The 144,179-nt window shown below is 39.6% G+C and overlaps 1 protein-coding gene and 2 long non-coding RNA genes across 6 annotated transcripts; 1 reads left to right on the top strand and 2 right to left on the bottom strand.

The window, feature by feature from the left end:
• The first annotated feature begins 29,907 nt into the window (after window positions 1-29,907).
• BBOX1 (gamma-butyrobetaine hydroxylase 1) lies at window positions 29,908-95,534 on the top strand. The gene is made up of 7 exons (XM_055547703.1): window positions 29,908-30,126; window positions 31,562-31,676; window positions 56,515-56,713; window positions 77,115-77,220; window positions 83,308-83,504; window positions 93,150-93,316; window positions 95,052-95,534. Exons 1-7 carry the CDS (start codon window positions 29,908-29,910, stop codon window positions 95,210-95,212), a joined length of 1,164 nt encoding a protein of 387 aa, XP_055403678.1. The 3' UTR covers window positions 95,213-95,534.
• A 26,484-nt stretch (window positions 95,535-122,018) lies between these two features.
• On the bottom strand, window positions 122,019-128,334 carry LOC129628291 (uncharacterized). Of its 3 annotated transcripts, none has more exons than XR_008702758.1 (2): window positions 128,202-128,334; window positions 122,019-122,136 (listed from the first exon to the last, which is right to left on the bottom strand). It is a non-coding gene; the product is annotated as an uncharacterized LOC129628291 (long non-coding RNA). The 3 variants fall into 3 exon arrangements; XR_008702756.1 differs by lacking the exon at window positions 128,202-128,334 and adding an exon at window positions 122,758-122,921; XR_008702757.1 differs by lacking the exon at window positions 128,202-128,334 and adding an exon at window positions 122,548-122,747.
• A 5,416-nt stretch (window positions 128,335-133,750) lies between these two features.
• LOC129628290 (uncharacterized) lies at window positions 133,751-137,240 on the bottom strand. Of its 2 annotated transcripts, XR_008702755.1 has the most exons (4): window positions 137,219-137,240; window positions 136,725-136,826; window positions 134,762-134,832; window positions 133,751-134,368 (listed from the first exon to the last, which is right to left on the bottom strand). It is a non-coding gene; the product is annotated as an uncharacterized LOC129628290 (long non-coding RNA). The 2 variants fall into 2 exon arrangements; XR_008702754.1 differs by lacking the exon at window positions 137,219-137,240 and having other exon boundaries at window positions 136,725-136,838.
• Between the last annotated feature and the right edge of the window lie 6,939 nt (window positions 137,241-144,179).

Genomic DNA, 144,179 nt, shown 5'->3' on the forward strand with positions numbered 1-144,179 from the left:
TGACTGCAACCCTTTCTGGTTCCCAGGCAGCATCTAATAGGGTCTTAATTTCTTCCTTATTTTTAGTATCTTTTTCACTACCTGTCAAAGGCCTTTCTCCTTATACAGAGCCCTGTAGTGTGGCAAAAGCATACCTGGAGTCCGTGTAAATGTTTGTCTTCTTACCTTTTGACAGCTGGAGGGCCTGGGTTAGAGTATATAGTTCGGCCTGTTGAGCGGACCAGTGTGATGGCAGAGAGCTAGACTCAGTGATGGTTTCTTCCGTGACTACTGCATATCCCGACAGTCATTGTCCTTGTTTCGCCAGGCTGGTGCCATTGGTGTACAGGACTGAATCTGGGTCCAGGATTGGCCGGTCTCTCAAGTCAGGTCTGCTGGCATATTTCCTTGCAATCATGTGAGGGCCCACCTTCTCCCACAAGAAACAGAGTGGCCAGATTCAGGGCCTGACAAGGCTCAGTAGTAACATGGGGGTCTCACATAACATTCCCTGGTATTGAGTAATCCAGGATGTTGACAGCCATTCATGGGGGTCCCCTCGCTGGAGAGTGTTGACCTCATGCAGGGCTTTTACGAACAAATCTTGGCCAAAAGTCAGCTTGGTTGCCTCCCGGATCAGTAAGGCAACTGCAGCAACTGCCCGTCAGCATCCCAGCCACCCAGGGGCTACATTGTCCAGCTGATTAGAGATAAGTCACTGGTCTGCCCCATGTCCCCATAGTCTGGGACAACACTCCCATAGCCACCTTGTCCTTTTCACTCACATAAAGGGTAAATGGCTAAGCAAGGTCTGGCAGGCCCAAGGTGGGTGCTGATGTAATTGTACCGGGTTTGAGTTCTATTACCAGTGGGACTTGTTTTCCCAGCCTGGGGGTGGGTGGGGGTTGTCTTTGGCCCAGACCTCAGGGAATTGAGTTAACTCTCTCTCTTGACTGTTGAGTCCATCTGGTTTCCTTGCCAGGAGATTGTGCAACCTCCATTCATCTTGAGGGGTTACTAAGAGGAAGAGTAAATAGGTGGTCGAGCCCACTTGAACAGTGGGTCTTCCGTGGTGGGGAAAGGTCACTTGTGCTCCCATTTTAGACAGAAAGTCCTAAAAAAGGTACTGGGCATTCAGGGATGTATAAAAATTCATAAATACATCTGGATAAGAAAGGAATGTGGGATTTTAGGATTCAGTTTCAAGGGAACAAAAGACACTTAATATGCTTCTCAAGTGCAAATTTGTCCACAATTGCACACATTGGACCAGGTTCTTTAAGACAGTTCAGTGTAGTATATATTTTCTTCCAGTCACACTCTAAATTCATCTTCCACAGTATATTTTCAAATTCTAAATCTGTTTTCCCACACATATGTTTAAGTCTTTTGTTAAGGTATCCAAACAGTCTGGAGAGTACTTCATTTGTTAAACAACAAATCAGAAAACAGAACTATCTGTTACTTTGTCGAAGTACGCTAGCTTGCAGGAAAAGGTTTATGCAGGCATGCACTCGCGAGACAACAGCAAGGCAAGTTCCCTTGGATCCCCCTGGGTCTCCTAGAATTTAGCCAAAAGATAAGAAACATGTTCCATCTTTGAGATCATTTGCCTGGAGACTTCAAGAAACCCCCTAATTTCAAGGTAGATATGTAGGATTCAGATCCACATTACAGAGTTAATCTGGGAACCACTGGAAAATCTTAGAGAGGTATCAGTTTATGTCCTCAGATCCACAGGTACCATTTACTTAGTCCCATTTTCAGCTGTGTGTTCACCTGAACCACCATCAGTGTGTTACACACCTTTCTAAATGCAAAAAATTTAATTACAAACAGCCATTTGTAATATGCCTGTTTGACCTAATTGCACCCAAGGTTATAGATAGTCTTGTGTCTTGTGTTCAACAGGTGCTTGAAGGAATGCAATGGTTTGCATAGCTAAAACCAAATCTGTAATACATGTCACTGAATCTTGGGGGCGGGATACAAATTAAGAATCCCAGGAAGTAGGGATGTCCTTGGAAAGAAATATTTCTGTAAAACTCTGTCTCCCAAGACTCCTCAGTTTTTCCCTCTTGTTTCTTTTACTCTCATCCAAGAGCAGATGCTGCTCCTTGCTGCTCATCTTCTGCCCTAAATGATTCCTGCCCATCTGCTTAACCTTGCTCCTTGCATTCTCCACCTGATCAAGTACATCTGCAGCGGCCTGTCTTTTCCTCAAGGGCACCACACTGACCACTCTCTCAAACTATTTTGCTTTGCCCTTCTCCCTGCCTGAAATATTTTTTATACTCTCTCCCATTCTTCTGTTCTCTCTGCCTGTAATGTTTTTCATCCTCCCCCAAAGGCTGGCTATCTCATCATTCTTGTCTCAGCTTGAGCATTTTCTGCATAATTTTTTTTTAATAAAAGCTTTCCCTGACCAGCACAACTAATGTGTTTTCACACAAATTTCTCTCCACCCTATTTCCCTTTAGTAAATTTTTTACAGCACTTACCACTAACTGAAATCATCTCACTAATTTATTTCCTTCTTGTCTGTGTTCCTCAATAATAGCTCCCTGAGGAGCATCTCAAAGTGTTTATAGCAGGCTCTTAAACATGCTTGTTGAATAAGGGAGTAAATGATTATTGCAGTTGCTTTTAGTCTCTTCATTGCTACAAAGTGAGGGAAGGGAGCTCTGATTTTGAAATCAGAACTGCATTTCAATTCCAGCCTTGCTAATTACCTGCTGAATAAACTTGGGCAAGTTACAAACCTTTCTCTGAGCTCCAATTTCCTCACCTATAAAGTAAGAATAATAGTATCTACCTCATTGGGTTTTGTGAAGATGGAACAAAATGGAACAGGAAACAATGATTAAAGTGTCTGCTCCATAAGAAATGCTCAGTAAACATTAGTGACAAAGTAGTGCTTCTCTCAAAGGACATTTGCATTTGAAAAGGTCTCAGGAAGAGGCTAAATCTTAATGAAGAGATGCTTGCCTTGCAATCAATGGAATGCCTGTTACTGGCATAGTTTCTTTTGGCCAAAAAGAGATCATATTAAGAAAGAAAGTTAACTAGCTCCCTGCACATCATAGTTTGAAGACAACATTTCCAATGGAGAAGGCAAGACCTCTTTTAAGGGATGAGCAAGAAAGGAGCTTAGATATTGGTGAGGAGAAAGACTTACTCAGCAGCATCTCCTGGGTGGATTTATCTTAAGGATTGGCCCTGGAGACACAGAAAATGTCAGTCTCTCAGAGTTGATAACACCAAGAGATACTGCCTTGCAAGGTCCACACTGATGCATGTAAACTAGAAGCCAATTTGTTGAATTAGAACAAGAACTCTTAACTTTGAAATGGCAACTATTCATATTAGCCTAAGCTGTCCATTTTCTCTTTCTATGAAAAAAAAATTGTGGAAGACAAATTTCAATATAAAAATGGCTTGATGGGCAAGGAGAACTATTCTTGGGTCTCATATATTTTTGGATATATTCTATCCGACACTAAGGCATCCTCTTTATTGCCAAATCTTTATGTGGTTGGTGCTAGAAGGGTGTTGGCAGCTTTCTTCTTCTAATTCCTATGTTTCAATATTTCCTCACCTTCCAACTGACCCTTTCCTTAGATATCTTGATATCATTTATCCTGCAACTAGGTGCTTCCCTGGTAGCTCGGATGGTAAAGAATCTGCCTACAATGCAGGAGACCCAGGTTCGATCCCTGGGTCAGAAATAACCCCTGGAGAAGGGAATGGCAACCCACTCCAATATTCTTGCCTGGAGAATTCCATGGACAGAGGAGCCTGGCGGGTTACAGTCTATGGTGGCCACAAAGAGTCAGACACAACTGAGTGACTAACACACACACACACACACACACACACACACACACACTACAACTGCTTGGGTCTTACTAATTCAGACAGGTAAGAGTTGGAAGAACTGTTTCAGCCACTCAGTTCCATGCCAGTTTCCTAGAATGAATTTCCTATAATTACATTCTCAAAACATTTTATTGTTAAGGACTTATTATGCCTTAGTATATTTTATGTTTACTATCTGTGTCATTGAGTTCACACATTTGAAAATTGTCAGTGACTGTAGGAGTAATAAGGATTTCCAGACATTCAGACAGTTCAAAGATACCTCCAGTTTCATCCTCCCAATAACATGATTGGATTGCAGTTATCTGCCTCCTTGAAAGGATGTGTGATGATTGACTTGCTTAACTAATGAAATGAATGGGGGTGATTTGTGACACTGACAGATGGGAGTCTTTAACTTCCAGGCATAATTAGCAATGCTTACTCTGTCACAGCATCTGGTGATGTGCCAGGCAGTAGAGACTTCATCAGTCTAAATCCCCAAGTTCAGTTTTGATTCTCAAGCTCATTGAGCAGATCCCACTGCCCACAAAAAATGGACATGTCATATGTGTAAGAAATGCCCCTCAGTTGCTTTAAGCCATTTAGCTTTTGCAGTTATTTATTTATGCACCATAATTCAACCAGTCCTCACTAATACTGGAATGAAAATCTCTAGAGTGGACACGTAGATGATATCACCTTAATGATACCTGGTTTTTCTTTCCTTTGAAAATATTTCAGATTCACCATCTATAAAATAAGATTTTAAATCAGAAGATGTCTAAGGTTCTTCCCAATTGCAATTATACTTGTACCTTTACTGATGATTTTCCTGAGCCCTGTCTTTAGGTTCATGGGCATATGGATCAATCTGCATTTCCGTTCAGCCATCTGTTCAGAAGAGTTTTCAATACTTTGTGATCTGATCCTAGGTTATCCCTTTTTGGAGATCTTTTGGAGAAAGAACTCTGGGTTTTTGATAGTATAAAGGAAGGTTCTCAGACAAAAATTTTGCTATTTACAAGTGATTTCTTTCTCAGAGTTTTGAATGTATAGAAACAGAGCTCTCTCAACTTTTTCATAGAAATTGGGAGGTAAAACAATGTTTTTTGTGGCATTGTGAAAAGAAAACATGGCTAAAAAAAAGAAAATAAAGAAAAATTATACCTAAAAAAAAGAAATAAAAACATAGCTAATGGTGAAAAAAATATTGAAGGGAGAACAAATGGCTCATTGAGCACACGGGAGCAAAACTGAAATACTTTGGGAGGAAGAAAACACCCTCATGAAAAGTAAAATATATGCTAATTGGAATGATTGAGAAAAAGCAATGCTTTAACTAAGTATATCAATAACCAGTCAATGGACTATGCTCACAGGTAACAACTCTCTCAGCAGAAATGATTACTAATCATTAAGCTTTATTCAATTAGCCAAGCAAATGAGAGGGAGAATGCCACTGCTGAATCTTTTATACTTTCTTATTTTTTGTGTTCATCTTTAATTCCTCACTGAGCATAACATATACAATGACTAAATCTTAGTTATTAATTCAAAGTCCTTTTTCTTTTCACTACCCCAGTTTACAAAATACAGCTGAGAGCAAAGTAAAAGCATAAAACACAGCCTTTCCTCCCTGAGGCTCAGATAACAGACTTGTAGCCAAATGGAATTTTACCAAACTTTCTAAAATAAGTAGCATTGTGTGAGCACTGTTCCCTTGGGAACTGTATGAAAATGAGATGTCTTATCACAAAGGATTCTCCAAGAAATATCCTCAAAGAAATGGGCAATTGTCTTGATCTAGAGACAACTGTAGAAAATTACAAACACCTAAGAACAGCTTAAACTAAAAAACTTGAATTTTTCCAAATATGAAAATAAAAAGATATGAAAATTTATTGAAAGTCTATTACTCATTCTTTCAACGCCATTTATTGATTGTATCTAAGGTGCCAAGAACCATGTTAGATATTTTTACATGAATTGTGTCATTTGGTCAAGAATTCTATAAAGTACAGATGAATTTATAGATAAATGGCTTATCTAAAGTCATGTAACTATAAACCCTCTTTTCCAGATGTTTATTAAGGTTTTCTGCATGCCAGCACTATTTTATGCACTAGGGTGCATCATAAATGTTTGAGGGGGAGGGTCCAAGAATGGGAGTACAAATTGAGGATCCTATACCATATGGCTAAATATTTAAAATATAAATGTGACCTAACACAAGTTTGTATGCCCGATGCACAATGAGGCCAAAAAAGCCCAAAGTTGGAGTCTGGAGCAGAGACGGTTTTATTGTAGGACCATTAAAGAAGACCAGGTGGTTCGTGCCTTAAAAAATCCTGAACTCCTCAAAGGGTTTCAGCAAAGTGCTTTTATTTTATTTTTTTTAATTTTATTTTATTTTTAAGCTTTACATAATTGTATTAGTTTTGCCAAATATCAAAATGAATCCGCCAAGGCAAGGTGAGAACAGAGGCACAGTTTGTGGTTTCAAACTTCTTGGTGTCACAATCCTTTGTTCATGCAGCTGTTCATGTAGGCCAGGTCTGATGTTCCTGTAAAACTCCAACAAAACAAATGCTGTTTTCTGTTCTGCAACTTTTTTCTCTATATGAGTGGACACTTAATTATCATAAACCCAAGAGTAGGCTATTTGGTATATTTCAGGTTATATGCAACATTCTTTTACAAAAGGTGCAAAACCAGCATGACTAAGCACAGGCCACAAAGCACAAGGGTTAAAGTCAAAGGAACACATCTAATACGAAATCAGATTTCTTCTTCCCTATTATGTAAATAATATTGTGCTAGATCCAGCTGTTAACAGCTCAGGGGAGCCAAATGCATGCATCTCTTCCCAAATTCATATTTAGTAATATTGCATTGGCAGTTTAAACTTGGCCATGATGGGATCATCTCAGTTCAGTTCAGTTCAGTCGTTCACTCATCTCCGACTCTTTGCAACCTCATGAACCAAGGCACACCAGGCCTCCCTGACATCACCAACTCCCGGAGTACACCCAAACCCATGTCCATTGAGTCAGTGATGCCATACAACCATCTCATACTCTGTCGTCCCCTTCTCCTCCTGCCCTCAATCTTTCCCAGCATCAGGGTCATTTCAAATGAGTCAGCTCTTCGCATCAGGTGCCCAAAGTATTGGAATTTCAGCTTCAGCATCAGTCCTTCCAATGAATGTTCAGGACTGATTTTCTTTTGGATGGATAGTTTGGATCTTCTTGCTGTCCAAGGGATTCTCAAGAGTCTTCCCCAACACAAGAGTTCAAAAGCATCAATACTTCGGCACTCAGCTTTCTTTATAGTCCAACTCTCACATTCATACATGACCACTGGAAAAACCATAGCCTTGACTAGACGGACCTTTGCTGACAACGTGATGTCTCTGCTTTTCAATATTCTATTTAGGTTGGTCATAACTTTTCCTCCAAGGAGTAAGTGTCTTTTAATTTCATGGCTGCAATCACCATCTGCGGCGATTTTGGAGCCCAAAAAAATAAAGTCTGACACTGTTTCCCCATCTATTTGTCATGAAGTGATGTGACCGGATGACATAATCTTAGTTTTCTAAATGTTGAGCTTTAAGCCAACTTTTTCACTCTCCTCTTTCACTTTCATCAAGAGGCTTTTTAGTTACTCTTCACTTTCTGCCATAAGGGCGGTGTCATCTGCATATCTGAGGTTATTGATATTTCTCCTGGCAATCTTGATTCCAGCTTGTGCTTCCTCCAGCCCAGCGTTTCTCATGATGTACTCTGCATATAAGTTAAATAAGCAGGGTGACAATATACAGCCTTGACGTACTCCTTTTCCTATTTGGAACCAGTCTGTTGTTCCATGTCCAATTCTAACTGCTGTTTCTTGACCTGAATACAGATTTCTCAAGAGGCAGGTTAGGTGGTCTGGTATTCCCATCTCTTTCAGAATTTTCCATAGTTTGTTGTGATCCACACAGTCAAAGGCTTTAGCATAGTCAATGAGACAGAAGTAGATGTTTTTCTGGAACTCTCTTGCTTTTTCCATGATTCAGCAGATGTTGGCAATTTGAACTCTGGTTCCTCTGCCTTTTCTGAATCCAGCTTGAACATCTGGAAGTTCTTGGTTTACATACTGTTGAAGCCTAGCTTAGAGGATTTGGGGCATTACCTTGCTAACATGGGAAAGGGCACAGTATAGAAGCCTTTACTGTTTGTCCTAAGATTGATATTAAATACAGAATTCCCAAAGCCCTGGTGGAACTCATGTTTCACAAGAGAATACATAATAGTTTAAATATCAAATATTTAAAACAAATTATTTTCAAGATCAAATTGGTTATATTATCACCGCTCTCTAAGATTAATAGTGATATTAATCATCATAAGATTAAGAATGACTGTTTATGGATAACTTATTTATTTGGAAATTAGTTAGTTCTTGGAGAATAAGTGACTAAAAATTCAGAGCTGAGTTACTGATTTCAGCTTGCAAAATGATTACCAATATTTATTTTTCATCACAGTATTTGTTACGATGGCTGAGGACAGACTCAGAACAGCTTCCTACTCAATAAGAGTGCTCCTTCTACTTACCCGGCTGAGTCCTTTTGTAGATTCTGGCTGGGCCTGCTCCTTGTTCACAGGTCTCTTGATCTTAGATAATGATAGCACTTTTGTTATTTACCTGAGAATTAGAAACTTGTGGACACACAGAGCTGGTTGTTCAATGTTTACCAGCATACCACTGGGTTATACATATGGGTAGTAAATCAGTGTGGACTAAAAATAAAATATTATTAACAGCAATTACTTTTGGGAAAAGGAATTCAAAAGAAGGAGAAGGAAGGCTTTTTATTATATTTCCATATTTTTCTAAGTAATATGAGGGCAATGGGATTATGAGCCATTTTGGTTTTCTTCTTTATAGAGAAGTATGTATATAGCCTTTTTAATATCATTATATTTTGTTTTTTTTAAACCTTTATGAAATGACTAAAATTTAAATAAAAAGAATCAACTGTGTAGGAAGTATTCTGTACAGATCCTGCTTTTTTTTTCCTTTAACAAAATTGGAAATGATATAAGCAGCAGAATCTTCCCACAGGTACTAGATTTCACTGAAGCTAAATGGTCCTGCCACTTACAATATTTTATTAAGCCCAAGCCATCCCCCACCTCCAGCATCACCAGATGCTAAAAATGAGACAAGCATGTTGCCACTATAGTCTCCAGGCTCCAAAGGCTTCCTCCTTTGGAAACACCACCCATCTTCATATCTTTGAGTTAGATCTTGCTCAATCTCATCAAATCCGACAACATCATAGAAGTCTTTCATGTAACCCAGATCATCCTCCATTCATGCATGCTCACTGAAAGGAAAGCATCATTCATTATATTTCTGTTTAGAATAAAAACTGAGTTTCAATGTGTTTTAATGTCTAACTCATTGACTTAAGTTCAATTATCTATACTTAACAGGGAATTAACTTTTAAAATAAACTTTTCTTCAGTCTAAAGCTTAAAAACACATGGGCAAAATGAAAACATTTCTGGCTCCGATACTGACGTCACCTCTTGCAAGTTTTGTGACCTTCTGTAGTTCATGAACGTCTTCAGCCTGATTTTTTTCCATCTGAAACCCTTAATATTAGTCCTGTTTGCTGCTTCCTGGATAGTACACTGAGAGACCAAATACAAAAGCCAATTAAGGCTGTGAAGGGTTAATTCTGACAGGAGAGAGCCCTCAGGGAACCACTGGTATTTATTTCACTCTTAAAGAGGCTTCTCACAGTCAAGAGTAGAATTTGTTACTATGTTATTTGTTTTCAATGTGGGAATTAATTCTTTATGTGCAGGTTTTTAAACGTTAAGCATTAACATGTTTGTTTATTATTGTTTTGTTTCCTTTTACTCTTCTATTAGAACCCATGTTCATGCAGCATATTTTTTTAAACTACGTTCTGAGAGCTAAAACGGAATTCACATAATTTATTCCAGCAACTGTTAACTAAAGCACAAAGTGTGAAATTAAAGTTAGTGGAGTGTATTTCTATTATGTCCTCTAAATGTTTGTTTTTTATATAAATTTATTTATTTTAATTGGAGGCTAATTACCTTACAATATTGTATTCGTTTTGCCATACATCGACATGAATCTGCCACGGGTGTACACGTGTTCCCCATCCTAACCCCCCTCCCACCTCCCTCCCCATATCATCCCTCTGGGTCATCCCACTGCACCAGCCCCAAGCATCCTGTATCATGCATCGAACCTGGACTGGCAATTCATTTCACATATGATAATATACATGTTTCAATGCCATTCTCCCAAATTATCCCACCCTCACCCTCTCCCACAGAGTCCAAAAGACTGTTCTATACATCTGTGTCTCTTTTGCTGTCTCACATACAGGGTTATTGTTACCATCTTTCTAAATTCCATATATATGCATTAGTATACTGTATTGGTGTTTTTCTTTCTGGCTTACTGCACTCTGTATAATAGGCTCCAGTTTCATCCACCTCGTTAGAACTGATTCAAATGTATTCTTTTTAATGGCTGAGTAATACTCCACTGTGTATATGTACCACTGCTTTCTTATCCATTCATCTGCGGATGGACATCTAGGTTGCTTCCATGTCCTGGCTATTATAAACAGTGCTGCGATGAACATTGGGGTACATGTGTCTCTTTCCCTTCTGGTTTCCTCAGTGTGTATGCCCAGCAGTGGGATTGCTGGATCATAAGGCAGTTCTATTTCCAGTTTTTTAAGGAATCTCCCCACTGTTCTCCACAGTGGCTGTACTGGTTTGCATTCCCACCAACAGTGTAAGAGGGTTCCCTTTTCTCCACACCCTCTCCAGCATTTATTGCTTGTAGACTTTTGGATTGCAGCCATTCTGACTGGCATGAAATGGTACCTCATAGTGGTTTTGATTTGCATTTCTCTGATAATGAGCATCTTTTCATGTGTTTGTTAGCCATCTGTATGTCTTCTTTGGAGAAATGTCTATTTAGTTCTTTGGCCCATTTTTTGTTTGGGTCATTTATTTTTCTGGAATTGAGCTTCAGGAGTTGCTTGTATATTTTTGATATTAGTTGTTTGTCAGTTGCTTCATTTGCTATTATTTTCTCCCATTCTGAAGGCTGTCTTTTCACCTTGCTTATAGTTTCCTTTGTTGTGAAGAAGCTTTTAATTTTAATTAGGTCCCATTTGTTTATTTTTGCTTTTATTTCCAATATTCTGGGAGGTGAGTCATAGAGGATCCTGCTGTGATTTATGTTGGAGAGTGTTTTGCCTATGTTCTCCTAAGCAGATTTATATTTTCTGGTCTTACGTTTAGATCTTTAATCCATTTTGAGTTTATTTTTGTGTATGGTGTTAGAAAGTGTTCTAGTTTCATTCTTTTACAAGTGGTTGACCAGTTTTCCCCGCACCATTTGTTAAAGAGATTGTCTTTTCTCCATTGTATATTCTTGCCTCCTTTGTCAAAGATAAGGTGTCCATAGATCTGTGGATTTATCTCTGGGCTTTCTATTTTGTTCCATTGATCTATATTTCTGTCTTTGTGCCAGTACCATACTGTCTTGATGACTGTGGCTTTGTAGTAGAGCCTGAAGTCAGGTAGGTTGATTCCTACAGTTCCATTCTTCTTTCTCAAGATTGCTTTGGCTATTTGAGGGTTTTTTGTATTTCCATACAAATTGTGGAATTATTTGTTCTAGCTCTCTGAAAAAATACCGTTGATAGCTTGATAGGGAATGCACTGAATCTATAGATTGCTTTAGGTAGTATACTCATTTTCACTATATTGATTCTTCCGATCCATGAACATGGTATATTTCTCCATCTATTAGTGCCCTCTTTGATTTCTTTCACCAGTGTTTTATAGTTTTCTATATATAGGTCTTTAGTTTCTTTAGGTAGATATATTCCTAAGTATTTTATTCTTTCTGTTGCAATGGTGAATGGAATTGTTTCCTTAATTTCTCTTTCTGTTTTCTCATTATTAGTGTATAGGAATGCAAGGGATTTCTGTGTGTTGATTTTATACCTGCAACTTTACTATATTCATTGATTAGCTCTAGTAATTTTCTGGTGGAGTCTTTAGGGTTTTCTATGTAGAGGATCATGTCATCTGCAAACAGTGAGAGTTTTACTTCTTCTTTTCCAATTTGGATTCCTTTTATTTCTTTTTCTGCTCTGATTGCTGTGGCCAAAACTTCCAAAACTATGTTGAATAGTAGTGGTGAAAGTGGGCACCCTTGTCTTGTTCCTGACTTTAGGGGAAGTGCTTTCAATTTTTCACCATTGAGGATAATGTTTGCTGTGGGTTTGTCATATATAGCTTTTATTATGTTCAGGTATGTTCCTTCTATTCCTGCTTTCTGGAGAGTTTTTATCACAAATGGATGTTGAATTTTGTCAAAGGCTGTCTCTGTGTCTATTGAGATAATCATATGGCTTTTATTTTTCAATTTGTTAATGTGGTGTATTACATTGATTAATTTGCTGATATTGAAGAATCCTTGCATCCCTGGGATAAAGCCCACTTGGTCATGGTGTATGATCTTTTTAATGTGTTGTTGGATTCTGATTGCTAGAATTTTGTTAAGGATTTTTGCATCTATGTTCATCAGTGATATTGGCCTGTAGTTTTCTTTTTTTGTGGGATCTTTGTCAGGTTTTGGTATTAGGGTGATGGTGGCCTCATAGAATGAGTTTGGAAGTTTACCTTCCTCTGCAATTTTCTGGAAGCGTTTGAATAGGATAGGTGTTAGCTCTTCTCTAAATTTTTGGTAGAATTCAGCTATGAAGCCATCTGGACCTGGGCTTTTGTTTGCTGGAAGATTTCTGATTACAGTTTCAATTTCCGTGCTTGTGATGGGTCTGTTAAGATTTTCTATTCTTCCTGGTTCAGTTTTGGAAGGTTGTACTTTTCTAAGAATTTGTCCATTTCTTCCACGTTGTCCATTTTATTGGCATATAATTGCTTATAGTAGTCTATTATGATCCTTTGTATTTCTGTGTTGTCTGTTGTGATCTCTCCATTTTCATTGCTAATTTTATTGATTTGATTTTTCTCCCTTTGTTTCTTGATGAGTCTGGCTAATGGTTTGTCAATTTTATTTACCCTTTCAAAGAACCAGCTTTTGGCTTTGTTGATTTTTGCTATGGTCTCTTTTGTTTCTTTTGCATTTATTTCTGCCCTAATTTTTAAGATTTCTTTCCTTCTACTAACCCTGGGGTTCTTCATTTCTTCCTTTTCTAGTTGCTTTAGGTGTAGAGTTAGGTTATTTATTTGACTTTTTTCTTGTTTCTTGAGGTATGCCTGTATTGCTATGAACTTTCCCCTTAGCATTGCTTTTACAGTATCCCACAGGTTTGGGGTTGTTGTGTTTTCATTTTCATTTATTTATATGCATATTTTTATTTCTTTTTTTTATTTCTTCTGTGATTTGTTGGTTATTCGGCAGCGTGTTGTTCAGCCTCCCTATGTTGGAATTTTTAATAGTTTTTCTCCTATAATTGAGATCTAATCTTACTGCATTGTGGTCAGAAAAGATGCTTGGGATGATTTCAATTTTTTTGAATTTACCAAGGCTAGATTTATGGCCCAGGATGTGATCTATCCTGGAGAAGTTTCCATGTGTGCTTGAGAAAAAGGTGAAATTCATTGTTTTGGGGTGAAATGTCCTATAGATATCAATTAGGTCTAGCTGGCCTATTGTATCATTTAGAGTTTGTGTTTCCTTGCTAATTTTCTGTTTAGTTGATCTATCCAAAGGTGTGAGTGGGGTATTAAAGTCTCCTGCTATTATTGTGTTATTGTTCATTTCTCCTTTCATACTTGTTAGCATTGTCTTACATATTGCGGTGCTCCTATGTTTGGTGCATATATATTTATAATTGTTATCTCTTCTTCTTGGATTGATCCTTTGATCATTATGTAGTGTCCTTCTTTGTCTCTTTTCACAGCCTTTTAAAGTCTATTTTATCTAATATGAGTATTGCTACTCCTGCTTTCTTTTGGTCTCTATTTGTGTGGAATATCTTTTTCCAACCCTTCACTTTCAGTCTGTATGTGTCCCCTGTTTTGAGGTGGGTCTCTTGTAGCCAACATATATAGGGGTCTTGTTTTTGTATCCATTCAGCCAGTCTTTGTCTTTTGGTTGGGGCATTCAACCCATTTACCTTTAAGGTAATTATTGATAAGTATGATCCCGTTGCCATTTACTTTATTGTTTTGGGTTCAAGTTTATAGACCTTTTTTTGTATTTCCTGTCTAGAGAAGATCCTTTAGCATTTGTTGGAGAGCTGGTTTGATGGTGCTGAATTCTCTGAGCTTTTTCTTGTCTGTAAAGCTTTTGATTTCTCTTTCATATTTGAATGAGATCCTTGTACAGTACAGTGATCTGGGCTGTAGGTTATTTTCTTTCATCACTTTAAGTATGTCTTGCCATTCCCTCCTGGCCTGAAGAGTTTCTATTGAAAGATCAGCTGTTATCCTTATGCGATTCCCCTTGTGTGTTATTTGTTGTTTTTCCCTTGCTGCTTTTAATATTTGTTCTTTGTATTTGATCTTTGTTAATTTGATCAAAATGTGTCTTGGGGTGTTTCACCTTGGGTTTATCCTGTTTGGGACTCTCTGGGTTTCTTGGACTTGGGTGATTATTTCCTTTCCCATTTTAGGTAAGTTTTCAACTATTATCTCCTCAAGTATTTTCTCATGGTCTTTCTTTTTGTCTTCTTCTTCTGGGACTCCTATGATTCGAATGTTGGGGCATTTAACATTGTCCCAGAGGTCTCTGAGATTGTCCTCATTTCTTTTCATTTGTTTTTCTTTTTTCCTCTCTGTTTCATTTATTTTTACCATTCTATCTTCTACTTCAGTTATCCTATCTTCTGCCTCCATTATTCTACTATTGGTTCCCTCCAGAGTGTTTTTGATCTCATTTATTGCATTATTCATTATATATTGACTCTTTTTTATTTCTTCTAGGTCCTTGTTAAACCTTTCTTGCATCTTCTCGATCCTTGTCTCCAGGCTATTTATCTGTGATTACATTTGATTTCAAGATTTTGGATCTATTTCACTATCATTATTTGGAATTCTTTATCAGGTAGATTCCCTATCTCTTCCTCTTTTGTTTGGTTTGGTGGGCATTTATCCTCTTCCTTTACCTGCTGCATATTCCTCTGTCTCTTCATCTTGCTTATATTGCTGTGTTTGGGGTGGCCTTTCTGTACTCTGGCAGTTCGTGGAGTTCTCTTTATTGTGGAGTTTCCTCACTGTGGGTGGGTTTGGACGGGTGGCTTGTCAAGGTTTCCTGGTTAGGGAAGCTTGTGTCAGTGTTCTGGTGGATGGAGCTGGATTTCTTGTCTCTGGAGTTCAATAAAGTGTCCAGTAATGAGTTATGAGATGTCAATGGGTTTGGAGTGACTTTGGGCAGCCTGTATACTGAAGCTCAGGGCTATGTTCCTGTGTTGCTGGAGAATTTGCGTGATATGTCTTGCTCTGGAATTTGTTGGCCCTTAAGTGATGCTTGGTTTCAGTGTAGGTATAGAGGTGTTTGATGAGCTGTTGATTAATGTTCCCTGGAGTCAGGAGTTCTCTGGTGTTTTCAGGATTTGGACTTAAGCCTCCTGCCTTTGGTTTTCAGAATTATTCTTACAATAGCCTCAAGACTTCATCTGTCACTTTCAAGGCGGTTCCCTCTGTTTTAGCGTCTTCTGTTTGCTGGTCTCTTCAGTGTCTAATTTCCACCCTGACACAAGGGGGCGATGGTGGACACTTTTTTAGGCTCACTTGTTCAGTCCCGCTCCAGTACTCTTGCCTGAAAAATCCCATGGACAGAGGAGCCTGGGAGGCTGCAGTCCATGGGGTCACACAGAGTTGGACACGACTGAAGTGACTTAGCAGCAGCAGCAGTTCAGTCGTGCTGTGGGGAGGGAGGAACACTGCAAACAAATAACACTGGCATGTGCTCGCAGTGTCTTGGCCACACTGGATTTGCCCCCACTCACGGCGTGTGTGCTTTCCCTGTCTACGCTGCTTAGGCTCTATGTTGCTCTGCCAGGAACTGTCTGAGGCCGGCCCTGGGTTGTATGCACTTCCCAGGTCTAAGCCACTCAGGTTCAGGTATTCAGGTACTCCACAAAGGCACAGACTTGGTTGGGCTTGCGTTTTGTGCCCTTCCCAGGTCTGAGCAGCTCAGATGGCCAGGTGTTTGGTGAGTGCAGTTGCTGCAACTTATTGCCTCCCCTGTCCCTGCTGCTCAGTTTTCTGGTTGTACGACCAGGGCACCTTCTCAGGTGGATGTTGACTGTCCAGAATCCCAAGAAGTCTTGGTTAGCAACAAAGCCTGCTCGCAGTTTGGTAGATGATGCCTCTCTGGGGCTGTGATTGCCTCCTTCCGGCTCTGGTGGCCTTTGCCTGCCTGTCTCCAGCGGGGGATGGGTTGGTCCATAGCCAGCTAGCTCTAGTCAGTCCTTTCTTCTGTGAGCGGGCCTGGTGCTGTCTTAGGTTAGGGCTTTTGGCATAGCTCTAGTCAGTCCTTTGTTCTGTGAGAGGGCCTGGAGGTGTCTTTAGTTCAGTTCAGTCCAGTCGCTCAGTCGTGTCGGACTCCCTGTGACCCCATGAATCACAGCACACAAGGCCTCCCTGACCATCACCAACTCCCGGAGTTCACTCAAACTCATGTCCATTGAGTCGGTGATGCCATCCAGCCATCTCATCCTCTGTCGTCCCCTTCTCCTCCTGCCCCCAATTCCTCCCAGCAACAGGGTCTTTTCCAATGAATCAACTCTTCACATGAGGTGGCCAAAGTATTGGAGTTTCTGCTTCAGCATCAGTCCTTCCAAAGAACACCCAACACTGATCTCCTTTAGAATGGACTGGTTGGATCTCCTTGCAGTCCAAGGGACTCTCAAGCGTCTTCTCCAACACCACAGTTCAAAAGTATCAATTCTTTGACACTCAGCTTTCTTCAGAGTCCAACTCTCACATCCATACATGACCACAGGAAAAACCATAGCATTGACTAGATGGACCTTTGTTGGCAAAGTAATATCTCTGCTTTTCAATATGCTGTCTAGGTTGGTCATAACTTTCCTTCCAAGGAGTAAGCATCTTTGAAGTTCATGGCTGCAATCACCATCTGCAGTGATTTTGGAGCCCAAAAATATAAGTCAGCCACTGTTTCCACTGTTTCCCCATCTATTTGCCATGAATGATGGGACCAGATGCCATGACCTTAATTTTCTGAATGTTGAGCTTTAAGCCAACTTTCTCACTCTCCACTTTCACTTTCATCAAGAGGCTTTTGAGTTCCTCTTCACTTTCTGCCATAAGGGTGGTGTCATCTGCATATTTGAGGTTATTGATATTTCTCCCGGCAATCTTGATTTCAGCTTGTGCTTCTTCCAGCCCAGCATTTCTCATGATGTACTCTGCATAGAAGTTAAATAAGCAGGGTGACAATATACAGCCTTGATGTACTCCTTTTCCTATTTGGAACCAGTCTGTTATTCCATGTCCAACTGTTGCTTCCTGACCTGCATATAGGTTTCTCAAGAGGCAGGTCAGGTGCTCTGGTATTCCCATCTCTTACAGTATTTTCCACAGTTTATTGTGGTCCACACAGTCAAAGGCTTTGGCATAGTCAACAAAGCAGAAATAGATGTTTTTCTGGAACTCTCTTTCTTTCTCGTAGCTCTAGTCAGTCCTTTGTTCTGTGAGCGGGCCTGGCCGTGTGGTAGGCTAGGGCTTTTTGTGGGGTAGCTATCCCACAGTCTGGTTTGCTATCTCAAGTTACTTCCCTCAGATTACCCTCGAGGCATTCAGGCCTGGTCCTTACTCTAAGCAATGCTGCTCATGCCTCCCTGCCCAGCCCAGGCTTGCTAGTGGCAGATGCAGGCATCTGCGCTGCTTCTCTGCTGGGGAGTTACTGATGGGCACGTAATCTGTGGGTTTTAATTATTTATTTATTTTTCCTCCCAGTTATGTTGCCCTCTGAGGTTCCAAGGCTCACCACAGACTCACTGTTTCCTGGTGTTTGGAAACTTCTCTCGTTTTGAAGACTCCCTTCCCAGGATGGATCTCTGTCCCTACCTCTTTTGTCTCTCTTTTTATCTTTTATATTTTTTCCTACCTCCTTTTGAAGACAATGGGCTGCTTTTCTGGGTGCCTGATGTCCTCTGCCAGCATTCAGAAGTTGTTTTGTGGAATTTACTCAGCGTTCAAATGTTCTTTTGATGAATTTGTGTGGGAGAAAGTGGTCTCCCTGTCTTATTCCTCTGCTATCTTAGGACCGCCTCCTAAATGTTTAAAGTATAATTAACTAATTGCTTCTGGCATGCCTATCACCTCAGTCACTGAGGTTTAAAGTGCTGGCAACATTGATGAGTGCCCCCCACATCCACACACCCTCCTCCCATACATGGGAAACAAAACCTGCCTTATTTTCACTGGATGCTGGATGTCAGTCATTTGATCTGGAGACCTGGGAGAGCAAAGGAAGGGGCCACAAATGACATGGTTTAAACTTTACTGTGAAAGAGTCCACAGGGCATCATTAATGGAAGGGACACTGCAGTTTTGGAAGGAAGAGTTGCCCTGAGCAGGAAACCAAAGAGGAGACCAAAGGGAGTGGATCTGCATTCTCTCTCCCTCTCTGTGTCTCTAGTTAGCTCTTTATTTCCTGCCTCTCTGAGTATCTCAGGTGTGGATGTCCTTCGGACAAGAATCAACAAGTTGTGGGCTGAGGCTGTTTGGGTGCCTTCCTGGGAAGGGCGGTGTTTGCTGGGAGGAGGGCAGAGGGCATGTGTCTCTTTCCTGGACTTTACTTGCCACCTGCAGACTTGCTTTTAATAGACTCTGGGCCCCTGTTAAGAACTAGAACTTGAGACTTGCCCACTAGCCCTCCCTTTGCACTGTTCAGACCCATCTGAATGCCCGGCAGCCAGGCTCTGGGTCCCTGGCATGCTGTCTACCCTGGGCTTTCCCTTTTGTTGCCCTAAGGGCTGTGTGTTGAGAGTCAAGTCACTGGGCAACCAGGTGCCTTCAGAAAAGCCCCACACTCTCTGGCCACTGCAGTTCACTTCAGCCAAAGCTGCAGAGAAAGGAGGGCATCAAGCTCAGGGAGACCCATCCCAATCTTCCTACCAGCCCCTGAAAACTAGTCAGGCTCCCTCCAAAGAGACTCATAAGGAAGATTCTATGAACACAGAGATACCATCTCTCTGCTCAGGTGAGGAGCTGGTAGCCCTTCCCTATTAAACATACATCTCAATAATTTTTTCTCCAAGTGAGTGTTGCAACAATAAAGCTGTTGCATGAACAGGTGGGACAAGAGTAAAGGACCTCCTGCACTTGCTGCTGCCAGCTCGGGGGCAGGAGATAAAACGGGTGAGAACCTGAGAACTGCCCTCCATGTATCAGAAAGATTTTAACAAAGGCAATGTAAGTTGCACTGAGTCCTGGGGTTTTGTGGCTTCCGGAACTAGTAGGAGTTAAAGGATTTTCTCTTTCTAACTGCTTCTCCTCTAGGCCATAAAACCTCTTTACTTTTTTTTTTTTTTTTTCCACCTCCAAGCTCCCCTCAGGAGTTGTTACACCTTCAGATTGGGACATCCATCCTTCCTCATTTGCAAGCCTCAGCTGTGTCTGGGGGCAGGGCAGCAGTGGAGCTGCCAGGAGCAGAAAGAAAGGCTTACAAGTCAGAGCACTACAGGGACACTGGAGGCAGATCCAACTGGGTGGTGACAGGCACCGAAGGTTCCTTGTGCAAAGGACATTGAATAGTAAAGCCTACGTTTTCCTGCCTTGGTAAGTTTTGCATGGTTTGGGGCCTAATGCACATCTGAGAACAGGTATGGTTGAGTTCAACTTTTTCTTATTTGGAAGAGCTTGTGGATCCAGGTCTATGGATTAGGGGTCGGGGGAGGGGGCATCCAATTGGAAATCCAGTCACATGAGTCTCACAGCCATGTGGGCTGAGATGAGGATGGTCCATCAGGCATTTGCAATAGGCTTGATTTTGGAATGCAGGGGATTTGATTGCTTCTTGGCAGCTTCCTTTCCCAATTATGTTTGGCTTAGTCTAGTAGTCAAATTACTTTGTAGTCCCTAAGCAGATCCAGAAAGCATTCAGAGGGGACAGAGGGGATACTGTCTAAAAAGTAGACTGGGTGATGGGGGGAGGGAGGGTTCTGCCTGGAATCTGAAAATGTTCACTGACCAATCCACGGTCCAGGCCAAAGGAAATGACTGCATATTATATGATGGCCCTTTGTTAAGCTCCCAAACTGAATGTAACATGGTTTTCTAGAATACTGGTCAATTAAGGCTATTGTATCCCTCTTCAATTATTTTGCTTCCTGAATATAGCTCAAGGGGAAGTATGACAGAAATTTTGAAATGTTTTTCCTTGAAAACAAAGGATTTCTCATAATGAATACATATTTTGATTCAAAGATTTAGAGACCTTGTTAAAATCTAGACCCAGTACTGTATAGACCAGTACTCTGCTTTACCTTGATAAACAAATGGATTGATAATTGGTTTCAATCTGAATGTAATAATGTCACCAGATTGAAGCTAAATTTTTCCTTTTTATAGTTTAGGAAGGAAGTATTTGCATAAAATGTGATACTTTAAACAAGTGAGCAGGCAGAAGGGTAAACCTACTCAAGAGAATGGACTGGTTTTACTAAGGGTTTCATAGAATTCATTATTCCCCTGAGAGTACACTCATGAATTATTAAGTAACTCAGCCACTTATTAAATCAAGTTAGCAAAAAAAGCAACAACTTCTAAAAGTTCAAACGACTTAGATAGCAAAAGTAATGAGTAGAGTATGTATATACTCAAACCATATTAAGGTTCACGTACTACAAATGTGGTCTGGTCAACCTCTACCTCACCAAGTGGAAATGAATTGAGTTTTATGACTTAAAGGTTGATATATAAAAGAATAATAATATTTTAAGCCTTTATGGTGTAATGTCTGGAAAACTTCTTCCTGTCCTCTCCTTTCAATGATGAAATGTCGGATGGTGAGGTCAACCAACAACCAACAATCTTGAGAGTTAGCTGCTATTTTAAAAGTACATTTTTGCTAAATTGAAGTTATTGCCTGGAAAATTATTTGACCATAGATTCTCCATGAGGTAGTCAAGTGTAGTGGCCATGATTTCCGTTTCTTCTGCCTTCAAGTCAGTTTCTTTACCTCTTAAATCTCCAATCATCTGTAAAAGGGAATGATGGCAGGGATCTCACAATGTTTTCCAGAGGATTACGTAGGGTTTATTCAATTGAAAGCATCAGTAGAGCAGCTACCACATAAAAAGCGCTGAATATATGGTTTAGTACATACATCTCATACATTTACCCACGCAATTTGCCTGTTTCTTGCATTTTGATTTTTTTTTTTTTTTTTGATCCTAAAACCTAAAAACAGAAGGTCAAATACAGAAAATCCTGTTCTATCACAGCAGGCCTGATGACTTACCTGAGGAAGAGGAAAAAGACATTAACAGATTCTGACATTTGATAACAGGAGTCTTCTCTATCTAGTCTTCCATTATACAAAAACAGTTGAAAAATGACAGTTTTTATTTTGAAGGGTGAGTAATCTAGTAGATGAATCAGCCTTCTCTGGTGTGTATTATTAACCTCCATCAATTTTAATTTTATATATAGTAACTAGGCAGTGTATTTGTCAATTTCTTGAGAATCCTATCTAAAACCTATTATTCAAATTAGTTGCAATTAGCATTTGAGGAGTTTTTGCACTCCCTTGGATTAGAACTAGAAGGTGTTCACTTTTATATGTGTACAGTAGCTTGGCCAATCCAGGTCTGGGGCAACCTCTCCCACCAGTGTGTGCTTGGACAGATTACACCCAGCATTTCTGAGCTTCCATTTTCCTTGCTATCAGATGAAGCCACTCAACCCAATGATAGCATAGATTTTTCTTTCAGACTCCAGTTCTAAGTTTATTTTATTCCCAAGACCAACACATAAAATAACTTTTAGAGCTATTTTCTTGCCAAGCCAGCTGGGAAATTTTGAGTTTGTAAAACTTTAAAGAAGGCAAAAACCACACCCATGACTGAAGTAAGATAATCTCTAAAACAATTTATTGAGCAAAACAGGAGTCCCAAACAAAGGTCTATAACTCTGAAGGGGGAAAATATGGTGAGTTAGCAAGGAAAATGACAACACATACACACACATCAAGTAATGGGGTGAAATGAAAAGAAATCTATCCCATTAGATAGTAAGCCCCCTGACATCAATCCAAAGTCTGTTTCTCAGGACGTTAATATGACTTCCTCCCACCAAACTCAAGTGATATTTCATGAATTAAATTATAATTGTGAATAATAAGAAGGAAAATCGGTATAAAATAAATATTTTCATTTTATAAGACCATTTTAATTCAGCAAAAATATCTCACTGAGAAATATATATATATATATATATATATATATATATTTAGAAAGAGAAAGAGAGAGGAGAGCTTCTTCATGGCACTCAGCTCTAAGGTCCCCAGGAGGAGAGCATGAGTTCTTAGTCGTTCAGTCATGTCTGACTCTTTGCGACCTCAGGGACAGTAGCCTGCCTGTCTCCTCTGTCCAAGGAATTTTCCAGGCAAGAATACTAGAACGGGTTGCCATTTCCTTCTCTAGGTTATCCTCCTGACCCAGGGATCCAACCTGGGTCTCCCTCATTGTGGGCAGATTCTTTACCATCTGAGCCTCCAGAGAAGTATGTATGTGTGTGTATATATATATACACACAGAGTTATGAGCATCAAATGTTTTGGTTTTTCTTTTTTCTTCAGAGAAACACAACAACTTATCAAATAACTAAATGGTCATTATGCTTCAACACAGCTCGGGGTTTTTTTAAATATTTATTTATTTATTTATTGAAGGATAATTGCTTTACAGAATTGTGTTGGTTTCTGCCAAACATTAACAAGAACCAGCCATAAGAGCACAGCTCAGTTTTAACAAGTCAAATTGAAAAATAGACTTTAACAAGCCACACACACATGCAAGCCTATACATTACAGGAGAAAATTTGTTTTCAAGTACAATGTCCATTGATTTTTTTTTTTTCCGTTTTCCATTTCATCCCATTTATCCTAATAAAGCTTTAAATAAATCAAGAAAAGTTAAAGAGGGAAACTCTTTTCCCATCCTTTCCCTCCTTTGGTTTGGATTACCATTCACATTTGTCATAAAGTTCGGAAGGGGATTGTAAAGCATAGAAATAACCTGTCAAGTTCCTTCACAGATACCCAAACAATTTAACTTTAGCAACACCCAGGTCTTTCCAGTTCTGCCACTCTCTCGCAGCTGCCTCAGGCAGCCTCCATCAGCCACCCTCTTGATATGGCCTCCTCTCTCAAGATAACCTTCCCAGAACATCCATTTGACCAAGAGGAGTAGGGTAGGGAAGAGTCTGTGTAACGTGTGTGTTCAGTTGCTCAGTTGTGTCCAGCTCTTTGCAACATGCTGGACCGTAGGTCACCAGGCTCCTCTGTTGCTGGAATTTTACAGGCAAGAATACTGGAGTGGGTTGTCATTTCCTCCTCCAGGAGATCTTTCCAACCCAGGGATTGAATCTGAGTCTCTTGGCAGATTCTTTACCACTAGTGCCACCTGTCAAACCCTGTGCCCCTAATGCACTTACCCTCTCCAATTCAAACTTGCTAGGTAGAAAAAGGAAAAAAAAAAAAAAAAAAAAAGATAAAGAAAAAAAAAGGGAGAGAAAGAAAAAACGTTAGGTTAGAATGGAACAAGTGTTGGTTGGTATGGGCATATCTGTAGGTGTGATCACTTCAACAGTTAGTGGGACTTGGCACAGAGCCATGAGTGAGTACAGAACAGTGTTTATTATGGGAGAAGATGCACCCTTCAAACAATGTAACTATTAAGAATTAATGTGTGAAATTTCAAGTTTTATGAAAATCATTTCAAACAAAACATTTTCAAGCTCATTGGTGGTGGTGTAGTAGCTCAGTCGTGTCCAACTCTTTGCAATCCCATGGATTACAGCCTGCCAGGCTCCTCTGTCCATGAGATTCTCCAGGCAAAAATACTGGAGTGGGTTGCCATTTCCTCCCCCAGGGGATCTTCCCAACACAGGAATCAAACCCAGGTCTCCTGCATTGCAGGCAGATTCTTTACCAAATGAACTACAGGAAAGCCCTTCAAGCTTATTAATCAGCATTTTATTGACAATGAGTTAAGTTTCAAATATATACCAATACACATGAAAGTTTGATGATTAAAAATTAATAAGAAGGGTTTTCCCCCTTGATTGTCTTACTTCTTAGGAGATCTTAAGATGGCATCACCTGTATTCTGGTATTTCCCAGCCTCTTTCTCCAGCTGCTTACCTGGGTAATTGCTGTAGATATTTCACTGGACAGTGATGATTCCAGTTAATTTGGGATAATATAACCAGATCCTTAAATCATACTGGAAATGTAAGGAGAAAAAGAGTAAATGTAGTCAATTTTTCTCTAGCTCAGAGGTTGGCATATATATAAAGGGAATATATATATATATATATATATATATATAGAGAGAGAGAGAGAGAGAGAGAGAGAAGATAGTATATTTTCAGCTTTATATACTTTCCCTGTTGCATGTTCTTGTTTTATTTTTTCATACCTTTTGAGAATATAAAAACCATTCTTTCCTCATGGACTGTGTAAAAACATCTGACCCACAGGCAGCTGCCTGTCCTTGATCAAGTTATGTACGTTATGTTTTTACTACAGTAGGTACAATCTTACTTAAATACAGAAAAGAGTCTTCTTTTTCCTCCTCATGTGTCAAACTAAAATTTTCATTCCAATATTAAATGTCTTCTATGTGCCTGCTGCACTAGAGGATACAAAGATCACTTGGAAGTTCCAGACTTGAAAATAAAGGAGATCATTATGAAAGTAAAAAAAATAATAAGGAAGGCTGGGCATAAGTGACATTGATAGTTGTCTGAGAGGCCCCAGGATGGCCTGTTTAAAGAAGATATCTATATGAGCAAGTCTCAAAGGATGTGAGCAACGCTGCTGAATGCATGTTGATTCCATCTTATTTTCCATCTTCACTAATTAAACATTGATTTCCATAGAGCAAGCATGTGACTAGTAAACAGTTATATTTCCCATCTTCCCTTATAGCTAAAGTTAGATTGTGATGTAATTCTGGCCAACAAAATATATCTGGAAGTTGCTAGATGGGGAAGAGTTGAAAATTAGGTAGACTTAAGTGCCACGTGATGTTTTTCCTTTTTCCTCCCTGGAATGTAGATGTGGTATTGGTGATGGAGCAGTCATGTTGCAAACATGAGGCAACAAGCAGAAGGATAAAATCTCTGAGTAGCCTGGGCTCCCCATGATTCTGTGAAATCACATTACCAGTAATGGACAGTCATGTTGGGACTTCTTTTTATACAAGAAAAACAAACTCTTTACTTATTTAAGCCTCTATTTGCCAGATCACCAAGATACAGATAGCCTGGCTCACGAAAAGCAAAGTTTGTGAAAAGTCATCTGTTGAGGTCTTTTAATGTACCAGAACCTGGTGGTCCGGAGTCAAAGATAAGACAGTAAACGAGAGAGAGAAAGAGGCTGATATTCCTTGGTTTACACAGAAAACCAATAAAGCCCTTTGACACAGGGCTTGTGTCGCTCATGAAGGCACCTGGCGCCCTTTTGAGGGGGGTGAAGGCACAGTGCGCCTTCTTGAGAGGGTCTTAGAAGTCTGGGCAGGAGAATGAGCACAATGGGTCTCTGCGCTCCAAAGAATTAGCCTGAGAGAGAGAAAGAGAGCAAGACACGGGGACCAAAGCTCTGATGGAGCAAAGGTCTTTTAATCAACATGGTGTGGGCATATATACTGTCTTACAAGGTAGTTATTCTCAGCAAAGATAAAGATTAAAATTCCAGACTTACAAAACATAGGTGATTCATATTAAAGAGAGAGAGTTGTAAACAATCACTTTTACAGTATGGTTCATAAGAAGGAAGAGGGTACTTATCACCGTGTTGATAAACTAATGAAGGAAATGCCTGGATTCCTCAGCCCCGGGAGAGGCTTGTCTCTCAATTCCTGAATATTCAGGAATTAATAAGGAACAGAGGATTTCTGACAGATCCAAAACAGCACACAGGAAGCCTCCTGTTAAATGCTTCCTGACAATCCCCCCTATTTTATTATATTTGTAAAAAAGGTCCTGACCAACTGAGTTTGTTTAGTATTAACCAACCTTATAGAAAGGCAATGATAAACAACAAATATAATTACCAAGACAATCACCAGAGTTATAGTTCCAGACCTGATGCTGTGAGTCATATTTTGCCTATGGCTATAATGAAAGGAAGTGGGACACAGTCATAAAATATGACTGATTATAGTGAAAGAAATAGTTACTATGCAGCAAGTTTTCAAATGTCCCATTGTTCAGGCCCACTCTGTTTACCGAGGACGATTCTAGGATGAGGTGGGGCTAATCCACCATCAAGCCACCCAAGAAGTCCTTTGTCATGGTAATGTTGCACCGTGGTGTCCGTGACCTTCTAGGTCACTCGTGTAACTTAGTCACACACCGTGTAATTAACCCCTTTTGAGCAGTTAGATAACCACAAACCATGGGGTCCCCAGTCAACCATGTGTTGAGTTTTTAAGACAGATGGAGCCAAAAACAATATATCATCCATATAGTGAATAACAAGAAAGTTAGGAAATTGCTTTTTCACAGGCTCAAGGGTTTTGGCAACGTAGTACTGACACATGCTGGGAGAATTCATCATCCCTTGTGGCAGTACAGTCTATTGGTACCGTTTATGAGGTCCAATACAATTAGGATAAGGGAGAGAGAAAGCAAATCTCTCTCAGTCTAATTGGTGTAAAGGTATATTAAAAAAGCAATCTTGTAAATCAACAATAATAATAATATGCCAATTTTGAGGAATAGTGGTAGGTGATGGGATTTTTGGTTGTAATGCACCCATAGGTTTTATAGATGCATTAACTTTTCTAAGGTCTCTTAGGAGATGCCATTTGTTAGATTTCTTTTTTATAACAAAAATAGGAGAGTTTCAAGGAGAACAGGATTTCTCAATATGCTTTAATTCTAGTTGTGTATCTATAAGTTCCTTGGCCACCTGTAATTTCTCTTTTATTTGTCATAAACCTTTTTTATATCTTTGCATTCATCATTTTATTTGCCATAACTTATATCTTTTTATTAAAAGCATATATCTTACTTTTTTTTAGCAACTATGGAGTGTCTTGTATATTAGCATTTTATAGATTGGTGAATATATTTATTATATCATATTATAATATATATCTATATATATATTATACATTATATAATATATTTATTAATAGTTTAAAATCTCTTTAGTTTTTCTGTAAGAAAAACTTTTTGTAAGGGAAGTTAATGTTCAGTAATTAATGTTTTAAAATCTTATTTTATTTGGAAATGACCTAGTTATTTAATAAACTTTTATTATTTAGTTTAGTACAACTTTAGAAATTTAAGTTATCCAAATCTTAAGAGATTATTTTAGATTATAATAATAGATTATTCTATTAAAAATATAATTATTTTTAATAGAGTTTATCTAAAAGTTTTCATCTCATTTATATATTTATATATATATAAAGAGTTACCTTTTTGTTGACAAATTTAATTTACCTTAAACCTAGGCATAATAAAAGTATTATATAATGTTGATGACTTAAGACATGTCTTAATTAGATTAGCAAACAATTATATTTATATTATATTTATATTTAAATAAACATTATATTTAATATTGAATATTTTTCAGTTCACGTGAATTTGAATTTAAATAGAGCTCTTTAACTTCATATTCTCTAAAAACAAAGCTGGTATATCAACGGCAGCACTGCCAGATGTTGAGGGTTTCAGGGAAAAGATGGAATTTGTCCCTGGTTTTTGTTGAAGGGGATCTGGGGGGTCCCTGCTTGGAGTTTTATGGAATGGGTTTTCCTTCAGTGTCAAATTTAGACTTACAATCTTTGGCCCAATGCATATCTCTATGGCAGCAAGGGCAGATTTTTGGGGTGTTTTTTTTTTTTTTTAGCTTTTTTAGGTAAGTCCCTTTTTAAATGGTTCTTATTTCCACATGTAAAGCATCTTTCATTTCCCTTTCTTAAGGCAGCAACCATTGTTTCAGCTAGCAATTGCATCTTTTGAGTTTCTGATCTTAGATTGCGACAAGCCTTCAAATAATCAATAATAGTCTCAGTCTCACAAATTGGAGCTATAGCTTTTTGACATTCCTGATTTGCATTTTCATAAGCAAGTAATTTCTCTAGTTGCCTACTGGCTTCTTCTCCAATTACAGTATGGGAAATAGCAGTTTCTAATCTAGCTAAAAAATCAGCATACATTTCATTAGGTCCCTGAAATTTAAGTAAGTGATTAAGTAAAGTAGAAAAGTGATGGGGCTTTCCAGCCATTTTACCCATATCTTAGTACTTACCGGCCCCAGTAGGCCGTTGAGGTCACTCTGTCCGAATCTGTCACGTGTACCAGGCTCCTGTTTGGGCACCACTTGTTGAGGTGTTTTAATAGACCAGAACCTGGTGGTCAGGACTCAATGATAAGAAAGTAAAAGAGAGAGAGAAAGAGGCTGATATTCCTTGGTTTACACGGAAAACCAATAAAGCCCTTTGACACAGGGCTTGTGTCGCTCATGAAGGCACCTGGCGCCCTTTTGAGGGGGGGTGAAGGCACAGCGCGCCTTCTCAGGAGGGTCTTAGAAGCCTGGGCAGGAGAATGAGCACGACAGGTCTCTGCACTCCAAAGAATTAGCCTGAGAGAGAGAAAGAGAGCAAGACACGGGGACCAAAGCTCTGATGGAGCAAAGGTCTTTTAATCAACATGGTGTGGGCATATATACTGTCTTACAAGGTAGTTATTCTCAGCAAAGATAAAAATTAAAATTCCAGACTTACAAAACATAGGCGATCCATATTAAAGAGAGAGAGAGTTGTAAACAATCACTTTTACCGTATGGTTCATAAGAAGGAAGAGGGTACTTATCACCGTGTTGAAAAACTAACAAAGGATATGCCTGGATTCCTCAGCCCCGGGAGAGGCTTGCCTCTCCTCTTAATTCCTGAATATTCAGGAATTAATAAGGAACAGAGGATTCCTGACAGATCCAAAACAGCACAGAGGAAGCCTCCTGTTAAATGCTTCCTGACAGTCATCCCTAGCAATGGGGGCAGAATGAGTCTAGGAACTGAGATTTGAAAGTTCCTGATTTGGCTGGATCCAGCGAATTTGGGCCGGAGAAGGCAATGGCAGCCCACTCCAGTACTCTTGCCTGGAAAATCCCATGGACAGAGGAGCCTGGTAGGCTGCAGTCCATGGGGTCCCTGAAGGTCGGACACAACTGAGAGACTTCCCTTTCACTTTTCACTTTCATGCATTGGAGAAGGAAATGGCAACCCACTCCAGTGTTCTTGCCTGGAGAATCCCAGGGATGGGGGAGCCTGGCGGGCTGCCGTCTATGGGGTCGCACAGAGTCGGACACGACTGAAGCGACTTAGCAGCAGCAGCAGTGAATTTGGGCATCAGTTAAAATAGCACAGGTGTGACTGTTACACTTTCCATTTGTGGAGTATTTTTCTCTTAAAAAAATTCCAGAGCTTTTACTCAAGCTTAAAAGTGCCTGTGTCATTGGTTCTGAACTTATTTTTTTTTAAATGCTATGAGAAAACAAGGAATTCTTTCTGTCTGGATCATGACAGAGCATTTATCTTGTTTACTTTTAGTCCCTGTGTTTCTGTTTACAGCTCATGAAATACTCTCATCAGAACAAAGGTCCCAGCACAGATAGGTGAAACCACAAACCCAAGCAAATAGCAGAAGCCAGAGTCCATTTGAATTGTTAGAAGTCAAGTTCAGACCTGATCCTCCTGAGGGTCCTTTTAACACTGATTTGTCATAGCAGGTAGCTGACAAGGTTTACCCCCAAAGGACTAGAAACATGGGCTGCGTCATCCAAAAGGCAGAAGTGCTGGATGGAGCTCACTTGATGCGAATCATCTGGCAGGATGGTACAGACTCTATCTACCCGGCTGTGTGGCTCCGGGACAACTGTCAGTGTCCCGACTGCTACCTTGATTCGGCAAAAGCACGGAAACTTCTTATCGAAGCTCTTGATGTGTACGTTGGGATCAAAGACTTGATGTTTGACAGGAAAAAGGTAACTATCTCCAAATTCTCTCTCCCTGCTCTCTTAACTTAAATAAAAGGTCTAGACTCAAATAATTCAAATAATGAATTATATTGTATTTAATATATGTATATATTATATATCAGAGTCAGGAACGTGCTCAATTAGTCATGTCTTGGCAACCCCATGGACTATAGCCCTCCAGGGTTCTCTGTCCATGGAATTTTCTAGGCAAGAATACTGGAGTAGGTTGCCATTTCCTACTCCAGGGTATCTTCCTGACCCAGGGATCAAATCCACATCTCTTGTGTCTCCTGCATCGGGAGGCAGATTCTTTAACACTGAGCCATGTATAAAAAAACAAGACTGCATAGTGCCTGGTGCCAAGTCAGCATGCTCACTATGGGAAAGTGTCTGCTAATATTATTACTATTTTATTACTACTACTATTATCTTTAATTAAATATACAAAGTTGCTCATTATTCCGTCCGTGAGTGGCAGCCTTGAAGGTACAATCAAACTATTTCTCTAATACAAGGAATGCTCCCTACCTCAGTTTACTCATCTAGAAATGAAGGATACTAACAAGATTTGTTCCTAGAGATGATGTGAAGACTGAATGAGATAATGTGGGTAAAATGTTAGCATGTGGCTGGCATACAGTGAGCACTCAAAAACTTGTATTGATTAATATTTTTAGTCAAATTCGTGAGTAGACGTAAAAGACTTCGTATGGGATTCCTGACAGTTCAGCTCTCAAAACCACAAAGCAGACATGGCCCCAGCCTGTTTCTCTCTTCCAAATTTGCTAGGATGGTTATCAGAAGAGGAAGCGTGACCAGCAAGGTTATCTACCCCACCTCTGTCTTCATCTTGAATCAAGGACTTTACTGCCAGAGTTCACTGCTTGCTAGCTGTGGGATTATAACCATGTTATTTCCTCTTACTTGCCTCACCTGAAAATGTGAATATTAGTTATAGCTTCTCCCACAAGTTGTATGAGGACTAAGTGAGTTATGTTTATAGTGCTCCTTGTATAGTATGCACTCAAAATGGTGCTATTCCTCCTATTATTATCTACCTCATCATCATCATTACTATTTCTGATATTCTTGGCAGGAATCTTAATTGATCTCTGACCTCAAGTCATCACAGAAAGTTCAGGGACCACGGGTTTTAAGAATATAAAACAAGAACTTCAGATCTAGCCAGGTTTTGTTTCTTGTGTAATATTTAAGGGGCTTCAGACCTCAGCTGTATCTCCTTGGCGTTCAGTTTCTTCCTTTGCCAAAAGTTTATTCTATGCTTTTGAGTATATAAGTTAAAAAACAGAAGGAAAAAAATCAAGAGCTAATTTGATTCTCTGATAACCTTACATAACTTTCAGAAACAGCAATAGCAGAGAACCAAAGTACATAGAAGTATAGTATATGTTTATGTGATATTTGCTTTCTGTATTATAAGGTTCATATCATGTGGCCAAATGACCATTACAGTGAATATGGAGCTGATTGGCTGAAGAAAAGATGCTTTTCACAGCAGGCCAGAGAAAAACTCCAGAAAGAATTGTTTTTGCCAGGTAACCTTGCTACGGTTTTCAGATTTTAACCTTTAAACCTCATATGGTAAAAAAATTTGCTCAGAAGCAAATTAAAACCCTTGTACCCTGGTTAAAATATTATTGTAATTTATGTGGAATGTTTAATGATTTACCACACAGATCATGCAAGTAGAGATAGAAAGAAACATAGAGCAGGTCTAGACATTCTAGAACTTAGAATTTTCCACTGCAAAAGAAAAGAAATTTAGCAAATTTGTATCCTTGTCATCTAACACGAAAACTTTCACTCCACAGACAGTCCATAAGTGTCCCTGCAAAGAAGCAGGATGAATCAAAGGCACACTTGTTCCTTAACAGTTTTGTCTGAGGCCAGAAAAACACAAGATCAACAAGGCAGATATTTCTAAACTGGCATCCACAGATAAAATTATGTGATCCGTGAACCTCATGAAATAGTATACACAGCATTGAATGTGCATGTGAGTGTGTGTGTCAGGCTTGTGCACAGCAAGTTGCTTGGGGAGAGTTTATATGAGTCTCAAGGGAATCTGTGACCACAGAAATATTCAGAAAGTCTCCACTAGACAGATTCAGTCAAAAAGGAAGACTTCATTCTCTTAAAAAAAAAAAAAACCTTCCTTTCAGTCTTTTTTCTTGAAATATAGTTGATTTACAATATGTGTTAATTTCTGCTGTACAGCAAAGTGATTCAGTTATACATATGTTAGGTAGGTAGAATAGGGGAAAAGAGTCCAAAATGGCGGTGGCTAAAAGACAAGGAAGGTCAAAGGAAGGTCCGAGGACCAGAGTGAAAACTTCAGGCAGAACAAACAGCACTCCTAGCTAAGCCCAATTTGCATAGGGCAGGCCCAGGTGGAGGAAAAAACATATAAAAGGAGGAGCCAAAGCGCTTTCTCGCGACTCTCTCTCCCGCGTGCATGCGTGCGCTCTCTTTCTCTCTCTCTCTCTCTCCCCACCCCCCCCCATGCACTCCTCCACTCCCTTCTCTTCGAGTCTTGGATTCTCCTGCTATCTTCTAAATAAAATGGAGCTGTAACACTGATTTGCCTAAGAGCTGTAACACGGTTTGTCCAAGACACAAGAGCTGTGATGTGCCGAGGGCTTTAATGTCCATTGCTCCAAATCTTTGTTGTGATGAGACAAAGAACTGAGGAACATACACTCGCATGACACATATAAATACACTTTTATTATGTTCTTTTCCATTATTGTTTATCACAGGATGTTGATATAGTTCCCTGTGCTGTACAGTAGGCCCTTTTGCTTATCCATTCTACATATAATAGTTTGAATTTGTTAACCGCAAACTCCTACTCCATCTTTCCTCCAATCCCCTCTCCCTTTTAGCAACTATGAATCTGTTCTCTATGAAGAAGGTTTTAATCTTGATCTGAGATACAAAATAAGCACTTAACAAGATAGAAAGTTATTTTTTAAATACGACTTTTCAGAGATATACAATAATACAACTCAATCAGAAGTGCTGGGGAGAAGTGGGAAGTAGTAATACTTTGTGCATGCTCAGTCGTGCCCATCTCTTTGCAATGCCATGGGCTGTAGCCCACCAGGCTCCTCTGTCCCTGAGATTATCCCAGCAAGAATACTGGAGTGGGTTGCCATTTCTTGCTCCAGGGGATCTTCTTGAGCCAGGGATTGAATCCGCATCTCCTGAGGCTCCTGCACTGGCAGGTGGATTCTTTACCACTGAGTCACCTGGGAAGCCATTACAATTTTATTCTCTGCGTATTTTGAAGATTTGTATCATAAGATGATGTGGTCAAAGGCAATTTTGAGAACAAGCTGATTCCTATGTATTTACTAGAATCTTGACTTGCACAAATATACTAACAAGGTAAGTTTCCTTGAACATCCTTTTCCACTGTTAACCAGATATATTGGACCACTGTCCCTTTGGGCAACTGATCGGCCTTATTGGATTTTGTAACACATCTCTTCTGGGGATTCTGAGTCATATACCAAGACACAGATTTTTACCTTACTGCTTTCAAATCTGAAATTCTCAAACATGTATGGTGACTCTGCATGGTTTTCAGTGCTAGACTTACAACAGTGTCCTAGGTGTGGAGATATTAATAATTAGCCCACTTGAACCCTACAGCTTCACCTTGCCCTATGGTTATCAATAGGGTGTGATGTGGTCCCCTTCCTGTTCAAGGATAGGCCTCCATCCCTTAATCTTACCATTCTGACAACTGACGAAGTTTTGCTCCAGTGCTTTCTGTCTAAACCATCAGAAACCCATTTTCCTCTTTATCTAGTCAAGCTAGCTGGTGGAATCCAGATGGATATCCAAGGAAAGATGCTTTTCCTGCCTTCCCCCAGTGAGTTCACGGTTAGATTCTTCAAAGAGTCTCCAATTACATAACTGAATGGAAACTGTCTGGGTCAAATAGCAATATCACAAGTGTATTTTTTTTTATTATTTATTTTAGATTTCTTCTGGTACTCAAAATATTTTTCCTTAACTCTGCCTTAATTTTGTAATCCCGTTGGATTTTACTTTCATTTCCTTCAAGTTCTTTTGATGATCTCAGGGAATAAAAGCCAACTTTTTATTATTACAGCTTAAGCTTTTAAGCATTGTAAGAGTATATGGCCACCCCCTCCATTAATATTTCTTGACAAGCGCAGTTTTATAGCTTGCATTTCTCAGGACCATCAGGCAGTAGCAGGATGGAAATGATACTACTTTCAGTTCAACAGTGGAAAAAACAGGTCACACGGACAGGCTGCAATCAGAAATCGTATAAGGAGAACTGGCTGTTATTTAGACAATGGAAACTATTTTAATGGTTTAAAACAAGATCGGATTTTTTAAATATATTCTCAAGCTGCGTGGTTGGTAGGTAAAAGAAGAAATTAATGGACCATTTTTAAAATATTGCTTCTGTGGCTTTTTGCCTGTAGAATTTGGCACCTTATTTCCCTGCCATTGCATATTTTCAAACATTCATACTCAGAACAAGTAAACAGACTCAGTTACATTTGTGAAAGAGCTTTGTTTTTGGTCCTCAGTGGCAGAGTTTCCTCTGTTGCTCTTTCCTTAGAGTGAAGAAAGACTTTTAAAATCTGATGTCAAGATGCAGATTACTTTTCCTTGATTTTCCCTTGGCATTAGATGTTGCACTCAGAAATGGAAAGACCATCCACCAGAAAAAGCTCTTGTCTTGGGACAGTCACAGCTGGGAAACATGGATAACAATCATTCTCTCATACATTTCTATTCAATTGCACCTATCTTGTGCTGAAAACTGTAAGGAAATACCAAGTTTTAAAAAGACATATTGCAGGACAGCAATGGAGACTTTGGCCACCTGATGCAAAGAGCTGACTCATTAGAAAAGACCCTGATGCTGGGAAACACTGAAGGCAGGAAGACAAGGTAATGGCAGAGGAAGAGATGGTTGGATGGCATCACCAACTCAATGGACATGAGTTTGAGTAATCTCTGGGAGATGGTGAAGGACAGGGAAGCCTGGGGTGCTGCAGTCCATGGGGTCACAAAAGAGTCAAACACAACTGAGCAACTAAACAACAGTAGAGACGCAGACGTAGAGAATGGACTTGTGGACTCAGTGGGGAAGTAGAGAGTGGGATGAACTGCAAGAGTAGCATTGACATATATACACTACCATGTGTAAAATAGATAGCTAGTGGGAAGCTGCTGTATAGCACAGGGAGCTCAACTAGGGGCTCTGTGATGACCTAGAGGATTGGGAGGGAGGCCCAAGAGGGAGAGGAGATATATATATATATATATATATGTGTGTGTATATATATATATATATGTGTGTGTGTGTATATATATATATATATATATATATATACACTTATAGCTGATTCACATTGTTGTACAGGAGAAACCAGTACAATATTATAAAGCAATTATATTCCAGTTAAAATTTTTTTTAGAAAAACATGGATTCTTCCCTAGAAGATTTATCCCACCTAGGAGGGGACATCAGCCATGGAAACAAATAAGTATAGTACATTAATTTAAGTACATGAAGACGTGCATAGAAGATTTATTAGAATGCAGAAGGACTCTGAAGAGATAAGAAAATGCGACTCAAATAAGACCTAATACTTGAACTGGGTTTTGAAGAATCCATTTGTTAGACAAAGATAGAAAGTAAGGAAATTCTCAACAGAGAAAAGAACAAAGAAGTATAATAGAGCAGGGTAGGTTTAAGAAACTGCAATTAGTTTAATATGGATGAAGTTACAATTGTTAGGCAACAAAGAAGGAAGTGTCTTAAGTGCCCTACTAAGAGGCTCAACCCTAAACCCTAAGGCAAGGAAGTTTGCTTAGCACCAAGGTCAAGTATTTTTCCTTCTGTTAGTTTTTCAGGCTGATTCTCTTCTTATCAGGCCAGAGAAATGATTGTTTATAAATTTAAGAAGAAGATGGCTTTATCTATTTTTTTAGGATGCATTTTACATTTTCATTTTTAGGATGCATTTACATTTAGGATGATTTTTACCAAACACATATAATTTCTCAAGTGCCTATGAGATTGTGAATGTCTCCTTAGCTTCCTTTTGTTCTTAATGCATTCTACCCTTCCCTTTCCAGTGTACCCCTTTGGTTCTTAGTTTGTATTTATCTTATTAAAGAGGGTGAAGAGATCAGATCTGTGATGTAGAAAAATCTTGGTCATGGTCTTCTGGGCTGGATGGATTGGTGTGGGGAATGCTCAGGAGCAGGGTAACCATAGTATGATCTAGAAATCATCCTGTAAGAAACATTAAGAACTTAAACTAGGGAAGTAGCAGAGAGCACAGGGATAGTATTTGTACTCAAGAAAAATAGATGTTAACCTGGAGGACAGGAGGTTCTGGCCCTCTAATCTTTACCCATTTAAATCCAAGCCTAGCATGTGAATGTTTCCAAATAGATGGACATAATTGAAGATTTTAATAAAACATTGGAAATATGAAGAATTTTTCTGAAATTGCTTTTTAGCTTTCATGAGAAATTGGCATGATTATACACTCATTTTTGGTGACTAACTTTAAGATGCAAAATTCCCAAAATAAAACTGATAGGACTAAAATAGAAGAGAATCAATGCATAATGTAATCTTTTGTATATGAACCTAAATATCTGTTCTTTTTATTAACATGTGGTGGCAGAATGAATGCTTGTTTTCCTAGCTATCTCCTTGAATTGGTACTGGAATATTTGTGTATTACTCTCTGACAGCAGTAATATTTGTTATCGCAAATTGAGATTTAAAAGGTGTTAATTTGAAGAAAATCTTTATTCCAAAGAAGCAATCTGCTCAGTTTTGTCAGCAATCCAGAAACTAAGTATGTTACAGCACAGTCAGAAAAGAATATTTCCCTTCATTTCCATATGTCCCTCTTCTATCAGAGCAAGCCTTCACCTGTGTACTTTATCAGATTACAACCCTTCAGTCCATAGCTATGACTCCCTTCTTTGTTTCAAAAGGAATATGCCACAAGAGGAACTGAAAACTCTCAAGTAGCTATAAGGGTTCTCTAAGATCTCTGTGGTGATTTTGCATATGGTTAAAAAAAAAAAACAGAGCTCCCCCTTTCTAATAGAGGGCCATATGCATCCTTGAAGATGAAGATTTCTATTATAGTGCAAAGAATAGAGTTGGTTTGGTACACAGCCTATTTTTGTAGAAATCTGCCCCAAAAGCAAAAATTATTATCTTTTTAAAAAATGAACAAGTAATGTACACAATAAATATGCCCAATTTCCTCATAATAGTTCACCCATATCCATAAACGTTGCCCCATCCTTCATCCATTCTTAAACCCCCAGAGGTGGGAATTAGCAGGGCAAGTCAGGGATGGAATGAAGGTATCTGTTTCACTTATTACTTGGTAATTATGAAAAGGACTGGGAGGTTTTTTTTTCCAAGCTATCTTAGAACGTTCCAACTGTATGAACTACCAGTCAGAATGGCTTCAGAAGAGCTCTGTTAAAACAGATGCATCAGAGCAATCAAGCCACTGTGTCACATTGCCAAATATATTGCCTTCCCAGGAAAGACCTAGTATAAGTCACTCAGGCCCACACTCTGATGCACAGGTGGGAGAATGGCCCAAAGTCTTCGTATGTTTAAAAAGAAAGTCTCTATTTTGCCTGCCATATGTGAAATGAACCTACCAAACTTCAGAGAAATGTGTTTGGGGCTTTGATGAAATGAATACAGGTATCTTAAATGCTTGTAAGTTTACAAATGCATATTTTGCTGCCCTTTTTCTCTGTGCCATAGTGATGTCTTTCAATATGTCCTGTTCTTTTCTGAATCACATATCATTTGTTATCACACTCAGTTTCTGCATTGCACTTGAGAAACGAGGGCATAATATCTGAAGGATCTAACATCCCTGTGGACTGTAAGTCAGTGAGTCCGAGATGGGAGATTCACAGCCTGAGAAGCACCCTGCAGTATTGTATACCCAACAGAAGCCCCCAGGCTGGAGGTTGTTTCCACAGCCATCTGCCTAGTTTGGGGTTCTACTTGTAAACTCTAGGTCAGATCCTTTTTCTTTTATGTTTTTTTCATCTCCATCCATACTTCCAGCTAGAAAACACATAATCATATACTCAGAGATATGTATTAAAGTATTAAAGATAAAGTCTGTTTTGAAGCTGGACACATTACAAAAATACAGGGCGGGGGGAAGTCCTGTGAACTACATCTATTACTTTTTTAAAATTTTTAGGTAAGAAACATTAATTATATATTTTTAATCATTTTTATTATTTAACAACTTTATAAAATAAACTATCATATCATCATCCAATGTTAGTGCAAAATAGGACTTTGAAAAGTTCGTGTCTTTAAAAAGTTGGTATCTTTAAAAGCCTTGAAAAAGTTTAAGGATATTTTTGAGAATCTAAAGTAAATCTATTTTGAGGAAGAATTATTATAGCCTATTCCCTTTTCATAATTTTTCAGTATACCTACCACATCAAAAGTTAAGGAAAATATACTAATTTCTTTATTCTTGGAAAAGTAATTATCTAGAGTTACACTAAAGTAAATTTATTTCTTTTATTTCCCTTTTCTTTCAAACAGGGAAAAAGTAAAGTGGGCTTTCTCCAATGAGTGAAAAGCTTCCATTTCTCACAAATAAGACTTACTTTTTCTTGCAGCATGGGAATAAGTTTTGTAACATTGGCAATTGGATGGCAAATTTAGAATTTATAAATTAAGAAAATTCTAAAGTGTGGCAATTTCAAGAAGTAAAGTTGTATTGCTTTGTATGCAGGCTTCACTTTACCAAACCTACATATAGGCACATAAGTTATAAATTTAATGTCATTTCTGCTAGTGCCTACACATTAGGAGATTCACCAACTGGGAAAAAAAAAAAAGGACAACTGATTCTGATTAAAAAACTATTACTTCTCACTTCTGGTTCTACTTTGTTCTTCAAGATGGCAGAACATAGTGGAACAAACATAGTTTGGAGTAATAGATATCTTCATCATACTTAAATTTCTTTAAGATTCCAGTTCCGAACTTTCAATATGTCCATGGAAAAAAATTAGTTTTAATTTCTTCTTAAATTTTTCTATCCCCATAAGGAAAAAAAAAAGATTTTGGAAAGACTTTTGATGTTGCTGTTCACCCATTCTGTTGATTTGCCTACTTTCTAGCTGAGCAAATTAGTTAAATAATTTTTAGTCTCTATTCCATTCAACGATTTCTCTAACTTTAACCTTTTGCTCAAAATTCTGTATTTTTCCCAATCTGTAACTTTGCTGTGAATCAAAAGAACAGTATAGCACTGAATTAAAAGTACTCTAGAACCTAAGTCTTGCTAGATCTGTGACCTTGACCAATTTTCTTAACTTTTCTTGTTCCCAAATCTTTATCTGCACAATGGAGATGGGACCAGCTTACAGCCTTGAAAAGCACCACACTGAGTGAAAAACGATGTCTCACTTTACATATGACCTCACTTCATCTTCAGAAGGTTCCCTTGAAAGCAGCTGTAAATACTGATAACTATAGAGAACAGCCTTGAGAGGCTTCTTGACCTTCTTAAATAGTATATCAGTTTACAGAAAAAGAAGAAAAAAAAAAAAGCACAATCCTATTTTTTTTTTCCATCAGCTATCAAGCTTCCATGTTCATTGCCTGTTTGCCCAGAGAAGACTGACATTCAAAACGCTATAGGTGAAAAAGATTGTATAAGTTGTCCTTCTTGCTAACCACCTAGTCAAAGCCTTTTGTTATCTCATACTTGAGTTACTGAAATAACATGGCCTCTGTGTTCACCCCCAGCTTGCACAACCCTACAGGGTTATCCTCCGGATGCCCATCATTATCTTCCCTCCCCCAGCCCTGGTGATTCTCTGCAGCACAATACAGTCCAAAGTCTTCCCTGGGACCTTCTAATCATCCCACAATCTAGACCCCCATCCACAAGCATGTGGATTCTTCAGTTCAGTTCAGTCCAGTCACTCAGTTGTGTCTGACTCTTTGCAACCCCATGAATCGCAGCACGCCAGGCCTCTTTGTCCATCACCAATGCCCGGAGTTCACTCAGACTCATGTCCATCGAGTCAGTGATGCCATCCAGCCATCTCATCCTCTGTTGTCCCCTTCTCCTCCTGCCCCCAATCCCTCCCAGCATCAGAGTCTTTTCCAATGAGTCAACTCTTTGCATGAGGTGGCCAAAGTACTGGAGTTTCAGCTTTAGCATCATTCCTTCCAAAGAACACCCAACACTGATCTCCTTTAGAATGGACTGGTTGGATCTCCTTGCAGTCCAAAGGACTCTCAAGAGTCTTCTCCAACACCACAGTTTAAAAGCATCAATTCTTCGGCACTCAGCTTTCTTCACAGTCCAACTCTCACATCCATACATGACCACTGTAAAAACCATAGCCTTGACTAGATGGACCTTAGTTGGCAAAGTAATGTTTCTTCTTTTGAATATGTTATCTCAGTTGGTCATAAATTTTCTTCCAAGGAGTAAGTGTCTTTGAATTTCATGCAGTCACCATCTGCAGTGATTTTGGAGCCCAAAAAACTAAAGTCTGACACTGTTTCCACTGTTTCCCCATCTATTTCCCATGAAGTGATGGGACCAGATGCCATGATCTTCGTTTTCTGAATATTGAGCTTTAAGCCAACTTTTTCACTCTCCACTTTCACTTTCATCAAGAGATTGTGTGGATTCTTACCTTTGTCCAAATTCTGCTTGTTTCCCCAATCACTCACTCTATTCTTCTGCCTGGCCGAACTTCACCTCTCCATCCTACAAGATCAAACTCACATCCCAGTGGACCCCTTTACCAGTAGTTCCACCCTAGATTTATAATTATCCCTGAGACAAACCTGCTCAGTGATAAAGAACCCACCTGCCAATGCAGAAGATATGGGTTCATTCCTTGTGTCGGGAAGATCCCCTGAAGAAAGAAATGGCAACCTACTCCACTATTGTTGCCTGGAGAATCCCATAGACAGAGGAGCCTGGTGGGCTACCATCCATGGGGCCACAGAAGAGTCAGATATGACTCAGCCACTAAACAACAACAACAAAGTCAAACTACAAAATATGGACCAGAAAGCAAGCAAGTCCAGAAAACGGACATAATTTCACTGGTAACACTAAAATGCAAGGCTGTGGTATAACAATGGAAGCATATACATTTTTCCAAAAGAATTTTGTTAGAATTTGTTAGGAGAGGAAGTGAAAGAGGGTGGTGTGCCAAGAACATGCTTCCCCTGTAAAACAGCACAGTGTTACAAAAGGAGAACAGCTTTGGAATCGGCAGAGGGGCTTTGACTTTCTGCTCTGTGAGCCTGACTTGTGTCATAAATTATCTGACTCTCACTTTTTCCATATGTAAAAGAGGCAATACCTCTCAGCTGTGGGATGTGAAGAATAAGTGGAAAAAAGTAAGTACTGTGCTTAGCTCAGTGCCTGGCACACTGTGGCTACTCAAATCCTGTTAGGTCCTTTCCCTCCCCTTCTCCTCCTACATAAAGAGCCATGGACATAGTAAAGGCATAATAAAGAACATCTGAGCAAGGATAAAAGCAAAGAGAGTAACAGCATCATGATCATGCTTTATGCATGAGTTCCCCTTACTTGAAGAATAATATTATAATCCTGATTAAACCCTTGAGAGTGACTCAGAAGTGAATTATTGCCATGAAAAGGATTTTACTCATTCAGACATTGATTTTAAGTCTGGGCTAAATTTTTTCTACCTGACAGATAGTTTTCTTTAAATAAAACTAAGGAAGGCAGTGAAAAGACAGGTCAACTTTGACCCTAATTCCAATCAGGTCTGTAAAAATGTTTGCTGAAGCTAGGATGATCAGCAAACTTGGGGAAAAGTGATGTGTCATCTACTGGTTAGTTAAGTATCATTAGAGATGAAGACACCAACACTCAGCAGATATATTTCATGTACAAACCTCAATACTTGGATGAAAAAAAAAAAAAATTCCAGACCCAAATTAGATATAGTCTCATGACCATATGAAAACAGATAATATTAATAAAGAAGATAGGGGGAAGGTATCTGAAGAGAACCATGTGCTCATAAAGGAGGAAGCAGAGTGTCTAAGCTCTAACTTCAAAAGGGCATTATGGAAGTGTCTGGGCTTGCCCAGTGGCACCAGTGGTAAAGAACCCGCCTGCCAATGCAGAAGACATAAAAGATGTGGGTTCAATCCCTGGGTCAGGAAGATGCCCTGGAACAGAAAAGGGGAACCCACTCCAGAATTCATACCTGGAAAATTCCATGGACAGAGAAGCCTGGTGGGTTACAGTCCATGGGGTTGCAAAGAGTTGGACATGACTGAGCACACATGCACACAGGAACAGAAGTGTCTAGCCCAAAACAGATTGATCAATCATAACCATGATGGACAACCAAAAGGGGGATTTATAAAGTGATTCACTTGGAGAAATAAGAAAAAAGGAGGAAGATCAGAGGAAAGATGAATCCTCTGATGTGAGTAGATGGTCTTAGATAATCCTGCTTCACAGACAGTCTTTCCTGACAGATGGTAGCTCCATCTGTCAGGCAGTGGGGTCAACCACTACTATTTGACATAGTTTTATAAGTCCTAGCCACGGTGTCAGAGAAGAAAAAAAAATAAAAGAAATCCAGATTGGAAAAGAAGAAGTAAAATCTCACTGTTTGCAGATGACATGATCCTCTACCTAGAAAACCCTAAAGACACCACCAGAAATTTACTAGAGCTAATCAATGAATATAGTAAAGTTGTAGGATATAAAATTAATACACAGAAACCTCTTGCATTCCTATATGCTAACAGTGAGAAAACAGAAAGATAAATTAAGGGAAAATCCCATTCACCATTGCAATGAAAAGAATAAAATACTCAGGAATAAATTTACCTAAAGAAACAAAAGACCTATATATATAAAACTATAAAACACCGATGAAAGAAATCAAAGATGACACAAATAGATCGAGAAATATACCATGTTTGTGGATTGGAAGAATCAATATAGTGAAAATGAGTATACTACCCAAAGTAATCTATAATTCAATGCAATTCCTATCAAGCTACCAATGGTATTTTTCACAGAACTAGAACAAATAATTTCATAATTTATATGGAAACACAAAAAAAGAAACCTCGAATAGCCAAAGCAATCTTGAGAAAGAAGAATGGAACTGGAGGAATCAATCTGCCTGACTTCAGAATATACTACAAAGCTACCATCATCAAGACAGTATGGTACCGGCACAAGGACAGAAATAAAGATCAATGGAACAAAATAGAAAGCCCAGAGATAAATCCACACACCTATGGACATCTTATCTTTGACAAATGAGGCAAAAATATACAATGGTGCAAATGCAATTTCTTTAACAAGTGGTGCTGGGAAAACTGGTCAACCACCTGTAAAAGAATGAAACAAGAACACTTTATAAAACCATACACAAAAATAAACTCAAAATGGATGAAAGATCTAAATGTAAGACCAGAAACTATAAAACTCTTAGAGGAAAACATAGGCAGAACACTCTCTGACATAAATCACAGCAAGATCCTTTATTACCCACCTTTTATTTAATGGAAATAAAAACAAAAATAAATACATGGGACCTAATTAAACTTAAAAGCTTTTGCACAAGGAAGAAAACTCTAAGCCAGGTGAAAAGGCAGCTTTCAAAATGGGAGAAAATAATGGCAAACGAAACAACTGACAAAGAATTAATCTCCAAAATATACAAGCGGTTCATGTAGCTTAATACCAGAAAAATAAATGACCTAATGAAAAAGTGGGTCAAAGACCTAAACAGACATTTCTCCAAAGAAGAGATACAAATGGCTAACAAACACATGAAAAGATGCTCAACATCACTCATTATCAGAGAAATGCAATCAAAACCACAATGAGGTACCATCTTACACCAGTCAGGATGGCAGCCATCAAAAAGTCTACAAACAATAAATTCTGGAGAGGGTGTGGAGAAAAGGGAACCCTCTTATGCTGTTGGTAGGAATGTAAACTAGTACACTGTTCTATGGAGAACAGTATGGAGACTCCTTAAAAACTGTAAATAGAACTGCCATATGACCTAGCAATCCCACTGCTGGGCATACACACTGAAGAAACCAGAATTAAGAGTCACATGTACCCCAGTGTTCACTGCAGCACTGTTTACAAGAGCTAGGACATGGAAGCAACCTGGAACATGGAAGCTGATGAATGGATAAGAACATTGTGGTACATATACACAATGCAGTATTACCAGCTGTAAAAAAGAATGCATTTGAGTCAGTTCTAATGAGGTGGATAAAACTGGAGCCTATTATACAGAGTGAAGTAAGTCAGAAAGAGAAACACCAATACAGTATATTAATGCATATATGTGGAATTTGGAAAGATGGTAAAGACAACCTTATATGCAAGAGAGCAAAAGAGACACAGATGTTAAGAACAGACTTTTGGACTATGTGGGAGAAGGTGAGGGTGGGATGATTTGAGAGAATATCATTGAAATATGTATATTACCATATGTAAACCAGATGACCAGTGCAAGTTCAATGCACAAAGCAGGGCACTCAAAGTCAGTGCTCTGCTCTGGGGCAGCCCAGAGGGATGGGGTGGGGAGGGAGGTGGGACGGGTGTTCAGAATGGGGGGACACATGTACACCCATGGCTGATTCATGTTGATGTATGGCAAAAACCACCACAATATTGTAAAGTAATTAGCCTCCAATTAAAATAAATTAATAAAAACCTAGACTCTTCATTATCTCTTATACCACGCACCCAACGTGCCAAGAAAATCTCCTAACTCTATTGCCAAAACAATCTAGAATCCATCAACATCTCACTATCTCCTACACCAACCCTCTGTCTGAATTACCAACATGTATAACCTCTTTCTCCCTTCTTTCCCCCTACTCCTTTGCCAATCTTCCTTCTTCATATTTTTAAGCATTGCTAGGCACTAAGCTCAGTGCTTAATATGTATTGCTGCATTTAATCCTAGCAACAACTTTACAAAGGCAACATTATTATAACCTTTTCACATATGAGGAAAATGAGATTGATAAAACTAAGTAGTCCAAAACAAAAGAGTTAAAGAAGTGATGGAGCCAAGATTTGACTGAAGAGCATCTGTTGTATTAGATTCCTTTATCATCCTCCTCCTCTTCTAGGTGCTTGTAGCAATTTGTGCCAGCTTCTCTTTCCATGCTGGGCTTCCCTGGTGACTCAATGGTAAAGAATCCACCTACAATGCAGAGACGCGATTTCAATCCCGGAGTGAGAAAGATGCCCTGGAGGAGGGCGTGGCAACCCACTCCAGTATTCTTGACTGGAGAATCCCACGGACAGAGGAGCCTGATGGGCTACAGGCCATAAGATTGCAAAGAGTCAGACACGACTGAAGCAACTAAGCATGCACACATGCTCTTTCTGCTCCATTGCCATTATTGCACTCAAGGGTCAGTGTCTGTGTATTTGACTGTCTGCCCCACTAGAAAATTGGAATCAAGAGAAAAAACTAATATTAATAACAGGTACCATTTTTCGAATATCTTCCATGCATTATAAAATTGTACCAGGAATTGTTCTCTGTCCTGGGGATACAGTGATGAACAAAACAGAAAAATATTCTGTCCTTAAGGACTTTGCATTCTGGTAGAGAATGAGATCACAAAATTTACAAACTTATTTATACCACATTAAGAGACGATAAGGACACAGATACAGGCAGGGTGTTCGATGTGATGGGGGTGAATGGAAGTCTCTTCTGAGTCCTTCTAATTTTTACTGAAACAGGAAGCAAAGCTGTCAGCTAAGCATGAGTAGAAGGAGGATGTGTGGGAAGACTCAGGATAGAGAACATGATAAACAGTCAGCTAGAGTTAACTATAGATTAAGGAGTATGCAATAAAATCGTCATCATGATATGTTTTCGTCCAGCCACATTCAGCTGCTCTGGTTCAAGTGCAGTTAGGTGCGCTATGTCTAGTACTTTCAAGACCATCTCATTTAAATTTCCCCTCAATCCAGCAGATTATTTCCACCCTGTATTTTCAGGAAAGAAGTTGAACTGAGAGAATATATCACTTTCTGAAGGTCATGCAGACAGAAAGTGTGAGAATTCCGACTTGAACCCAGATCTGTCACCCTCAAACCTTTGACACAAAGTCCCTATCAAATTGGACCTGCATCTCATTTCTACATAAGTACTTAGTACATTCTCAGTGAACTAGCTTCGGAAATGAGGACTTGGCTGAGGGGCAATTCTTACATGTTTTGGCAGACTGAAAAGTTAAGCTGAGTCAACAGACTTGAGACTGCCAAAACAAGGTTAATTAGATTTAGGCTGCATGAATAAAAATGTAGTAGCGAGCCCACTGTGTAGGTATGGCCAGAGTACACCTGTAGTATTAGGTCTGATTTGAGACACCCAGGCTGTTATAGGGCATCAGCAAACTTGAAAGCATCAACCAGAGAAGAGCAGAGAGGATGGTATGGGGCTTGGGAGCCATAAAACGTGAAAAATATGGGTGAGATAGGGGCTATTTATTTAGCCTTGGAAAGAAAAATTCAGTTCAGTGACTGTCTTTATACCTTCTCCAAGACTGCCATATTCTGTGTGATTCTGGAGCACTGAATTAGCACCTCAAAGAAGGTGACAGAGGTAGATGTGACTCTGTGTAAGGAAGAAGATGGTGTCATTTGGAGCCAACTAGAACCAGAGTAGGTTGCTCCATAGGGAGACGTGTGCTGTGCAATGAAAAGCCATCAAGAGGGTGTTCTACAACCTTTTCAAGGATGTCAAAGGGGATAGTTAAAATAATGGCAGAGGGTAAAATTGAATTTTCGGTTTGCACTGCCAACTTGAAGGAAGTCTGAGATAATAATCTTCCTTCTTGACATCCTTCGGTGCTTGTTATCCTTCAACAAATTTTTTCTGAATATCCAGAGTCTAGTTCTTCGTGTAGTATCCCAGCTCTGACTTAACATCAGCTGTGTGACGTTGCATCACTTACCTAAGATACTGATGCCTGTCTCATCTATAAAATGGGAACAGTACTAGAACCTCTATTATGGGGTTGTTGTGAGGATTACATGCGACACTCCATGTAAAGTGCTTAGAAAGTGCCTAGTAAGTGTGTTAAGACTTCCCTGGTGGCTCAGGCGGTGAAGTGTCTGTCTACAATGAGGGAGACCTGGGTTCGATCCCTGGGTCAGGAAGATTCCCCTGGAGAAGGAAATGGCAGTCCACTCCAGTACTATTGCCTGGAAAATCCCATGGACAGAGGAGCCTGGTAGGCTACAGTCCTTGGGGTCGCAAAGAGTCGGACACGACTGAGCGACTTCACTTAGTGTTAGCTTCTGTTTTTGTAAATGTTTATCACACTGTCCTTTAGTGCTGTTTCATAATTTCCTGTGTTTTTTCCAACTGTATGGTCACTCTTGTCATAGAGTTGCTGCTGCTGCTGCTGCTAAGTCGCTTCAGTCATGTCCGACTCTGTGCAACCCCATAGATGGCAGCCCACCAGGCTCCCCCATCCCTGGGATTCTCCAGGCAAGAATATTGGAGTGGGTTGCCCTTTCCTTCTGCCATGCATAAAAGTGAAAATAAAGTCTCTCAGTCATGTCTGACTCCTAACAACCTCGTGGACTGCAGCCTACAAGGCTCCTCCGTCCATGGGATTTTCCAGGCAAGAGTACTGGAGTGGGGTGCCATTGCCTTCTCTGGTCATAGGGCTGAACATATATAATATATCAGGTACCTAACAGTCCAAAACAAAAATGAGTTTCTCTTCTTTCAAGCAACTTATAAACTTGTTTATACATTCTCAAGGAGACTTTTCAAGTTTGGTGAGATTATCACCTACAGGAAAGGTTTTATGGATTTCTCTATCTTTTAAAATGCTAAAGGGTGCTCAGATACTGTCTTCATTTGAGTTGGTTCCAATTTCCATTCATCGTTAGGAAATAAGCAAATATTTTATTTAGGATACAGAACACAGTAGTTTTATGAAAATCTATTGAATGACAGCCAGCCCTGCACTGTATACCAGGAGGAGAAAGAGTTAGGGGCAACAGCCAGGAGGAAATAGAGATAAATGACAGAATCCTTGTAGTTTGCAAGGACCTTGCAGTCTAGTGAGAGAGAGAGAGATGAGGACTCACCTAACCCACCCTTGTTTGCTTTTATACCTCACCTGTGACACCCACGTCTGTCTAGTGCGTCCTAGGCTCAGTGACTTTGAGTTCCTCCAATAAGCTAAGAGATCACCCTCCTTCCTATTGTCTTTCCTATTTGGACACTTTCTCTGCCCTTTGCATGACTGACTTCTCTCACCCCTCAGGATGCAGCTTAAATAGCATCTTTTCAGTTAGACCTTTCTTATCTTCCATGTCTAAATAGGGTCTCCACCCCACTTCCAATGGTTTTTTGTCAATATATCCCATTTGTTATGCTCATAGCACTTGCTACAATGTTTAGTTTTATGTATTTATTTCTTTGCTTCCTTATTTATTCACCTTTTCCCTCCCAAGGGCAGCGATCACATCTATTTTTATTCACTACACGTTCTCTTTCACATAGCCAAGGCTTTCAACAAACACGTACAGAGTAAATGAAAGATCCTTTCAGCACAGTGTGGTAAGCACTGGGACCGAGGTGTGTATGGTGCTAGGCACCACAGAAGACAGCCATCCTAGCCCAGTCTTGCAGATCCCAAAAGAGGGCATCGCAGAGGCTGTCATAGCCGCTTCAGTGCTCCTCAGCTCTCTTCTCATACATACCAACAGCTTCCTATCCCAAGCCTGCCATGCTCCTGGAGGGTCCCCTCTGCCTAAGGGAGCCTGCTTGGCCAACACACAGGGAAGGCCAGGAGACCCAGGAATGAATCCCCAGAAACAGCTCTCAACCAATAAGTGGTGGGTGTCGGTAGCCTGTGCATCTCAGCTTCCTTGGCTCTGGGTAGGATAACTCTGAATATGAAGTATAGTCTACAGCATTGCCATGAGGTCCAGCAGTGCTGAGTCCTGGCTGCAAAACCCTAACCTGTTCACCTGAAACTATCACAACACTGTTATTTGGCTATACTCCAATATAAAATAAAAAGTTTTTTAACAAACCCATCCAGAGGCCTGCTTCCCTGTCTTACTTCCCCACCTCCTATTGGTGCCTCCTTAGTAAACTGTTGTTTATTTGCTCAGTCATGTCTGACTGTTTGCAACCCCATGGATTGAAGAACACCAGGCTTCTCTATCCTTCACCATCTCCCAGAGGTTGCTCAAACTCATGTCCATTGAGTTCATGATGCCATCCAACCATCTCATCCTCTGTTGCCCCCTTTTCCTCTAGCCCTCAATTTTTCCCAGCATCAGGGTCTTTTCTAATGAGTCAGCTCTTTGCATTAGGTGGCCAAGTATTGGAGCTTCAGCATCAGTCCTTCCAATGAATATTCAGGACTGATTTCCTTTAGGATTGACTGGTTTGATCACCTTGCTGTCCAAGGGACTGTCAAGAATCTTCTCCAGCACCACAGTTCAAAAGTATCAGTTCTTTGGCACTTCATGGTCCAACTCTCACCTTAGTAAGTTGCTTGCATTCAAATCCTCATCTTAGGGTCAGCTTCTGGAAGATTTCAATGTAAAAGAGGACAAATGACCAAGATCTTGAAAGGCAGGTTGAGTCACTAAACAAGAGACAAGGATGCCCTTTCCAAAAAGGGCTCAAGTCCTTAGTGCAGAAAAGAGAATCAAAGCCCTATTTCCACTCAGGGGCCTTTCCTCTCCTGGGGGTCAGACTTGGTTTATGGCTGGGCCCCTGCAAGATAGCTACAGGAAAAGATAGTAAGCCATCAGCTGATCCTTAGCACATGAGATGAGCTGTTTCAGACAGTTGTTTCAGGCACAGTTCTGTACAGGTGAACAGAAGGTCCTAAATTCATGAAATAACACACTGTAACCCTGCACACTGCATTCATGAATCTTCAGCTGAAGAGCTTCTTTGTGTCTTTTTCTTTTTTGAAAAACAAGTCAGGATTCAGGAATGTGAGGTTTAACCCTGAAAAGCAAGCCTTGTACAAATGGTTCCTTGAAAGCCAGCTTGTAGCCTGTGCATAAATTTTATGATGTGTGAAGCACATGTTCAAGGAAGTATTTATTAGTAAGGCCATAAGTTAAATTAGAAAGGGTGGTTCATGCCTTAAATATTCCGTCATTTTCCATACTGTTTATGTATCCAGACCCAAGTGTGAAATTTAAGTTTGCTTTCAATGTATTCACCTGACCAATGATTTCTTCTAGGCCAATGTGTTTTCATATGGTCCCCGGTGGTGAGGTTTTGTGGTTGGGGGAGATTGGGAAAATGCTTCTAAATTACCTTTTCAACGTCAAAGTTTCTGTTCAGATATCATAGGATCTACATATAGATCATAGAATGATCCTACTGGTTGGATTTATTAAGATGAAGTTTATTTCTCCTGGAAAACTAGAGTATTTTACATTGAGGATGTTATGATGAATTTGGAAACTGGTTAGTCACAGTGCTGTCCCTGAAAATTACACTTGCCATTATCGAGTCTAGCAGTGACTCATATTAGGACACAGATGCTATGATGGGCTGTGGCCCTTGGTCACTGACTTTTGCAAAGCGGCTGCCTAGGCCCACCGAAATAGGAGCTATAGTTGGAGAACTGTAAACTTGGTAGAACTTGAAAGGTACTGTGACCAACCCCTGATAGTAAAATCCTATGAATGTGAAATTATTTATAGTACAGATTGATGCTTATATTAACAGCCTTGTTTTATCTGTAGTCTTTATGTGAATGCAGTTAACTTTTTGCATGTAAAGAGTAACATATTTATTGAAAGAATATAAGAATATTGGATATTGTGTTGGTATGTCCATGTGTGTTTGACAGCATGTGTGTGTTACTCTATAACAGGAAAATGACTCATGTAGAAAAAAAATTCATTAAAATATGCTATAAATATATTTTGATGTACATAGTGTGTACCCTAAGCAGTCCTTCTTGAATCCACAAAGTTTCCAAAATACAAAAGTTTTTAAAACATTTACATCTTGTGAAAGTGTTCTTTCCATCTCTATTTATTACATTTCCTTGCTACACAGTCACCAAAACTCTCTGGAAAGTGATAATGGCCTTAAGTAAAACCACTGGCATGGATCACTGACTTACATTGGCATTAACTTTTTAAAAAGAAGCTAGCTGATTTTTAAGCCTTGGTTCACTTCACAAAAGCAGTGAATAGCAATGCTGTTGTAGAGTTGTGCCATGAAACCTAGTTGTAAAGTTTTTTCTGCATTGAAAGTCCTGACTGGGAGCCAAGGTTTATCTTTAAACATTCATGCTTGAACATGTCCAGACGAAGTGTTTCTAATTGTAACTTTCCCTGCTTTACTTTCCATCCAGAAAGTAGATTTTCCATGTAAGGGTTAGAGTAAGCTGTGAACATTCAGACATAGGACTTAAAAATTCATGTGACAACAGTATTTCAAGGCATCAAATGTTTATTTTCTGTGTGGTTGCTAAAATTACAGACTTTGGAATTAGTCACCTGAATTTGCTTAACTAGCTCTGCAAATCATTAGCTGCAAGACTCAGCTCTCTGTTCCCTTCTCTGTAGCATGGGAATACTGAAACCATCACAGTATTCCTATAAACCCTATGATGTATATTTATTATGGATTTTCAAAAAATAATGTATGGAGAGCACCTTAGACTGCAGCTGACTCTAGAAAGTATTCAGCAAATATCAATTGTTATATTATGTATTTTCTTAGTCTCAGTTCAGTTCAGTTGAGTCGCTCAGTTGTGTCCGACTCTTTGCAACCCCATGAATCACAGCACGCCAGGCCTCACTGTCCATCACCAACTCCTGGAGTTCACCCAGACTCATGTCCATCGAGTCAGTGATGCCATCCAGCCATCTCATCCTCTGTTGTCCCCTTCTCCTCCTGCCCCCAATCCCTCCCAGCATCAGAGTCTTTTCCAATGAGTCAACTCTTCACATGAGGTGGCCAAAGTACTGGAGTTTCAGCTTCAGCATCATTCCCTCCAAAGAAATCCCAGGGCTGATCTCCTTCAGAATGGACTGGTTGGATCTCCTTGCTGTCCAAGGAACTCTCAAGCATCTTCTCCAACACCACAGTTCAAAAGCATCAATTCTTCGGCGCTCAGCCTTCTTCACAGTCCAACTCTCACATCCATACATGACCACAGGAAAAACCATAGCCTTGACTAGACGGACCTTTGTTGGCAAAGTAATGTCTCTGCTTTTGAATATGCCATCTAGGTTGATCATAACTTTCCTTCCAAGGAGTAAGCGTCTTTTAATTTCATGGCTGCAGTCACCATCTGCAGTGATTTTGGAGCCCAGAAAAATAAAGTCTGACACTGTTTCCACTGTTTCCCCATCTATCTGCCATGAAGTGATGGGACCAGATGCCATGATCTTAGTTTTCTGAATGTTGAGCTTTAAGCCAACTTTTTCACTCTCCACTTTCACTTTCATCAAGAGGCTTTTTATTTCCTCTTCACTTTCTGCCATAAGGGTGGTGTCATCTGCATATCTGAGTTTATTGATATTTCTCCCGGCAATCTTGATTCCAGCCTGTGCTTCCTCCAGCCCAGAGTTTCTCATGATGTACTCTGCGTACAATTAAATAAGCAGGGTGACAATATACAGCCTTGACATACTCCTTTTCCTATTTGGAACCAGTCTGCTGTTCCATGTCCAGTTCTAACTGTTGCTTCCTGACCTGCATACAAATTTCTCAAGAGGCAGGTCAGGTGGTCTGGTATGCCCATCTCTTTCAGAATTTTCCACAGTTGATTGTGATCCACACAGTCAAAGGCTTTGGCATAGTCAATAAAGCAGAAATAGATGCTTTTCTGGAACTCTCTTGCTTTTTTGATGATCCAGAGGATGTTGGCAATTTGATCTCTGGTTCCTCTGCCTTTTCTAAAACCAGCTGAACATCAGGAAGTTCACAGTTCCCATATTGCTGAAGCCTGGCTTGGAGAATTTTGAGCATTACTTTACTAGCGTGTGAAATGAGTGCAATTGTGCAGTAGTTTGAGCATTCTTTGGCATTGCCTTTCTTTGGGATTGGAATGAAAACTGACCTTTTCCAGTCCTGTGGCCACTGCTGAGTTTTCCAAATTTGCTGGCATATTGAGTGCAACACTTTCATAGCATCATCTTTCAAGATTTGGAATAGCTCAACTGGAATTCCATCACCTCCACTAGCTTTGTTCATAGTGATGCTTTCTAAGGCCCACTTGACTTCACATTCCAGGATGTCTGGCTCTAGGTGAGTGATCACACCATCGTGATTATCTGAGTCATGAAGATATTTTTTGTACAGTTCTTCTGTGTATTCTTGCCACCTCTTCTTGATATCTTCTGCTTCTGTTAGGTCCATACCATTTCTGTCCTTTATTGAGCCCAACTTTGCATGAAATGTTCCCTTGGTATCTCTAATTTTCTTGGAGATCTCTAGTCTTTCCCATTCTGTTGTTAGTCTACTATATGCTATTCACTACCAGACTCCTTGCATAAACTCATTGCATGGTTAACATATGACCTTCAAGGCAAATATCAGTATGGTTATTTTATAAATTAAGAGATGGATGATCAGAGAAAAGACAAAGAAACAAGCTGGTAAGAGGCAATATGATGACTCAAGCCCAAGTCTCTTTAGCTCCATGTCCTTTATTCTATTCATGTCCTATTTCATATAGTATCAATTACATGTGGCTATTTAAATTAAAGTGTGTGTGTGTGTGTGTGCTCAGTTGCATCTGACTCTTTGCTAGTCCAGGGACTGTAGCCCACCAGTCTCCTCTGTCCATAGAATTTTCCAGGCAAGAATACTGGAGTAGGTCGAGATTTCCTACTCTAGGAGATCTTCCCAACCCAGGCACCAGACCCATGTCTTTTGTGTCTCCTGCATTGGCAGGTGGATACTTTACCACGGTGCCACCTAAGAAGCCCAAATCAAAGTTTAAGTCAGTTTAAGTTAAATAAAGAAAAAAAACTCAGTCCCTCAGTTCCACTATCCATATGCCAGGTCTCAATATCCACATATTGTTAGCAGCTACAGTACTGGATGGTACAGATAGAAAATAGTTCCAGCATCTCAGAAAGTTCTACTTGACAACACTGCAGTCTGGACCTTACTATCTCTCCAGTCTGGTTTTCTCTCAATAGGATATGAGATTTTTCTTTTAAATATTATAACAAGGCTCATCAATAAATTACTTAACTCTTTGTAATAAAGACATCACACATTGTTGTAGATGACCATGTAGAGCACAGCTAATCCATCTAGCAGTCTATACAGGAATGAAAAATTTGCCCTTAGCCAGATTATTACAGTGCCCAAGAGCTGAGAACTCTTCAGCTATAGTTTAGACGATCTTTCTATTCAATAATAAGAGCCCATAATGATGGGATATCCTAAAGCCAGTATGAAAATCTCATCTACCTCAATACTCTACAGTTTTCATTTGGAGCTCAATAAGCTTAAAGTTGTTTTCAATATTTTTTAAGATTCTAGATGTAGTCCATTTAGGTGTAAGGTTTGGAAAGAGGATATAGTGATTTATCATTTTTGTTTTTAACACTGATATTTTGCCCAGGAAACTTTTCTCTTTATGGGAAGCCAAATGACTTTTCTATCTAGGTAGCCAATAAGCAGTATTTATGACATTGATCACCTTCTTTTCACAGACCCTTATGATGGGTATCAAATATTACAATCTGGAGACTATAAATGCAAAGGCCAAATAGGAGTGGCAAAGCAAAAAACCATAAAATCCAATATTCAAAAGTCAAGCAGATCTCCTCTTTGAATAGAAGCTCTTTCACATAAATCCAACTCTTGTTAGAGAGCAGAGTGGTACAGCTCAAGCATGCTGGGCCCATAAAAACCAGCTCTGTTTGATTTCAGCAGAAATAGCTGAGGCATGAGGGACAGACATGGGAAACGTCATGTGTTTAAAAGAATAACTGGCATCATAGAAGGAGCATTAATAAGGGATCAGAAGATCTGTTATCTCCACAGTATCTTGAATGTAATTCAACTGTAGCATCCAACAAACTGTGTGCTTTTGTTTGGTTTGTCACCTATGAGTCTGTCTAATCCATACTGTTGTAGGTGGCTAACTTTCACTATTTTGCTGCTTTTACTTATTTTTTTATCAATTTTTATTATAGTTGCTTTACAACATATTGTGTTTTAATGGTCAGCTTCCATGTCCAATCTTCCATAAACCATGAGTTCCTGAAGACTTACTGCTATCACAATGTCTCTCAATATAGCAAAATATTAGGCTTATTGAGGGCTTCCCTGGTGGCTAAGTCAGTAAAGAATCCACCCGCAATGCAGGAGACCCAGGTTCAATCCCTGGGTCAGGGATATCCCTTTGAGAAGGAAATGGCAACCTACTCCAATATTCTTGCCTGAGAAATCCCATGGACAGAAGAGCTTGGTGGGCTACAGTCCATGGGGTCGCAGAGTCAGATACAACTTAGCAACTAAACCACTACCACCAAACACCACCATCAGGCTTATTGAAAGAATAAACCATCAGAAAATTATTGGGTAGCTAATAGAATCAAGAAACACCAATAATGTGTTTACACCCTCCACCCCCCAAAAAAAATTATGATTATATTCCAAATCATTTTAATCTCATTATTACCACTTTAGCCAGCCTGCTCTGGCAAAACAACATGGCCCATCTTTTCCTCCCCATGGACAGCATTTGCTGACTCCCATGAACAAGTTGACCCCAGATAAAGCTTCTTACCAGTTGAAATAAGAGAAAGCAGGGGCGGTTCCTATCATGGCAAACACTGCCCCCCTCCCCCCAACCCCCAGGGATAGGCTGTTTTAACACATCACTCTCATTTTCTCTCTATTTGGAATTGAGTAATTTAACTTGGCTGTTAAAAATGCACAGTATTTCAAGGCTATTTCTAAGCAATATCCTGACAGAGAAGCCCTAAGGACATATGTATCAAGAACCATCCACAAGCTACACATTCTCTTGACAAAGTGCTATAGTGAATACCAGTCATGGGTCTTGCACAGTGACAGGCAGAAAGCCTGAGTACACTGGCCTGGCTCCAAGGAAGAAGAGCTGGCAATTTGGTTATTTCTAATATGATTGAACTTTAGTCTGTCCCATGATAGATCAAAGGTCAGCTTCAATGAACTAGTTCCTTCTCTGAAGTTCTCATTGTACGTTAAAAACAGTGTTTTTAACACTGGTTTCTCCTTTTTCATAATTCACAGAGTGTCAGTACTGGGGCTCAGAGTTCCAGCTGCCTACTCTGGATTTTGAAGATGTTTTAAAAAATGATGAGCACGCATACAGGTGGCTCTCCAGCCTCAAGAAGGTCGGCATCGTGCGACTCACAGGAGCAGCTGACAAACGAGGAGAAGTTTTAAAACTCGGGAAAAGGATTGGTTTCCTTTATCTCACATTTTATGGGTGAGTCACCAAATAGTTGGTATTCTGCCATGACAGAGAGAGTTGGATATATTTCTCAGGCAGAGGACTCTTTTGATTGATGATATAAAAATGTCTACACTGTTTTGAACAGGAAGTAAAATGAGAGTCTAAAAAGTGGGATTTCTGTGAGCATGACTGGAATGACATCAGACACCAAAGATAGGGTAGTTAAAGGTGAAGAGTTTGTTTGCTAAGGCCACCACAACAGAATATCACAGATTGGGTGGCTTAAACAGCTGAAGTTTATTTCCTCCCAGTTCTAAAGGCTGAAGTCCAAGATCAAGGTCTTGGCAGCTATGGGCTTCACAGGTGATGCAATGGTAAAAAATCTACCTCCAGTGTTGGAGATGCAGGAGATTTGGGTTTGATCCCTGGATTGGGAAGATCCCCTGGAGGAGGAAATGGCAACCCACTCCAGAATTCTTGCCTGGGAAATCCCATGGACAGAGGAGCCTGGTGGGCTACACTCCACAGGGTCACAGAGTCAGACACAACTGAGTGAGCACACACGTACATTGGCAGGTGTGGTTCTTGGTGAACGCTCTCCTCCTTGCAGTTGGCCACTTTGTCACTGTATCTTCATATGGCCTTTCCTCTGGGTATCTGTACTCTTGGTATCTCTTCCTCTTATAAGGACATCAGTCCTATTGGACTAGGGCTCCACCATTGAGATTTCATTTAACCTGGAGTCCCTGTCAGCCCAGTGATTAGCACTCCACACTCTCACTTTAGAGGGCCTGGATTCAATCCCTGGTCCAAAAAAAAAAATTTCATTTAACCTTAATCTCCTCCTTAAAGCCTCTTACTCCAAATATAGTCGCATTGAAGGTCAGCACGTCATCATATGAGTTTGGGGAAGACACTATTCAGTCCACAACAGGTGAGATCGAAGACTGTTTCTGCAACATGTTTTAAAAATATTCAGCTTTACAAAAGTGAAAGTTGATTCAGTTTTACCTCCCAAGAGTTGGTGCAAAATTAAGTTGGGACCTGAGGAAGTGAAACCAGCCAGCAGATGTGTTAGATAAAACTAACGAGCAGAAAATTAAGTCTACACACTTTAGCAAGTAACAGGAAATATTATAATCGATTTTAACTTTGGAACAAAAGGCTGTTTGCATAAGAATTGCCTGGAAGGTAACATTCATTATGGATAATAAAACACTAACAACGGGAAACACTTATCTGGAAATGGGGGCATTCATTAGGGTAAGCCTGTCATTTGAGATGAATACACTTATTCCTGGGCTCAGGGTAGAGGGCACTAAAAGCGAAAAGGACCTCCAAAAGGCAAAGGTCGCAGGCTGGTAGCACACAGGCAGTATTCAGATGTGTTTTGTTTGGCCCACATAACGTTGAAAGAAAATGAAATTAGTCATCTCCCATCAAAAACTGGGAAAGTTTACATTAAATACAGATCTGACTTTTCTTGAAAAATCAAATATAGCAACAACTGAGTTTAACCCCCTGCTTGCCAACAACCTGCAGGAGATATAGATATAGATATAGATATAGATATATATAAAGGCTGAATCCTGAAGCGAGCACATTCCACACCCCAGTTTCACACATTCTGTCCCCACTCCTGCCTCAGACCTGCAAGGCCCTGCCAGTCTTTGACTTTGCCCCTAGGTCAGCTAATCGAGGGCAAGACCTCATCTGCAGGTAATCAGAAGGTCAAAAATCTTCAGTCAGACTTCTCTGGTGGTACGGGGGTGAGAATCTGCCTGCCAATGCAGGGACACATTTTTTGATCCCTGGCCCAGGAAGATCCCACATGCTATGGAGCAACTTAGCCCGTGTGCCGCAACTACTGAGCCTGCACTCTAGAACCGGGAACTGAAACTATGGAGCCACGTGCCTCATCTACTGAAGCCCAGGTGCCCTAGGGCCCGCGTTCCACAACAGGAGAAGAAACTGCTGTGAGAAACTCATGCATCACAACAAAGAGTAGCCCCCACTCACTGTAACTACAGAAAGACTCATGAACAGCAGTGAAACCCAGAGCAGCCAAAAACAAAACAAATTTAAAAGTTTTAAAAATATTCAGTCCCCAGTGATTTGAACAAGTTTATTCATGGAAGAAGACTATCATGTTTAAGCTTGAATTACCTAGTCTCCATTCCCACCCCAGGAAGTTACAACTACTATCAGCAAATTTGTTGTACAAAATTTTTATCTGCTCTACATCTGCAAGAATTGAAGCTGCCTTTAGAGAAGGCAATGGCACCCCACTCCAGTACTCTTGCCTGGAAAATCCCATGGACGGAGGGGCCTGGTAGGCTGCAGTCCATGGGGTCGCTAGGAGTCGAACACAACTGAGCGACTTCATTTTCACTTTTCACTTTCATGCATTGGAGAAGGAAATGGCAACCCACTCCAGTGTTCTTGCCTGGAGAATCCCAGGGATAGGGGAGCCTGGTGGGCTGCCATCTATGGGGTCACACAGAGTCAGACATGACTGAAGCAACTTAGCAGCAGCAGCAGCAACAGCAACCAGGCCTGACCCTGCTTCGCTTCCAAGATCAGATGAGATCGGGTGCATTCAGATGGTAAAGATTCTGCCTGCAGTGTGGAACGGAGAAGGCAATGGCACCCCACTCCAGTACTCTTGCCTGGAAAATCCCATGGATGGAGGAGCCTGGTAGGCTGCAGTCCATGGGATCGCTAAGACTCAGACACGACTGAGTGACTTCACTTTCACTTTTCACTTTCATGCATTGGAGAAGGAAATGGCAACCCACTCCAGTGTTCTTGCCTGGAGAATCCCAGGGACGGGGGAGCCTGGTAGGCTACTGTCTATGGGGTCACACAGAGTCGGACACGACTGAAGTGACTTAGCATGCATGCATGCAGTGTGGAAGACCCAGGTTCTATCCCTGGGTTGGGAAGATCCCCTAGAGAAGGAAATATTCTTGCCTGGAATTGCACTCCAGTATTCTTACCTGGAAAATCCCGTGGATGGTGGATGTAGCCTGGGAGGCTACAGTCCATTGGGTCGCAACGAGTCAGACATGATAGAGCAACTTCAGAGATAACAGCAGTTGAAACAGACAAAGGAGAGTTTTAAAATTAATAACAGCTTCGACTGTATTATTTGGTCTTTATTTTTCACAACTTTTTGAAATAGATGTTATCTCTGAGTTCCTTTTGGAAACTGGGGCCCAGAGAATTAAACTATATCCCCAAGGTCCTACAGATAGTAAATAAGGAACCAAAGCTAGAATCTGGATCTGTTCAAGCCCTGGGCTTCCTAATCTACCTCACTAACAATAACAATATGAAGGAAGAACATGGAAAAGATGCTTTCAGGCACTGGAGGTAAACAGACCACTTCAAAACCAATCTTTTCTATGTTGTTTTACTTCATTTTTACTTGCTGACATCAGACTTTTGCATTGATGCCAACACATTTCATAAGTTCATTACAGTGGCCAAATTTGGGGGCTCTGTTACACTTGCCTAACTCCCACCTCCATGCATCACACTAAGGGTCAGATTCTTAGTCCTGATTTATGGCTTGTGTTTTGTTTTGTTTGTCAAAGTCTTAATAACTCAGCCACTGATCTCATATTGAGCAATTTACTGGAATAAATACTAAAGGCTTGTTGTCCAAACAAATCAGACTTCCTACTACTATTCCACTTCCTTTGCCCAAGATCTTTGCATCTGACCAAATTGTGTGTGTGCAAGGTCGTGTCCAACTCCACGTGAGTCCCCTGTGGACTGTAGCCTGCCAGGCTTCCCTGTCCATCGAATTCTCCAGGCAAGAATATTGGAATGGGTTGCTGTGCCCTCCTCCAAGGGATATTCTCAACCTAGGGATCAAATCTGCATCTATGATATCCCCTGCATTGGCAGGCAGGATTTTTACCAATAGCGCCACCTGGGATGCCCTGACCAAATAGGTTGCCTACTAAATCTCACCTTCAGCAGATGTCTTCCCTAAGACTCTCCAACTATACCACACTCCAGGACATGCCTTTCTTTCTACTTTACTTCTTTTTCCACTAATGATAACCAAAATCTCTTTTTTTGGTGTTTTTTATTTTTGGTAATTTCTAATCCCCAACTTCAAGAACTTACAGAAAACAGTTTTGCTGTTGCTGCTATTGTTGTTGTAGCTTAGATTTTGTTTGCTTATTTGCTTTGGGAGGGGGGTTGGCAACAGAATGAGAAAACTAATGTTTTCCCCAAAGTTATTTGCCTTTTCTATATTGAAGTTAGGGTAACATGAGATTTTTAAAAAGAAGAGATATTTAGGACAATGTTTCTCAACCTAGGCTGCACAGTGGAATAGCCAATTAAAAAAAACAAAAACAAAAACAAAAACATCTGAGTCCCATCTCCAGAGATTTTTTTTTTTTTAAAACAAGACTTGGATTTGGCCTGGGTAGCAGGAATTTTAAAACTCAGCAGGTGATACTCATTTGCATCAAAGGTCTTAAGCCTCTGGTTGAGAGAAAGGGTAGTTCAAGAGAAGGCAGGTCTCAGTTGATATAGAGCTTGGGTTCTTTACAACCTCTGAATTCTCACAATTATGTAACTAAACAGAACTTGTCATGTTCTTCTTGGTACTGTGGTAATGCCTGGACATGACAACTTTATAACATAATCCGTAGCTGCCTTATACAGGGTCTCTCCCTTTCATATCTTTATTTCTCTTCTGGCCTTACTCTTGTTTGAAAAATAACTGGTTGGTGAGTGAACGGAAAGAATAAATGAAGGCAATAAATAATGGAGACGAGGGACTGCCAAATGTATGAGAGGGACAGAGAAAGGAAAATGGGGAATGTTAAAGGTAAACTTTGCTTTCCATAGATTTTTCAAGAGCCTGGTTTCTACTCTTACTCACATGCCAAAAACAATAATAGCTTACTATTTCACACTTGCTTGCCTTGGGAAACTAATACCCACCTAGTACTTTTCCTTTCAAATAGGGTTACTAGTTCGGACACGACTGAGCGACTGAACTGAACTGAACTGAACTGAAACTGAGAATTATAGTATCTGATTTGGGGTTCTGACTGTTATCTCCATTCTTATATGATTGGCTGGATAAATAAAAATAGTAGATTCCAGAACTTTGTGTAGTCTTAGTATATAGTAGGCAAGGAATAAATATTTAATGAATAAATTCTCACCTAGGTTTAAAAGGACTGTAAAGCAGTAGATGAATGCAATAATTATTAGAGGATTTCATAATTATAAAATTGTATTCACCTGAATCAAAATGGCAACAGCTTTGAGGGTAAAGCTTACATCATGTTCCACATGTGTATTTTCTCAGATACTTGTCATTTTTTTAACCGTGCGTCATCTAGATGATATTTTTTCATGCAGCCATGTGAAATGCTCAGTAAGCTTACTGCCTTAATGATGAAATCTTTCCTGGGAGAAAAGAATAAGATTTGGTAAAGAAACTCCCATTGTCAGTTTTGTCAAATATATATAAATGTGGAGCAGTATGTAAAAAGATAACATTTTCAGGAGGATTTAAACCTTTGACTTGGGGCAACATAGTTTTTCAAAGTTAAGGCCAAAAACCTCATCCCACGTCCCTGACCCCCACCCCAAAGGAATAAAAATAGCTTTCTGGATCTTTTCTTTATTGAAGAAATTATATGAATTTTATGACATAATTTAACCCAATGGGAAATAGTCATTGGGTTAAACACTCCACTGCCACTGTCAAGTTAGAATAAAGCATTCAAGGAAGCATCCCATAGAGTAAATCTGAAAATAAGTATAATCAATGAAAGAGAATGTCTTGGTTGGCGGTATTGTCCTACACATCCATGCAACAATTGAATACTTTGCCATGTGCAAAACACCACACCAGCATTTTGTTCTGAGCCAGATTTGGGTTTCTACTTATGCAAAATTATCTTTGGTGATTCTTGTATGTGGTGCTGGTGGTTTAGTCTCTCAGCTGTGCCCAACTCTTGTGATCCCATGGGCTGACTGTAGCCTTGCCAGCCTCCTCTGTCCATGGGATCATCCAGGCAAGAATACTGGAGTGTGTTGACATTTCCTTCTCCAATTCTTGTATGTGGATGAATGTAAATAGTTGAGTTGACTTCATCTAGATAATGTAGAACAATTAGTGAAAGTTGCTCAGTTGTGTCCGACTCTTTGTGACCCCATGGACTATACAGTCCATGGAATTCTCCAGGCCAGAGTACTGGAGTGGGTAGCCTTTCCCTTCTCCAGGGGATCTTCCCAACCCAGGGATTGAACCCAGGTCTCCCACATTGCAAGTGAATTCTTTACCAGATGAGCCACAAGGGAAGCTTATAGAACAATACATATCCCATAAAACCAAGGAATAAACTATCAAGGAATCCTCGACTTTTGGCATTACAAATGAGGGAACAAGACAGGCAATATATGCCAACAATAATTAAAAGGTAGCATAGAGCTAAAGGATGGTGCTCTCCTGGTCTGCTGAAAGCATGGTGATAATGGGGTGATATTCAGCTATTAATATGCCAACTGGAGAGAAGGAAGCCAGGGCTCCTCAAATTTGCACAGGCTGCTGCTGCTGCTAAGTCACTTCATATCCTACTCTGTGCAACCCCATAAACAGGAGTCCACTAGGCTCCCCCTTCAAGAACACTGGAGTGGGTTGCCATGCTACCAGTGTATAAACAGATGTGATATTAATACATACATATTTAATTACAACTGTATAATTCCGTACAGCTCCTTCTCCCCACCACAAGCTAACTCAACATATATGCAAACCATTTTATCCACCAATGAAGCTGGCAAGGGAACAACTACAGCCATAGTTCTTTTCTCACTTTGCTAGGATTGCTTTTCCCCCTTCATGCTTCACCTTCTTTCTGGCATGCACCTCCCTCACTTTTCCATCTCCCTGCCTTAATCCTGTCTACAAACAGCCTGTTCCAAGTCCTCTGTTTTTGGCTCCTTTTCGGTCTTTCATGCCCTTCTTGCTTGGCCTACTCATCTTTCTCTTCCTCTATTCTAACCACCACTCACACTACATCTTCCCTTGCTCTAGCAGCCTCTGCGACTCTAGGGAAGAGAACTCCTTTCCCAGCTTCAGCTCTACCAGCACCTCATTCTCAATCCTGGGCATTAGAAGAAAACAAAATATTAATAAGTACTTTACTCCACTTCCTATGAGCCAGTTTTGCATTCTGAATGGCTTATCCAGAAAAGAGAGTTGAAAAGTCTCCTCTCTCCCATATCTGTATATTCATAGCATCTAGTTAGGCATTTTCCTGTTTCTTGTAAGAGATTCCATTGTTATGGATAATGCATATAGTGTGGAAAAAAAGGAACTATTCTGTTGTAAGATATCACTACTGCTTGTTGGACTGTAGTAATGTTTACTGGTCATTGTCTTTTGAAACTCTAAAATATATGACGACACTGAGAAGTTCAGATGGTCTTCCCTAAAAAGGCAAAAACATAACCTGAGAGTTCCTTCTCTAATTAGTTGGACAACTAACGTGTGTGTGTGACAGAGATGGGGTAGGGGAAGAGGATTCAACATCGTATTTTATGAAGTGTTTACCATTAGCCTCATGTATTAACGAGTTATCTTGCTGCTACTATAGCCAGGACAACCTTTGACAATAAGTTTATTCATCGCCATTGCTACTTCATACTGAACTTCTTTCAGGTAGGAATGGTGGCCTGATTAGGCCACCACCTTTCTTTAGATCTAGCTTGGTGCTTCACACGCATTTATCTCTCAGGAAATGTTAATGAAAGGGAATATAAGCTATGATGTTAAGGAATTCCATTTGATTAAGACATCAAAAATTCTTTTTTAGCATTATCGACATTTATCAGTCCTCAGTTAGAAAATTAACCTCATGAACAACTCACTAGAAAGTCAACCAAAAGAGAACACAAATTTCAACCTTAGCTAGCAAGATTCCTTTCCGCAAGTTCAGTTCTTTCTTCTTTCCAAGAATGTTTTATTTTCTAGCACAAGCAAGATGCAGTAACACATGCAACAAGGATTAGACTAATAAGATTAATAATACATTTTTCTGGAACAGTAACATCAGGGGTAAAATAAAGATGGTAAGAAAGAAATAAAAGAAAAGAAATTTCTGGATTTTGGTGGTAGCCAATTTTTATCTTGTAGAGACAAGCATGAACGTGATATAAATATTGAATAAAACTTATAAGGTCACAAACTGTAGTGGGAAAATATAAATATTTTGAAACACTTCATTTCAAAAAGTTTAGGAAAGAATTAAGGACTGAACACCCCAGACCATCTGTATTGCCTTACTGCCCTGAGAGCTGCCCACAGGACCAATAAGGAAACAGAGCTTAATCATGGCTTCACCACCACCTATTTGTAAGTGAAAAATTAGTCTAAACTTCTCATGTAATTTCCCAGAGTTCTATCATTCTCTTCTAGTGAAGACTTGTTTCTCTTTTCTAAGGGAGTGTTTTAATACCGATCAGGCTCTTCGAGGCCTTTGGATGAAAAGTTGCTGGAAAAAAATGTAAAATGCTACTATTACTGCTGACATTTGCATCTGCATGAATGCCTTGCATGCAGGCTTCATCAGATGAATCAAAAAATATCAAACAGCAAATGTTTCTGTTGGGCTGTTTGTCAAATACACTAGCCAGGCCAGTTAAGAATTAGCAATATTGAAGTGGCCTCTGGGGAAAACAAATATATCTCCCATCCAGCATTCACTGGATTTCTGCTAGCATTTCTGTAAGCCAGCCCAGCAGCATTTCACACATTAACTTGTTTTAGAGATTGAGGATGTACGAGTGAAAATATGATTATTTGGCATCTGGACCCTTAGAAATTACTCCTACTGTTAGTACTCCCTCCAAATCTGACTTTGAAACAGCTACTTGTTTGATGTACTTGTTACTATAAAACATTTCTAAAGTGTGGGGACTGAGAAGGGAAAGGAAAAACAAGTTTACCCATTTTGCTGACGTTTCTAGCCAAGCAATTGCTTCAGAAAACCACACAGCCCTTCTTGGATAAAAATGGCTTCTGAGTTAGAAAAGACCAATCTAGAAGCAATTCAGACTTGAGAAGAAAACAAAGAAATCTTGTCTGAGTTCTGAATTGAGTTGTAATTTCATCCTACTTTGTGAAAAATTTGCACTGAGATTTCTTAGTGAGTTGTTTTAAATTTAGCACAGTATTTGAGGATGGGAGGGAGGGTATTTAAAATGTGTACTCTTCTGAGTATTAGGGTTTCCTAAGCAGGACAGCATGCTAAGTTGTTTCAGCCATTGTGAATCCCAGTTTATGTTATCAGCCAAGAGCCAGTCCCTGGAGTTCCTTCTGTAATATTAGGTTTTGCAGTTAATGCCAACAAAACCACTTGAGTATGAGGTCATCTCATGAATGAAAGGAAAAATAATTTCTCTGTCTCATGCTCCTCTAGAAATCACTTGAGGAAATTTATAAGCTACCCTAATAAAGCAGTTGCTTCTCCACAAGCCCTCCGATCCCCGTTACCTCCTTGGTAATACTCTATGATGTCAAGACCAGCAGCTGCTGTTACTGAGGTGTGAGAAAATAGTTTTCCATTAAGCACCTTTTATGTGCTAAGTATTGAACTCCATGCTCTACATCATGAATCTTGACAATTCTGATAAGAATCATTATCCCCATCTTAAAGGTAAGGAAACTGAAGCAGAACAATCAGTTGCTAACTCAGGTTTACTTGACTCAGCCGTCTGCAATCTTGCCTGTACACCATGCTACTATGAGTGGTTTGTTGTTATTAACATTTTCTCATAGTTCCTAGTGCCATAATAATCATTGACTATCAAATGTGGCTTCTACTCGTATTGCAAGCCCAGAGGCAGGAAAGTAATTTGACAGCCCTATGTGGAAAGTCCTCAAACTAAACCATAATGACAGCATCAGAATATGCATTCCTTCCCTTCTTCTCTATTAAGCTCAAATAATAGCCAACTGTTTATGCAAAGGGAAGATGACAATTGACAAAGAATCAGATAACTTGTTACAAGAAAAGATTGTTTATATTTTAATCTTTCACATTATTAATTAAACTATCATCCAGTTCTTGCTCTGGTGAAATAAATTAAGCAGTTTTCCATCCCCCAACCCCCCAAAAAACCATTACATATGCTTAATGTGGAATTCTCATAGATTTTTTTTTGCAATGGATTGCATTCTAAGTTTTTTATAATGAAGGCCTTTTGAACTTTGAAGCAAATTGCTGTAACTGTTTATGTTTTTAAAGGTAGTTGTCATCTTCCTATCATTTATGTGTGTTCAGTCCCCTGCTGCTGCTGCTGCTAAGTCGCTTCAGTTGTGTCCGACTCTGTGCAACCCATAGACGGCAGCCCACCAGGCTTCCCGTCCCTGGGATTCTCCAGGCAAGAACGCTGGAGTGGGTTGCCATTTCCTTCTCCAATGCATGAAAGTGAAAAGTGAAAGTGAAGTCGCTCAGTCGTGTCCGACTCTAGCGACCCCATGGACTGCAGCCTACCAGGCTCCTCCGTCCATGGGATTTTCTAGGCAAAAGTACTAGAGTGGGGTGCCATTTGTCCAATTCTTCATGACCCCATGGACTGCAGCCTGCCAGGCTCCTCTGTCCATGGGCTTTTTTTCAGTCAAGAATACGGGAATGGGTTGCCATTTCCTCCTCCACAGAATCCTCCCGACCCAGGAATCAAACCCTCATCTCATTCATTGGCAGGAAGATTCTTTACCACTAAGCCACCTGGGAAGCCCATCTTCAACTTGATTGCTGAGAGTATTATTAACCTTTAAAAATAGATGATAAAAAAAATACTTCTCATGGTAGAATATAATATGGATAGAGAAAAATCACATAAAACAAATGTATAGTTTAATGAATTACTAAGGCAAACACTCTTAAATACCATCCAGGTCAAGATAGAACAGGGGCAGCCACTCTACAACCCACCCACAAGTCCTAACCAATCACAAACCTTCCTTTTCTCCCCCCATGTAATAGCTCCCTTGAATTTTAAGGTATTCACTACCATATTCACTTACATATTTTTCTAGTTTAAAGTATGATCACCCCAGTGTGACTCCCTTATCACTAAAGTTTGGATTCCCAACTTTTTAGTTTTCTGATACCTTTTTTCCTCACCTAACAATTGATTCTTTTTGTAAATATAAATTTGTTCATCAGCACCAGTGCTACACCAATGTATTTCTATTCACTTTAGTTGCCTGAAGCCCATTCTCTTGTAAATTTCTCTGGAAGAACTCATGGGAACAATATTCTCTGAATTCTTGCATGTTGAAAGCAGCTTAAGAACTTTATACTTGAAAATCAGCTTGGCTAAATATAAAATTCTTGGCTTATAACATCTCTAATATGTCCATATGATTTTATTAGTAATTTCTTTTCCTTGTAAGTAATTTGGTATTTCTACCTAGATCCCCTCAGAAGATTTTTTTTTTTTTCGAGAGTACTGATTTTATAGACTATGTCTTGGTGTTGGTTGCTCTGAGGCAACTTTTTCAGAGAGTGTTTGATGATCTTTCAATGCAAAGTGTCAAATATAACTTTTTTAATTTTAAGCCTTTTTTAAATTGTAGTTTCTAGAACTTGCTGTTTTTTAATTTGGGTTTCTTCTTTTGAGGACATCTATTATGTATATATTAAATCTTCTTTGCCTATCCTCTTTTTTTTTTAATTTTATTTTTTATTTTTATTTTATTTTATTTAGCTTTACAATATTGTATTGGTTTTGCCAGATATCAAAATCTTTATTTCTTACTTTCTCTATAATACTTCTTATCTCTTCCCTCTTTTTGACATTTAAATTCTTCTCCCTTTCATCTTCTAGCTATCTAAAGGCATTATTTGTTATGCTTATTTGATCTTGCATTTCTTCTAATTTAGCCTTCCTTTTTAAAAAAAATTTTAATTTTTTTCCTTTCTGAGTATACCGCCCCATTTTTAGTTTCTAATTCTTATGTGAGTTATTCTTTCATGTAGTGAATCAGAGTTTTCTGGATTCATCAGAAGTAATTATATGTAGAAAACAAATTAGAAATAGGGATAATTATAATATTTTATGCTCATCTTTTGGGGTCATATCCTTCTGGTACATATTGTCTGTGGGTGTGCTATTTTGATTTATTCTTTCCCTCTAAAAAATAAATATGAAACTAAAACTTAATCATTTCTGTGTTGCTCATTTTTATAAAAAATTTGTTTTCTTAACTGTTAAAAGGGTATATGATTCAGAAATCTTTTGTAATTTATGGTTTTATGCCAGATATCACAGTGATGTCTGATAATATTCTTTTTCTCCTTCTCCCAGTCCTTCTCTTTTGCTTTCATCCAGATCTTTGTCCTTTGTCCCTGTAATATTCAATTTGGGGTCTTTTTCTTGGAAGGGAGCTTTATCATGGAAGGGAGTTTGGTAAGTTTTTAGAGTTTATGGGGCCCAGACTATTCCAACTCCTTACCATAGACCTCTTGTATTCAGCCATACTGGAATGTGAAAAACCTCTCCCGGACTTAATTGTCATTCGCAAATTGCCCCACTGCACTTTCCAGTGAATATGTTTGTGATTTGGGAATTTTCCAGATCCATCAGATATCTAGAACCTTCTCTCTGCTTCCTCCTACACAATTGCTGATACCATGTATTATGGCTTTGGAGGGTCCATCTCTATACCCTAATAGAATGAGATTCTTTTGTAAGACTTTGCAGGGGTATAAGAGAATCAGAAATGTGAAGGGAAGCCAAGAACAGCCATGGAGCAAATCCTCTTGGTCCAGCCCACTTGACATCCTCTCTCTCATCCTCTGGTAGACCATATTCTCTCCCTCCACTGGGCCTTCTCATAAGCTATTTTTTTCTGGCTGTGATGACCCTTATCAGTCCAGTTCACTTGCTCAGTCGTGTCCAACTCTTTGCAACCCCATAGACTGCAGCACACCAGGCCTCCCTGTCCATCACCAACTCTCAGAGTTTACTCAAAGTCATCTCCATTGAGTCAGTGATCCCATCCAACCATCTCATCCTCTGTCATCCCCTTCTCCTCTCACCTTCAATCTTTCCCAGCATCAGGGTCTTTTCAAATGAGTCAGCTCTTCATATCAGGTAGCCAAAGTATTGGAGTTTCAGCTTCAACATCAGTCCTTCTCATGAACATTCAGGACTGATTTTCTTTAGGATGGACTGGTTGGATCTCCTTGCAGTCCAAGGGACTCTCAAGAGTCTTCTCCAACACCACAGTTCAAAAGCACCAATTCATAGGTGCTCAGCTTTCTTTAGCGTTCAACTCTCACATCCATACATGACTACTGGAAAAACCATAGCCTTGATGAGATGGGCCTTTGTTGGCAAAGTAATGTCTCTGCTTTTTAATATGCTGTCTAGGTTGGTCATAACTTTCCTTCCAAGGAGTAAGCATTTTTTTATTTCATGGCTGCAGTCACTATCTGCAGTGATTTTGGAGCCCAAAAAAGTAAAGTCTGACACTGTTTCCACTGTTTCTCCATCTATTTGCCATGAAGTAATGGAACCAGATGCCATGATCTTAGTTTTTTGACTGTTGAGCTTTAAGCCAACATTTTCACTCTCCACTTTCACTTTCATCAAGAGGCTCTTTAGTTCTGTCATCTGCATATCTGAGGTTATTGATATTTCTCCCGGCAATCTTGATTCCAGCTTGTGTTTCTTCCAGCCCAGAGTTTCTCATGATGTACTCTGCATATAAGTTAAGTAAGCAGGGTGACAATATACAGCCTTGACATACTCCTTTTCCTACTTGGAACCAGTCTGTTGTTCCATGTCCAGTTCTAACTGTTGCTTCCTGACCTGCATACAAATTTCTCAAGAGGCAGGTCAGGTGGTCTGGTATGCCCATCTCTTTCAGGATTTTCCACAGTTGATTGTGATCCACACAGTCAAAGGCTTTGGCATAGTCAATAAAGCAGAAATAGATGTTTTCCTGGAACTCTCTTGCTTTTTCAATGATCCAGCAGATGTTGGCAATTTGATCTGTGGTTCCTCTGCCTTTTCTAAAACCCAGCTTGAACATCTGGAAGTTCACATATTGCTGAAGCTTGGCTTGGAGGATTTTGAGCATTACTTTACTAGCATGTGAGATGAGTGCAATTGTGCAGTAGTTTGAGCATTCTTTGGCATTGCCTTTCTTAGGGATTCAATGAAAACTGACCTTTTCCAGTCCTGTGGCCACTGCTGAGTTTTCCAGATTTGCTGACATATTGAGTGCAGCACTTTCACAGCATCATCTTTTAGGATTTGAAATAGCTCAACTGTAATTCCATCACCTCCACTAGCTTTGTTTATAGATGACCTTTATGCTTCTAGGTAAATCCTACCCGATCTTCATGTCTCTACTTGATGGTCATTTCTTCACTTTCATAACATCTTGTAAGTTAACTTTGGAAGATAAATCACACTAATTTGTCTTCCCCATAGACTATCAGTTTCATGAGGTGCAAGTACCATGTCTATTCAATTCTCCATCCTCAGTTCCTGGCCTCTAGTATATCCCTAAAAATAGTACTGGAAACATAAGTAACTAGAGGTCTAAAGAGTGACTGCATCCAGGAAGTCACATGTGGAAATGTCACAAATATAATTAGAAATAATAAGCAATAGGATATTCCTTTGGATGGTTAACTATACAACTTTTTAGTTTATTTTAGCTAGAAGAGCATTTTCTATGTTAAAATTTAAAAACAAAAACAATACATGACCATTATATTTTTGACCCAATGGGATATATAATGATGTTTCAAAAGGGTATTTTTTCTTAATCTGACCAGAAGAACTTGCAGTATCAGAGGTTGTAGCTGCTAGGGACAATAAATCTAGGTGGCAGGTTTAGAACATCCTTTCATATAAGTACTACTTCAAAAAAGAAAAAGATTACAAATAAATTTAGCTTGATCTTCCAAGTATGAGCCACTAACCAAAAGAGTATAAATTCATCACCAAAAGTATAAAGACAAAAAATCTATCAAAAGCTAAACTTAAGCATTCCATACATATTGAAGGATTCAAATTCATCACAAAACACTATTAATATTATGAAATACCATAGTATCTATGAATGGTCATTTAGATTAGGGTAAATCTAGTAAATTAGCACTCAAACCAATTCCACGAAATACTGTCTTAAAATCATGATTTTAATGTACAGAAGCTTTTAACAAACTCTTAAATAGATAAAAAATATAAGGGAAAGTTCTAATTATTAATAAATGTTTAGAATGACATGAACAGCTCAGTGAAAATACATAGGTTTATTTAATGTAGTCTTTGGCAAAAACTTCCCCGGTGGCTCAGATGGTAAAGTGTCTGTCTACAATGAGGGAGACCTGAGTTCGATCCCTGGATCAGGAAGGTCCCCTGGAGAAGGAAATGGCAATCCACTCCAGTACTACTGGCCTGGAAAATCCCATGGACAGAGGAGCTTGGTAGGCTACAGTCCATGGGGTCGCAAAGAGTCGGACACGACTGAGCAACTTCATTTTCACTTTGGCAAAAACAGTATTATTCATTCAGTGACAATTACCTGCCCCAGGGCAATGCCAACAGGTCTATACCACTGGATATAGATGCTACACTGAGCCTGCTTCCCCAGTTTTAGAACAATCTGGTGCTCCACTTCTGTTGCATCATAACTCCTGATAATCTGCTTTAGTTGTTGCCTTACTTAGATCCAAAGAATACATCACTAATGAGAGGTGCATTTGTAAGTACACCCTAATCTCACTAAGGCCCACAAGTGGGCTTTTAAAAAATGCTTTTTACATAGGCCAATGCATCATGTTTGCATTTATTTCTGCTGTGTTTTATTGGAGATTTGGATTTGAAAAGGATAAGTGAAAACTTAGAGTCATAGACAATCAGCAGCAGCCTTCCTGGCATGATTCATTTCTATAAGGAGGTCGAAAGGTAGATCAAATGACATTTCTAAGATTTTTCCAGACTTATGCTATAACTATTAAGAGAATGTTTTATTCTTGGAACTGGCAAACTCCTTTCCTGGGATTTATCATTATGTGTGAGTGTAGACTTTTAGGTATACATCCCATACCGTGCCTAAGACACTTAAGGGCTAAAAAATGTTTATTATCCCCTGCCAGTTAGCTCAGAGGGCTGGAGAAGTGCTCTGAAGAGGCCAAGTCACAAGCCTCATCTCTGTGGAAGCCAGTTAGTGTCAAAGAAAAGCTCTGTTCCCTGGCTGAAGTTCACACCTTGAATCTCAGCCAGCTCTGGCCACAGAAAAACTCGGTTCCTCTACTCTTGATCATAGGAGCAATCAGGAAAGAGAATGTAGATGGATCAGTGCAAAACCATCTTCACTCTAGGGAAGAAAATCTAAATAAAGTCATTTCCTCCTGACAGTGTCAACAGCATCATCTTAGAGGATCTTATGTCTTCTAAAACTCGATACAATTACTTTTTTTGTATCCTTAAATCCCTTACTACATGTTGGTTATTCTTGGAGTGCTGATGTTGACAATAGTCTGAATCTGTATTATATATGGGCCATGGAATGACATGAACTTCATAGAGAACATGTATTTCTTGGCTATAGTCATGACGATATAATGGATTGCCTGACTCATACTTGAAATGAGCAGCAGCATGCTATATATACCCTCTTTTCCTTTCACTAGGTCTCTTTCCAGTTCATGGCCACATGTAGATGACTCTCTAATCTTTAATGAAAGATACACCAGGCTTTCCACCCTAAATTTAAATGAGAAAAAGAAAAAAAAAGACCAAAATAGCTAATTTCATCCTCAATCTCAGAGAATGGGGAAGAAGCCCAACCTTTTCATTTCACATTTCCTTGCCTCAAATACCTCTCTCAGAAATTCACATTCTCCTTCCTTTATTTAATTCATGCCTCTATGAAAAATTTCAGCTCTTTCTAGAGTACTTCCCAAAGCATCATTTCTACCATGATGTTCTTCTGGCCCCATTCTTTGTCTCCTTAACTTGCTTTATTTTCTTTATAGCACTTATCTCTACCTGATATTAGATTTGGTAATTACTTGTTTGTCCTTTTTGTTCCCAACTATATTTTTAATGCTAAAACGATACATGGACTCGAATACATTTGCTCAATATATAGTTATTGAAAATGATTTCACGACTATAAACATAAGGGCTTCCCTGGTGGCTTGGCTGGTAGAGAACCCACCTGCAATGCAGGAGATCAGGGTTCAGTCCCTGGGTTAGGAATATCCCCTGGAAAAGGGAATAGTTACCCACTCCACTATTCTGGCCTGGAGAATTCCATGGACAATATAGTCCATGGGCTCGCAAAGAGTCAGACAAGATTAATCAACTTTCACTCACTCACTCATGAACATAATATAATAGGTGGACATTATAACAACAATAAAATGGCATGTGTATATAGTGACCAACTTCAGTTTATTTTGAGACACAGCTTCCTTCCAATTACCCATTGTTTCCATCTTCCAAGGAAAAGTTGCTCAACATCATTAGCCATTAGGATATTACAAAGCAAAACCATGAGCTACCACTTCACATCCTAAGATAGTTATAATAACTTAATTAAAAAAAAAAGAAAACAAGTACAGTGAGGATGTGGAGACACTGGAACCATCACACATTGCTGGTGACAATGTACAATGGTTGAGCTGCTGTGGAAAACAATTTGGTGGTAGAACTATACAAAAAGGATCTTCACGACCCAGATAATCACAATGGTGTGATCACTCACCTAGAGCCAGACATCCTGGAATGTGAAGTCAAGTGGGCCTTAGAAAGCATCACTACAAACAAAGCTAGTGGAGGTGATGGAATTCCAGTTGAGCTATTTCAAATCCTGAAAGATGATGCTGTGAAAGTGCTACACTCAATATGCCAGCAAATTTGGAAAATTCAGCAGTGGCCACAGGACTGGAAAAGGTCAGTTTTCATTCTTATCCCAAAGAAAGGCAATGCCAAAGAATGTTCAAACTACCACACAATTGCACTCATCTTACATGCCAGTAAAGTAATGCTTAAAATTCTCCAAGCCAGGCTTCAGCAATACATAAACCATGAACTTCCAGATGTTCAACCTGGTTTTAGAAAAGGCAGAGCAACCAGAGATCAAATTGCCAACATCTGCTGGATTATGGAAAAAGTAAGAGAGTTCCAGGAAAACATCTATTTCTGCTTTATTGACTATGCCAAAGCCTTTGACTGTGTGGATCACAATAAACTGTGAAAAATTCTGAAAGAGATGAGCATACCAGACTACCTGACCCGCCTCTTGAGAAACCTGTATGCAGGTCAGGAAGCAACAGTTAGAACTGGACATGGAATAAAGACTGGTTCCAAATAGGAAAAGGAGTACATCAAGGCTGTATATTGTCACCCTGCTTATTTAATTTATATGCAGAGTACATCATGAGAAACGCCACACTGCAGGAAGCACAAGCTGGAATCAAGATTGCCAGGAAAAAATATCAATAACCTCAGATATGCAGATGACACTACCCTTATGGCAGAAAGTGAAGAGGAACTAAAAAGCCTCTTGATAAAAGTGAAAGAGGAGAGTGAAAAAGTTGGCTTAAAGCTCAATATTCAGAAAACTAAGATCACAGCATGTGGTCCCATCACTTCATGGCAAATAGGTGGGGAAACAATGGAAACAGTGTCAGACTTTATTTTTTGGGGCTCCAAAATCACTGCAGGTGGTGATTGCAGCCATGAAATTGAAAGACGCTTACTCCTTGGAAGGAAAGTTATGACCAACCTAAATAGCCTATTAAAAAGCAGAGACATTATTTTGCCAACAAAGGTCCATCTAGTCAAGGCTATGGTTTTTACAGTGGTCATGTATGGATGTGAGAGTTGGACTGTGAAGAAAGCTGAGCACCGAAGAATTGATGCTTTTGAACTGTGGTGTTGGAGAAGACTCTTGAGAGTCCCCTGGACTGCAAGGAGATCCAACCAGTCCATCCTAAAGGAAATCAGTCCTTGGTGTTCATTAGAAGGACTGATGTTGAAGCTGAAACTCCAATACTTTGGCCACCTGATGCGAAGAGTTTACTCATTGGAAAAGACCCCGATGCTGGGAAGGATTGGGGGCAAGAGGAGAAGGGGACAACAGAGGATGAGATGGCTTGGTAGCATCACCAACTCGATGGACATGAGTGAACTCTGGGAGTTGATGATGGACAGGGAGGCCTGGTGTGCTGTGGTTCATGGGGTGGCAAAGAGTTGAACACAACTGAGCGACTGAACTGAACTGAACAAAAACTTAAAGATAGAATTATGATATAACCCCATAATTCTACTCCTTCATATCACACCTCCACAAATTGAGAATAGTTATTCAAATAAATGCATGTACTTGAAAATCCACATATTCATACCAGGACTATTCACAGTAACCAAAGAGTAGAAACACCACAAATGTCAATCAAATAATGAATGAATAAACACATTGTGATATATCCATACAATAGAACATTATTCAAGCATAAAAAAGAATGAAGTGCTGATACCTGCTGCAACATAGATGAATCTCAGAAATATTATGTTAAGTGAAAAAAGCCAGGCACATGAGTCACATGTATGATTCTATTTATATTAAATATACAAAAGTAGTTAAATCCATAGAGATAGAAAGCAGGTGGGCATTTGCCAGAGACTGAGAAGAGGACAAAGTGGAAAGAAACTGCATAATGGGTAGTAGGTTTTAGTTCGGAGTGATGGAAATGTTTTGAAACTATATAAACAGGCATTTGTTACCAGCATTGTAAATGTTCTAATGCCATTGAATGTCAATGATGTTTTCATTTTAAAATGGCCATTTCATAGTCTATAAATTTTGCCTCAATAATTCACTTTTTAAATGCATTAAGCTATTAAAAACATAACCTACAATCCCATATGCATGTGTGCATGCTCAGTCACTCAGTCATGTCCAACTCTTTGTGACCCCATGGACTGTAGCTCGCCAGGCTCCTCTGTCCTTGGAATTTTCCAGGCACGAATACTGGAGAGGGTTGTCATTTCCTCCTCCAGGGGCTCTTCCCGACCCAAGGATCAAACCCGTGTGTCCTGTGTCTCCTCCATTTGGCAGGAGGATTCTTTACCACTGAGCCACCTGGGAAGCCCACAATCTCATATACACCTCTTTATAAACTCTGTACTCTTTTTTTTGGAGAGGAGAAGTGAAATGAGAAGCTGATTCTGAGAAGGCTACTTTGGACAAAGAAAGGTCAGACTCTTTTCCTGGCTCGTAGTCATTATGGTAATTATTTCATAAGATGAAGTTTCCATTTCTCCCGTGTCTCAAGTTCATTCTAACACATTTCCTCTGGCTAAGTGACAGACTGTTTAAACATATGTTTCTTGTATTTTACAGACATACCTGGCAAGTGCAAGACAAAATCGATGCAAACAATGTGGCTTACACAACCGGGAAGCTAAGCTTTCACACCGATTATCCAGCCCTCCATCATCCACCTGGGGTAAGGTGAGCCTCAACATGTTTTCCACAAGGCAGGCCAAGGACCAGTATTCTCCTGTATTTTGAGCCTAAAAAACTGTATGTTTCACTAGTTAATTTGTCTTAATGTAGATCTTTCTCCAAACACAATCCAAACTCACAAAATCTCTGTACCTAAATCTTGAACAGCCTCACATTCACAAGGGATAGAAGATTTACATGTATTATTTTTTTTTTTCACATTTCTTCATTTCTCCCTGGAAATAACTACTGGCACTTACTGCTTTGCCAAGACATTTTACCACAGCACTATATCTTGAGGTCTTTTTGAACATTTAACATTCCCTGGAGAGCTGAAAGAGAAAATAAAACCAGGGAACACAATGTAGAGTTTTTCCCACAAAGTCACATGGCGACCAATCCTATCAGTTAACTATTGCAGTAAAAAAAAACAACAACAAATGAACAAACAAAACCACTCCATAACTTACCAGCTTAAAAGCACAGCCATTGACTATGGTTTTACAATTTCGGCTATATTCAGCTAAGTAGTTCTGCTGCTGCTGAGTCTGCAAGGGACTGGTGGACCTAGGTGGTGGCTGAGATGACTTGTCCCTGCCCCATCTGATCTATCATCTCCCCACACACCAACACCCCCACCCGCGCCCTGGCTGGCCCAGGCTTATGCCTGCTACATAGCAGGTAGCAGGATCTCCAGAGAGCATGCTGAAACATACAAGGCCTCTTGAGACCCAGGCTAGCAATCAGCACAGTGTCATCTCTGCCATGTTTTCAAGCTTTTTTGGTCAAAGGTTTTAGCCCAGACTTAAGGGGTGAGGAAGTAGAGGCCATCCTTTGCGGGAGAAGCTGCAAATACATACCACAAAGGGGTGTGAATGCAAGAAGCAGAATAACTTTGGTTGTTTTGGGAAACCATCTACTCTCCCATCTATGCGATTCTTCATCAAGGAGGGAGATGTTCACCATGGAGCACAAATCCTCCAGATCTTCTGGAAGCCTCCCTGTGTACTACCTTGTTACAACATTACCATTTTACTAAACAGCTGCATTTTCACAAAAGCATCATTTTGCTAAACCAAGAAATAAATGGTCAGAAAACTACCTTTGAAAAGAGATGTTGTTCCTATTTTTAGAGCTAAATGCAACTAAATGAAATAGCCCCACAGAAATGTGTATCTTCAAAGATAAATGAAAGTGGAAATTTGGGGTAATTCTCTAGCTAACGAAGGTGAAATGGGGGAAAGTCAAAATCCATCTGTGTTTTTCATCATATTAACTGGACACGCTTCTCCATGCCTTTGTTACCCATTGTCGTCATCAGTATTAACTAAGCTAGGCTAGTATTTTACTTCACCTGTTTCAAATTACTTTGTTGATTGTAAAATACCACGTGATTTCTTTGCACTAACTGCGACGGTGAAATGACCCTCAATAGTCACCTTTTCAGGAAGGGGTTGAGGGGAAGACACACAATGTGATTTGTTTTCAATGTGGCCCAGAAATTTCCTAAAACCCTGGGGGTTAAAAGTCAAACTAATCATCTCAGTTCATTTGCCAAAGACAAGTTGGAGAAGTCAAAGGGAATAAAGTTCTTAAAATTAGACTAGAAAACTAGATTCTATTTGAAATTTTAAATTACCTGGTTTTTTATGAATTTATGTTTTGTTTCAGGGTTAAAATTGAAAGCCTACAGAAAAGTGATCAAATGACTTCATAAACATTCCTGAAGTGTAAAGTTTGACATTTTCATAGTATATTATATTACACTTTCTGTATTTTATATTCTTTCAAAGCGTTTTTACTTATATTGCTTTATTTGATGCCTCTTAGCATTCCTTCAAGGTAAATAGAAGCAATCATGTCTTTTTATGTTAAATGAAGGCGCCCAGCATGGTTAAATACTTTCACAGGGTAATAGAGAACTTGAACTTGAAACAAGGCCTCCATCAAAATTTTTTACCACATCTTAGGGATCATGAGTTGGACTTTCTAATTACCATAATTTCTGTAACATGCTGACTATTTATAGACATTGTCATACATTACAAACACATGAAATACAGGAATTGAATCTTTTACTTCCATATTATTTCAAAACTTAGCCCAGTACCTTAGATGTAATAGAGACTTAATAAATATGCTAAAAAGAAGTTTAAAATGCCACAAAGTTGTACCAATCTCTATCAGCAAGTGAAAGGTCCAAATCTAAATAAACTGATAGATTATTAAATAAAAAATGATTCCTGAAATGTCTAGATTCTAGTAAAATAATGATTGAAATTCATGTACTTGCTTGTGCTATTAAGTTTCCACTTTGGAATTATTCAAAGGTTTTTGAACCAAAGTTTGAGTTCTTTTATAGCAAATAGAATAAACCAATATTCTTTTCAGTACAGATGAAATGATCTGGATAATGAGTTACCTGTTGAGAGTTCAGTTTGATCAATTTCAATCACATGGGGCAGGATAAGGAGACATATCTTTAATGAAACACAGATGTTGTTTCATTCACTGTCTCTGGGCCAAAAGTCACATGCTGCCATAAAGTAACATTTAAAAAGGAAATATTTTGGTTCTGAATGACTTACATGACATCAAATTTTGTGGGTTTTATACACACCAGGCATATATTTACCTTTTGAATGTGCAATGAAAGTGTTGTCTGGGTCCATCATTTTTTTTCTTTCATAGGATTGCATTAAAATGTACATATACAAAAGAAGATTATTAGTTGGCCTTGCCATATGTAAAAGACATCAGCTGACCTTTGTTTTAAAGATTTATATTTAAAATATTCTGTGACTTCATTATGGCAGAGTCTAAAAAGGATTTGAAGAACACAGATTCTACCACAGACCAAGTTATGTTATTGCTTTGCCTTCTTGGAGTTTGAGAGACTTGAGGTTGATATTTCCATTTCATCTTGTTTTTAATCATGCTGCTTCACCCCTCATTGCCTTGGCAATGAGTTGATTTTCTACAATGACTTGGCCAGTTTATGCACATTTTTTCAAGCTCAAAAAGAAGACATCAATTTAAGGATGAGCGATTATTCATTTAGGTCAGTTCTCTCATAATAGCAGAAAATGCTGCTGCTGCTGCTGCTGCTAAGTCACTGCAGTCGTGTCCGACTCTGTGTGACCCCAGAGATGGCAGCCCACCAGGCTCCCCCGTCCCTGGGATTCTCCAGGCAAGAACACTGGAGTGGGTTGCCATTTCCTTCTCCAAAGCATGAAAGTGAAAAGTGAAAGTGAAGTCTTTCAGTCATGTCCAACCCTCAGCGACCCCATGGACTGCAGCCTACCAGGCTCCTCCGTCCATGGGATTTTCCAGGCAGGAGTACTGGAGTGGGGTGCCATTAACTTCTCCACAGAAAATGAGGTGTCATCAATCTAAAAATGGAAGTTTAAGTTTACAAAACACAACTCACACACCACACAATACTGAATTAATAACAGTGCTGTAAAGGGACTTCTCCCTTCACAGGAAAGGAACTTGCTGTCTGAGGATTTAAAGCACAAAGGCCAAGGTTTGAACACTAGTTTTGCCATATATTAGCAGAGTTCTTACCAGCTGGCCAGTTTTACACCTGAGTCCTAGTTTCTTCCTCTACAGAATGGAGATGAAATTATCAAATTCTAAAGACTGTTGTAGGGAATGAATAAATATGCATTTGTTGTTCAGTCACTCCATCGTGTTCAACTCTTTGAGACCCAGGGACTGCAACACGCCAGGCTTCCCTGGCCTTCACTATGTCCCAGAGTTTGCTCAAACTCATGTCCATTGAGTCAATGTTGCCATCGAACTATCTCATCCTCTGTCTCCTCCTTCTCCCCTAGCCCAACACCATAATTTAAGACCATGTGTATATTATATTTTAAATAGAACTTTTGTACGATTTTGGAAGGAGGCAGGATTTCTCACAGCCACACATTGGGAGAAGTCACGTGTGGCCTCTTCAGACTGACACATTTGGTTTGTCTGAACACACATTCATTGTATATCTGTTACCAATGAGGCACTCTGTAGGAGTCAAAGAAGCATAGGGAATGTTGTTTCTGCCCTCCAGGAGCTCACAGTTTACAAAGAGATGGACCAGAGGAGATTCTGTTCCAAAACAACAGAATCAGCACCAGGGCAAGAGCTTCCTGAACAAACAAAGATACCAAATGCTGGCTGGGTCATGCAGAATGGGGGCTGTTCAGAGAAGAAGTGAACTAGTTTCTGAAGTTCTGAGATCAGTCAGGCACAGATTAGGGGCCAGCATTCCAGGCAGAGGGAGTGGCTTGCTGGCAGAGGGAGAGTAAAAAAGATAGAATATTCTTTTGGGGGGAAAAAAACCTGTAAACATTCATCATGTTCTATAATAATCTACATTGGGAAAGAATCTGAAAAAGAATGTATATATGTATATGTGTAATTGAGTCAGCTGTACACCTGAAATTAATACAACATTGTAAAATCAACTATACTCCAATATAAAATAAAAATTAAATTTAAAAAGTTAAAAATTTTAAAAAGCATTTTTATTTTCAATCTGCGCTATCCAATACACTAGACACTAGTCATATTAAGTTGTAATTTAAACTAATTAAGATTAAATAAAGTTTAAAGTTAAGTTTCTCAGACAAACTAACCACATTTCATGTGCACAATACACATACAGAACTAGGGATGACTACATTGGGCTCATGGAAGAACACTTCCATCATCACAGAAAGTTCTAATGGGCAGCACTTGCCCTAGCAATCTTCAGAGTTAGCCAAGCTAAATGGATATTTTCCCCACTTATACTGGTATCCCCCAGTCTGTGTATTTGATCATATTTGCCTCTTCCTTTGTATAAAAATTGTCAGACATTGGTTTTTATTTTTATTTCATGAAGAAGGAAGTTTTCACAGCTGAAGAGTGTTAGTTTCTTTATGCAGAAAATCACAGTCTAAATTTAGATATTCAAAATCACCCACCCATGCTGACTTACTAAAAGGAATCACATAACCAAGGAAAATAACTCCATTCAAAAGAATATTGTTTAAAATATCACCACATTTAGCTTTCCAAAATGAAATCATATTAAGCATTTTTCTCTAAATCTTAGTAAAAGTAACTAACACTTACCATCCTTTTGGTTTCTCATTCCCACTATTTTTGGGGCTTATTCATCCTCATAGCCTCATCCTACCTCATTCCTTTATCATTATACTTGAACTACCTCCCTTGTGACTTGGCCTTCCCTTGTGGCTCAGCTGGTAAAGAATCCGCCTGCAATGCAGGAGACCTGGGTTTGAATCCTGGGTTGGGAAGGGCCCCTGGAGAAGGGAAAGGCTGCCCACTCCAGTATTCTGGCCTGGGAGAATTTCACAGACTGTATAGTCCATGGAGTCGCAAAGAGTTGCACACGACTGAGTGACTTTCACTTTCACTGCATTCGATTCTCAAGTAGTTACTCTCTTACAAGTTTCTCCCTTAAAAAATTGTATCCCTTGTTAACACCACTGGACTAATAATTTTCAACTCAGTCTTGACTACACTATTTCCATATTCAAAAGCCTTTAACAATTCCTCTCTGTGCACAAGAAAGTCCAATCTTTCATCTGACATTCAAGACTTCCCCTGATTAGATCCCAAATTACCTTTCCAAGTGGATTACTATTTCCAGTTGTAACCCTCTACTGAAACCAGATATTTTGAGACCCAGTGAAGTGTGTGTTTTTGCACACCCATCAACACTGCCAAGTGATTTGCTCTCACTGCTCTAGTCTACGTATCCAAAAATCTTATCCCTTCAACTTTACCCAAATTAAATTCCACTTCTTCTGTAAAGCCAACAGTAAGTGCTCACTCCCTATTGCTCTTATGATCTGTGACTTTTGTTTACAAACTTTATTTGATTGCATCCTTGTCTTAAACTGTAACACTATTTGAACAGTAAACTTTTGATTTCAAGCAACTTTTTTCCCTAACCTCTTTCTCTGTTGACACAAGTGATAGATATAAAAGTATATTGCCTTTATGAATCATTCTTTAAAGCTGTCAAAAATGTAGGTGCACACCATTTCAAAACATGGTTCTCTGTTTCTATTTCTAGGTTCAGCTTCTGCACTGCATAAAGCAAACCGTCACTGGGGGTGAGTCCGAAATTGTAGATGGATTCAACGTATGCCAAAAGCTCAAGGAAAAAAATCCTCGAGCATTCCAGATTCTGTCCTCCACCTTCGTGGACTTTACAGACATTGGAGTGGATTACTGTGATTTCTCTGTACAATCCAAACACAAAATTATAGAGTAAGTACTGTTTCTAAGTTTCTCATCTCAGTAAAACAGTTGACAGCAAAAGCTTCATTAACCTAAAGCTTAAACAGAAAAATCCAATACACTTCTCAGCTTTACTTTATATTAACTGTTTAGCCCAGTTCTCGAATGAAGGCAAAAAGAAAGAACCCTGTCACCACTAAAAAAAAAAAAATATGAAACTCCATGAAATCTCTGTTCTTAGTCAATATAAGTAACTAAGACTTCATGTATTCTTCATTTTTAAACTATAAATTCTGCATAATTATAATCAGTGTGATTGTATTAATCAGGACCCTTTCAGAAATGAAAGACTATAACTCAAACTGGATAGTCTAGCAGTTGAAAAGTATCATCTGATATTGACCTTTTATTTTTTCCTTCACCTCTTAGCCAACACATCCAAAAATGAAGTGTTGGCTTCATTTTGAAAAACAATCAGTAGAAACTCCAAGTTTTCATTGTCCTTAGAGCTGGTAATGACAGCACACAGAAAATGCTTATTTTCCAACAGCTACAGCAAAGGTGTAGACTCGCTGCCCGGAATGTTTACATCCATCCTGGAAGAATCACCATGGCTAGGAAGTCAGAGAATTCTGATTGGCTGTCCCTGGATCACATGTTCATCTCCAAAGAAAGGTCAGCCTCAACTGAACCACAAGGGCAGAGAAACAACAACATCTCCCCAGATTGATGCCAAAAAATAGTATGTTCCCTACACAGAACCTTTTGTGTTCTTTTTTTGTGTAGTATTATTTCATAAGAGAGTATCTACAAAGGCCACACATATATCCTTTTATTTGAGAATTATCCTACATTGTTTTTCTAGGACATATTTGATTTAATCTGACCTCAATGAATTTTGAGGTGCTTCAATTATACAATTGAGTTTATATTCTTCTTTTAGAGAAATAACCAAATAATATGAAATAAACTCATTTAATAAATAATCAAATCCCCAGTATACTAACTCAGCTTTCTTAAATACACACGTGATCGTCATTTATTCATTCAACAAATATTTATTGAGGCAATTCACTCTTGTTGGTGCATGGGATACACTGGTAAACAAAACAGTTTCCTGTTCTCATGAAGCTTCCTTACTAATGGGGGAGGGGAGAATTAGAAATGTTTAAAATAAATGAGGAAATTGAAATGAATGTTAAGATATTTTAAGTGCTTAAGAAACAAGGAAAAGTCAGGCAGGTTAGGGGAGTCTGTAGAGCCAAAGACTTAGGGAGGATGAAATTTGTATCATTAAATAGTGTTCCAGTTGAACTCCAATACTTTGGCCACCTGCTGCGAAGAGCTGACTCATTTGAAAAGACCCTGATGCTGGGAAAGATTGAGGGCAGGAGGAGAAGGGGATGACAGAGGATGAGATGGTTGGATGGCATCACGGACTCAATGGACATGAGTTCGAGTAAACTCAGGGAGTTGGTGATGGACAGGGAAGCCTGGTGTGCTGTGGTCCATGGGGTCGCAAAGACTTGGACATGACTGAGTGACTGAACTGAACTGAACTGAAATATTGTTTCAAGGACAAGCTTTACTGAGTAGGTGATATTTGAGCAAAACTTAAGAGCAAGGAATTTTGTTCAGAAGATAAGCAGTTTCCAGAAACAGCTAGAGCAAAGATCCTAGGATGACCCTAAGAAGATGCTTGGTGTGGTCAAGGAACCACAAGAAGCCACTCTGTGGGGCAGAGTGTTAAGAGAGGAGGCCAGACGGTTGTCAGTTCATATAAAGCTGTGTTAACCATCATAAGAATACTGGCTTTCACTCTTAGTGAAAAATTTTGACCAAAAGAGAGACATCTATATTCATATAAAGTTATTTACATTTTTAGTGGATCACCCTGGCTGCTGTGCTCAATATAGTGCAGGAGAACAAGGGCAGGAATAAGAAGTCCAGCTAAGGAGCTCCTATGGGACTGCAGGTCAGAGCTGAGGGTACCTTGAACATAAGTGGTCCTGGTGGGGACAGCAGCAGTGTGGAGAAGAGTCCTCTTTGGGATATATTTTTGCATATTTAATCAGCATATTTCCCTGAAATAGTGGATGAAAGGTCTGAGAGGAAGACATACTTTAAAAAATAAATCCTGGTCCAAAGTAACATTATCTAAGAGGTCAGTCATCGAGAATGGAAAAGGAAGGACCAACTCTCAAGATTCCTAGGTTTAACATGATAGTTTTAAATATTTAAAAGGCCATTACAAATTATCATTTTGTTGTGACACAATATGATTACAGATTCTGCAAGGCTAGTGAATAGAGGCAAAAAAAAAAAAAAAAAAAAAAAACTTGGCTTTTGAGAGAGGTTAACCAAATAGCCATCATCTGAATCATAATTTGACCTTGTTATTTTTTTGTAATGAAATTCTAGAATTTGGTCATTATGAAGGTCTCAAAGATATCCCTAGAGAATATCAAATTTTAACATTAATTCACTTAAAATGTGTTTTAACAACAGGAGATGAAACAGAGTTTTCAGTTAATCAAGGGTTTCAGTACCCTGATTGTTTGGGTTAATTTTCCTAGTGGCTAAATGTTTTCACTCTTTTGAGATGCTTATTTCCTATTTAATACAAAAAGATCTTGGAGGCTGCTGAGAAAGTTAAGTATCATGCAGTACAATAAAAAATAAAGAAAGAAACCAGGACAAAAATAATAGTGGTGATTAAAAAAATAATAATATTGGTCAATTAAGCTATGGCAGTGCAACCTAGTGGTTACAAATCCAGTCACATGAACACAACTCCTTCTCTTGTTATCTGTGTGCTGTTGGTCAAATGACTTATGCTTGCTAAGCCACAAAAAGGAATAATTGTCAGTAAAAAGAAAAATAAGGAGTAATATGAATTCTTGTGCTGTGTTGTGCTTAGTCACTTACTGGTGTCTGACTCTTTGAGACCCAGTGAACTGTAGCCTGCCAGGCTCCTCTGCCCATGGGGATTCTCCAGGCAAGAATGCTGGAGTGGGTTGCCATGCCCTCCTCCAGGGGATCTTCCCAACCCAGGGATTGAACCCAGGTCTCCCACGTTGCAGGTGGATTCTTTACCACCTGAGCCACCAGGGAAGCCCAAGAATACAGGAGTGGGTAGTCTATCCTTCTCCAGGGAAACTTCCTGACCCAGGAATTGAACCAGGGTCTCCTGCACTGCAAGTGGATTCTTTTCCACCTAAGCTACCTAGGAAGCCAGTGTTAATACCTACCACATAACAATTGCAGTGGGAATTATAGAGAAAATATACAGACAGCCCTGTCACAATGCCTGACTCAGAAAGAGCAGAATAAATTTTAGCTAGCTATCATTTTCATAATCCAATCTATTTACTGGTGATAGATTTTAATTTCAGCTCTGAGTTTCTAATGACCAAAGCAAGACAGGAACATAATGAATTTGCAAGATGCTCTTAAGATATAAAATTTTCTTGCATAAAATGTGATGTGGTAGGCAAGACCATAGTATCTCTCTCAATGAGAAATAATATTTTAATTAATGAAGAGACTCTACAGCACCACACTTGAATTATAGGAGATGATTCCCCAGTCTTCACTGGGCTCTTTTATGGGCATCACTGATGAGGTTTTACATTTGCTAGTTTGCAGTCAAGATGTTGCTGATTTATGATTAAATGCTTGTCCTGCATGCATAGCTAGTATATAGCTGGTTATTCCCCATCTTCGGGGTTTTCACCCTTTCTCAGCATATAAAAAGAGGTCCTCTTCATTAAAGGGGACTGGAATGCAAAAGTAGAAAGTCAAGAGCTACCTGGACTAACAGGCAAATTTGGCCTTGGAGTACAAATGAAGTAGGTCAAAGGCTAACAGAGTTTTGCCAAGAGAACACACTAGTCATAGCAAACACCTTCTTCCAACAATACAAGAGAAGACTCTACCCATGGACATCACCAGATGGTCAACACCAAAACCAGATTGATTATATTCTTTTAAAGATGGAGAAGCTCTATATAGTCAGCAAAAACAAGACCGGGAGCTGACAGTGGCTCAGATCATGAACTCCTTATTGTTAAATTCACACTTAAACTGAAGAAAGTAGGGAAAACCACTAGACCATTCAGGTATGACCTAAATCAAATCCCTTACGATTATACAGTGGAAGTGACAAATAGATTCAAGGAATTAGATCTGATAGACAGAGTGCCTGAAGAACTATGGAATGGATGGAGATTCGAGACATTGTACAGGGGGCAAGGATCAAGACGATTCCCAAGAAAAAGAAATGCAAAAAGGCAAAATAGTTGTCTGAGGAGGCCTTACAATTAGCTCTGAAAAAAAGAGAAGTGAAAAGCAAAGGAGAAAAGGAAAGATATACCCATTTGAATGCAGAGTTCCAAAGAATAGCAAGGAGAGATAAGAAAGCCTTCCTCAGTGATTAATGCAAAGAAATAGAGGAAAACAATAGAATGGGAAAGACTAGAGATCTCTTCAAGAAAATTAGAGATACCAAGGGAACATTTCATACAAAGAAGGGCACAATAAAGGGCAGAAATGGTATGGACCTAACAGAAGCAGAAGATATTAAGAAGAGGTGGCAAGAATACACTGCTACATCACTTCAGTCATGTCCGACCCTGTGCAACCCCCACGGACTGCAGCCTACCAGGCTCCGCCGTCCCTGGGATTCTCCAGGCAAGAACACTGGAGTGGGTTGCCATTTCCTTCTCCAATGCATGAGAGTGAAAAGTGGAAGGAAAGTCGCTCAGTCATGTCCGACTCTTAGCAACCCCATGGATTGCAGCCTACCAGGCTCCTCCATCCATGGGAGTTTCCAGGCAAGAGTACTGGAGTGGGGTGCCATTGCCTTCTCCGCAAGAATACACAGAACTATACAAAAAAGATCTTCATGATCCAGATAATCACAAAGGTGTGATCATTCACCTAGAGCCAGACATCCTGGAGCAAAATGCAAGTGGGCCTTAGGAAGCATCACTATGAACAAAGCTAGTGGAGGTGATGGAACTTCAGCTATATCAAATCCTAAAAGATGATGCTGTGAAAGTGCTGCACTCAATATGCCAGCAAATTTGGAAAACTCAGCAGTGGCCACAGGAATGGAAAAGGTCAGTTTTCATCCCCAGTCCCAAAGAAAAGTAATGCCAAAGAATGTTCAAACTACCACACAATTGCACTCATCTCACACACTTGCAAAGTAATGCTCAAAATTCTCCAAGCCAGGCTTCAACAGTATGTGAACCGTAAACTTCCAGATGTTCAAGCTGGATTTAGAAAAGGCAGAGGAACCAGAGATCAAATTGCCAACATCCGCTGGACCATCAAAAAAGCAAGAGTTCCAGAAACACATCTACTTTTGCTTTATTGACTATGCCAAAGCCTTTGACTATGTGGATCACAACCAACTGTGGAAAATTCTGAAAGAGATGGGAATACCAGACCACCTGACCTGCCTCTTGAGAAACCTGTATGCAGGTCAGGAAGCAACAGTTAGAACTGGACATGGAATAAAGACTGGTTCCAATCAGGAAAGGAGTATGTCAAGGCTATATATTGTCACCCTGCTTATTTAACTTATATGCAGAGTACATCATGAGAAACGCTGGGCTGAAGGAAGCACAAAATGGAATCAAGATTGCCAGGAGAAATTATCAATAACCTCAGATACGCAGATGACACTACCCTTATGGCAGAAAACAAAGAAGAACTAAAGGGCCTCTTGATGAAAGTGAAAAAGGAGAGTGAAAATGTTGGCTTAAAACCCAACATTCAGAAAATGAAGATCATGGCATCCAGTCTTATCACTTCATGGCAAATAGGTGGGGAAACAATGGAAACAGTGAGAGACTTTATTTTGGAGGCTCCAAAATCACTGTAGATGGTGACTGCAACCATGAAATTAAAAGACTCTTGCTCCTTGGAAGAAAAGCTATGACCAACCTAGGCAGCATGTTAAAAAGCAGAGACATTACTTTACCAGCAAGGTCCGTCTAGTCAAAGCTCTGGTTTTTCCAGTAGTCATGTATGGATGTGAGAGTTGGACTATAAAGAAAGCTGAGCACCAAAGAATCAATGCTTTTGAACTGTCGTGTTGCAGAAGGCTCTTGAGATTCCCTTGGACTGCAAGGAGATCCAACCAGTCCTTCCTAAAGGAAATCAGTCCTGAATATTCATTGGAAGGACTGATGCTGAAGCTGAAACTCCAATATTTTGCCACTTGATGCAAAGAACCAACTCATTGGAAAAGCCCTGATCCTGGGAAAGATTGAAGGTGGGAGGATAAGGGGATGACAGAGGATGAGATGGTTGGATGGCATCATCGATGCAATGGCCATGAGTTGGGTAGGCTCTAGGAGTTGGTGATGAACAGGGAAGCCTGGTGTGCTGCAGTCTATGGGGTCACAAAGAGTTGGACACGCATGAGTGACTGAACTGAACTGAACAGCATATAATCCTGCATCAAGATTTTCTTTTCATCCTCTTTTTACTTACAGCATATCCTGCTTACTAAGGTCCAATTTTGCATTTTAAGTTGATCCTCATGATGCCAAGCACACATCTCCTCTAACATTCTTCCATCCTCAGAATAACATCTTCCTTGCATCTCACAACTAAATTTACTTTCTATTTCCCCTCAGGTCATTTCTTAGAATGTTAAAAAACAAATTTGTGACTTATTTTCTCATATAGAAAGTAAACACCAGGTTAAAAGAAACAGAGACTGTACTACACAGAGAGAGAGAGAGGAATTGATTACTTTTGCCCACATGTATGAACTCTTAGGGGCTTACTCAGGTGGCGCTATGAGTAAAGAATCCACCTGCCAATGCAGGCAACACAGGAGATGTGAGTTCGATCCCTGTGTCGCCAAGATCCCCTCAAGGAGGACATGGTGACCCACTCCAGTACTTTTGGTGGAAGAATCCCAAGGACAGAGGAGCCTGGCAGGCTATAATCCATGGAGTCGCAAAGAGTCGGACACAACTGAGCATGTGAGCAAAAGATGAACTCAGAAATGAAAGCTTAATACAATGTACCATGAAATACACAATTCTGATTTCATTGAGTATCCCATGGTACATTGTGTTAGCGGAAAAAGAAACAAATCAGCAGAGTGGCTGGGACGGAAGAGTCCCAAGGGAAGTTTCAAAGATGTAACATCCCTGTCAGTGACACGAAGGATGATGCAAAGGCTGCCATTGTTACGTGTGCTTAGTTGCTCAGTCATGTCCGATCCTTTGCGACCTCAGGGACTGTAGCCCGCCAGGCTCCTCTGTCCATGGGGATTCTCCAGGCAAGGATACTGGAATGGGTTGCCATGCCCTCCTCCATGGGATCTTCCCAACCCAGGGATTGAACCCGGGTCTCCCGTATTGCAGGCAGATTCTTTGCCATCTGAGCCACCAGGGAAATCCGTCATTGTTATATGCACAGAAAATAATGCAAGGGGAGAGGATGGGATATGTGTCAGGAGGAGTTAGGCTAGAATTTTAAAGATAAAGTGAAAAGGCAAAATGTCCTCAGAAACTGTGAAAGGAGTCTGAAACTAGCAGTATGAATACATCAATCGAAAGGACTCAAGCTCTATGCTTTGTATCACTCAAACCTGAAGATCCACAGTCTCTTCTGCTGACTGACCTCTGTCTTCATTCTTTGTTCATGAAACTACAAACTGCAGGCTATAGAGCATCCTTTATCTATGTGGAAAAGATGGGGCAGCAGGGAAGAGCACTTCACTGCCTATTCAGTCATATTTGTATTTTTATCAATATATATATATAAATTCAAGTTCTAAGAGCCTTTTTTGAACACCTGTTTCTTTCTTACAGTTTCTTTCCTTATATGGGTTCAACAGGTAGTATTAGCAAAGAGTTGCTGTTAATGACTATTTCTAAGAGTTTATCATTCAGTTCAGTTCAGTTGCTCAGTCGTGTCCAATTCTTTGCGACCTGATGGACTGCAGCACACCAGGCTTCCCTGTCCATCACCAACTCCTGCAGCTTGCTCAGAGTCATGTCCATTGACTCAGTGGTACCATCCAACCATCTCATCCTCTGTCGTCCCCTTCTCCTCCTGTCTTCAATCTTTCCCAGCATCAGGGTCTTTTCAAATGAGACAGTTCTTCGAATCAGGTGACCAAAGTACTGGAGCTTCAGCTTCAACATCAGTCCTCCCAATGAATATTCAGGACTGACTTCCTTTAGGGTTGACTGGTTTGATCTCCTTGATGTCCAAGGGACTCTCAAGAGTCTTCTCCAACACCACAGTTCAAAGGCATCAGTTCTTTGGCACTCAGCTTTTTTTATGGTCCAACTCTCACATCCATACATGACTACTGGAAAAAGACTACGTAGCTTTGACTAGACAGAGCTTTTATCATTATACTTGCCATTGACTCACAGGATTGACTGTTAATCTGAGATACAAAGTGTGGGGACCAGGTACCCATACTTTGTATACCACTGGTTCTCTCTATGTGAGGAACCAGCCAAGTTTAATCTAGACCCCAAATCAGTGTCACCAAGCCCTGGAACATGTACCAGAGTCTGTTCCATTTGACCCATCAGTCAGCTATTGGCTCACATTACCACCTCCTAAGCTGACCCAGGAGTAATTCTTGACACTTCATCACCATCCTTGCCCACCTTAAGTTTTTCTCTATCTGTCCTCTTTCTACCTAAAGAAAAGATAAAGTTGGTTGCTATTTTAGAACTGGCTAAAAGTCCGTCTTCCTAATAAGCTAAAAAAGTTTTTTCTTCCTTTGTCTCTGTGTCTAAACAATGCTCATACCTTGCTAATTATAACCAACAAACTTAAATTTAGAACTGTTATTTCTTACATTAAAAACAGTATTATGTTATATTGTCATGATCATGATTTACATTCTAAGAAATACTATAGAGATCACAATATTAGAATCTCTCAAGGTACTCAAAAGACCTTGGTACTGTCCAAAGGTACTAAAAAATATACAAAGTTACATATGCAACAAATATTTATTAACTACCTATTATGCCCAGGCTCTATGTAAGTGCTGGGAATGCAACATTAAGTGAAATACAGTATCAGTCTTCTCGAAGCCTGTACACTAAGATAGCTAATATAGATGGAAAGATCCAAAGAATGTACTTCCAGCTAGACTCTACTTTCTCTGTGCCTTGGTTTCCCCATCTATAAATTAGGGATTGAATTAAAACATTATTTCAAGCTTTTAAAAAAAAAAGTCTTTCTTCTCAATAATGCTCCAATAAAATCATACTTAAAACCCCAATAGATAAAACATGTAAGTTGATTGATCTATGAATTATAGCATAGGCATATTTTAATATGTAAAAGCAACTCTTTTTCAAAGAATGAAGAATGAATTAATTTTCCTAACAAATAAACATTTTAACTTAAATTTCTCAGAAACATTTATTTTGAAGTAATCTGAATTATTCTGGCACTTTGGTGGTAAGATTTCCAAAAACGCTTGCCAAATGAATAAATGAAAAACCAATAAACACTTTGTATCACAGATAACCTTAATATTTTCTGTACATGTGTTTGGATTCTTTAATACTGTATTTCAGAAACATCATCCAAGATGAAATGACCCTTACAAATGTAAATAGATACTTCATGACTTCTATATTTTAACTTCTTCTCTTTGAAAAACAGATTAGACGATAAAGATCAAGTGGTTCGTATCAACTTCAATAATGCAACTAGAGACACGATATTTGATGTACCTGTCGAGAGAGTTCAGCCTTTCTATGCTGCTCTGAAGGAGTTTGTTGACCTCATGAACTGTAAAGATTTCAAGTTTACTTTCAAGATGAATCCAGGTCAGTGAACACACCTCATACAACTGAAAGAACGGGTTTTCTTCAATCTTAAGCACTGAGCACAGTATCTAGAGCAGTTTTTCTCAGACGAGGCATGTGGAACAATTTACAACAGAGTCTTGGTATATAGCCAGCTTGCTTAAATAGCAGACTTCTGGCTCCTACCCTGGCTCTAAATTGACTTTAAAATACTCATTCTTAAATAAGCTCCTAGGTAATCCTTAAACACATCAAAATTTAATAACCTCTAACCTAAAGAATAAATATTGAAAGACAAGCTACAGGCCAAATAAAATCTCATATCTGATACGAAGACTGACAACATATTTTCTATTCTGATAGCCAATCAATACAAACTGAAGCTTATACTTAGTTCTTCTAACTTGGTAAACAGATAAAATTATCCCCATGACTCTCACTCTAAAGTTCATGAGTCATATTTACTCACTGCACTTATCTGATCTGGCAGGCATATTGCTACCTGAAACAAAGCCGTACTGAAATATTCCAGCCACTTGGATAAAGAAGCAGAAAGCATTGTGGGTTCTCTGGACCATCTCTACTTAATAAAGTGACATGAAATTCAAGGCTTTTGATATTTAAAATAAAAGGCCTAATTTCTCCCTCCTGTTGACTGGGCCAAGTAGAAGATACTTTTCTCTTGTGCTTTTTTTTTTTTTTTTTAATTGATCTTTGGATCTAGTAAAGTACTACTAGAATCTTCATAAATTCACTGCTATGCAGTCAATACCACGTTGATTTTTAAGAGCAGTAATATTTAAAATGGAAATGCAATGGGAGAAAAATACCCAAAAAAAAGGAGTTAGAATTCAAGCTTCACCATTTAATGGCAGAAACCTTCTGACAAGTGCTTCAACTTCTCCGAGCTTCAGTTTTCCATGTATGAAAAGATAAGATAATACTCTTTCTTCAAGATTTTAATGAGGCTTAGAAATAACATACATAAATACTAAGAACATAAAAGACAAACCAAGAATGTCACTATCCTTATAATTATCTGCGGCTGTTAAACTAGAAATAAGCATTTCTTAAGTCAGAAAGAGAAAGACAAATGTCATATGATATCACTTGTATGCAGAATCCAAAATATGGCATAAATGAACCTGTGTATGAAACAGAGAGAGACTCTTAGACACAGAGAACAACTTGTAGTTGCCAAGGTCGGGGGGAGATGGGGTGGGATCTGGGGGTTAGCAGGTGCAAAGTATTATATATAGAATATATAAACAAAAAGGTCCTACTCTAGAGCACAGGGAATTTTTCTATATCCTGTGATAAACCATAATGGAAAAAAATATAAAAACAGATGTATGTATATGTATAACTGAATCACTTTGCTGTATAGTAGAAATTAACATAACATTGTAAATCAACTATATTTCAATTTAAAGAAAATACTTCTGAGCAGGAGGTAAGTAACAATCAGGAAGAACAATTCAGAAGTTTTGCATGGAGATAATAGTTTAAGAATTATAAAAGTGTCTACAGGGGCCTGACAGCCTATGTAGTTCAGATGTCAAAAGGCTTAAAGCAGTCAGCATCTAGTGGTCTGATTTGCATGAAAAAGCGAATGTGTAATTTTATGTAAAGAAGTAAACATATTGTTTCTTGATGTGAACCACATGGCACTGCTATTTTTGCATTTCACATTTTCCAGTTCAGCAAATCATTTACACATAAGATTTATTCATACTGTAAAAAATCCTTTGTCTAGGTGATGTGATTACCTTTGATAACTGGCGCTTACTTCATGGCCGACGAAGCTACGAAGCTGGAACTGAGATAACCCGCCATCTAGAAGGGGCTTATGCTGACTGGGATGTGGTCATGTCAAGGCTACGTATCTTAAGGCAGAGTCTCCAGAATAGAAACTGACTCTGTTGTTGCTAACCTCAGTAAGAGTCCAATGAGTGTATTTTATAAGATATGACAAGGTTATTTGTCTTCACAGACCATGAGCCATATCAGTTATGTATTAATCTCTTTAACACTGAACATGTCATCTTTCTCACAAGAGTTCTCTTTTCTTTCTAATCATATACAATGCCAACTTTTTAGATGTTGTAGCCATGTTCCCTCTTTTTCAAATAAAGCATCTCTTCTGTTCAGATGCATGTATGATCTAATTTCTTTTGCCCATCTGTGAGAGTCTCCAGAATGCCTTCAAATCATCTTGTACTAAACCAAATTCTCTCTTCAAATAAGGCTTCTTTTTTTTTTTAATTTTTAAATTTTATTTTATTTTTAAACTTTACATAATTGTATTAGTTTTGCCAAATATCAAAATGAATCCAGCTTCTTTTGAATAAAGCTTTGTTTCAAATAAAGTTTGTGTTTCAAATAAAACTTGTCTCAAATAAAACATGTTTCTGCTCTGTTGCCTATAGGGTCTTGTTTTTCATGACTGCATATAACTGTCTTTAGCATGCTTGGGAATGCTATTTTCCCAAGCATAGCATGTTGGGATCATATTTTCAAAGATCTCTTTGTTTACTTTTATTAGTGAATTCTGTGACCCAAATTTGCAGCCCTCACCAACTTGGTGAGCTAAGCTTTTCTTGTAATACCTAAATTATGACATCAAACCCAAGAATATGTCAAATTAAAAGAAAATATAGTCCCCTGCCCTTACAAAGCTTCTCTTGCCCCAAATAAATATTCCTAAGGACTGCCAGGATAGCATACCCCTGTCTGTTGATCTGTTCCCTTCACTTCTTGCCTTCAACTAAGAACTAGTAAAAGTAGAACCAAGATAAATGCAACACTCACAAATGAACATGATGTCTGCTCACCTGTGGTCAGCTTTACCTGCTGGTCTTGGCTTCCTCTATGGCCACTGCCTTGTCCCCAGTGGTGGAACACAGGTATCACCACCAGCCATGAAAGCTGTTGTGCCCATTGAGTATGCCTACTGTGCCCAGTCCTTATCCGTGTCTCCTGAAAAAAGGAGTCTTGGCATTTCCATTTGCTGAAATCCTAGTAGTATATAGATTTTTAGTCTATACACTTGGGGCCCTAATCAAGCCTCTTACTCTGAAAGTCTTAATCATTGCCACTACTGTAGAGTTCTACCTGTTGGTTTATAACTGAATGAAAATATTACTTCCATCCATGAGTTTCACACTCACACTGTGCCGATGGCACTGAGAATCTGGATGAAAAATGCCTGAGGCCCATGTCAGCACACCCCTCTGTTTTCTGAACTCTGGTATTAAGTCCACATCACCAGCCCAGTCTCCTCTTTCCCTTGTAATGCTGGACCTTTCTGGGGTGTTCATTGCCCTTTCCCAATCATCTAGTCTTGATGGGGCTATTCTGGTACACCACATATGTTTGGTTTTTCCAAACTCCAAATGGAGTGGGCCAGGTTCTCAATGCCATCTCTTCTAAGGAGCTCCTAGAATGAAAATAGGTAAGTTCAATAGGGGCACGGCTAGAATTGAAGGGGCAGCTAATACCTAAAAACAAATACTTCATTAATACCTAAAAACAAATACATTTCTTGAGTAACCCTAGGTCCATCCACTTACAAAACCTAAACTCCAGGCACGTGCAACACTAAAGTGACTTGTCATGCTTTTATTCATTTGACATATTTAATCACATATCAGGTATATGTCAGGCACAGTGCTAGACTAAAGACATAGAAGGACTTGCGATGAACCTACTTATGGTCTGGTAGGGGAACAGATAAGGATGTAGATGATGATGTGTTTTATTAACAGAATGGTTCATAGGAAGGCATCCAAGATTGGAGAGGTTAATGAAAGCTTCAGTCTGAGTTTAATGAGGGTTAGCAGTAGTTTTCCTGGCAAAGACAGGAAAATTACTTTCCAGCTCAAAAGGTAGAAGAGGCACAGAGAATTGTGAGTGATCACAGTGGATGTGCTGATTTACAAGTAAAAAAGAGCAGAGCACAGGAATGGTGTAAAGCCTGGGTTTGGATGCCTAGATTCAAAGAGTAATAATAATAATCAGTTAACTAGGTGTCTTTGAACAAACAACTTCTTCCCTTAAGCCTCAGATTTCTATATATAAATGAGACTAAGAATAGTTATCTCATTAAATTTATTTGTGGATTAAGTAAAAGTTCACAGACAGCAGAATTTTCTCAAAATTCTCAGACGATTAGAGTCATGTTTGTGTGTGTGTCTTTAATACTAATTCCCAGTCTCATTCTGTGAAGGCTACGATTCGATGGATCTGAGCTAAGAACTAAGAACTGTATCTTTGGCAAAGATCTCAGGTGATAGACATCATAAGAGAAGTTTAGAAAATATAAATGTAAAGTATTTAGCATGGTTCCTAAGTGAGGGTAAGTACTCAATAAATGGTCATTTTGTTTGTTATAATAACAGAGGTTGTAGAGGGAGAGAATAGAAAAGGATGAGACATGATATATGATGCCAGAGACAGAGATAAGGACCAGGTCATGAAACATCAAAATGAATGTTGCACTAAAGAGTTGACATTTTATCTTGAAAGCAATGAGAAGCCACTTAAAGGTTTTTGTTTTTTTTTTTTTTAACAATAGAGTGCCTTGATCAGATATTCATTTTTAAAGATCCATCTGGCTACACTGTAGAGGAAATTATAAATGAGCAAGGCTAGAAGCTATAAATCTACTTATGAGGTTATAAATCTCTTACTGTAGGAAGCTGGATGAGAGATTAAGAAGGACTGAATTAGAATGCTGGGAGAGGAAATGGAGAGATACTTAGGAGGCTAAGTCTAGAGAACTTGATGCTTCTCTGCATGAAAAGAATGAAGAAGATGTTCAAAACGCCTGCCGAGTTTCTAGTTAAGAAAAATGAGTTAACTGTGATTCCATGCTTAAGGAGAGAAGCCACAAAAGCAGAAGCAAGTTTCTGGGCAAGACAATGAATACAGTTTTGCACAGACTGGACTTGGATTGCCCTTGAGCTGATCTACTTGGCCATTGGCTCTACATATACATACAGCTCAGGACAGAGACCTGGATTGGAGATCTGCATTTGGAAAGTATCTGAAAGTGGATGAAATCATTACTTGCTTTCCTGGAGACCTTTAGTGATTGTGACCAAAATTACAAGCCTCATGGTATGATGATAAACAAATGATACTGGCCTAGTTTGTGGAATTAGTTACACCCTGAACATAAAGAATCACTAGTGGCTTATATTCAAAATCAGCTAGACCACTTACCTACTGTATTTTGTCCCTAGAAGATGGCACTCCAAACCAGCATCCTACAGACTGGCTGTTTCCTTCTCTGTTGAAAAATTATTTCTGCCCTGGAGAGAAGGGACAGAGGATTGGATGCTGTTGCCGCAATTTCTGAAGTGTTATATAGGACATGACATATTATGGGCTGCAGCAGCTGGTGCCGATGGAAGATGACTAGGTTTCTGGATATAATGGTCTAAAGATTTGACTTTCCTCCAAACTCATAATAGATCTGATGTAACTTGGATTAGAATTTACCCCCTTTTGGCAGTGTGGACTCTTACGGTCTGTTCTATTTCTCTGATTTGACTTGTAGAATATTAGCGTCTTGGCTGGTTAATCGGAATAACTCCACAGGTCACCAGAATGACATGTCACAAGATATCTACGTTGGTCTTTATTTTTCCCCCTAACGGACCATTAAAAGGTGAATAAAGGAGTTTCATTAGTGGGGATGTATGCAAAAAGAGGAAATCCATGGCAAAGCTGATGGACACAGAGGGTAATTTCTCTGTCCAGGAATTTAAATTAAGAAAGAGAAGAGACTTTATGAATAAAAATACCCTTTTGTGTTGTTAAATATCATTTTGAGAATAGATTTGAATCAAAAGTTCTTGCAACAAAAGTTTGATTCATTTGGATGTAATGGCTTATAACATACCTCTGTGTCTCTGCACATACTTCCCCACTGTCTGGACCACTCTTCCCTACCAACTTCTATGCTTGCAAAATTTATCTTCCTCCTTCAATATTTAGTATAAGTTTTACCTCTCTTGTGACTCCTTCCCTGATTCTCCCAGTCAGGCTTAAAAAATCTTTCCCCTGGCTCCCATTGAGCTTTACATAAATGTTTGTTTTGTTGTTCCTCAGTCAATAAGTCGTGTCCAACTCTTTGCAACTCCAAGAACTGCAGCACGCCAGGCTTCCCTGCCCTTCACTGTCTCCCACAGTTTGCTCAAACTCATGTCCATTGAGTTGGTGTTGCCATCCAACCATCTCATCTTCTGTCAACCCCTTTTCCTCCTGCCCTCAATCTTTCCAATGAGTCAGCTCTTCCCATCAGATGGCCAAAGTATTGGAGCTTCAGCATCAGTCCTTACAATGAATACTCAGGGTTTATTTCCTTTAGAATGGACTGGTTTGATCTCCTTGCAGTCCAAGAGATTCTCAAGAGTCTTCTTCAACACCACAGCTCAAAAGCATCAATTCTTTGGCACTCAGCCTTCTTTATGGTTCAACTCTCACATCCGTACATGACTACTGAAAAAACCACAGCTCTGACTATACAGACCTTGTCAGCAAAGGGAGATGAAAACTGACCTTTTCCAGTCCTGTGGCCACTGCTGAGTTTTCCAGATTTGCTGGCATATTGAGTGCAGCACTTTCACAGCATCATCTTTCAGGATTTGAAATAGCTTAACTGGAATTCCATCACCTCCACTAGCTTTGTTCATAGTGATGCTTTCTAAGGCCCATTGGACTTCACATTCCAGGATGTCTGGCTCTAAGTGAGTGATCACACCATTGTGATTATCTGGGTCATAAGGATCTTTTTTGTACAGTTCTTCTCTGTATTCTTGCCACCTCTTCTTAATATCTCCTGCTTCTGTTAGGTCCATACCATTTCTGTCCTTTATCAAGCCCATCATTACATGAAATGTTCCCTTGGTATCTCTAATTTTCTTGAAGAGATCTCTAGTCTTTCCCATTCTGTTGTTTTCCTCTATTTCTTTGTATTGGTCACTGAGGAAGGCTTTCTTATCTCTCCTTGCTATTCTTTGGAACTCTGCATTCAGATGTTTATATTTTTCCTTTTCTCCTTGCTTTTCACTTCTCTTCTTTTCCCAGCTATTTTTAAGGCCTCCTCAGACAGCCATTTCACTTTTTTGCGTTTCTTTTCCATGGGGATGGTCTTGATCCCTGTCTCCTGTACAATGTCATGAACCTCCGTTCATAGTTCATTAGGCACTCTGTCTATCAGATCTAGTTCCTTGAATCTATTTCTCTATTCCACTGTATAATCATAAGGGATTTGATTTAGGTCATACCTGAATTATCTACTGGTTTTCCCTACTTTCTTCAATTTAAATCTGAATTTGGCAATAAAGAGTTCATGATCTGAGCCACAGTCAGCTCCCGGTCTTGCTTTTGCCCACTGTATAGAGCTTTTCCCTCTTTGACTACAAAGAATATAATCAATCTGATTTCGGTGTTGACCATCTGGTGATGTCCATGTGTAGAGTCTTCTCTTGTGTTGTTGGAAGAGGGTGTTTGCTATGACCAGTGTGTTCTCTTGGCAAAACTCTATTAGCCTTTGCCCTGCTCCATTCCATACTCCAAGGCCAAATTTGCCTGTTACTCCATGTAACCCCTTGATGAAAGTGAAAGAGGAGAGTGAAAAAGTTGGCTTAAAGCTCAACATTCAGAAAATGAAGATCATGGCATCTGGTCCCATCACTTCATGGGAAATAGATGGGGAAACAGTGGAAACAGTGTCAGACTTTATTTTGGGGGGCTCCAAAATCACTGCAGATGGTGATTGCAGCCATGAAATTAAAAAATGCTTGCTCCTTGGAAGGAAAGGTATGACCAACCTAGATAGCATATTCAAAAGCAGAGACATTACTTTGCCAACAAAGGTCCATCTAGTAAAGTCTATGGTTCTTCCAGTAGTCATGTATAGATGTGAGACAATAAAGAAAGCTAAGCGCCAAAGAATTGATGCTTTTGAACTGTGGTGTTGGAGAAGACTCTTGAGAGTCCCTTGGACTGTAAGGAGATCCAACAAGTCCATTCTAAAGGAGATCAGTCCTAGGTGTTCTTTGGAAGGAATGATGCTAAAGCTGAAACTCCAGTCCTTTGGCCACCTCATGCGAAGAGTTGACTCATTGGAAAAGACCCTGATGCTGGGAAGGATTGGAGGCAGGAGGAGAAGGGGACGACAGAGGATGAGATGGCTGGATGGCATCACCGACTCGATGGACATGAGTTTGGGTGGACTCCGAGTGTTGGTGATGGACAAGGAGGCCTGGCGTGCTGCAATTCATGGGGTCGCAAAGAGTCAGACACGACTGAGCGACTGAACTGAACTGCAGTCATTGTCCACCGTGATTTTGGAGCCCAGGAAAATTAAGTTTGTCACTGTTTCTATTGTTTCCCCATCTATTTGCCATGAAATGATGGGATTGGATGCCATGAACTTAGTTTTTTGAATGTTGAGCTATAAGCCAGTTTTTTCACTCTCAAAAAGGCCAAAAGACAAAACATGTCCACTCGAGAAGGGAATGGCAAACCACTTCAGTATTCTTGCCTTGAGAACCCCATGAACAGTATAGATGTTTGTATATTCATCTATTTATTCTAGTAATATTCACGAGTACCTACTACATGCCAGACACTATTCAGGGCACTGGTAATACAGTGGTGAACAAGACAGACACAAGTGTCTTCATAGAGCTAATTGTCTAATGGTAATACCAGGCATTGATCAAGTAATCACAGAAGTAAATGATTACAAATTGTGATAAATGTTCTATATGAAAAGTCTAAGAAGCTACAAGAGCATGAAGTAAGAGAACAGAACTAATATGAGGGGAGTGGTGTTCAGCCTTCCCTGAAGAGTCGACTTTTGAGCTGTTTGATGAAGAATGATGTACAATAATAATAGTTTTGACTTCAATCAACAGAAACTCCTTACATATCAATAAAGACTTTTTTTATCTCAAAAAACTTTAAGTCCCAGAATGAGGCAGGGCTCCCCACATCGCATTTCCTCGGTCCCAGTCCTCTGTAGCTCTCTTGTGTTTGCCTTACTTCATGTGTGTGCATCAGCCTCAAGCTGCTAAAATGGCTTCAAGAGTTCCAGGCATCATATTCAGACACAACTATGTGGAAGGGAACAAAAATTCTGACATTTCCTGCATCTGTTTCTTGGAAGCAAAGAAACCATTCCTAGAACCCATCCTCCAAGCTTTCTCGCATGTCTTCTCAATCACAACTCTGTCACATAAACTCTCTTAAACTAATTTTTGGCAAAACAAAATGGAACATCCGTGTTTAACTTCAGTGAGTCAGGATCTGCCCTCTGGCTGGGCATAGTCTCCGTCACTGGTGCACACATTGTGTGGAGAAGAGCAAATAACTAAAACATCATGATGAAGATGAAGATTAGTTGACATGTTGGCAACCATCAGCATCTTCTCTAGTCTCTCTCCAGAGAGAGTTATCTAGGTGAAGGGGGAAAGGAGGCAAGGAGAGCATGCCAGGCAGAGCAAAAAGAGTAAGGGCTCTGACATGGAAAGTAAGGCAGTACCTTTGAAGAAAGAGATGAAGGCCATGAGTCTAGATGCTGAGTAGCCAGCCAACAGTGTCCAATAGATTACAAACTCTATAGACAGAGATATTTTCATCTGTGTATCCCCAGTATATCAGTATCTGTGGAATACATGAGTGAAGCTAGGGCATATGAGTACTTTCCACTTTACAACTTTGATGAAACTACATCACTTCCCCAGAATCTCAGTCATCTAGAAAAACCTCAGTTTTTACACCAGGCAAGAGCTCATGTATTCTCTGTCTTGCACTTGTATAACACATGTTATCTATGCATTTATCCAGTTTTAGCTTCAAAAGCTTTTTCATTTCCTTCCAGGATCAGTCCATTCACCATTTAAAACATACCAGCAGAGAACTTCAGATTTCCAGATCAGCATGCAAGGAACTTCAAAGTCCTTGCTCCATCCTAACAAGAAAAAGCTGAACAAACTGAAAAACCAATAACACTCCCTAGACCTGTCAAACAAGTGAGGCTACAGGGCAAACTACTGCCCCAAAAGTCTAGGGACAAACAAGCAAATACAGAGAATCACAACTTATCAGAGCACAAACTCCCACAGGACCAGTGCCAGGGTAGGAGAACGTAATTTATAATTGACAAGTGCATTGGTCTTCATACATTCAGAAAACTAAGATCATGACATCTGGTCATCACTTCATGGGAAATAGATGGGGAAACAATAACTTTATTTGGAGGGGCTCCAAAATCACTGCAGATGGCGACTGCAGCCATGGAATTAAAAGACACTTGCTCCTTGGAAGAAAAGCTATGACCAACCTAGACAGCTTATTAAAAAGCAGAGACATTACTTTGCCAACAAAGGTCCATCTAGTCAAAGCTATGATTTTTCCAGTGGTCATGTATGGATGTGAAAGTTGGACTATAAAGAAAGCTGAGCACTGAAGAATTGATGCTTTTGAACTGTGGTGTTGGAGAAGACTCTTGAGAGTCCCTTGGACTGCAAGGAGATCCAACCGGTCCATCCTAAAGGAAATCAGTCCTGAATGTGGAAGGACTAATGCTGAAGCTGAAACTCCAATATTTTGGCCACCTGATGCAAAGAACTGATTCATTGGAAAAGACCCTGATGCTGGGAAAGATTGAAGGCAGGAGGAGAAAGGGACAACAGAGGATGAGATGGTTTGATGGCATCACCAACTTGATGGGTATGAGTTTGAGCAAGCTTTGGGAGCTGGTGATGGACAGGGAAGCCTGGTGTGCTGTAGTCCACAGGGTTGCAAAGAGTCAGACATGATTGAGGGGCTGAACTGAACTGAATTGACAAATTGCTGGAGACTCACTTTGGACATGTCTAAAAGGGCAAAGCTCTAGGGAGCCCCGATCATAGGGGGCCTTCACATTTTTGCAAGTTTTACCTTCAGGAGCTTTATACGTTCTCATAGTGAATATCAGAGAAATATCCCCTGCTCTTCCTGCAGTGGGAGGGAAAAGGAACCATTTAAAATATGCCAGAAATTTCTGTTTCTCTTAACAGAAATTAAGGGTCTGCCCACAGGAGAAATTATTTTCTCTATATAATAATAACATGGTACTCTCTCATTCTACTCGACATTTCTAAACATTTGGCTATTTTAGATTCTACATATAAATCATATCATATAGTATTTGGCTTTCTCTATCTGACTTATTTCACTTAACATAATGCACTCAAGAGCCATTCTCGTTGTTGTCAATGGCAGGATTTTCTTCTTTCTCATTACTGAATAACAGTCCTTTGTGTGTGTGTCTTTATATATTCATCTTTTGACGAACACTCATTATTTCCATATTTTGCTGTAGTAAATAATGCTGAGAGAGTAGAGCATTACCAAGGACTGGGAGGGTGAAGAAATTAGGAAATGTGGATCAAAGAGTATAAACTTCCAGTTAGAAGATGAATAAATTTTGAAGATCTAATGCACAGTGTTGTGAGTATAGATGTGTGTGCTTAGTCATCCAGTTATGCCTGACACTTTGTGACCCCATGAACTGTAGCCCACCAGGCTCCTCTGTCCATGGAGATTCTCCAGGAATGAATACTGGAGTGGGTTGCCATGCAGTCCTCCAGGGGATCTTCCCAACCCTGGGATCGAACCTAGGTCTTGATCATTGCAGGCAGATTCTTTACAATCTGAACCAGCAGGGAAGCCCAAGAATACTGGAGTGGGTAGCCTATCCTTTATCCAGGGAATCTTCCCAACCCAGGAATCAAATTGGGGTCTCCTGCATTACAGGCAGATTCATTACCCACTGATCTACCAGGGAAGGCTGAGTATAGATAACAGTACTGTATTATTATCATATACTTGAAAGTTGTTAGAAGGTTAGTTCATAAATGTTCTCACTACAAAAATAAATGGTAATTATGTGATGTGATGGATGTATTAGGTAACACTATGGTGGTAATCACATTGCAACATAGAAGCGTATCAAGTCCACATGCTGTACACCTTCAGTTCAGTTCAGTTCAGTCGCTCAGTCGTGTCCAACTCTTTGCAACCCCATGAACTGCAGCACGCCAGGCCTCCCTGTCCATCACCAACTCCCGGAGTTCACTCAAACTCACCTCCATCGAGTCGGTGATGCCATCTAGCCATCTCATTCTCTGTCATCCCCTTCTCCTCCTGCCCCCAATCCCTCCCAGCATCAGTCTTTTCCAATGAGTCAACTCTTTGCATGAGGTGGCCAAGGTATTGGTGTTTCAGCTTTAGCATCAGTCCTTCCAAAAAATACCCAGGACTGATCTCCTTTAGAATGGACTGGTTGGATCTCCTTACAGTCCAAAGGACTCTCAAGAGTCTTCTCCAACACCACAGTTCAAAAGCATCAATTCTTCAGTGCTCAGCTTTCTTCACAATCCAACTCTCACATCCATACATGACCACTGGAAGAACCATAGCCTTCGCTAGATGGACCTTTGTTGGCAAAGTAATGTCTGCTTTTCAATATGCTGTCTAGGTTGGTCATAACTTTCCTTCCAAGGAGTAAGCGTCTTTTAATTTCGTTGCTGCAGTCACCATCTGCAGTGATTTTGGAGCCCCAAAATATAAAGTCTGACACTGTTTCCACTGTTTCCCCATCTATTTCCCATGAAGTGATGGATGAGATACCATGATCTTTGTTTTCTGAATGTTGAGCTTTAAGCCAACTTTTTCACTCTCCTCTTTCACTTTTATCAAGAGGCTTTTTAGTTCCTCTTTACTTTCTGCCATAAGGGTGGTGTCATCTGCATATCTGAGGTTATTGATATTTCTCCTGGCAATCTTGATTCCAGCTTGTGCTTCTTCCAGCCCAGTGTTTCCCATGATGTACTCTGCATATAAGTTAAATAAGCAGGGTGACAATATACAGCCTTGACGTCCTCCTTTTCCTATTTGGAACCAGTCTGTTGTTCCATGTCCAGTTCTAACTGTTGCTTCCTGACCTGCATACAAATTTCTCAAGAGGCAGGTCAGGTGGTCTGGTATTCCCATCTCTTTCAGAATTTTCCACGGTTTATTGTGATCCACACAGTCAAAGGCTTTGGCATAGTCAATAAAGCAGAAAGAGATGTTTTTCTGGAACTCTCTTGCTTTTTTGATGATCCAGTGGATGTTGGCAATTTGATCTCTGGTTCCTCTGTCTATTCTATATCCAGCTTGAACATCTGGAACCTCATGGCTTACGTACTGTTGAAGTCCAGCTTGGAGAATTTTGAGCATTATTTTGCTAGCGTGTGAGATGAGTGCACTTGTGCAGTAGTTTGGACATTCTTTGGCGTTGCCTTTCTTTGGGATTAGAATGAAAACTGACCATTTCCAGTCCTGTGGCCACTGCTGAGTTTTCCAGATTTGCTCGCATATTGAGTGCAGCACTTTCGCAGCATCATCTTTTAGGATTTGAAATAGCTCAACTGGAATTCCATCACCTCTACTAGCTTTGTTCATAGTGATGCTTCCTAAGGCCCACTGGACTTCACATTCCAGGAGGTCTGGCTCTAGGTGAGTGATCACACCATCATGATTATCTGGATCATGAAGATCTTTTTTGTACAGTTCTGTGTATTCTTGCCACCTCTTCTTAATATCTTCTGCTTATGTTAGGTTGTACACCTTAAACTTACACAATGTTATATGTCTCTTATATCTTAATAAAGTTGGAAAAGATGATACACAAAGCATTCTGTGAACAGATTTGGAAGTTTATACCTGCTACAACTACTATTTTTTATAATTCCAATCTAGTTTTAATGATTTGAAAAAAGAAACAGATGGAGCTAGCAAATGCTATTAAGGAAAATATTTCTTGCTTAAATGCTGTATACTTAATATAAACATTTAATTAAATATTTGAGTAGCATTAAATATCATATTTTGTCTTATAATAACTCAAGGATGATTTTTCAGAACTGTCTTCTCAAGTGTAAACATTTTTTTTTCCTCTCAGAAATAATGAAATAACCATTTGCTGATACTCCAATAAGTAGTTAGATTTATAAAGGAGAAAATGCTCTTAAATAGCATTTAATTAACTGCTTCCCCAAGTATGGTAACAATAATATTAAAAGTAGATTTGATTATTTTAGAGTTTCTGGAATAGACTTTTTAATTTTTAATTGTTATATATTTTATACTTATGACTTTCTAATTATAGTGATAATTGGGTTTATGATAATGATGTAAAGTTCCTTTTTCTACTTAAACTTAATAACCATTAGAAGAAAGCTATTTCTAATAGCATATGTGACACTCTTTTCAAGGTGATACTTCATTGACTGAAGTCAGGAAAATTCTGATCATCTTATTAAGAAGCAAATAGAATGCAAGAGGAGAAATTACTTTCCATGATCATACAAAGAGAGTGACAGACCCAGAGTTCAAACATGAATTTTGGTTTCCCATTCAGGTCTCTTTCTATTTTTCCATACTGTGAAGATTTTAAATTCATGTAGAATTAGGTTGGCTCCTTGCTGCTTCCAGTTATCCAAAACCAGTGGCTTTACTCTCCTTTTTCTGTGAAGTTATCCCAGAATTGATTCAGAGACAAAAGTGAAAGGATGCAAACAGAGGTCATTTGCGGGTCTAATAGACATGAGTGCTAACGTTCCCAAATCATGGAGCATGTGAAAATCACTGGGAAGCTTGTTTAGAATGCTGACTCCCAATACACACCCATTTGGATTCAGTAGGCCCAGGTCTTGGAGTGTTGGTATTTGACAAACATCCCAGGGAACTGGTGGTAGGTGGTCCATGGATCCTATTTCAAGCAACAGTGTTTGGATCACGTGGTCCAGAAGAAGCATTACAACCCTTACTGAAGAGACATCTGGGACTTTTGATAGTCAGACAGCATCTGCACTTGTTTCACTCTCCTTACTCAATGATTTCCTTTATTTTCCTCTGGTATACCAGTAGCAGAAAAGTATCGCAGAGAGGGCCTCCTTACCCTGTCTGCATTAGCAGAGGTCAGCAACCACTACTGTCTGTCAGTCCCAAGAAGCCTCAGCCTCTTGTCTACCATAGATTGTCCTTATAAGCTGAACATTTCCTTGGAAACATTTAGCACAGCTGTAATACAGGGTTTTACAGGGTTTTATGCATAACTAATTATTCAGGTTTTTTCCCTGGACATTGTTACACTCATAAAACACAGTATACAGGGGACCCAGGTGACACAAGCAAAGTATCACTTTGGGATACAAACTTTTTTCTTTTGAAAATAATCCAAATTTCACACTCAGTAGATAGAAGACAGGAAAATTTTCCTTTCCTTTTATTTTTTTGGAGAAAATGGCATTTCCAAAAGTCATCCTGTGATGTGGCTGAAGGATACTGGCTATAAAAGTCAAATTGCTGAAATCAATATAATGAGAAAACATTTACAACGAGTGCAAAAGGGGTGATTTTGGCTTATTTATATATGATGTAAGTAGTGGCACTGAGCTAAGCTTTGCATTTCCTGGAAAGCATACAGAAAATATCACTGTCAATGATGCTTGATGAGCTCAAATATTGCTATGGTTTTTCTCCAAGAAATATTAATGTGCTGACCCAGCTGCTTAGTGTTCATTGTGTATTTTAAAAATATAAATCACAAGATTTCTCTTTTAATACATTTATGCAAAATTACAGATCTTACCACCTGAGTTTTTCTAAGTTAAGTCAATATAGAGAAACTTATTTCTTGAAAAGGAATTGGGTGTGAGGAAGTAGGGTACAGAAGATGCAATTCATATAGATATGTGGTTTTATTTTAAGACATAAATCAAGCATTTCCTTTTTAATATGCTTGGGCAAAATTGCAGTCCTAGTTGTTTATAGAGTTAAGACATACATAGAGACTTAATTCTTGGACCAGTGATGGGTCAAGGCCAGATGGAAAACAGGATGCAATGAATATAAATATGCACATGCAAAGAAACCTTATTTAGTGGTTTCTGTTTATCTCCCATACAATTTGCTTTCAAAATTTTAGGCAGTGTCTTTGAAATGTGGGGTTCAATCAGCATTAAAATGAAACCCTTGTGAAAGTTGGCATTTAATGATTCCTGGAAAGTTCTGCACTCTTTCTTGGATACAACTGAAGCATTGGTGATGATAAATAATGTATCCTCCTTAACAGAAGTTAAAGGAATAACTGATCTCAAGTTTGAAGAAGCCTTCCTGTGACATCATCACCAAGGTGATCCCCACTGGGATTATCTGCTGAAGAAACTAAACCAGAATCCAACTGGCAAACCTCTTAAATAAGACAATCTAAGATACCACCTTCTTTTCCTTAGCAGCAACCATTAATAATGTAGCCTTTTAAATTAACTTTGAAAAACAATGTAGTATTTAAAAAGAAAGTCAGAAAAAGGTACAATTTGCCTATCAACGAGTCAACCAAACCAGATGACCCGGGCTCATCAAAAGCTAATTATTATTGGCGAATTTTATTTTTAATATTTTGGCATATAAAAATATGATTCAGCAAGTATTTATAATTAAAATAGGGAGCCACAGTCAACATTAGTGACTCTGGATATGAGACTCATCTTTGATGATGAGACTGTCTGGAGAATAAATTCAGCTAAGTCACAAATGAGTCAAGAGCTTAACAACAAAGCTACTTTATTTATTACATCATTGGTACTGAAATAGTCAAACAGACCAGTGAAATGGAATAGAGAATCCAAAAATAAAACCTACTATGTGAAATAATTTATTGTATGATAAAATGACAGCTCAATTCTGAAATAAAGGATGAATATATTAAGTGATGATTAAAACAACTATTTTTCTAGAAAAATAAAGATAGAGACCTCCCTATCCTAATCTTACACCATCCACAAACATAAATTACAGGTGGACGGATGGATACACAACCTTCATTTTTTAAAAAGAATAAAATATTGAAAATAAACCTAGGAAATGGCACGTACAATCTGCATTGAAAACCCAGATGGTATAAAGCAAAAATGATAGCCATTTGACTACGTTGAAAAGTTTTTCAAGTTTTTTGTCAGTAGAAAACCAGCAAGGGTTGGTGCTGGCTCCCTGCCAAGTGTTAAACCAGATGAAACCATAGACATGAAAAGGAAATATGGATTCCCAGACTCATCAAGAAAATGTGAGAAACCCTGGAGAGCATGATGACTGTCTTGGCTGGGTTGTAGAAGACGCAGATCAGTGCAGCCTGGGGCCAAAGGTGGTCTGAAAAGCAGTGAGAAGAAAAACTGGAGAAAATCTTTAAAGTTCTCTTCTTGTTCTCAGGCTTGTTACTTTGAGAAAATCATGGCTTGTCCCTTCAACACCCAAATCTACAGCAATAACAGAGCCACAGGCAAAATTTAAATGGGGTCTGGGTTTCAATAGTAATATTAGATCAATGTTATTTGATTCTAATAGATGCCTCATAGTTCTGTGGGAGAGGGTCCTTAAAGCATTTCAGAGTAAGAAGGCATTTTATCTTCAAATTATCCTCCAATGTTTGAGAAATGATAATATGATATTAAAAATTAAATACATATAGGAAAATGAAAATTTAAATATAGTAAAAATGTTAACTTTTGGAGTATCTGAGTTAAGATGACACAGATACTCTTTTAACTATTCTCGCAACTGTTTAGTAAGTTTGAAAGAAAGGAAAGAAGAAAGGAATCTTTTGAAATGAAGATTATCTACTGATAATCCTTTACATCCATATAATTCGTATTCCTAAATAATATCTCACTGGATACTCATAATGACTCTATGTGTAGCTAAAGGAAAGAAGGAAGGAATCTTTGAAATGTAGATAATACTTGCCTTGCAGATTTAAACAATATATGTAAAATGCTGGGCTTTTCTGAGAGCTCAGTTGGTAAAGAATCCACCAGCAATGTGGGAGACCTGGGTTCAATGTGGGAAACCCTGGGTCGGGAAGATCCCCTGGAGAAGGGAAAGGCTACCCACTCCAGTATTCTGGCCTGGAGAATTCCATGGACTGCATAGCTCATGGGCTCACAAAGAGTCAGACATGACTGAGTGGCTTTCACTTTCATGTAAAGTGCTTAGTGCTTTGACTAGCAGAGAAGGCAATGGCACCCCACTCCAGTACTCTTGCCTGGAAAATCCTATGGACGGTGGAGCCTAGATGCTCATTGCTGTTATACAGCGTGAAGCTCTCATAATGTACCTATGCAGTGGTTCTAATGAACTTTTGAAAAAGTTTCTGACATATTTTTACTTTTCTTTAACTTACAAGGAGATTGTAACATGCAAGTATATTTCAGTTCCAGAATTTAAGACCATAAAACTGTGTACTCACCTTTCCCCCAAGTGTTTTAATGAAAAGATATGTAGCTAAAATTAATGCTCCCATTTTACAGATAGGATTTAACAACAGGAACCAAAAAAAATCTTAAATGATTATATATAATAAATGGTGAGAGCAATCCTGTGTTTTGTGACTTTAGCGTGTTTTCTTCTATCATGTTGGCCAAAGCTTTTGTTTGTGTTTTTCCATAACATCTTAAGGAAAAACCTGAAGGAATTCACTGGCCAACCCAATACTTAGAGTCAATGTTACCACATTGCTCAGAATGACAGAATCTTATGTAACTCAAACAAATTAGTTCCTCTCAGATGAGTAAAATATTGCTCAAAACAAGACTGGCAGTGCCAACTAGAGAAGACCATTTAAAAGGAAACTAGAATATATAGGTATAAATAAATCTAGAAATAAACATGAAAGATTTAGACAGCTTTAAAAGACCTGAACACTGTAGACACACCATGGAGCTAGATGTAAAAGTTTAATATTATAAAAATGTCAGTTCTGTTCCAATCAATAAATTCATAAGGAAATGAAATAAGAGCCATAATTCCAACCGGATCATTTGTAAACTGTGACAAGTTAATTCTAAAATTCATGTACAGATAAAATGTTAAAGAATAGCCAAGAACACTGGAAACAGAGTCAGGGAAGGAAAGGGGCTCCTTCCCTATCAGATGTCAAAGTAAACTGTGTCACAGGAACAAAACCACAGAACTGGAACAAGAATAGAAGACGCTTTCATGGTATAAGATAGAGTCCAGAAACATACCCATAATTTTACTTTTGATAAAAGTGGCATTTCATATCAATGAGAAAAAGATGGTCTTTCAGTGAACAGTATTTAAAAACTACTGGCTATCCATTTTGAAAGAATTATATTTAGATATCTTCACCCTCTCAATCTCATTTTATATACAAAATCAATTCCAGATAGATTATACAGTTAAGATAAATATACAAAATATGAACATATAATAAGAACTACAGGAGAATATTTTATAACCATGGAGGGGTAAAGACTTTCCTGGACAAGACACAAAAACCTGGAAGATAAAGGAAAGATTCAGTTCAGTTCAGTCACTCATTCATGTCCGACTTTTTGCAAACCCATGGACTGCAGCATGCCCGGCTTCCCTGTCCATCACCAACTCCCGGAGCCTACTCAAACGCATGTCCTTCAAGTCGATGATGCCATCCAACCATCTCATCCTCTGTCATCCTCTTCTCCTCCCACCATCAATTTTTCCCAGCTTCAGAGTCTTTTCCAATGAGTCAGTTCTTCATATCAGGAGGCCAAAGTATTAGAGTTTCAGCTTCAGCATCAATCCTTCCAATGAATATACAGGACTGATCTCCTTTAGGATGGACTGGTTGGATCTCCTTGTAGTCCAGGGGACTCTCAAGAGTCTTCAACATCACAGTTCATAAGCATTAAATCTTCTCAGCTTTCTTTATAGTCCAACTCTCACATCCATACATGACTAGTAGAAAAACAATAGCTTTGACTAGATGAACTTCTGTTGGCAAAGTAATGTCTCTGCTTTTTAATATACCGTCTAGGTTGGTCATAGGTATTCTTCCAAGGAGCAAGTGTCTTTTAATTCCATGGCTGCAGTCACCATCTGCAGTGATTTGGGAGCCCCAAAAATAGTCTCTCACTGTTTCCATTGTTTCCTCATCTATCTGCCATGAAGTGATGGGACAAAATGCCATGATCTTGGTTTTCTGAATATTGAGCTTTAAGCCAACTTTTTCCTCTCCTCTTTCACTTTCATCAAGAGGCTCTTTAGTTCCTCTCCACTTTTTGCCATAAGTGTGGTGTCATCTGCAATCTGAGGTTATTGATATTTCTGCAGGCAATCTTGATTCCAGTTTGTGATTCATCCAGCCTGGCATCTCGCATAAGGTACTTTGCGTATTAGTTAAATAACCAGCGTGACAATATTCAGCCTTGATGTACTCCTTTCCCGATTTGGAACCAGTCTGTTGTTCCATGTCCTGTTCTAACTGTTCCTTCTTGACCTACATACAGATTTCTCAAGAGGCAGGTCAGGTGGTCTGGTATTCCCATCTCTTTCAGAATTTTCCACAGTTGGTTGTGATCCACACAGTCAAAGGCTTTGGCATAGTCAACAAAGCAAAAGTAGATGTTTTTTCTGGAACTCTCTTGCTTTTTCGATGATCCAACAGATGTTGGCAATTTGATCTCTGGATCCTCTGCCTTTTCTAAATCCAGCTTGAACACTGTAACTTCATGGTTCATGTACTGTTGAAGTCTGGCTTGGAGAATTTTGAGCATTACTTTGCTAGCATGTGAGATGAGTGCAATTGTGCAGTAGTTTGAACATTTTTTGGCATTGCCTTTCTTTGGGATTAGAATAAAAACTGACCTTTTCCAGTCCTGTGGCCAGTGCTGAGTTTTCCAGATTTGCTGGCATATTGAGTGCAGCACTTTCACAGCATCATCTTTTAGAATTTGAAATACTTCAACTGGAATTCCATCACCTCCACTAGTTTAGTTCATAGTGATGCTTCCTAAGGCCCACTTGACTTCACATTCCAGGAGGTCTGGCTCTAGGTGAGTGATCACACCATCATGATTCTCTGGGTCATGAAGATCTTTTTTATATAGTTATTGGACCTCCCCAAAATTTAAAAATTCTATATAAGAAACATTGTCATACACAAAGACATGGCAGACTGAGAGAAAATATTTGCAAAATATATAACAAATGATATAGGGAAAGTATGCCAAAGTACAAATCATTTTTAAAAAACAATTAATAAATAAATTATTTAAAAAAAAGACACAAGCAGCTCAGAGAAGAAAAAATGTGATTGGCATATATATATATATATATATATATGCATACAAAGATACTCTATCTCACTAGTAGTTGGGAAACTGGAAATTAGAACAACAATGAGATATTGTGTCGGTCAGACTGGCAGAATTCTTTTGTGAATAGTGACATCAAATGATGAGTCAGAAGTGAGGAAATGGATACTCTTACCCAGGTGAGTCAGAAAAACAAGGCTATTGAGATGGGAGAGGACAAGCAGAAGTTCTAGATTAGGAAAGATGGATAAAAACTACCACACTTCCTTTCCTCCCATCCAAGTACTAACCAGGCCCAACCCTGCTTAGCTTCCGAGATCAGTCGAGATGGGGCGCGTTGAGGGTGGTATGGCCATAGACTACGCTTCCTTTCCTGAAGCAAGGCCAAAATGAAATAGGGAGGAAGCCTCAACTCTAAATCAAAGCCACATTTGTGTATTATTACTTGCAATTTAGCATGGTAATTAGTGCACTATTATATTTTGTAATTCAAAGTGACTAGAGAAGGGACAAGACCTAAATGGGTTTTCCTCCAGGGCAGGGGAAGAACTATCTCTTCAGATAAGGCTCAGAGGGGCCACTGGGAATAAAATAACATTGCCCTATAATCAGATCTATGAGCTCTGCTTAGCAACCATTGTATGCATATATATAAACAATATATATATTACATGTGTATATGTGTGTGAATATATACACAGACTAAAAAGATACATCTAAATTGTTGCCAGAGGTTTCCTCTGGTGAAGGAAGTGGAAAGCTGAGAATTCTCATAAATGGCACATATTTTTCAACGGTGGTTCTTAAGCAATTATTCCTAAATAGTAGTAGCTTAATTCTGTGGCATTATGAATTGAAGGAAGGATGGAAGAATGATTCTGAGACTAACAAAACCAAACCTTATTCAGAAAACAAAGAAAGATTTTGTCCTTCAGTCAGTCCTAATTCATGCCCTTGTCATTTCTCACCTGAACTACTGGTTTCAGTCAGAACTTAACTCCGTTCTCCACCCTGGTTTCTTATTAGCTGTGTGTTCTTGGGCAAGTTAAGGGTTTTCTGAACCTAAATTTCCTCACTTATGAAACAAGGTTAAGATTGCAACATTTACCACTAGAGGTTATTGTGAAGATTAGCCATTATGCAAAAAACAAGTGAAATTATGTTTGAAAACTAGCCCAGCATTTCAATCTTTATGATTGATACAACTATTTTAAAAACTGAATACCTATAATAGTATAAATACATAATACTTATATTAATATACTATACTTAATGCTCAGTATATGATAGCTATTGATACTATATGAAATTCCTAACTAATATCCTTTTCTCTAACCTTATCACCCACTAGTTCCATTGTGACAAAATCATCTTCCCAAAATAACAGTTAAGTCCCAACTCCCTATTTTTAAATTCTCTAATGATTCTTTATTACATCTAAATGAAGTCCCAAATCTTGAATGAACAACCAAGCCACACTTTCTACTTCTTAGCCTACCACTATGGAGAAGGCAATGGCACCCCACTCCAGTACTCTTTCCTAGAAAATCCCATGGATGGAGGAGCCTGGTAGGCGGTAGTCCATGGGGTCGCTAAGGGTAGGACATGACTGAGCGACTTCCTTTTCACTTTTCACTTTCATGCATTGGAGAAGGAAATGGCAACCCACTCCAAGTGTTCTTGCCTGGAGAATCCCAGGGGCGGGGGAGCCTGGTGGGCTTCCATCTATGGGGTCGCACAGAGTTGGACACGACTGAATCGACTTAGCAGCAGCAGCAGCAGCAGCCTACCACTTATGAATCCTATACTCTACATGTAACAATTTCATCTCCCAAATATGTGCTTTTGAGTCTGTCCTTCCTACTTATCCTCTAAGCCTCAGCTTAGACATATCTTCTCCAGTAAGTTCTCCCAATTCTTTTCCTTTTGTGGGTGATGGTCCTTCTCCATTGCTCTTCTGTATAACCTTGTGTTAAAATCTATTTCTTTGCATTATATTTACCTCATATGTGTAATCTTCCTTACTTGGTGGGGCTACACAAAGTGAGAGAAACTAACATAACCTGAGTACCTCTAATGTGAAAAGCACTGCCTAGCATTCCACATTATGTTTTTTGATTATTCCTTGACCGACAAAGAAATAAATGCTAAATATCTTGCCCAACTGGATGACTAAGGTGGAGAACCACTATAGAAACTCAGTCTTTCTACTCTAAAGTCCATGTTTCAATGCCTAAACTTTTTACCTCTTGGTGTTCCCAGAACCTGTTATGTGATTTAGTTGATACCTGAGGAAAAAAAAATTTTAATGTAGTCAAAATGGAGGGAAGAGCCATTTTTATGTGATAGAATAAGTCCCTAACAAAATAATTCTCCAACAGATGACCATAACCACTGGGAAAAAAAGATAGGAGAAAACAGAAAAAGATAGGAGGTGTCTTCAGCATAAACAAAACAGAAAAATTGGGAAGGGATATCAAAATTTGGGATAAGGGACCGGAGTAGGATGAGTTTTTCCATTTTTACCCCTTTGGGCTGTCACAAGCTACAGTCATGACATGATGCAGAATGACTAACCCCCTGACAGGAAGCCCTCCTGCCTGCTCATCTGAGGACCTGAGAAAGTGAGGAGCAACTTCAGATGGGAGAAATCTAAAGAGTGTGTGAGTTTCATCCTGCCCAACTCTTTGTGACCCTTTGGACTATAGCCTGCCAGGGTCCTCTGTCCATGGAATTTTTCAGACAAGAATATTGAGTAGGTTGCCATTTTCCTCCTCCAGGGGATCTTCCTGACCCAGGGATCAAACCCACATCTCATGTGTCTCCTGTGTCTCCTGCATTGCAGGCTGATTCTTTACTCATAAATTATGGGTAAGAACTCCAAATCATATATGCTGGATACACTCAAACAACTCATCTGAAACTAACAGAACTAATTTGAGATTTTAACTTCCACCAGTTACACAGACTTTCCAGTCTGAGTTTAACTAAATTAGTTGCATATTAGAACAAAAAGTATCAACACTCTTTGGAGGTCTAAAATGGTGTGCTGAGTCCTGACATGTGAATCCATAATGTGCAGATACAACCCAAAGTTATTAAAGTTTGAGGAATCAGGAAATCGTGAGCCATTCTAAAAGCAAAAGATAAACATCGAAGTCAACCCAGGTTGGAGTGAGGGGCAATCAGATGAAGGCAACCAAAAAGTTACAAACTTCCAAGTAAAAGATAAATAAATACTAGGGACCTAATGTACACAAAATAAATACAATTAACACTGCCATACATTATATATGAAAGTTGTTAAGAAAGTAAATCCTAAGGGTTCTCATCACAAGAAAAAAAATTTATTTTCTATTTTTTTAACATCTACACAAGATGATGAGTGTTCACTAAATTTATTGCAGTTATCATTTAAGAGAGAAATATAATACAAAAAGAGAAAAATGCAAATAACCGTGAACATCTCATCAAAAATTATGGGGACCAAAAAACAGTAGAACAATATTTTTAAATTGCTGAAAGAAAACTGACAATCTAGAATTCTATATCCAATGAATATATTCAAGAATGAAAGTGAAAACAACCACTTTTTTATAAAATTAACTAAGAGAATTGATCGCTGGCAAATCTACACTAAAAGAAGTATTAATATAATAACTTCTTCAGACTAAACAGATTTGATTGCACAGGAATACACGGTTCTTTAAGAATGAGCAAAAAAAATCCAAAATAGCAAAAAGAAAATGAGTAAATTAAAATCCAAGTTTTCTTTCTTAATGTCTTTAAAATACAAATAAATATTTAAAGCAAATAGTGTCATGATACTTAATTTCACATTTCAACTTAATGGAGCTATAAGATATGAGGTAACTGGTAAGAGTATTTCTGGGTGAGTCTGTGAAGGTATTTCTGGAAGAAGATTTTTAGAAGTGGAAGTTTTCTGAATGATACTATAGTGGGGGATACACATTATGTTTGTCAAAACACACAGAATGTAAACACCAAATTCAGTTCAGTGGTTCAGTCATGTCCAACACTTTAGAACCCCGTGGACTGCATCACACCAGGCTCCCCTCTCCATCACCAACTCCCAGAACTTGCTCAAATTCATGTCCATCAAGTCAGTGATGCCATCCAACCATTTCATCCTCTGCCATCCCCTTCACCTCCTGCCTTCAATCTTTCCCAGCCTCAGGGGCTTTTCCAATGAGTCAGTTCTTCGCATTAGGTGGCCAAAGTATTCAGCTTCAGCATCAGTCCTTCCAATGAATACTCAGGACTGATTTCCTTTAGGATTGACTGGTTTGATCTCCTTGCAGTCCAAGAGACTCTCATGAGTCTTCTCCAAAACCACAGTTCAAAAGCATCAATTCTTCAGTGCTCAGCTTTCTTTATGGTCCAACTCTCATATTCATACATGACTATTAGAAAACCATAGCTTTGACTAGATGGACCTTTATCGGCAAATAATGCCTCTGCCTTTTAATATACTGCCTAGGTTGGTCATAGCTTTTCTTCTAAGGAGCAAGTGAAAGTGAAAGTGAGGTTGCTCAGTCGTGTCTGACTCTTTGCGACCCATGGACTGTAGCCCACCAAGCTCCTCCATCCATGGGATTCTCCAGGCAAGAATACTGGAGTGGGTTGCCATTTCCTTCTCCAGGGGATCTTCCCAACCCAGGGATCGAACCTAGGTCTCCCACATTGCAGGCAGACACTTTAACCTCTGCACCACCAGGGAAGCCCTTAAATACAAGAATACAGTCTCTCAGAAAACCTCCTATAGAGACACAGAACTTCAGATCCAAGTACTAACATCAAAGATTTCAAGGGAGGAATGGAAGCCAGGTTGAAAGAAGAAGGGGGAGGAGGCAGGAGAGGGGTACGAAAGGGTTGGCCTTACAGATGTCTCCTGCCACCTACAGATACCCAGGCGTTATGGGACTTTTCCCTGGGCTTCCAGAGAAGGGAGGACTGGAACTCGGCCCTACCAGAAATCAGACCAGACCAGAACCAGAATTCAAGTTCTCTACCAAGAGGAGGTGATCAGTCTCCAATCCTCAGCTCAGGCTGAGGGCCCTTCGACCAGATTCCTGCATCCAGGACTGGGGGACTAGAAAAACGGGGAAGGATAGGAAGGGTTAAGGAGAGGAAATAGAGATGGAAGGGGAGAGAGGTCAATAAAGTCTCTTGTTCCTTACTGGTCGGGGCACTCTGGCCAGTTGTCCACGTCAGGAGGATACCAGGGACAAAAGGGTCCCAGTTGTGGCCGCTGGGTCTGGTCCATTGGCAGGCAAGCTGGCCCCTGAGTATCCCGAGTGGTCAGGATGTCAGTCTCAGCAAAGAAGAGTCCCCACCAGAGTCGCCATTTGTTGCAGGAAAGAGGACCCCTTCCAAGGCCCGAAACTGGGCTCTTGTCTAACACTAGGAAATGAATTGTCTGAGGAGACACATGTGCTGACAAAGCAAGAGATTTTATTGGGAAAGGGCACCTGGGTGGAGAGCAGTAGGGTAAGGGAACCCAGGAGAACTGAAGCAACTTTTAATTCCATGGCTGCAGTCACCATCTGCAGTGATTTTTTAGCCCAAGAAAATTAAAGTCTGTCACTCTTTCCATTGTTTCCCCATCTATTTGCCATGAAGTGATGGGACCAGATGCCATGATAGAGTGAACCATAATGTAAAACTACAGACTTTGGGTGACGATGATGAGTCTATGTTGGTTCATCAGTGATCACAAATGCACACTTTGGCTGTTCATGTGTAAACACATGAAGTGTACAGGAATGAGCTGTCCTTTTCACTCCATTGTGCTGTGAACTTAGAACTCTTTAAAATGTCTACTAATTTAAAAAACAGTAAATAGGCATAAACTCTCTCTCTCAAAGCACATTTACATGTTCAATATATCTGTCTTCTTTTGGCTGTGGGGCTAATGGAAAGACAAAAAACAGCAGGTATCTAGCATTGTTAAATTCTCAGGATTTTGCTTTTTAATATTTCATTTAAAGAGGTCCTAACTTTGATCCATCCACTTAAATGAAAAAGAATCTGGACTGAATCAGAAGCTAAATTTTATTTGGAAAAGTTTTGAACAGTTTCCATTGTTAGATTCTTTATAAATGCATCCCTTAAGTATTCCCTGATTTTCTATTTTGGAAATTCTAAGCAGAAAAGGGTGTGTAGGCTACTGTATGGTCATCAGTGCTCATCAGGGAAGAATGAAGATGGGGATGAAGAGGAGGACAGAATGGGGAAGGAAGGGCAGGAGAAAAAGGAGGAAAATGTAGTTTTAAGTATTCTTTTTGTAACTTTAACTTCTGCTTCTATAACTGGTTATAATTTGATAGCCTAAAAATAATCATTTTACCACTATAACATCCTGTCTTTATGGAAGAGGACTTTTTCGTGATATTTGGGTTTAGAAAAAATATAGGCCAAATTTAAATTTTTCCAGTGCCTTATCTGTGTTGTCTTGTCAGGAAATCTCTGCAGAATCACAGCAAATGAAACCAGCATGTGTTATATTTAATAGGGCTTATAAAACTTATTTTGAAGGAAAAAAAATAAAGAAAACATAACTCTTAACAGAATCAGAATGGAAGGTTTTTTTTCTTTTTTATTTGATCTTAAATGCTACCTAAGAACTATCTGAACTTAATACAGAGGAGAAAGAGATTAGAGTAGAGGGCTGCAAATTTAATAAAATCTATTTTTAAAAAAAAAGTGAGAAGTGCTGGCCGGCTAGCAAAAAGGGACTTAGTCAATAATTATGTACCCATGGAGTGCAAGGAGATCCAACCAGTCAATCCTAAAGGAAATCAGTCCTGAGTATTCATTGGAAGGACTGATGTTGAAGCTGAAACTCCCAATACTTTGGCCGCCTGATGCGAAGAACTGACTCATTGGAGAAGACCCCGACGCTGGGAAAGATTGAGGGCAGGAGGTTTGACCAATGAAGTTCAGCTGCCCAGTCTAGCATCCAGTACCCCTAAGGACTGAGAATGCTTTTATTTTCAATAAATTTGTTTGATACTAAGAAGTTTACACCCACCCCTCAGTGCCCTTCTTACGAAGCAGCCAGAGGCCTAAGCTTCTGAGAATTCACAGAAAATGGAGCCACAAGCTGGCTCTAAAGCAGCTAGCTCCATCACTAATCATTTAATGAAAATACCAGGCAGTGTCTGCCTTCAGCTCCCACCAAAATAATGGTGAGGACCAGGACCTGAAAAACACACATCTTCAGTGTTGGTGGTTCTCCAGGACACTGTGCCACCTGCTGAAATGACATGGGATGAACGCTCTGATGGTAAGGTAAATAAAAGCCCCTCAAAGGTGCCATGTGTCAATTCCCTGAGTCTGTGAATGTGTTACCTTACTTGGCAAAGAGGACTTTGTGGATGTGATTAAATGAAAGATTTTGAGATGGGGAGATTATCCTGGATGATCCAAGTGGCCTCTATTTAATCATTAAAGGTCTTTGTAAGAGGATGGCCAGAGGGTTAAAGTAGACAGCAGAGGTAGGAGAGAGAAAAGGGAAGCGGGCAAAAGGTCCGGAGGGAGGTTTGAAGATGCTTTGTTGTTGGCCTTGAAGATGGAGAATGGAGCCAGGCACCAAGAAATACAGGAAGTCCCTAGAAGCTAGAAAAAGCAAGGAAGTTATTCTCCCCCGGTACCTCCAGAAGAAACTCATCGCCTCCCCCGGCACCCGCCCGAACACCTTGACTTTAGCCCATAAGGACTCATTTCAGACTTCTGACCTCTAGACCTGTAAAAGTCCATGAAATTCTCCAGGACAGAATATTGGAGTGGGTAGCCATTCCCTTCTCCAGGGGATCTTCCCTACCCAGGAATCGAACTGGGATCTCCTTCATTTTAGGCAGATTCTTTACCAGCTGAGCTACCAGGGAAGCCCCATAAAGTAACAAGTTTGTTTTGCTTTAAGCCACTAAGCCTATGGTAATGTGTTACAGCAATAAGAGGGAGGAATTTGGTCCCTCACTCCAGAGCTGGTGCAACTCTGAAGAAGCCTGCAGGCCCTTTGGGTCTTACCATAGATGCCCAGACCCACCCCACCAGCTCTGTGCTTGTGGCCTCTACTACAGAGGTAGTCATGCAGACACCCAGGCACCAGCAAGAGAGGCTGAGTGGAGCTGGGGCCTGACCATGATCTTGCTTGGCCCTACATCTTTTCTTCCCCCACTGATAGTGTCTCCATCTGCTTCAGCAAACCCAGCCCAGCCCTAGCTCTGCAGGACTGACCTCGCCTCTGTATCAGCCTTGACTCATCCCAAGCCAGCAGGGCTTTCTGTGTCCTTAATGGGAAACCCCTGTTCTGGGACCCATCTCAGCTGTGCAGCTCAGCAAACCCGCTTGTGTCAATTTCTAAATTTCAGGTACAAGGAAGAGGGTAATTTAGGAAGGTGCTGAGAGTAGGATCTTTAATTGGATAGGCCTAGTAAACTGTGGTGTTGGAGAAGACTCTTGAGAGTCCCTTGGACTGCAAGGAGATCCAACAAGTCCATTCTGAAGGAGATCAGCCCTGGGATTTCTTTGGAAGGAATGATGCTAAAGCTGAAACTCCAGTACTTTGGCCACCTCATGCGAAGAGTTGACTCATTGGAAAAGACTCTGATGCTGGGAGGGATTGGGGGCAGGAGGAGAAGGGGACGACAGAGGATGAGATGGCTGGATGGCATCACTGACTCGATGGACGTGAGTCTGAGTGAACTCCGGGAGTTGGTGATGGACAGGGAGGCCTGGCGGGCTGCAATTCATGGGGTCCCAAAGAGTCGGACACGACTGAGCGACTGATCTGATCTGTAACCAAATGATGTGGCTGGGAAAGGTTCCCTATGCCTCCACCTCTCCACCCTCATCATTGGAATTACACCTCTTTCTTTGCCGTAGGCCTTAGTTCACACATTTGTAGAAAGGTGATTGGACTAGATGGTTTTTCTTAGGAACCATGCCTGTGTGCTCAGTCACTCAGTCGAGTCCGACTCTGCAACCCCATGAACTGTAGGAAACATCTACCAACCGCACCCTAATCTGTGACCTATATGGTTAATTAGGTCTAAGGAAAGGGTTTGCTTCATAGATTTAAGCTGCATTCCGGCATTCAGCTTGCAGCCCTGGGGGCCCTCTGCCCAAGAGTTCTTTCCATGGAGTTCTCGAGACCTTTAGAATTTACTGGTCTGACTTAGCCAGTAAGGCCAAGATTGTTTTCACATGGCAGGGTTAGACAAAGAACTCTGTGCTGCCAAGCCCACAACCAATCTTAAATCGATTTCATTTGTATAAACCTAAACCTGTCCTTACTTCCATCTCTGCTCAGCTTGATTTATTATTTGAATCTTTTATTCCGTCCATTTTAACTCTTTACTGTATTTTCACTGTCCTTGATCTATTTTTTTTAATTATTACTTATTACTGCTTTATCTTGGTTCTTTTTAGGACCTTATCATTATTCAGTTTTGTTTTAGCCTATCTGTTTTCATTGTAAATTGCATTCTTTTTTATTTCCTAGTCAATTTATTTTGTGTTTTACCCTTTCTGGTTATCTAAGTGATATAACTGGGGCTTCCCTGGTGGCTCAGGTGGTAAAGAACCCACTCCAGTATTCAGGCCTGGAAAAATCCCACAGACAGAGGAGCCTGGCTTGCTATAGCCTATGGGGTCTCAAAGAGTTGAACACGACTTAGCGACTTAGGGGCACACAAAAGTGGTATACTTGAAAAACATAAGGCTAACATCTGCAGTAATAGCCCAGAGTCCAGGCAAGAAATGTGGAATATCTTTTCTCCTCCAGGACCAACTAATCTGTTTGGTGGGTGATTTCTAAGATATTAGTAAGAATTACTAGCTTCCTGCTCTCAAGGTGAATTAAAATAAAGTAAAATACAGAGTCTCTCTAAGAACTAGGAACTTAAATCCCCTTCCTATGGAGATTCAATGTCCACAAGTGGTTAGAATTAAGGGAACTACGAGATGAGAGGCTTCGGCCTTCCCCTGTGGATACTGTTAAGGCGCTCAGAGTCAGCAAAGGACACTTCTGAGCCTAATGACCACAGAGGCCTTCTTGGGGAAAGTGAGTCTGATTATTTTTTAATAGTTATTGATTGTTCAACAAACTGGTCTCATCCCATTACTGGATCTATAAAATAGATTAATTTTTAAACTATATTTAAGTTCATTTCAAAAACAACATTTACCTGTGTACATTAAACAATTGTTTGCTTCTTTAAACTGATAATATGAACCTTAAAAAAATGAACAGGATATTCTTGGAATATGCATGTGGGCCTAATACTGGTGACATGAAATATGCTACTGAACATTTCGTTTTACATGATTTTACTTTGAAATTTTTCAGAAAATTGTCTGAAAACTTCAAAGTAGTATTTTAAGGTTAATAAATTGATAATGGCTTTAACTGACTCTTCCAATAGGTCATTATATATTTAATTAAAAATACTTTTCTACAAGCTCTGAGGTTCCTTGAAAACTCAGAGCAAAATCTGCCAAATAGAGGACATTACATTTTATTTTTTATTAAATTTCTAAAAATTCATTTTAGATGTGCCCAAGGATACTTTATTTTTGCTTCTGTATTTGATAAATATTTTACTATAAGGCTGCTAAGTCGCTTCAGTCGTGTCCGACTCTGTGCGACCCCATAGACGGCAGCCCACCAGGCTCCCCCGTCCCTGGGATTCTCCAGGCAAGAACACTGGAGTGGGTTGCCATTTCCTTCTCCAATGTGTAAAAGTGAAAAGTGAAAGTGAAGTTGCTCAGTCGTGTCCGACTCCCAGTGACCCCATGGACTGCAGCCTACCAGGCTCCTCCGTCCATGGGATTTGCCAGGCAAGAGTACTGGAGTGGGGTGCCATTGCCTTCTCCGTACTATAAGGCAACAGTTATCAAAAAACTTGTCTGATTCTTTTGAATGTATCACCAAATTTAGATGCTACAGAATTATAGGTCTTCTTGTTTTAAGTCCATTCTGGAACAGAATATAAACATATCCAACTAAAATTTAGAAGCTCCTTCAAAGATTCATCCCAAAGTCAAGATATTCCCAAGACCATTCAGCTTCTCCTGTGATTTTGGCTTCCATTTGGAGTTAGTCCTTGACAGACCCTGATTTCTCATTTCTGTCTTCCCAGCACCAGCACTGTAAAATTGCCAGCATCTTTGCTTCTTCCCTCGTGCATGTGCACGCTAAGTCGCTTCAGTCGTGTCCGACTCTTTGCAACCCTATGGACTGTAGCCTGTCAGGCTGCTCTATCCATGGGATTCTCCAGGCAAGAATATTGAAGTGGGTTGCCATGCCCTCTTCCAAGGGATCTTCCCCACCCAGGGATTGAACCCATGTCTCTTAATGTCCCCTGTGTTGGCAAGCAGGTTCTTTACCATTAACACCACCTGGGAAGACCCTCACCTCACACCCACCCCCTTAGGTGCACATTTCTCTCATTTTGTCTACCTCTCTACCTGGCCACTTAGAAATCAGGGCAGACCTCCAGGGGCAAGACCATTTAGAATGCTAAATTAGGGGAATCCTTAACCATGGGATTCCCTGCTCTCTGTCATCTTGACACCTTGAGTCCTGACTGCCTTAGTAACAATCTGATCCCTTACAAAAGAGTTTAAAACATTTTCCATGCTTTCTAATATCTTTTGTAGGAAGTTTGGTCTGTTGTAAATGAACCCAATATAGTCTAGGAGAAACATACCTAGACCTGGGATGAACACGCGCATTTTTTATAGTGTATTTTTTTTTTTCAAATTGGAGTTGGACACGACTGAAGCGACTTAGCAGCAGCAGCAGCAGCAGCTTTTTTAAGACAATTTCATGTATTTATTTATGACCACACCATATAAGCACCTCAGTTCCCTGACCAGGGATCAAACCTGCACTCCCTACATTGGGATCTTAACCACTGGACCACCAGGGAAGTTCCCAAAGCATGCATTTTTGATCAACAGAGATTGAAGATAAGGGAAGTGCCGAAACACAGATGTGGAGACAGGAAAGCACAGGGTACTCAGCCTTATACCTAGAGGAAAACAGGTTCCACTCCTGCTTAGGTATATGGGTCAGAGCACTAAGACATCTAGAGCCCCAGGACAGCACAAGGCTTGCCAAGAAACAGTGAGGCTTTTTTAAACAGAAAAGCAAGATTCTTGAAAAAGAGAAGAATCTTTTCAATGTCAGCCGGCACTTTGCTAGGAGCAGTTCCTCAACTAGTTCTCACAACTCTGATTATCATTCTCCTACACAATGAGAAACATGAAATCCAAAATGATAAAACCACTTGCCTAGATCACACAGCTAGGGAGCAGTATAATGGGAGTGAGGTCTAACACTCTCTCCATGACCTCATAACTGCTCATCTTTAGGAAGGCAACAAGAATGTCATGTTCTAAAAACAAGAAGGTCTGATTGTGCCCTCTTTATCCTATAAATGTTACCGAATACCAACCATGGGTAAGGGGTTGAGGAGGAGAAAAAGAAAGGGATCTGGTACAGAACTCAAGGAAACTCCAACATGTTGGGGCATGCAGGGAGCCACAAGCATTTCTAGAACATCAAGTCCTCAGTGAGACTAAATTCAGAGGCAGACTCAGCAGACAGATGGAAAAGCCAGAAAACGAACCCTGTCACAGGTTCTTTGTCCTCCAAGAGTTTGCAACTACATAGCAGAGCAATCATGTATTTCCTTATCACATGGTGGGGGTAGGGGAGGAGGGAAGGTATCTAAAGAAAAAAAAAAAAAAATTAACCCTAAGAGTTTACAGAGATAGACCTCTGTACAGAGATATAGGACCCACAGAGCCAAAAATGTTCACTATCAGATCTTTACAAAAGCTTTGGGTGGTAGCTCAGATAGGGTATGCATCTTCCCCATGGCTCCAGTTCCTCTTGTCAGCCTTCTCCGGCTCCAGATTCTGACTGGTGATTCTAGCCCCTGGGCTCAGGTATCACCTTCTCTCTTTGTCCCTCCCAGCCTGGGGACAGTAATAACTTCTTGCTATTACTCATCTCTGGGTTGCCTTACTGTCCTCTTAGGCTTCATAGCTCTTTCATCACCTGTGTAACCAATGAGTCCTATCTGGCTCTTTTGTGATCCCATGGACTGTAACCTGCCAGGATCCTCTCTCCATGGGATTTCCCAGGCAAGAATACTGGAGTGGGTTGCCATTTCCTTCTCCAGGGGATCTTCCAGACCCAGAGATTGAACCTGTGTCTCCTGCATTGCAGGAAGATTCTTACTCTGAGCCACAAAGAAAGTCCATATAACCAATTACCTGCCTTGAGTTTCCTATGTTTTAAATACTCAGAGTGGCTTAAGTTATTCCAGTAGATCCTGCTGGAATTATCTCTCCTCTAGTTGGCTGGGATGGTAGGACACAGTTACCCTCTTCCCAGTCTTGGACAGCAGGTGAGGAAAGCATACAACTGACAACCTTGTCCCCTGCTGCTGACTTGCAGGAAGTGATGAAATAAAGGGAAACTTGGGTCCTCCCTGGTGGTCCAGTGGCTAAGGGTCCATACTCCCAATGCAGCAGGCCTGGGCTGGATCCCTGGTCAGGGAACTAGATCGCACATGCTGGAACTAAGACCCAGGACAGCCAAATAGGTAAATAAATAATTTTTAAAAAAGATGGGGGAGATGACTAAACAGTAGCATGGACCTTACCTGAGTACTGAGGACACTGTAAAGAAATATCTTCAGCCCTCAATAGTCTTTCAGCCATTGTGGCAATGGTCAGCCCAGCGAGGAGGGATTCAGAAGCCACTCAGTATGATATTTCCCAAGACCAACATTAGTGTAACCAAATTCTCCATCAGGCTAAGCGAGAAAACAAATCATTCTTTGTCAAGTGCAAAGTTGTCACTTTCTAACACACAAAAGGGAAACAGACAGACCCTGTGAACTGTCAGTTCACTCATAAATCTCAAGTGTGAAGCTTTTTGTTGGCAAAAAAGTCAAGTATTTGTGAATGTATAGTTCATTAAATCGATCTGTAGCATGTTTAAATTCATGGAGTTTTATATGCAGAATGAATGCACACTTGCTTCTAGTAACCTTGCAATAAAAATTAAGTCCGTCCTGAGTTCCTTAGCTATGGTGTAATCGGTATTAGTCAGAAAAACTCAACTAGCTACCTTCAGATTTATCTGAGTTTATTTCTGCCTTGCTTGCACTTAAAAATCCCATATTGTGAGAATTACCTGTGTTTGCAAGGTTTCCTTTCAAAGAACAAAAGCACTTCAAAGGCAGCACTTAGAGCTAATAAAATGGAGAATAAAAGACAAAACTGGCCATTTTGACATTCAAAGGAAAGAAACATGGAAAAAAGTAAACATTTCTCTGGTTGTCTAAGAGTGATGAACCATGTGGCACCAAGCAACCCATATTGGGAGCAATTTCTGAGTAAGAAAAGAGAGATGTACTAAAACAGATTGAGAGAAAGTGTGTTCCACAACAAAACAAGATCGCAGGGCCCTTTGGGTAGACTGGGGCTTCACCGGATGCCCTCAACTCGTTTTCATCTAGAGGAGGAAGCTCGCAGACTGCAGTGCCTGGGCCTTACAGTGTGTTCTTTAGGCAGGACCTCCATCTAGTGGTTTGACCTGAAAATTATTCCCCAGGCTTAATCACACACACACACACACACACACACAAATTCTCTTGTAAAAACTTTTAAAATAGAAAAATAGATTTTCCTCTTGTTGCCTGACAGGGTTCCCCATGAACCCACCAAACCCCGTCCCTCAGTCTCTAAGGACTGAACTTTTCTTAACCTCTGGATTTTGTCATACACTATCCATTTGTGGCAATTTCATCCAGTTTACCTCTGGGCACACACAAAAAAAGTGATTTCTAATGACCAAGAGGAACAAACCTGTGTGAGTGTGTCTTGTGTGTGTAGTCTATAGTGTGTGTATATGTGCTGGGTTGGGGTGTTCTGAGGAAGAGCTTGGTTGTGGAACAGAGCAGCCCATGGTAATTGATAAAGGTAGAAATGTAGGATACAGATCAGTAAGAATGACTAAAGAATGAATGAATGGATAATGACATACAAGCAGATGCACAAGTGTGCAGAGGAGGGATAGCATGGTGCCTCACCAGATGGGGAAGCAGAGTGTGGCCGGAATGAGACCAAAATCAGCTGAGACATCGGTGGCTCATAGTCCTGAGCGAGTGACCGCGAGCTTCCAGAGCTCCCTGCTCCTGCCAGTATTCTTGCCGGAGAATCCTATGGACAGAGGGGCCTGGCAGGCTACAGTCCATGGGGTTGAATGAGTCGGACACAACATAGCGACTAAACCACCACCATTGTTCTTTTTGGGATTTCCCCCTGGTGGCTCAGACAATAAAAAATCTACCTGCAATGTGGGAAACCTGGGTTCAATCCCTGGATTGGGAAGATCCCCTGGAGAAGGGAATGGCAACCCACTCCAGTAGAATTCCATGGAGAGGAGCCTAGCGAGCTACAGTCCATGGGGTTGCAAAGAGTTGGACACGACTGAACGACCAAGACACTACACACACTGTACAGAGGTCCTTACACACCCACTCCTACCTGTGTGTGCCTGTGATCATGTCCTTCTCGGCTGAGCTTCCCACATTCTCTATCAGTATATTTTGAAGATTTTTTGGCCATTTACCTCTTGCAATTCTAAGTGCTATGGATCTTCTTCTCCCATGTGTATATAATTTGTACACAATTTGATGGTTTAAGGATGCCTGCCCCCCCCCACCCCCGCAAAAAAAAAACATCCCAGATCTCTAGGTTCACTATTCTGTAAATAATAGGTCTGTGACAGTTCCTAGCACTGGTGTAGTTTTCCCTGTTTTTCAGTATTTCCTTACTTTCTTTCACCCTTCAATGTTTTTCAGCATCTTCTTCATGTATTCTCACATAACATTCAACACCACTGATTCTGTTTTCTCCATCATTGAATCTACCTGTGTTTTCCATTATTCATTTGTGTTTTTTCTTTCTATATATGTGCTTCCTTTGTCTGACATTCCTCCTTTCAGCCACACTCAGAGCAAACAGTGTTTTTAAAGGAAATCTACACGCTCATCAAGGGAGAATCAGGAAACACGACATGAGAAAGTAGATGAATGGTAGTGGGTAGGAGGAAGTCATGAAGGTGTGAAAAAAGAGAAAGAGAGAGATGGGAAGATACCAGATTTTAAACACCCATCAGCTTTAGGGTAGTGGCTTTCAGCTTTTGTGAGTTTATTGCACATTTTTAAATGTTAGAAATTTGGGCAGCTTAGCTGAGGTGAATATGTGACATAATTTTTTTTTCTAAAGTATGACCAAAACAATGTCACTCCACAGACTCTTAAAATGTGATTTTGGCACTCCACCCAAATAAAGATGGGTCTACGTCCCCTGCCCTTGAAATTGAGCGGTGTGTGACTCAGAGCCAATTGGATGCCATGATGGTAAATCCAAAGCTAGTTCAGAAAAGGTGAGCATCCGTCTGCCTTATCCACTGAAATGCCTGCCACAGGGGCCTTCACCATTTCATGAGGAAGTCAAACTAGTTCTTGTGAAGAGACCACCTGGAAAAGCCCCGGGATTCACAGAGATGGAAAGATACAAGGGAGAGAGCCACCTGAGAGGTTCAGACCCCAGCTTTCAGACCCCTAGTGTTTCAGCTGCAGTTGCCAAGTGACTGAAACGAAAGAAAAGACTTCAGAACCATCCAGAAATATCCAGTGTAGCCTTTCTGCCAAGTCATTAGCTTACAGAAACCAAGAGAGGTATAGTGATCATCATTTTAAGCCACTAAGCTCTGGAGTAATTTACTACACAGCAGCAAGAGTTGGAACAGAAGGAAAGACTTAGTGCTGAACAAGTCAGGAAGCATTAGAATGCAGTCTCTACTACACAACCACCCTGTCTCACGTTGACTACAAAAACATGCTCAGTGTCTTCCACAGATTCCCCTCAGCATGTTCCCTTTTGGAGATGCTTAAACTCCAGTAAAGACTCTTTCTTGGACACTGGCCTGGTATTATTATCTTATACCCTTCCCTACAGGGCTTCCCTGACCAACTAAATTAGTGTTTCATTTAACAGTCATTAACGTAAACAGCAGAAGTATTTGGATCAACATCTCGTGGCTCACCTAGCCCCCCTTGGTTTCTAATACCATTATTCAATTAAAGATGCAGGCTTCTTGGTGGAATAGCCAATTCCAGAGCTGGGGCAGGGGAAATATAAAGGGAGTCTGGAGGAACATGCAGTGCCAGATAATAAACAAGAGCTCAAAATAAAAACAAAACAAACAACAACAACAACAAAGGGTGGTGGGGGAAAGAGGCATGTCAAAATTTAGAAGTTTGGGATTATCAGATACACACTACCATACACACTGCTATCAGATGTGTTCAGCAAAGATCTACTGTATAGCACAGGGAACTATACTCAATATGTTATAATAACCTATAAGGGAAAAGAATCTGAAAAAGTATATATATATATATATATATATATATATATATACACGTGTGTGTGTGTGTGTAACGGAATCACTCTACTATACACTTGCAACTAACACAACATTGTACATTAAAATACTTCCATTTAAAATATTAAAAAAAAAAATAGGAGTCAAACTGAAAGAGCTTCTAATGGCCAAAGCTAGGACAATTTCAGCAGAATAACATAGTATTAGATTATGACCCAAAGTACAAAACATGTTCATGAATCCCCCTCACATAAATTTGTGTTTCTCATGCGTGCATGCTCAGTCATGTCTGACTCTGTGACCCCATGGGCTGTAGCCTGCTAGGCTCCTCTGTCCTTGGTATTTTCTTGGCAAGAAAACTAGAGTGGGTTGCCATTTCCTCCTCCAGGGGATCTTAATGACACAGGGAACAAACTGGTGTCTCTTGTGTCTTCTGATTTGAGAGGCAGATTCTTTACTGACTGTGCCCCTTGGGAAGCCACTGCTCAGTGTATCCATGTGTATACATCTTTATGTATGTCTGTATGTAATCATACAGATTACAGTTACATCAAAAATTTTAATAACTGTAATTGCTTACATATATTACTATGTGGCAGGTCCTGTCCTTAAACACTGTGCAAATATGGATCACCTTAATCCTTAGAGCACCCTATTGGGGTAGATATTATTGTTACCATTTAACAGATGAGGAACCCAAGGTTTGTCACATCAATGCACAAGTCACAAAGGATGCAATGAGTGCAGCACATTGTAGGTCCTGGCAGCCATAAGACGCCAGTGGGGCACTGGCACCTCAGGCCTGTCCAGCCACTGAAGAGCCAGGGGCGTTAGTGTACCCTTTCAAGTCTCAGCAAAAGGCTCTGATATAATTTTCTCAATGTCAGCCTAAGATTTAAACCTAACACCAAAATGCAAACTCTCAAGATCTCTGCCATACAACCAAAATAGTAAATACCAACACTGTGATAATAATTACACTGATATTGTATGAAAATGATACAGTTTTACTAAAATGCAATGTAGAGCCTCAGAAGTTGTATGAAGTCTCTTAAGTCTCTGAGGAAAATGTTGTTATTAACCTGTTAAGTAAAAAGACAGTCAAATATCTGCCGAAGCAAAAGAGCCAGAAAACTCACTCAATGGAGAGACATAGGAAAACTTCTCAAGCAGAACCTGGTTAACCTGAACGCTGTGTTCCCAGAATTTTAGCTGAGTTCTGCTTTTAAGAGGGGAAACACAATGGAACAAGCTGAATTTTCATTTCTCTGGAACTAAAACGACAATCACAGCATCCAGAGGTCTTCTGGGTCAGAGCAAAGTCAAGGTCCAGCCTCCAGCCCCTACCACCACATGTCTGTTATGTATTAAAACAAAATACTGGCTCCCTGGGGCAGAGCAGAGAGCAGACAGTGGAAAGGCGTGGAATACTGGCTACCAAGTACCTGTTTTGTGCTAAGAACTGGGCCAGATATCATCCAGAATCCTTTATTGTTTCTCATAACAATCTTTTTAGGAAAGTTTTTTTTTTTTTTTTTTTAGACTTTACATAACTGTATTAGTTTTGCCAAATATCAAAATGAATCCGCCACAGGTATACATGTGTTCCCCATCCCGAACCCCCCCTCCCTCCTCCCTCCCCATTCCATCCCTCTGGGTCGTCCCAGTGCACCAGCCCCAAGCATCCAGTATCGTGCATCGAACCTGGACTGGCAACTCGTTTCATACATGATATTTTACATGTTTCAATGCCATTCTCCCAAATCTTCCCACCCTCTCCCTCTTAATATTAACACCATTTCACATGTGAACCCAAGGTTCAGAGAGATAAAATAACTTGCCTAAGATCACACAGCTAATAAGAGATGAGGATAGTATTTGAATTCAATCAAGACTAGCTCCAAAGACTTCCTCTTTGTAAAACCACAACCCAGAAAGGGTAGTGAAAGATATCAGCAGACCCCTGAGCTTGAGGGAAAGCTAGTTGAGGGAAAGCCCCAGAAAGGACCTTGTGCTACTATGACAAAATGCAGACCCCAAACTCCATGTTTGTAAGAAGGGGTCAAACCACAATTAGGCAGTGGATGATACATCCTCCTGTTACTGGGTCACCACAGGACAGGCCAATAATCAAGAGACAAGTTTGGGGCAAGGAATAACGACTTTATTTGGAAAAGTCAGCAAGCCAAGATGATGGGTTCATCCCCACAAAGAACCAGCTTGCCTGAGTTAGAATTTAGGTTTCTTTTATACTAAAAGAGAAGGGAGTAGTCGAACATCTCCTGGTTCCCATCAGCTCCCTAGAGGGGATGTGTTAATTTCTTCCTCCCTGTAGTCATTCACAGATGGGACTGGTTAGGATGTTTGCTGTGAGGTAAACAAATGTACTTTAGCTTAATGCTCATTACCTGGGAAGCACGGTTTCCAAAGATGGGCCATTATCCATAAATTAAGTTTATAGGCAACATCCTTTTAGTGATTAACTTGTAAAAGAATACAAAAAGTTCTTCCCTATAACATGCCTAGGTGGTGGTGGGTATGAGCATGAAATAGCTAACTGGGAGACACCAGAGAATCTGTCATAGAAAGTCAGATTAGAGAGGTAGATTTCCTGAACCTAGAGAAGAAGAGAATGAGTTTCATTTGCATGTTCCCTGACTATAACCGTGCTTACTATGGGCAGGATACTTTCCTGCTTTTTCTCATTTCATTCTCATTATGTCCAATTCATAAGAAGAAACTGAGACATTAATTGCTTACCTAACTAACCTAATGTCAGAGAGTCAGTGTCGAGCCAGATACTCTGTTTCCAGAATCCAAGTTCTTAATCACTAGGAACAAAAAACAAAGCTCAAATACTGAGATTTAACCCATATTATTTAGTCTATTAAAAATATTGTTTTATTGCCATTACAATACTGAATTTTATTTTATTCTAGTAATAAATTTTATTAGTATTGAGTTTTATTACCATAGTTTGAATTTTAGTACAACTATAATACTTGGCTTGTTATTAATACTGTATTATATGTATTATTTTAGTACTGTTATTTTAGTTTTATGGCAATAATTGTCATCTTTACAGCTCTAGATTTTATTATCGTTTCCATGTTTAGTGTTTTAGCAATAGTTTTTTTAAATTTTATTGAAGTATAGTTGATTTAAAATAGTGTGTTAATTTCTGCTGTACAGCAGTGATTCAGCTATACATATATATTTATATATTCTTTTTCATATTGTTTTCCATTATGGTTTATCACAGGTTATTGAATAATATCCTGTACAGTTCCCTGTGCTATATGGTAGGACCTTGTTTGCCCATCCTGTATATAATAGTTTGCATCTGCTAACCCCAAACTCCTACTCCTTCCCTCTCCTGCCTGCCTCTTCCTTGACAGCCACAAGAGTGTTCTCTATATCTGTGAATTTAATAACAGTTTTATGGCCTTCATAGAAATGGAAAATAATGACAATAATGGTATGAAAGTCATCTCATGTTTGCTTGTATCAAATGAAGAATGAGTAAATCTAGCACCAGCATCAATGCTGCAATTTGGTTTACCCAACACCTGTTCAAAAGCCTTTCCCAAGTGCCTCCCTACACAATCATTGCAAAAGTGGAAAGAACTACATTTCCCAGAACTCTTTGCAGCTCGGGTACTCATATGACTTTTAGTCAATGAAGAAATATTGGGTTGGCCAAAAACTTCATTCAGATTTTACCCTAAGAGCTTATGGGAAAACTAGAACTAACTTTTTTGTCAACCCAAAACATCCACTCAATCCTTGGAAAGCAAAAGTGACACGAGATAGAGGAATATGATGTAATGGTCACACTCCATGAGATCAGATCTGAAGCACTTGGTCCTTCTGGGTAGCTATAACTAAAGTTCTGGCACCACAGGTGATTAAGAGCTAGACATCATTAGCAATGGTATTTCTTCTAGATGACTTCATATTGCAGCTAGAAGTTTCTCCGTGCTGTGTTCTTCCAGTTGTGTAAAATCAAAATAAATTTCCTGGCCTTCATTTACATGTAATAAACCTGTTAATGTCCTATAACAAAACCCATTCCTGAAGTGAATTCTGTTATTTATTTATTTATTACTAAGAATCTTCATTAATATATAACACTCCACTCACTGATAGACTTTTGAACTTTTGAAGTGGGAAAGGATATTTAGAGGTTAATAAATTTGAACTATTTCCTACTGTGAGAGAACTTTCTTAGAGTAATCTTAACATTCAGCCTTCTTTTTATCCCTTCTAGGAAAGGGGGATTCATTTTGGCTGTTTGAAATCCTTTGCAGTCCACAGTGCTCTCATCTGGCATGCCCTAAAATGTCTTCCGTAGGAAAGCATTTGTATATATGCACTTAGGGTTATGTGGTTAGATACATTTGGAGAATAAATGCTAAGCTAAATAGTTACATAGCTTATTGCAGAATTTCTCAGAGCCTTTCATATACCAATATTCATAGACAATCTTCAAGAAGTAGTAAGCTATGCAATTATTTTCCAAACATTTGATGAAACATTTTTCTTTTGTGATGAATCTCCAAGAATTTCTGTCACACGAGATGACTTTCATGATACTTGCCTTAAATTAGTGGATCACCCGAAGAATAGGAATTTCAACTTCAGAATAGATGAGTAAAGAGGTCTGAAAACCAAAGATCATTTGGGCCCCTAAGATAACATTACAGAAAAGCCACCAACTTACCAATCTTGAGATCAGTACTTTTTTTCCAAGAGCCCCAACTCAAAAGGAACCCTGCTGTGTGATCTGAGTTGCTGCCTCTCTTCTGGTGTTCCAGGTTATCTACTGATACATCACAGATCATCCTGACACTTAGTGTTATAAAAATAGTAGAGAGAGTTCCTACACACCCGTCACCCAAGTTTCCCTAATGTTAACTTCCTATACAACCTGAATACATGACCACAGTTAACTAATTTGGTATAATGCTTATTGACTAAACTGAAGACACTATTAAACTTCACCAGTTGATCTACTAACAATTTTTTTCTACCCAAAGATCCTAGCCAAGATCCCACATTATGTTTAGCTGTAATTTTCCCTTAGTCTCTTCCAGTGTGTAACAGTTTATAAGCTTTGTCTTTCACGATCTTGGCACACTTCTGACAAGTACTAGTCAGCTATTTTGTAGACCAGTTTTCTCATAATTGGATAGAGATTAGGGTCAAACTACTCACCTGATACCTGGCTTCTAAGAGGAAAGAGAGAAGTTACCTGTCCTCTTAAATCCTGCCAAGCATTACGTCACTGCATTCTATTGGTCAAAGCAGGGCGTAAGTCCCACCCAGATGCAAGGGGAGGCACTGGACACGAGGTGCCAACTGACCTACAGCCATAAAAGAAATAGACGGTGGTTGTCTTTGAAGACCATCTATCACAACAGGATTTTGAAAAACATTTTAAAAATCCACTTAGCAAGACACATGAAAGCTGGGAATTTTCCACTGTCACACTGAACATCTTTAATTATATGAAACCTGTTTAAAATAGGGCTGGTAGTAACTGCTCCGTATACTTTATGGGGTGTGGCAGCCATGGAGGATTGCTAAGATCATCCTTGAAAAAGAAAAACTTCACGTAGTAGTACAGTTAGCCAATAGATTCCAGCAGCTGCACTTTGGGCATTTGTGATAGCAATTCATGCCAGGGCCACACCCTCCCCAGGCAGCTTTTAGCCAGTGACTGAGTACGGCAGTGAACTAGAGCCAGGCCATTTCTGCTTGTCACAGGATTTCTCCAAGGAGATCCTCCTCAGCTCACAGATGCATTTTTTTTTTCCACATCGTAACACCCGCCCTCTGAGATTGGATTGCATTTGATAATCATTCTAGAACAGACAACAGTTGTTAACTAATTGCTTTGGCCTTGCATGCACAAACTTGAAAAACCGCAGTTTCAAAACTGTCAGAATGGGTGTTAGTTTGGAAGAAAATCCCAGAAACAACTGTAGGCCACCCTTTTAACCTCTAGGCACCAAATGCTGTGAGAGGGGATGAATCAGAGGCGCTCAGCAACATTTCCCAAGTAGGAAGCAAAAGACGGCTAATCCCACGGACTCACAAATCCAGCTGAAGAGCCCAGTTCGAATGGCTTTCAGCTCAGCCATGAATTCTTTTACGAAACACTGTATCACCAAGGCTCTTGAAAGTGAAAGTCACTCAGTCGTGTCTGACTCTTTGTGACCCCAGGGACTATACAGTCCGTGGAATTCTCCAGGCCAGAATCTTGGAGTGGGTAGCCTTTCCCTTCTCCAGGAGATCTTCCCAACCCAGGTCTCCCGCATTGCAGACAGATTCTTTACCAGCTGAGCCACAAGGGAAGCCCATGGCTCTTGATCATACTGGAAAAGTTTGACATCCATGCCTCTGAATCAAAACGACTTTCAGGAAAATCTAACTCTAACAGTAAGTTTCAAGAATACTGAAAACAAAATATTTCACATATATTTTTATTTGGTTATATTTGATAGAGCACTGTATAATAACATTTTTATATGTTCTTTCAAACAGCATTAAAACCATAGTGCTAAAACTTTATGTCAAAGTTCGACTGGCAGTGTTTTTCCCTTCTTAAGGTCTACTGTATTTCATCTAGTTTGAGACCCAATTCATTTTTAAGATGTAAAATAAGGGCACATCTTAAAAATGAGTGGTGTCTCAAAGTAGATGAAATACGGTAGAACCACTTGATTCTCTTGCTTTTTCTTGATTCTCTTACTTTCTTTCTAGAACATTTTTTTCTTTCTTTGCCCGATTACTCTTACCCATCCTCTGAATTTTGGCTTAATTATCACTTCCAAGAAGTCTTCCTTAACCTGCCTACCACTACCCTTAGACTATGTGAGTACCCCTGCTGTGTGTCTCCACAGCACCCCATACTCCACTCTCATAACTTTCTCATCCTTTACTCTAGCGGTTTGTATGGTTTTCTATCTCCCTCACAGGGGGCTTCCCTGGTGGCTCAGACCATAAAGCATCTGCCTGCAATGTGGGAGACCCAGGTTTGATCCCTGGGTCGGGAAGATCCCCTAGAGAAAGAAATGGCAACACACTCCAGTACTCTTGCCTGGAAAATTCCATGGACTGAGGAACCTGGTAGGTTACAGTCCATGAGGTCGCAAAGAGTCAGACACGACCAAGCAACTTCACTTTCTTTTCTTTCTTTCTTTCACAGACTATAAACTCCTTGAAAACAGGGGACTCCTCTGTCTTGCTCACAGGGTGCCCTGCACAGCTGACACTCAATAAAGATTCATTCAACAAAGAATAAATTATCAAATGAATAAGTGTCTCCATTGCAAGCATATAAATAAGCTCAATCTATTTTGAATGGTGAAGCAATAAGAATTTTATCTCACAGATGAGGAAACTGAGGCACAGCGAGCATGAGGCTAGTTAACGACAGAGGCAAAGCTAAAATGTCTTAAGGTTCCACACAATAATAGGGATCTCTGACATTTATTGGGTATTTACTGTGTGCCTGGCACAATTCTGACCTCTGTGTATGTATAATTTCACTTGATTTTCATAGTCACTCGGGGTTAGGTGGATGTTGTTAGTAATCCCACTTTATGAAAAAGGAAATGAGAGTGCAAAGAGGTAAAAATTTCCTAAGATAATGGTGGCTTCCCTAGTAGCTCAGATGGTAAAGACTCTGCTTACAATGCAGGAGACTGGGGTTCGATCCCTGGTTTGGGAAGATCCCCTGGAGAAGGAAATGGCAACCCACTCAAGTATTCTTGCCTGGAGAATTCTATGGACAGAGGAGCCTAGCAGGCTGCAGTCCATGGATTCACATATGAGTCAGACATGACTTGGTAACTAACACATACAAGAGAGCTAATAATTGGTGCAGTTGAGATACAAACCAAGGCAGACTCCCAGAAGTTCTACTCTCAGTCACAACATTAGAAACCAGGTAAACTGCATCAAAATATTTAGCAATAGTAAATACTATTAGGTACTAGCAGATGACTTCTTAAGAACATGGTTTCAGGCTGATCCGGGACAAATTGCTCTATCTCAATGGATATAGATACTAACAAAACAGAATTAATTCTAGTAGGGTTAAAAAGTCACTTTAATACAAGTTAGGAGCCCTCAATTCTTTATACACAGCCAACTCTTCAAGTGGCTATATAATCCTGGGTGAATCACTTAACTTCTCTGAAACTCAGTTTCTTCTCTAGTTAAAAAAGGTAGGGTAAAGCAACTGAACCCACAATCCTCTGATGGGCTTCATCACTTTATCTCAAAACAATTAACAGGTACACCAAATGGGAGAGATCAGCAGTGGTTATCATCCTATGCCAAATATTGAATTCGAGGATGTAACTTAAACTCCAGTGTTTGTTCTACAAAATTCAAATAATGTTTGGCAAGGTGAAGGGCTCTTGATCCTCTACCTGAAAGCATAGGTTTTCACATTTCAGCCATGGATTTCTATTCCTTTCCTGCTATTAACAATGTTTGCATTAGTAGGGAGAGGGAAGCCCAGACTTGTGTTGACAGAGTTCAACTGTTGGGGAAAAGTACATACCTGGAGGGAGAACAGTGTTTAACAAGAAACAAGGCATCAGTCTCCACCTGACTCATTCCGAGCTGGGCCTCCCTCTGCTGTCACTTTGTTCCAGCACTGGATCAGAGGTTCATGTGGAAACTTGTTGAAGTCAAGCACTATCAAAAACTGCAGCCCAGCTCTGCTGCAGAGGAAAACAAGATTCTAGCCAGATGAGTGTGGGAGCCAAGGCTACTGGGAAGAGCTGGAGATACTTCCCAGGGCTCCAGGGAGAAACAGGCCCTCACTCTTCAGTGTCACAGGACTGCCGAAACTATTTATTTATCCAAACCTTTGGGGAATGCTTTTCCAATAGGCCCTGGAATCCTTTTTCTTTTCTTGACTTGGTAAGAAGTTAAAGGTCATAATAAGTTATTCGCAAGCTTTGCCTTCAAATCTAGATTCTTACGTCAAGACATCCAGTATTTTCAGGCTTCATGATTGTACTTTGAGCAAGATGAATATGGGTGAATTTCTCAACTTCTCAAAGGTTTAGTTTCCTTACCGAGCAAATGAAAATAATAATGCCCACAACTTGAAGATTAAATGAGATTAGAAAGTGTCCCTAACATATAGTGTACTTAAAAGAGGGAGCTCTTTTATGATTCCTTTCATGAAGGGTATGCGTGTGCTCACTCAGTCATGCCCGACTCTTTGCCACCCACCAGGTTCCTCTGCCATGGGATTATCCCGTCAAGAATACTGGAGTGGGTTGCCATTTCCTCCTCCAGGGGATCTTCCCAACTCACGCACTGAACCTGTGTCTCCTGCGTCTCCTGAATTGGCAGGTAGATTCTTTATCACTGAGCCACCTTGGAAACCCTTCATAAAGGGTATCCCAAGATCAAGAAAAAAAAAAAAAAAAAAGATTAAGATAAAAAAAAAAATTCCCAAGAAAAAAAATTTTTTTTTCATTTATTGTCAGCACTGGGTCTTTGTGTATGGACAGACGTTCTCTAGTTGCCGCCAGTGGGGGCTGCACTTCGTTGCGGGGCACGGGCTGCTCACTGCAGCGGTTTTCCTTGCTGTGGAGCACGGGCTCCAGGGCGCACAGGCTTCAGTCGTTGCAGCACGTGGGCTTAGTTGCCCCGCAGCATGAGGAACCTTCCTGGACCAGAGATCGAACCCATGTCCCCTACACTGGCAGGTGGATTCCTAACTATTGGACCACCAGGGAAGTCATCAATCATTTTTTTAATCCTCTAAAATCAACCAAACTTGGGAAAGCAGCCCTTCTACTTAGAGATTTTCTAGAAGATCTCTTTTGGTAGTTTACAACAATTCTTCTTCGCATAAGTAGAACTGAAAAAAAAAAAAGTTGAGATAAATGTATAGAGAGATAGATAAATTGTATTTCCAATTTGTATTTATTCAACAAACATTTAAAAGCACCAGACTTGGAGTAGGATAATAATTGCTTCCTTTTTAAAGAACTTTTAGCTTACAATGATTTGTCACAAACATTTATTCATTTGAAATTCCATCATACTTGTTTTTTTATTGAGTATAGTTGATGTACAGTATTATATAAATTACAGGTATACAATATAGTGATTCACAATTGTTAATGGTTATGTGATTCACAATTGTTAAAGTTTATATTCCATCTATAGTTATTATAAAATATTGGCTATCTTCTCTGTAGTATGATATATCTTTGTAGCTTATTTTATACATAATGGTTTGTCCCTTTTAATCCCCTACCTCTAGATATGGCCCCTCCTCCTGTCCTCTCCCCACTGGTAACCATTAGTTTATGCTCTATATCTGTGGCTATTTTTTGTTATATTCACTATTTATTGTATGTTTTAGGTTCCACGTATAAGTTAAATCATACAATATTTATCTCTCTCTGTCTGACTTATGTGGAAAGATACAGCATATTTTTGGATTAGAAGGTTAATATTGTTAAACACTACCCAAGGCAATCTACCACTCAGTGCAATCCCCATCAAAACACCAATAGCATTTTTCATAGGTAAAGACATTTACTCATCTATTAGAGGTAAGAGTGAAGTTATAGCAGTCAAGTGAGTGCTAGAAGATCATAGTCTTTAATATCAGATAAACCTCAATTTGAGAATTGGATCTGATACCAGTTCTGTATCCCCCTGAGCAAGTTCCCTTTCTGCACCTCATCTGTGAAATGGGAATAATATGCCTATTTTGTAGGGTTATTGTGAGGATCGGATAAAATACTACATAGAAGGTATGATTACACACACTGTGTGGCATATAGCTTAGCACACTATCAATATCATCATGGCCTTTATTGTAGTTTTTATTATTGTTCAAGGAGCCAAACTAGCAGAAGTAGGACTAAAGCTCTTGCTTGCTAAATTCCAGTCCAGTCTTTTCTGCCATACCAATAGTTTTCAAACATGTCAAACATTACCTCTTTAAGAAAACAGTATCGTATATTGCTCATGTATCTATAACACAGCAGAGGTTGTTAAGAGTTGGAGGAGGGAAGCTGAAGTGCCTTCTGCCCACCCCTACTTCCCACCACACAGACAGACATCTCTCCACACGTGATGCTGCATTAACTACCAGGTCAGCTACCTGCGTCACCATTGACTGAGAGTCACCAGGGACTTGGTCTCAATGAGTTAAGCGGACAGGTAGACAGCAGTGCTTCCATTTGCCTTGTCAGGGCCATTTGTCTCTTCTCCTACTTATCTTGCTTTGCTCCTCATTTGCTGTCAATCTGTTGCCCCTTTGATTGTTCCTCTACCTGAAGTCTTCCATCAGCTCAATCAGAACGAGGTATCCCTCCTCTGCTTATGTAGCACTTAGCTTTTCGTTCAGTTATAGCACTTGCCTCATTCAGCCTCTTGTTCTAAAAGTTACTTATAACAGGTCAGTCTTACCCTTGAGATGGGAAGCAACACAAAAGCACGGAGCCTGGTTAATCATTTCTGATACCCCCTCAACTTCTACTGTTGGGCTTTGCAAAGTACAGATGCGCAATAGTACATTGTGACTTGGAGCCAAATAATGTCCCAATAAACCTGATCAGAAGAATTATATATGCAAGAACTTCCAGATATTCAAGCTGGTTTTAGAAAAGGCAGAGGAACCAGAGATCAAATTGCCAACATCCAATGTATCATCAAAAAAGCAAGAGAGTTCCAGAAAAACATCTATTTCTGCTTTATTGACTATGCCAAAGCCTTTGACTGTGTGGATCACAAGAAACTGTGGAATACCAGACCACCTGACCTGCCTCTTGAGAAACCTGTATGCAGGTCAGGAAGCAACAGTTAGAACTGGACATGGAACAACAGACCAGTTCCAAATAGGAAAAGGAGTACATCAAGGCTGTATATTGTCACCCTGCTTATTTAACTTATATGCAGAGTACATCATGAGAAACGCTGGGCTGGAAGAAGCACAAGCTGGAATCAAGATTGCCAGGAGAAATATTAATAACCTCAGATATGCAGATGACACCACCCTTATGGCAGAAAGTGAAGAGGAACTAAAAAGCCTCTTGATGAAAGTGGAAGAGAAGAGTGAAAAAGTTGGCTTAAAACTCAACATTCAGAAAACTAACATCATGGCATCCGGTCCCATCACTTC

The sequence above is a fragment of the Bubalus kerabau genome, chromosome 15 (assembly GCF_029407905.1).
Source record: "Bubalus kerabau isolate K-KA32 ecotype Philippines breed swamp buffalo chromosome 15, PCC_UOA_SB_1v2, whole genome shotgun sequence".
Taxonomy (NCBI): Eukaryota; Metazoa; Chordata; class Mammalia; order Artiodactyla; family Bovidae; genus Bubalus; species Bubalus kerabau.

Bases quoted from the DNA above. Each gene is read 5' to 3' on its own strand.
- BBOX1 (XM_055547703.1), top strand. From the start codon at position 29,908: ATGGGCTGCGTCATCCAAAAGGCAGAAGTGCTGGATGGAGCTCACTTG. The intron at 56,714-77,114 runs GTGAGTCACCAA...TGTATTTTACAG, and splicing joins CTTTATCTCACATTTTATGG to ACATACCTGGCAAGTGCAAG. The intron at 93,317-95,051 runs GTCAGTGAACAC...TCCTTTGTCTAG, and splicing joins TACTTTCAAGATGAATCCAG to GTGATGTGATTACCTTTGAT.